Raw genomic sequence first — 144,179 nt, 5'->3', positions numbered from 1 at the left:
CAAATCACAACTAGGAAGCCCATGCACCCTAGAGCTTGTGTTCTGCAACAGGAGGCGCCACTGCAATCAGAAGCCCGCATATGACAATGAAGGGTAGCCCTTGCTTGCCGCAACTAGAGAAAGTCCGCATGCAGCAGTGAAGACCCACAACACCCAAAAAATAAATAAACCATTAAAAAAAGAGAAAATAGTCTGTGAAACTCCCTACCCTTAGGCCACACACAGCTCTTCAGAGCTGATTTTACAGCCTTTGAAGCAACTGTGAAGCGGAAAAACAGGGAAGGGAACATATACACAACTGAAAGAAAACCGATTTCAAATACAGATGAATAATAATGGAAATGGCTGTGAAAGTAATGTGAATAATCTACATAGTTCTGTTTGCTTTTTACAGAAAACATGACTTTTATAATTATAAAAAGCTTTTCAGTTTAGGGGAAACTTACTATTGATTTTTGAAAAGTATGATTTCCTTTTGTTGCTTACAATTAGTTCTGGCTTCTATTTTTGGTCAGATTAGCTCTTACTGTCTCTAAGAAAACTGTCCGAGTGTTCTGTAGCCAAATCTTATTTAGGGTGACAGACACAGTGATCAAGTCCTCTTTTATGTCTTCCCTCCTTCCCTATCCTATCAACAGCAATGGCAACGACCAGGGCAACAGACAGGCAGCTGGACGGAGGCCAAGGCCCAGAAGTGCTTAATTTCAAAGCACTACAAAGTGGATGATCAGTGCCTTGATCATCCACAGGTGAAAGCGTATTGCTTACTTTGTAGGACTCAGATACTGGACGCTTTTGGATAAGAAGTATCTTCAAACCTGTTTTTTTTTTTTTTTCCTTGAAAAATAAAATTATACCGTGGAAAAGATTTGAAATAGTTACTTCAAAGAGGGCAGCACCTCAATTACTCGGAATTACTGACATGATTATCCTTCTGGAAAGGCTGTAGAGAAAAGTAACTTTCGAGCACATCCAAAATGCCCTCTCAGCAGCCTGGCCCCTGACACCCCTCGGGTGGCCCGCAGTCCTGAGCTGAGGAGCAGCCCCTGAGTGGGGATGATGGGGCAGTCACCCAAAGGGGGCCGTTGGGAGTGGTGGGTGGCAGCCACACCCAGGTGTCAGTCACAGCAGGTAGTAGGGCAGTTCCCTTTGATTTTAGGAATTTTTAGTTCAAACTAGTGTCTTTGAGCAAGAAAATGAAAAACAAAGCCCCTTTCTCCCCAGCTCTCATAAACAGTGAGAGGTTGGATTAGTTCCCTATCACCTCTGTTTGCAGAACCCACAGACACTGGGAAGCTTAAAACTACGCAAATTTATTACCTTACGTTCTGGAGGTCAGCAGTCTGAAATGGGTCTCACTAGGTCAAAATGGCAGCAGGGAAGCTCCTGTGAATCTTCTGTTTCCTTGCTTTTCCCAGCTTCTAGAGGCCTCCCTGTATTTGGTGGCTCTGGTCCACTTTCATCTTCAAAGCCAGCCATGGTTGGGCAAGTCTTTCTCACACCCAATCACTCCAACACTGATTCTCCTTCCTCCCTCTCTCACTTGTGATTACATTGGGCTCCCCTGGATAATCCAGATTACTTTCTTTGTCTTAAAGTCAGTTGACTTGAAGCAATCAGCAGCCTTAATTCCATCTGCTGCCTTTAATTCTCTCTTGCCGCAGAACAACTCAACAGATTCCCAGGATTAGGGTGTGGGTATCAGTGTTCTTGTTTAGTCTCTAAGTCTCATGTCTGACTCTTTTGTGACCCCCATGGACTACAGCCCGCCAGGCTCCTCTGTCCATGAAATTTTCCAGGCAAGAATACTGGAGTGGGTTGTCATTTCCTTCTCCAGGTGATCTTCCTGACCCAGGGATTGAATCCGCATCTCCTGCATTGGCAGGCAGATTCTTTACCACTGAGCCACCAGGGAAGCTCTGTGGACATCTTGGGTAGAGGGGTGAGTGGGCATTATTCTGCCTATCACAGTTATCCAGCACGTGATTTAGCAAAAATTCTATTCATAAGAAAGAGCATGTGATAAGAGCAGTGATGGGAAGTAACTCTCAAATATTAGGAGACTTGTTGAAACAAAGCCTTTGTTATTTGGCAGAGCACAAAGGCAAGAATAAACTGAAGATAAAGGAATCAGTTCAAAGGGAGAGAAAGCTCATGTGACTACTTTGTCCTAATGTGGGCTTTTTAACGTGTTTTATAATCAGAGTCACGGGCTTCCCCAGTGACTCAGCAGTAAAGAATACACCTGCAATACAGGTGAGGTAGGAGACGTGGGTTCTATCCCTGGGTTGAGAAGATCCCTTGGAAGAGGGTATGGCACCCCACTCCAGTATTCTTGCCAGGAAAATCTCATGGACTGAGGAGCCAATCCAGCTACGGTCCACAGGGTCACAGAGTCGGACACAACTGAATCGACTGAGCATGCATGCTTGCATAATCAGAGTCACAGTTTCCAGATTTAAGCATTAACAAATGACTCACAGACTTCTGTTTCGTGTCCAGTTCCTTGGCCTCTCCTGTCCAGGTGCTCCCTGGATGAATAAGTAATTAAACCCCCTTGTTTCTAGGTTTGCTAAGCTTTGAAATTACTCTTCCACAAAAATATTTTCCCTCACTTTTCAGGGAAAGAGGAGAAAAGGTCAGTGCATCATTTCCTGGCCACCTCTGCCATCATAAAGCTGCAATGGCTGTTGTATTTTCAGCCTGTTTTTTCTATCTGAAGGAAGTAGATGCTAGATTCTGATAAAGTAGTTTCTTCTTGGGGCGCTGGCTACAAACATCTGTTGACACGGCTCTTCTTACAGAGTTGCCCGTTTGAAATTACAAAGAGTGGCAGGTGTAGAAAACTGTGGGTTATCATACTGAGTCTTAGTTCTGTTATTAAAGTACTTCCTCCAAATTATTAGTGTAGAAGAATAAGACAGGACAGTTTAATGTGTGGATGTGGAAGCAATAATGGATGGGCACCTTTCTTCCCCACCTTTGGTGCTGGTAGATCTCTGGGACCGAAGGGAGAACCAGAACGGGCTCTATGCAGAGGGAAACGGGGGACAAAACAGAAATCTGAATGGAAACCTGGCTTCCAGGTTTTTGATTATTATGGATTATCCAGAAATGTCTCAGAACACTGGAGCAAGTGCATTGTGCTCATTCCTTGGAGATCCATTATAAGCCCAAGAAAGAAGTTAGAGCAAAAATCAAAAGCGATTTTAACTGTAGAAGAAAAGCCAGGAAACTGAAGTTGGAATAGCTTCTTAGATCTATATTCTCATGTCAGAATTCGGCTTTTTCTCAATGAAACTTTTTACAACCTCAGACAAAATTTATTTCGGCAAGCACCAGTGGAGGTCTGCTTTCTATGGGATCCATCATCAGCCAAGGCACAGATGACAATCTCTGGCCACAAAGCAGCAGGAGATCTCATGAGGAGGATAAGACTCATAGAACAGGTAATAGTATGAAACACCATTTGAAAATTTTTATTCTGGAAACTTTCAAACATACACAGTATAGAGAGAAAGACATTACCAGCCTCCATGTACCCATCCCTTGCTCCAATGATCATCAATATGTGGCCCACCTGGTCTCATTCATCCTTCTCTCCACCCTGATACCTGCTGGATTACTTAAAAACCAATCCTACACGTCGCTCGTGTATGGCGTTTACATTAAGTAATGTCGATAGAGCTAAAGGAGTTCAGGGAAGATGGAGGATGCAGAAATCTTTATGAAAAAAGTATGACGTGATTTAGTTCTTGGGTGATGAGTTACGTTGGATAAGCACAGAGGAGGCACGGGGAGGTTGGAGAGAAAAATATGAATAGAAGAAGGAGCATTAAAAAAAAAAAAAAACAAACAGAATGGGGATTTCCCTGGCAGTCCAGGGTTAAGACTCCATACTCCTAACGCAGGGAGCACAGATTTAATCTCTGGTTGGGGAACTAAGATCCTGCCAGCCACAAGGTGAGACCGGGGAAAAAAAAAAAAGGAATGAAGTACAGATGCATGCTATAATGTGGATGAACCTGGAAAACCATACGCTAAGTGAAAGAAACCAGACAAAACGATTACATACTGTATGATTATATTAGATGAAATACCCAGAATAGGCAAACCCATAGGAAGAACACAGATGATTGCCAGGGATGTAGGGAGGTAAGAATGGGGAGTAACTGCTTAATGAGTATGGGTTATATATTGGTGGCAAAAAAGTCTGGGAACTAGACTGAGATGGTGGTTGCACAACATGTGAATGTCCAGAAGTAAATTGTTCACTTTAGAATGGTTAATATTATATTATGAGACTTTCACTCCGATTACAAAAAGAATAAATGAACATGAATGATTAACTCCCTTTGTGAGGTGTTCCAGGCACAAAGTGACAAATCAAGGATAAAAGGGCACCATTCTGGGGGCTTGCAGTCCTGCTGCAGGCAGCACCCAGGTGGAGGACCACGTGCAGATGCTACAGCAGAAATGTGTCGAGGTGCGCAGGAAGGACATGAAGAAAGGGGCTGCTCAGTTCCATCTGGGTAGCACTGTCCCGGACAAATACGAGTCAAGTGTGTAACGTTAAATTTTCCTGGCAGCCACGTTAAAAAACATAAAGTGAAACAACTGAAATTCTTTTAAATCTATGCTTCATTTGACTCAATGTCTCTAAAACATCATTCAAGCAAGTAATCAACATGTAAAATTATTACTGAGACATTGTATATATGTTTGGCATATGTTTTTTCATGTGAAGTCTTTGAAGTCCAGTGTGTATTTTACACTTACTTACAGCATGTGTCAGTTTAGACCGCAACACTGCTAGTGCTCACTGGCCACACGTGCCAGTGGCTGCTGTGTCACCCAGAGCAGCTTCAGAGGGACAGGAAGAGCTTCCAGGATGGTGGAGGAGAGTGGCCCGGAGCTTATGCTGCTCCAGGCAGACCAAGTTGCGGGTGGGGGTCATGGCCCGATGGGAGCTGAGGTCTGCAAGCTATGAGGGTGATGTGCTAACCCTATAGCCAGGGCAGAGGGCGGAGCCTGATTTTGATGGAAAGGGAGTGTAATAGGGAGGATGTTTTAATGCACATCTGGTATTTTTTTCTCTGATTTCCCAGGAATGGAGATAAAGAAGAGGAAACAGAGGTCGAGTTCCCATTACACATAATTGATTTAATGACCACTCCGCACACCCGACTGTACGTCTCCATCATTGTTCTTCAAAGTGGAAATAAGTCTTGCAAAACTTGGTTGTGAAACTTTTTCATCTCAACTTAGTCATCAGTGCCTTGCTAAAGGTAAAGTTTCAGTGTTAGACAACAGGGAAATCTCTCAAGGCACCTGATTTCAGAAGTGTAAGATATGTTCCCATAACCTTTCTCAACTTCAAGGTTATTTGAAGTAATTCAAACATACAGGACAGTTACAAGAACAGTATGAGAACTCCTGTATAATCTTTATCCAGATTTACCATTTTTCACCTTTTGTCAACTTTGCACACTATCTAGTTTACATATATTTGTGTATATATACATACATACCTATTATTTTCTATGAACCAAACTTGCAGACACCACGCTCCTTCATTCTTGTTTCCTTCAACTGATATTTCTTAAGGATAAAGGCATTCTGTTAATATAAGTACAATGCAGTTGTTAAAATCAGGAAGTTTAACATCAGTGTACTACTACTATCTAATCCCTAGTTTATTTTCAAATTTTTCTTCCTAACCCAACAGCAACCCCTGCCCCCTCCTCCTGACTTAGGATACAGTTCAAGATCATGGCTGCATTGTGTTTACTTCTTATGCCTCTTTAGTATTTTATCTTTCAAGACATTAATATTTTTGAATATTGGCCAGTGTTCTATAGAATGCCCCTCATTTTGGCGTTATCTCATGCTTCCTCCTGCTTAGATTCAGGCTCTGCATTTTGAATTGTTGTTGTTGTCCAGTCGTTCAGTCGTTTCTAACTCTTTCTGACCCCTTGGACAGCAGCACACCAGGCCTCCCTATCCCTCACCATCTCCCAGAGGTCCCCCAAGTTCATGTCCACTGAGTTGGTGATGCCATCCAACCATCTCATCTTCTGCTGCCCTCTTCTCACTTTGCTTTCAATCTTTCCCAGCATCAGGGTATTTTCCAGTGAGTCAGTTCTTTGCATCAGGTGGCCAATCCCGTGTGATGGACGGTTTGATCTTCTTGCTGTCCAAAGGACTCTCAAGAGTAATCTCCAGCACAGTTCAAAAGCTTGAGTTCCTCAGTGCTCAGTCTTCATCATGGTCCAACTCCCACATCCATACGTGACTACTGGAAAGACCATAGTTTTGACTACATGGACCTTTGTTGGCAAGGTGATGTCTTTGCTTCTTAATATGCTATCTAGGTTTGTCGTAGCCTTCCTTTCAAGAAGCAAGGGTTTTCTAATTTCATGGCTACAATCACCATCTGCAGTGATTTTGGAGCCCAAGAAAAGGAAATCTGTCACTGCTTCCACTTTTTCCCCTTCTATTGCCATGAAGTGATGGGACTGGATGCCATGATCTTAGTTTTTTGAATGTTGAATTTTAATCCAGCTTTTTCACTCTCCTCCTTTATCCTCATAAAGAGGATACAGAGCCTTTAGAGCCTAAAGAGGCTCTTTAGTTCCTCTTTGCTTTTTGACATTAGAGTGGTATCATCTGCATATCTGAGGTTGTTGATATTTCTCCTGGCAATCTAGATTCCAGCTTGTGATTCATCCAGCCCAGTATTTCACATATAAGTGAAATAAACAGAGTGACAATATATAGCCTTGCCATACTCTGTTAAGTACTCTACATTTTGAGTACTGTGTAAGTAACATTACTTCCTTTTTATTGTATCACATCTTCCAATAACTTTTGAACTTTCTTTTCATTAAGTTGAAAAGGCTATTACTGAAAAGTAAGTGTACAAACACTTAGCACAGGACAAGGCACAGAGCAGGCTCTGGACCACTCTTGTTGATTTAGGTTTGGAGACTTTATGCCAGTAAAAGAGGGCTATTACAGTTCTCACATGAAATTTATAAAAGAAACTGAAGCTTCCTTCACATAAAAAGTGGCAAGCTTCTGATTTAAGTATATATGGGAAAATTCTGAAAATGTTTAGAATGTGGTTCCATTGAAGACATTTACATAAGTGGAATGAAACAAACCTCATCTCACACACTTTCTCTTGTAAGAACAGATCAGTTTTTATAAGGAGGCTACATTCCAACTTGCTCTCTCTCTCTCTTTTTTGGTGATGGTCTCTGCAAAGAAATCAGACAGATGAAGGGCTGACTTCATTAGATGTGGTTCACTCATATCCATCTTTCCTGGGAGAACAGGGACACTGAATTATCAAATTCAGTGGTGTGTGAATTAATGTCAGGAAAAGGCAGAGAATAGTGTAAAACTATGACATGACTTATCATGCATCTTCTGTTCAGAATTTCCTTCCAAACACAGATCACAGCATGTTATAGAACTGGGTGCTGTACCATCTGACCAACTTGCTCTCTTTATCTTCAGCATTTTCTTAGTTCAGTGGGTTTGGACAATAACTTTCTCGCACATTTACTTACCTTTCTTTTATTAATCATGTCAATTCTAAAGCTTATGTAGCTCTAGAGCTAAATGGTATATATTCACTAATCCTTTACATGAGATGACTGAAAATGATACAAAGGTTTTGCTCAATACCTTGAACTAAACACAGAAATGCAAAAGAAACCCAGTTCAGTGAAGAGTGTGCCAAGCTGCACGATCTGCTCCTGAGCTGAAATCTATGAGCAGAGTCAGCTTTAGTTCCCAGCACCACGGGCCTCATCCCCTGCTTCTCCCAGGGACCCAGGGTAAGGGATTACACCTGGAAGCTGACATCAACTCTGAAGAATCCCCTTTCTTTTCATTCACTTGCCAGAGCAAAACTTCTATTACAGTTTTTCAGTGTGTGCATGTGTTTGGAGGTGCCAATAGTAACAGGTCATAAAAAGTGTAATGTTTGACTTGAAGCAGAGAAAGCAACTCCATAGCCATATTTGAATTTCTGGGAGAAGTTTGGATCGACTGTGGTTCATGGCAGGAGTCAATGCTTTAGAGTTGAAATTTTTAAATATGTTTTGCTGTTTTTCTTTTGGCTAATTTCTGACATTGGAAACATTTATCTACAGAGTCAAGGCTACGCACTGAACTGTCCGAGAAGTGGCCTTTGTGAAAATGGGTTTTTTTCATTATGCACAAATTTGTAATTTCTCACCAACTGACCCCCGTTCCCCCAAGTTTCTGTGGGGGACGACTGAGTAGATTGGCTCATTTGTTTATCGCTGGGTCTTACAGGCAGGTGTGACTATCAGAATAGGATGGGACAAGAGTAGGGGGACAGATCCCACAAAGTCAGACTGAAAAAAAGTTGGAAACATTGATATGCAGCAAGCAGAGCAGCCAAAAACATTTTTTTTAATATATAAAACCCACCACATCATAACATTCTCTTTACAGAGTTGGCATTTTGAGATTTCTAGGTTTAAAAGTTATATTACTTTGCTTGTTATTACTTGTCCTCATTTGAGTGTGCCTTCATTTTCTCAGTTGAGTGTGCAGATGTTCATAAACAGAACGTGAAACATGTGAGGCTGGAGAATCAAAGGGGCCACCTGTTGTGGCATGCTCCCAGAGCCAGGGGGCCTGGATCACATGGTGAGCACCGGCTTTGTGTCTCCTTGGAACCTGTGTGTTCACATCCTGGCCCTTCTTTCCTACATGCAACAGCATGCTTTGGTTGAAAGCCACTACTATCCTTCTGTTTAACCATTGCAAAACAGCACCCCTGTGATCCTGGTGGACCCGCTGTTATGCATATAAGAGTTCTGACTAGAAGAGGGCAGGCTGTGGGATGCCATTCGGTTTATGACCTCACTCCATGTGACTGTGCAGTTATAGAAGGGTCCCGACTGTGGACCACTAAATTGCATTAGAAAAGACCATGCAGAACTTGTAAAAGTGACTCAGCTAACTTTAGTGCTTCTACAGCTTAAAAACCGTTTGCAACAACTTAAGTTCTTCTCTTTTAAAGTGAGTTATCAATGGTAGGGAGGGTTGGAATCAAGCTACTGCTTGGTCCCACTCAGAAAAAAAAATAGTTCAAATTTCTGGACTGCCTTTCCAAGTTCAAAGATAAACCTCATCATTAGTTAACTGTTAGGCAGCCACTAGTCATTGTCACTTATTCCTCATTTTCTGATGCCACTTGAGTTTTGGGTGGAGATCTCTAGCTCTGAAGGGGGCAGGGGTCCAGCCCCTGGCCTAAATGGTCACACAATCCACTTCTGGCTAATAGCAAGGGCACAAGTCACAGGGATGGGGCATCTCAGGGAATATTTTCTTCTCTTAAAAGAGGAGGGTATACTGGGTCATTTCTTTACTCACATTTATGCCAGTTTTCTGGCTTTGAACATGGTCACGTGAAGAAACTCCCTGAGGAGCTGTCTCTATTCTCTTGCAACCCTGAGAGGACAGGGCAAGAGAGCTTGAGCTGTTGAATCAATGCCAGTCTTATCTCTAGTTCCCTTGTTATATTAGAATAAAAAACCTTATCAATAGGGTATTCTGTTACTTGAAGCCAAAAATAGCCCTCAGTGTTATAAACAGCACTAGGTGTTAAATAGCACTGATTACCTGCAAGGCTCTGCGCTAAGACATCAGGGAAATAAAAGATCTATAGGATATGACTTCTATCCTTAAGGGGCGTGCAATCTAGTTGGCAGATGAAGGGCCAGAGAGTCAATACTTCAGGCTTTGTGAGTTGTACAGTCTCCATCACAAATACTGAGCTCTGCAGCTAGTGAAAAAGCAGGTGTAGATGAGATGGAAATGAGCAAGTTTGACTGGGTTCCAACAGGACTTTCTTTATGGACACTGATATTTCATAGGTTGTTCAAGTGTCACAAAATATTCTTCTTCAGTTTTTCCCCTCAAGCATTTAAAAATGTAAAAATCTTGTTAGCATGCTGTACCAACTGTGAGATAGGCTAGACTTGGTTCATGGGCCCAAGATTACCGACCCCTGTTCTGGACAAAAGAAAAGCCTTGAAAAAAAGACTGTATTCATAGGAAGGAAGAGTTGAAAGTTTTATTCGACCACTTTTATTTTTAAACAAAAGATGATCTCTTGGCAATTGAGAAAGGCAGATAAAGAGTTGGGGAGGACTGGAAAACCAAGGTGAATGGAAAAAGTGTTCAAGGACCTTCATGCTTTTGAGGTTTAAGAAGTTTTCTACTCTCCTAGGTCACTGAGATATTCACCCACACTTACGTCTTTTAATCCCATTGTTTCAGCTTTCAGATACTGGTCTATAATCAATCTAGAGTTTACCTGGGACGTAGTGGTAGGTGGGGATCCAATTTTACTTTCATTCCCGTAGTAGCACGATTTCCTAGGACCATCTTCTGAGAAGCTCTCTTTAACCTGGTTCGTTGGAGGCAACTTGTGTGTCTGTCACCTGGGGACTAGGAGAGTCAGATGTATACATGGGCATTCTAGGATACCAGGCAGCAGGGACAAGAGAAGCCTAGAAGTCCTCACAGCAGCGTGGACCTGAAGACTGTAGGGGGTGCCTGACACGTCACACACATATAACATGCGCGTTCACCACTGTCACACAGCCTTTTCACAAAGCCCCAAACAGAGAGTCACCTTCAACCCAGAATGCTGGGGTCAGGGGTGGGTAGTGGAATGGGAGGGAGGAGAGTGAATAGGAGAGTAAGTAAAATATGAAACAAGGGAATACACTTCTGTGTAGACTAATGAGAACGTGCTTCAGACAGAGGAATAAAATTAGCTCAACTCTTCATCTAGCTTAACTTAATGAGGATCTTGCAAAACCAGATCTGTTTCATGTTGTGACCTGGGGTTTCCTGATCATTCCTGCCTTCTGAGGGAGAGCCTGCAGACTTATCCTGCCACAGAAAGCAAAATTCCTCTGAGGGGGAGTGGCAGATTACTTGATGAGTGAAAAAATGACAGAGGTTTTGTCAAGCGTGGGAAAGTGTGAGAAAGGATGAGAGCAGGGCTGTAGGAAGACCATTTCGGCAGAGTTGTGAGATGAGATCGGAGAGTTAATTGGTCTTCATCCAGAATGATGCCAATGGCAATGGCAATGACAATGATTGTTTTCCATATACTGGACAATACAGTTTTACATTCTTCACAATAACTTGCCAAGATGAGGTGGTAAGAGAATAGTTACTCTCATTGTTCTGATTTTTCAGATGAAGGCACTGAGGCACAGAGAGGTGAGGTAATTTGCCCAAGGTCACACAGTAAGTACCGGAACTGAGAGTTGGACATCTGCAGTCTGATTCTGGACTCAGCCACTGAACCCTCTTACAGGGCTGAAGTTTTCACTAGTATTGAAAGTACCCGATAAAACTATATCACTGGTACCACTCAACTTCTGCTTGAGTGGTATTACTAGTTTAACTATGAAAGGTTGAATATTTTCAAAATATGGGGGCATTCCGTATTGCAAGGAGCAATATGTAGATTTTTTTCTTGCCTTAAAATCTTTCAGGAATATTTGTTCTGTGGTTTTATTTCTCAGTAAACTCATATGCCACCACCTATTTTTAAATAAAAAATATTGAGAGCCATCTTCTTGGCTGGTGCCACTAAATATACTGTGAAGTGTTCTTCCTGAATTTGGATGTTGAGAATGACATAGGTGAGGAGTGGTTTTGATGGAGGTACAACTCTGACAAATTAACTGGCTAACAAACCTTTTAATCTCTAATTATATTATTTGTAACTTAATCAATGGAAAGGATCTTGGCATGCCTTCATTAGTCTCAAAAACAAATGATTGCATTTTGTATAACCAAACAGATGAAAATACTGTCAGTGAGCAAAATACAATGAAGAGAAAATAAAATGATTAGAATAATGTCAGTGAGCTGAAGAAAAGGGAAAGTTAAAGATTTTTGTATTCAGAGCTGTCCAGTGTTAAACTGATCTTTCAGGCCAATGTTTTGGAGTGTGTTCAAACCAAGAAAAAAGAGCGACATTCTTCATTAGCCGGAGATAACAAGAGGCATTTTCAGTGGGATTTAATGCTGGGTAGAGAGACTGCAGCAAGCATGGAAATAACTGAGTCTGAACTCATTGAACTGATTTGTGCTGTTTACTGATGTTCAAAAATAAAAAGACCCCATTGATTCAAGTTTTCTGCCCCCAAATCCTTTCATCAAGTGTGCAAGGAATTGGCATGACACTCAAGGCCACAAAGAGCGACACCATGAAAGAGAGACTCGTAAAGGAAGTGGACTTTTCTGGCAGGAACACGCCACGGCCTGTGAAAGGGAACACTGAATGTCTGTGGGGCCAGGCTGGGGGCCACAGCTGTCAGATGGGGCCCGAGCGGAACACGTGGCTTCTGCCTAAGGAATTGGGTTTCTGAGAAAGAATTAAGGCTCGGCTGAGGTGGTGGAGGAAACCTCAGAATGGTGAAAAAGACAGCTGGGGTTGGCACCAGGAGAGCATACGAGGCCCCCTGAAAGGCAGCGAATAAGGGCCATTATTCAATGACATTTCAGCCCCCCAGGGCTCAACCAGACCTGCTGAGAGGAGGTCCCCCTGGGGTGGCTCACACCGGAGTCTAGGCTTTGAAGGCTTAATCCAACTTTTAAGAGGAGATTATAACAACATGCTGTGCTAGGTACATCTTTCAGAAATACAGCCGGCCCTAGAGCGATACCTCTGTGAGACAAATGAAAGGAACAATTAGGAACATCAACACGAACAAGGAAGAGGAGCAGGAGAGGCAGGAGGAAGAGGAGGGAAAGGGGCTTTAAGACGGAATTCTGTCTCTATACACACCTACCTATATGTATATATATTTACATTTTAATATGGAAATTATCAGACATATCTAAAGGCAGAATGGTATAAAGACTCGCTGTACATCCATCACCTGGATCCACTGATTGCTAACATTTTAGTGTATTTTCTTCATATATTTTGAACTATTTATTTCTTTACCATTATTTTAAAATAAATCCCAGATACTTCCTGCATATTTCCATATGTGCTATTAAAAAGAATACCTTTTTTCAAGGTTGAAATTGCTTTTACTGGGGCCAGCACTGTAAGCCCGCCATACCTGGCTTAGCGTTCTGCCCTAAGAGGCAGCTGAAGCCTGACACCTCTGCCCTCCACCTGCCCCGCCCCACACAACCCCTACCTGGGTTAGTGGAACATGCAAAACTAAGAGTTTGGAGGCAGGGGTAGAAGCCACCAGGACCTGGGGCTGGATAGAACAGGTACGTGTGGCAACGGACTAGGCTGCCTTGGTCAGCACAGACCACCCACATGGCGTCATTGGGCCCAACACGGGGCCTAAGGCTCCCTGGGAGAGGCAGGCAGGTAGCACCCCAGGGTAAAAAGAACGTTTTTTTGTAACTCCGAATTATAACAGTTCTAATTTATTAATTCCTTAATATCACTTCATACTTAGTCCACTGTAGTTATCTGCTGCTGTGTAACAACTCCAACTTAGTGGCTTAAAACAGCACAAATTCTTTATCTCCCAGAATCCATGGATATGGAGGGCCAAATGTATTATTAATTAAAACAATGGTAGTCAGTACTATAGCAAACACATACACATTCTGTGACAGGTACTGTTTTAAACAATACTTTACAAACCTTAACTCATTTAAGATCTCATAACAACCTTACTTAGGCAAATGCTATTACTATTCCCACTTTGTAAATGATAAAATTGAGGCACGGGAGGTCAAGTAATTTTTCCAATGTCACACAGCTAATATAAGAAAGTGAAAGTTGCTCAGTCGTGTCCAACTCTTTGCGACCCCAACGACTGTAGCCTGCCAGGCTCCTTTGTCCGTGGAATTATTCAAGCAAGAATACTGCAGTGGGTAGCCTTTCCCTTCTCCAAGGGATCTTCCCAAACCAGGATCGAACCCAGATCTCCCATGTTGCAGGCAAATTCTTTACCGTCTAAGCCACCAGGGAAGCCCAAGAATCCTGGAGTGAGTGGCCTATCCCTTCTCCAGGGCATCTTCCCGACTCAGGAACCTAACCGGAGTCTTCTGCATTGCAGGTGGATTCTTTACATGAGGGAAGCTCAATAAATGACAGAGGTATGATATGAACCCAAGCAGACTGGGTTCAAGACCCAGACTGAACCCAAACCCAGAATCTGTGCTTGTACTACATCATGCTGCAGCTTCTTCCCCGCCCACTATACATCTCTACCAGCATTTCTAAAAGACACTTTGAAGTTATCATGTACAAAACTGAACTCCTTATTTCCCCCTCAAACCAACTGCTTTCACAGCATGATGGAAATTGTGGATTTGCTTGTTCAATGTCTACCCCAAGCTCCTTTTAAAGTGCCTTCCAATACTGCAGAAGCTAGAAAGCTAAAAACTGCATTTCCCAGACTTTCCTGAAGCTAAATTGAGATGTCAGCTAGGTTTCTACAATCAGATGCAAGACCTGAACTTGGAACTGATGTGAGGAGAGGCAGGACACATGCCATCTATTTACTAAGGAGGAGCCCAGCAGAAGAGGCACAGCTCTGAGGCCAGCGGGAGTTTGGGTGGCTTCCTAGTTTAGTCAGAGGCAGCTTGCTGACCGTGGCAACTATGGTCACGAGACTGAGAGCTGTTCCTAGAAGCTCAGTATAGAGCCTGTATTGTTTGCCCTTGTAATGATCCCATACGTCATTTTATACCTTGAAATATGTTTTTCTGTGTAAACTAGAGTGGATTTTTCTGTTAGAGTAGACTTTGTTGTCTGCAACTGAACCTTGACTGACGATGATAGTCTGCCTTCCCTCAGCAGCTGTTCCATTTTCCCTGGGGGGGTGTGTATGTGTGTGTCAAAGTTATGTAACTGCACACATAAGTATGAGCAATATACTATTTATTATGCCTCAATAAAGCTATTAAATTAAAATGAAAATGTGATCTATTTGAGTTAGTTTTTATATGATGTGAGACAAGACTCAAAGTTCATCATTTGCATGTAAATATCTAATTGTTCCAACACCATTTGTTCAAAGACTGTCCTATCTCTACTGAACTGCCTTCAGATATTTATCAAAAATCAACTGGCCACCTCTGCTTAAGAACCTGGTAGTAAATGGCCCTGTGAAGCCACTGTGGTGCATCCCAGGGGCATTACTGGGGATTTTATTGAAGGCATCACGTGTCCACTAGAACCTCCGCTGATCTCAGCACATGGTATGCTTAGCCTTGTCCCGAGCAGGTGCTTGTTTGTGTTCTCCTTTTAGGAAAAAAATCAGGGTCACAATGGGCTCATCACTTGTTACTGATTCACTGTCTTGCTGTAAGGAAGCCAAGAGGCCACTCCACCACCACCGTTAGCAACTGCAGAGCCTGTTCTCAATACATTTTGGTGACAGATCTCACTCTTGGCTCCATTTTATCTTTCCTGCTCTCACTTTCGCACTTTCCTTTTGCTTTGGTTTCCTTACTTACTTGTTTAAACTTCTAATCTTATTATGTGTATTTTTGTAAGTCATCTCATATCCTTTCTCAAAAAGGTTTTACTTCAATAAATAAATGACAATTGTTAAACTAAACTAAATCCACCAAAATTGAGCACCTTCTTCCCATAAAATTCCTATAAAATATGAAGAGTTTTGCAGGACCTACTCATTTCAGCAGTATCATTCACAGGGGCATTCTGGCACAACAGTGAGTGTGGGCAGTCCCGTGGAGTCATGGGATTTGCTCTGCGAGGGCCTGAGCATGGTATTGAAATGCCTCCAGGCCAGCAAGTCCTGTGACCCCGAATCAGCTGTCTGGGGCTCCTGGGAAAGAGATTACTACTTCCTTCTTCGTCTTTCTCAAAAGTAAAATAAACCCAAGTGAAATCACTGGCCACCGAACAGATAAATCCCTGGTGTCGCCTCTGATACCTAAATGCAGCACAATTAGTTCGGTCTGTGGATTCTGCTTTGCTGCACCATCTCTGCAGGAAACGGGGGAATACAGAGAGCCAGCCACTAAATTAACTTACCTTGGCTGTTTGGAATATTGCAGGAAGAAGGATGGATGAGGGTCAGGTATCACATTTCTGAACTCGTAATGTTTCAGGCAGCACAAGACAGCAGGGTCTTTTCAACCTTGGTCACCTTGTACTACCTTCCTGGTTTCTGTCATATTTGTGTACTTTTTATTGTAGCTTTTACTTAATATTTATCTTTGTTTCTATTAGTGACACCTTAATCTCATCCTAAGCAATAGTGCCTGTAGATTCACAAACTATTTATTTTTTCTATCAATATCAGTAGAAAAATGATCCACTGTAGCTAAAGGAAAGTAATCCATTGTAAAATAAATACTGGAAACCACTTGAAATTTTAAAATGTGTTCACATACCTCCCAAAGTCATCTCGGGCACCTCTAGCGGTAGACATGCCACACCCTGGGACCCCCAGAGGAGAAACTATCCTGGGTCTCATAGGACAGCATAGAAGTGTTGGTTCCAGTAGAACTGGGGAGACCAGAGATTCTGTCTTTCAAAAGAGCCATATATACATACATGCATTATTATAGACTGAGACACTGAATACCATAAATGTAACTGATCACTCCCCAAATTAATCTGGGGCTTCCCTGGTAGCTCAGAAGGTAAAGCGTCTGCCTGCAATACGGGAGACCTGGGTTCAATCCCTGGGTCAGGAAGATATCCTGGGGAAGGAAATGGCAACCCACTCCAGTACCCTTGCCTGGAAAATTCCATGGATGGAGGAGCCTGGTAGGCTACAGTCCATGGGGTCGCAAAGAGTCGGACACAACTGAGCAACTTCACTTTCACTTTCCAAATTAATCAAACCAGCAAACAATCGTATACTGATCCACTCCCCCCACCTGTTTTTGGTCATATTATGCAGTATACTTAGTTTCCCAACCAGACATCAGACCCATGCTCCCTGCACTGGAGGGCTTCCCTAGTAGCTCAGTTAGGGAAGCACGGTAACTCCCTTGATTAGGTAATGGAAATAGGCCAGTTGGGATTTCTTCTGCTTCAAGCCTTATTTTCTCAGTAAAAAAATTTTGTTTCAAGTTGAATAACATTCTTCTTGAGCTCCTTTCTTCTAAATCTCATGAGTAAATAGGAATTAGGGACCCACGCAGAGATAAAATGCTACTTTCACAGGATAAAGAATCACTTATGTACACAGATCTAAAAAAAAAATTAGGCTTTGGGAAAACCAAAAAAATCATGAGGTAGGGACCATAACTTGTACACCAGTCCTGACTGTTTCGAAGCTTGTGGTAAAATTGAGTCTTTAAAGCAAATGTATCTACTAATGCCAATAGTGCAGCATTTGTAATACCCTTTAGAACAATGTGAAAAGAGAAAGGGTTAGTCGCTCAGTTGTCTCTGACTCTTTGCAACCCCAAGGATGGTAGCCTGCCAGGCTCCCCTGTCCATGGAACTCTCCAGGGAAGAATACTGGAGTGGGTTGCCATTTCCTCCTCCAGGGGATCTTCCCAACCCAGGGATCAAACCAGGGTCTCCGGGATTGCAGGCAGACTGTTTACTGAATGCTGGCAGTTACAAGATCCCCCTATATTTTATGAGTAGTTACTTGTTCATTCGGGCCTCCTTGGTGGCTCAGTTGTAAAGAATCCACCTGGCAATGTAGGAGACACACAGGTTCAATTCCTGGGTCAGGAAATTTCCCTGGAGAAGGAAATGGAAGTCCACTCCAGTATTCTTGCCTAGAGAATCCCATGGACAGAGGAGCCTGGCCGGCTACAGTCCAGGGGGTCACAAGAGTCAGTCACAACTTAGCAACTAAACAACAACAAGTTGTTCATTCAGTTTACCAAGTACCAGTAAAAGAAAGTTTTATTTATGAAACATCAGCAAATGTTGTGACCTGAAGGAAGACTATACTCCAAAGTGGGCTGGGAGTTTTCCTGGGAGCCCCTGTGCAGTTGAGAACGCTGATGGAGAAGGGCAGGGGTAGGAGAGGGGACAGTTTCAGTCTGTTTTCACTCCCTGTTGGGCATGGAGGGGAGGAGGAGGAAGAGGACTGCTGTTCTAAGGACTGGAAAGGGGGTTGGTGGTGTGTTGTCATGGAACTGAGAATGTGGAAGCTCAAGAGAAAAAAACGGGGAAAAAATTTTCTGCAAGTTAAAGAAGAGAAAGCTTATATATCAGCAATGAAAGAAGGACAGAAGGTGTAACCAGGTAGTACCTGGAGATCTGGAGGGTGTTAGAGCCAAGTTCTAGGATTCCTAAACAGAAGTTAGCCCAGAGAGGTTTGTAAAGACACTATTTTTGTAAATGACATTATTTTTACAAACGGCATTTGTAAAGACATTATTTTGAAAATATCAGGCATCAGAAGCAGAAAGAACACATCTCCATTCTTCTGAGAGATGCTGCATTTAGTTAGACAGAAGTGCTGACTTATAGCTTCAGAGTGATGGACTGGCAGGACAGAGGCAGTATGGGATTGGCAAGGACAGGATCATCCCGCAGAAGACCAAGACAAGGGCTAAGAAGTCAGGCATTGTTCTGGGGGCAATGTTACCTCTTTGAGACTGAAGGCTTGTGATAGAAACTTTCTCTGGCTTGGGGGCATTGCAGCTTTTAGACAATGGTAAAAGAAAGGAAACTGAAAACGTCAAGGTTTTTAACAGTTCTTGTAAATTGACAGGGTGGAAGCAGAGGCTATGAGGAAGAACAGATTAGGAGAAAGGTACCACTCCTGCACTCCCAGGTGGCCCAGGGAGATGAGAAGGCAAGTGGGGCTTCTATAGAAAATTGAACCTTTTCTTTCTTCTAATTTTAGGGTAAACTTCATAGAGCTCATGTCTTTTCTTTTTTTGTGAGAAATTATTTATTTATTTTTGCTTTTTTTTTTCTTAAATTTTACAATACTGTATTGGTTTTGCCATACATCAACATGAATCCGCCATGGGTGTACATAAGTTCCCACTCCTGAACCCCTTCCCACCTCCTTCCCCATACCATCCCTCTGGGTTATCCCAGTGCACCAGCCCCAAGCATCCTGTATAATATCATATAAGAAACGAATCGCCAGTCTAGAGCTCATGTCTTTACAGTTGGACTACATTTGGTGACCCGAAGAGAATGAAGACAAAGTCTAGATATTGCAGCCCCTGGTGTCCCCTCCCCCCTTCCCTTCCTCAAAGTGGTCACAGGAACATACAATGTGACACGTTGGTGGTGTGATGGAAAGTTCCTTTAAAACACAAAAATCACAATTCAGCAGTTATGAGCTTGATGAGTTTGGTGAAGAAAGAACAGCATGAGTATGAGAGTGCATGTGGGGGGTCAAGGTACAAGAAAGTGCATCCCGCATTATTTATGTTAGTGAATTGCTAGAAGAACCTAAATGTCCATCATCAAAGGAGAAGCTGAATACATTATGACACACTCTTGCAACAGAATACTAGGTAACTGTTAAAAAGTTTCATATCATATGTACATACGAAACTCTTCGGCCAGGATATCAGAAGAGCCTATGTGTTCCATGAGTGATCCAGGATCAGAGGCTGTGAGAATTTTGTAGGGAATCCTGGGGATCATTTTTCTTCACTGACTCTCAGAGAAGATGTAGAGTCTGGGAGCTGTGGCAGGAATGCTGTCAGATGTAAAGGTAGCCTGAAAAGAAGTCTAACAGGTAGTAAGAGCTTAGCAAGGTCAGTTTCAGAGGAATGGTGGGTGGGAGGCAAATCAGAATGGGTTGAAGAGTGCGGCAAGACTGGGTCGGGGAGGGGAGCGATCAAGTGAAGCGAACATTCAGAGAAGCATGGCTGTTGCAGGGAGTAGAGAGCTGGAGTGGTGGCGAGAAGATGGAGAGCATTTGCACCTGTTTCCCCACCCTCTCGAGCAAGGAGATGCTACAGCACGGGGGACATTTCTGGGAGACTCCCGAAAGCGGGGGAGTGCAGAACTAGCGGTGTCACATAGCGTGTGTGAAGCACTGAACCTGGAGTGCAGAAGAGAACGACCGATGTCCTCTTGGATGGCTTCGAATTCTCTGTGAAGCATGAGGAGGGATCCCTCCTTCAGAGAGAAGATAGACTAGGCGACAGTGGAGAACAGCTTAGGTGGGAGCAGGTGCCCAGCACCCAAGAGGAACTGTGTGGGTTCCTGGGCAGCGTCACTGAGGTCGCAGGTCGGGACCCACAGTGCCGCTGTCTGTAGCAGCACTCCGCCCTGCTGGTGTCAGGGTCACGGAAGACAGGCTCCCAGGGGTTCAGGCTGACCTCGCGAGCACCTGGAGGAAGGGGGTGCAGAAGGTACATATCTTTCAGTGACTGACTGGGGACTTCCACGGTGGTCCAGTGGCTAAGACTCCGAGTTCCCAATGCAGGGGCCAGTGTTCACTCCCTGTTGAGGGAACTAGATCCCACATGCTGCAACTAAGACTCAGCACAGTCAAATAAATTAATTAAAATGTTAAAAAAAAAAAAAGTGACTGATTGATGGGCCCTGGGATCTAAGCCAGACAAGGAAGCACATGAGGCCAGAAGGTGCCTCAGTCACTTGGGGATAGTTCTCTCCTCTCTGACAGAATTTCATTTTCTCACCCTTTGACAGCCTTTACTCATTTCTGTCTCAGGTTGGGCTTGTTAGAAGCTGCTTAGTCAGTTAGAAAGCTGGAGCTGTTTCTTAAAGCCACCTCTGTCCACTTCTGCCCCCACCAGTGAGCTGCCTAAGGTGGTACTTTCGGCCAATAAGTGATTTTTTTTTTTTCCTTTTCATTTTGATGAGATTTAGCTTCTGTGGTCAAGCATAAAAAATAGTATACAGGGCAGATGGCATCTTCATAATAGTTGGGAATCCTGTCTCTCTGGGTCTCTGGACTGTTTCTTTGTCTGTATGTCTTAATATTATTCATTTATCTATTTGCCTGCTCTGGGTCTTAGTTGAAGCATGTGGGGCCTAGTGCCCTGACCAGGGATGGAACCCAGACCACCTGTATAGGGAGCATGGAATCTTAGCTACTGGACCATCAGGGGAGTTCCCAGTTTCTTTGTTTTTGGAAGTAAAATAATTATTTTTCATATTGTTAATTGATCTAACAGATATCAGTTTGTTCAAAATAATAATACCAATAATGTATCTGATAATGTATGCTTATGCATGTATATTACATATATATGTATATGGATCTCTTGTTTTAATGAAAAAAGCACATCAGAGCTGAGGCAATGTCCGTACTGGACTGGTTGGTCCAGGGGTTCACTGGAAGGGACTTACGGAAATGCTGCTGATCAAGCTCCCAGTCTTCATGGCTCTTATCAATGTGCATTTTCAATGATAACAAATACATCATCTACTACGCTTTGAAATGTGAATAGGTTGTCTTCTGTTTTCTGGACCTATATTGTGGGAAGGATAAATCAATAAGACATTTCAAAGAATAATTTAGCAAACTCTATTAAAATGAAAACTTTTCACACTTTTAACTCAGCATTTCCATTTCTTACAAAGTACTCCCACAATGCAAAGATGTATGTTCTAGAATGTCCTAGTAAAAGACTGTTGGCCCACGTAGAGGGGCCTGGTTAGGTAAATCAAGGAGTGGACACACAATGGAACACTGTACGGCCTTTAAATCAGTGAAGTAAGCTGCTCCTGCCTTCTATGACGGCCCACAGGCTGCCCATTCCGCGCATCTCTGCTTTGTTTTCTATGGCTTGCTCTTGAATTCTTTCCTGTGTAAAGCCAAGGATTCTCACTTGGGGGCCCATCCCAGGAACTTGCAGGAAACCTGGGACATGACCATCCTCTTGGGACCAATTTTCCTGCAATAGATTTACAAAGGAAGCAGAAGGTGGTTTTCTCTCCCTCCCCACTTTTCCTTTTGTTATAAAAATGTAGCCCACTTAGTTCTTGGGGAGGAGCTCTCTTCCCTGCCTGCTTCTATCCTTCACAAGTATCCTATATTAATAAACTTACTTCTTATATTGGAGAAGGAACTGGCAACCCACTCCAGTACTCTTGCCTGGAAAATTCCATGGACGGAGGAGCCTGGTAGGATACAGTCTATGGGGTCGCAAAGAGTTGGACACGACTGAGAGACTTCACTTTCACTTCTTATATTAAAAAAAAAGTGAGGTAAGCCTATATGTACTGACACAGAAGTTTCTTCCCAACATTCTGTTCAGTGTAAAGATGCAAAATAGTATTATAGCATTGATAACGATAGTTACTATTAGACTACGTATAAGGAATAAAGATTGAAGAAATGTACACAAAAGTGTTAAAGACAATGTTATCAGGAACGTGGAGTGTACTTTTCATTCTATGTATTTCTATGTGGTCTGAATTCTCTACAGTGAACAAGCATAATTTTAGTGACTAATGGAATTTTTGAACATAATTTCTCTGCTAAGCATGTTACATTAATTATTGGTCACACAATGAGTAGGTAGTGTATATTACCTATTCTACAGATAAGAGGATTAGGAAAGTTAACCCGTCCAAGTTCAAGTTTAGATTCTTTACTTAAAGAGATAATCTTTTCAAACTATGTATCATAAAGTGAATATAGTCTTCCCAGGCTCAGCTTCTCTTTTTTTAGAAGCTGGCTCTTCTGGCTATTTCTCCTTCCCATTGTGACTTCACTTTCCTCTCACAACTATTAAAATTCATTTCCTCTGGGAAGTTACCACAGACTCCTGGCTCATTAACTTCTCTGTAGCATTTTGATGTACTGTGCTTTAGCATATACGTTACCATTTGAGCTGGTAAAGAATCCGCCTGCAAGGCGGGAGACCTGGGTTCCATTCTGGGTTGGGAAGATCCCCTGGAGAACAGAAAGGCTACCAATTCCAGTATTCTGGCTTGGAGAATTTAGTCCACGGGGTTGCAGAGTCAGACATGACTGAGCGACTTTCACTTTCATTTTCTACCATTTGAATTTGCATGGTTCTATTCTCATTCACAGAATACACAGAAGAACTATACAAAAAAGATCTTCACAACCCAGATAACCATAATGGTGTGATTACTCACCTAGAGCCAGACATCCTGGAGTGTGAAGTCAAGTGGGCCTTAGGAAGCATCACTACGAACAAAGCTAGTGGACGTGATGGAATTCCAGTTGAGCTATTTCAAATCCTAAAAAATGATGCTGTGAAAGTGCTGCACTCAATATGCCAGCAAATGTGGAAAACTCAGCAGTGGCCACAGGACTGGAAAAGGTGTTTTCATTCCAGTCCCAAAGAAAGGCAATGCCAAAGAATGCTCAAACTACCGCACAATTGCACTCATCTCATATGCTAGCAATGCTCAAAATCCTCCAAGCCAGGTTTCAACAGTATGTGAACTGTGAACTTCCAGATGTTCAAGCTGGTTTTAGAAAAGGCAGAGGAACCAGAGATCAAATTGCCAACATCTGTTGGATCATCAAAAGAGCAAAGGAGTTCCAGAAAAACATCTACTTTTGCTTTATTGACTATACCAAAGCCTTTGACTGTGTGGATCACAACAAATTGCAGAAAATTTTGAAAGAGATGGGAATACCAGACCACCTGACCTGCCTCCTGAGAATTCTGTTTGCAGGTCAAGAAGGAACAGTTAGAACTGGACATGGAACAACAGACTGGTTCCAAATTGGGAAAGGAGTACGCCAAGGCTGTATACTGTCACCCTGCTTTTTTACCTTATATACAGAGTACATCATGCGAAATGCTGGGCTGGATGAAGCACAGCTGGAATCAAGATTGCTGGGAGAAATATCAATAACTCCAAATATGCAGATGACATCACCCTTATGGTAGGAAGTGAAGAAGAACTAAAGAGCCTCTTGATGAAAGTGAAAGAGCAGAGTGAAAAAGTTGGCTTCAAGCTCAACATTCTAAGATCATGGCATCTGGTCCCATCACTTCATGGCAAATAGATGGGGAAACAGTGAGAGACTTTATTTTTGGGAGCTCCAAAATCACTGCAGATGGTGACTGCAGCCATGAAATTAAAAGACACTTGCTCCTTGGAAGAAAAGCTATGACCAACCTAGACAGCATATTAAGAAGCAGAGACATTGCTTGACCAACAAAAGTCCGTCTAGTCAAAGCTACGGTTTTTCCAGTAGTCATGTATGGATGTGAAAGTTGGAGTATAAAGAAAGCTGAGCACCAAAGAATTAATGCTTTTGAACTGTGGTGTTGGATAAGACTCTTGAGAGTCCCTTGGACTCCAAGGAGATCCAACATGTCCATCCTAAAGGAAATCAGTCTTGAATATTCATTGGAAGGACTGATGCTGAAGCTGAAACTCCAATACTTTGGCCACCTGATGCAAAGAACTGACTCACTGGAAAAGACTCTGATGCTGGGGAAGATTGGAGGGAGGAGAAGGGGATGACAGAGGATGAGATGGTTGGATGGTGTCACTGACTTAACGGACATGAGTTTGAGCAGGCTCTGGGAGTTGGTGATGAACAGGGAAGCCTGGTATGCTGTAGTCCATGGGGTCGTAAAGAGTAGGATATCACTGAGTGATTGAACTGCACTGATTCTCATTCATCTTTGAGGATGAGCTCCAGGTGAGGAACTTGACACTTTGTTTAGAACTTATGATAATCCTTCATAGCCTTTTCTAAACCTTCTCAATAGATTTTAGGACTGAATCTTTAATGTAACACTTGCATTTGGTGGGTCCTTAATATTAACGATCATCAATTCCTGTAAATCAAGCAAACCTTTTCTTACACAGCACTCTGTGTTTTCTTTACTGAATTATGTATATAAATGTCCTTCAGTTGAGTAGCTTCTGAGTTAATAATTCCAGTAAAGTCACGTATTCTTTTTTTTCCTTAGTGTAGGAGAGGTGTGAGTCATATAAAATCACTAGAAGGTTTCCAAATGAAAAAGTTTGATACTTACTGTGTTTACAAAATATATATATATATTTATATATATATATATAATTCCTCTATTTCTGTTTCAGTGCTGACAGGGTTAAGTGCTGTTTACATTATAAATGACCAAATAAATAGGAATAGATTTCCAGCCGGTTGATAATATGTGGTTGAGAAAAGAACCTCAAGGTAACTAGTTATCATATTGATTCTAGATTATCTTCTTCATCAGGTATAAGCAGACAAACACATACTCTTTCCCACACAAGTGAATCAAAAATAATTTCTATTTTGTTCCACAAATATCTGAATTACTCTCAGTATGTCATTAGCAGCAAAAATAACATGGTCTACACCCACAGTTGGTTGCTCTTTAGAACAGCTGTGCTCCCTATACTTTAGTACTAGAGTGACAAGAATCATCAGGGTGGACTACTCAATTCAAGGTTTGGAAACAATCTGACAAACTACTCAATTCATAGTGATTACTTCAGCAATCTAAAAGCTACTTTATAATACAATTTAGGGTAGGAAAGAAGACTTCTTTTTTTCTAAATTAAATCTTTAAAATTTAGTAAATTTATTTAAAGTATATGGAAAAACAGAAACTAATGGATAGCTATGTACTCATCACCCACTCTACAAAATTCTACTATTGTCATAAGTTTAAATTAAAAAAAAAATCACAGGTATAATGTTCCCTATATATGCCTTCTAAATCTCATTTTTCTCCCCCCTTTCCTGGACAAACTCTATTCTAAATCTGGTGCTAATTTTCTCAGGCTGTTATTGCTTTACTATGTTTATAAATTTATAAACAATATGTAGCATTGTTTTGTACTCTGTACTTTCAGTGGTATATTATACCACCTGTGCTTTTTTGGCTGTTTATATGTGTAACTCAAGTTGTACAGATGTATCACATTATACCAAAGGGTATCTGTTACCTTGTGCATGAACTTCTGGTTGTTTCCAATATTTTGCTACTATGAATAATACTATTTAGTTTAATATGTCTCCTTTTCCCAGGTGCAGTAGTTTCTCATATATTCATGTGCATACCATCCTCCCATAAATCTCATAAAAATGGAGACTGATTTGGTAGCTTTGGGATGAGGCTTGAAATTCTACATATGTATTAAGTTCCCAGATGATGCTGATACTGCTGGTCCTAGGACCACACTTCGAGGAGCAAGGACCTTGCAGAGGAGTAAAAATTTCTAGGTTGTAGAGGATGATCATCTTTAATGTTACTGGATATTGCCAAACTGTCTCTGAAGTGCCTGCACCCATCCACACTCCTGTCAACAGCTCACGACAGTCTCCAAAATACCACATCTTCATTAACACCATCATTGCAAGACTCCGATTTTGCCAATTTAATGGATAGGAAGTGGTATTTTGTCATATTAATTTGCCAAGTATTATTGATTTGATCAAATTATATTAATCTGATGAATAATATTGAAGTCAGATCTCTTGAGCTTCTTCTGCAATAATTTTTAACATAAACTAATGTCTGGGTAAAGAAAATGTCTTCATTCATCTGTTTCTTACTTTAAAAACAACCTTGTACAGCCATAGCCAAGATTAAGTCTTGAGACTTTCAGGCTAGAAAGACAAGTTGCTCAAACAGATGGATGATCTGAAGGTGGCGCTGTCCCAGCTGCATGTTTCTGAACTGCCAGGCAGCACAGCATCCAAACTCTCTTAAGAGTCAACTTGTTTGCAAATCTATTGCCTTTGTTCTCACTGCCATTAACCAGACTCAGAAAGAGAATCCTAGGAAATTCTACAAGGGCACAAAGTACAAGCCCCTGGAACTGCAGCCCAAGAAAATATGTGCTATGCACTGCCAGCTCAACATGCATGAGGAGAACTGGAAAACCACACAGCAGCAGCGGAAGGAATGGTTGTGTCCACTGTGGAAGTACAAGGTCAAGATCTGACCATTGGGGTATCAACAGAAAACAAACTGGCTGGAAAAAAAGAGAAAGGCTGAAGGGCGTCCTTCAAGTTAAAACAGAAGGATGATAAAGAGCAACAAAAACCAGACAAAAACATAAAACTCCTTCATAAAGGTAAAAATATAAATCTAGAATTATGTAGTGTTGGAATGTAAGTGCATAAATCACTTTTAAATCTGGCATGGAATTTAAAAAAACAAAAGAAGCATAAAGAGTAATTATATATCTATGTTAACAAACATGCAATATTAAAATAATTTGGTAATCTGTCTCAAAAACATAAAGTGGGTGAGGCAGAACTGAAATGGAGCAGTTTTTATGTCACTGAAGTTAAATTATGTATAAAATATATTATAACTTTAAAACACTTTATGTAATTACATCAGTAACCACAGAGAAATTATAGAATATACACAAAGGGAAATGGAAAGGGAATCAAAATGTGTCACTACAAAAAAAAAAAAAAAAATCAGCAAAGCACAAAATAAAGCAGCAGGAAGAAAAGAACAAAAAAGTTATATACAGAAAACAATGAACAAAATGGCAATAGTAAGTCTTTTCCTGTCAGTAATTACTTTATATGTAATAGGTTAAATATACTAATTAAAAGACACAGATTGGCTGAATGGATAAAAAATAAGAACCAACTAATAGGTTGTCTACAAGAGGCATGCTATACATCTAAATATACACATAGGCTAAAAGGATGGAAAAATATTCCATGGAAATAGGAATCCAAAGAGAGTAGAAGTGGCCATACTAAGATAAAATAGACTTTAAAACCAAAACTATCATATGAGACAAAGAAGGACATTATATAATGATAACAGGGTCAATTCACCAGGAAGATATAACAATTATAATGTACATGCACCTAACGTTAGAACCCCCAAATATATAAAGCAAACATTGACAGAACTGAAGGGAGAAACAGACAGCAACATAGTAACAATAGGATATTCCAATACTCCACTTTCAGTTATGGATAGAACAAAGAGGAGATCCGTGAAAAAAACAGAGGACTTAACACTACAGAATAACTGAACCAAACATATACTGAGCACTTCACCCAAGAACAGCAGGATACACATTCTTCTCCAGTACACACGGTCGTTCTGCAAGACGGTCCACATATTAGGCCACAAAACAAGTCTTAACAAATTTAAGAGACTGAAATCATACCAAGTATCTTCTCTGACAACAATGGAATGAAACTAGAAGTCAACAGCAAAAGGTAAAAACACAAATAAGTGAAAACTAAACAACACACGCTTAAACAACCAATGGGTCAAAGAATAAACCACAAGGGAACTTAGAAAATACTTAGAGACAAATGAAAACAAAATACAACACATCAAAACCTAGGCAAAAGCAGTGATACGAAAGCAAAAGCAGTGATAAGAGAGGGGTTTACAGAGATAAATGCTTGCATTAAAAAGATGATCTCAAATCAATAATCGAATTTTATACCTTAAAAAAAAAACCAAATTTAGCAGAAGAAATAATAAAGATGAAAGGATAGTAAATGAAATAGAGAATAGAAAAAGTGGAAAAAAATCAATAACTAATAAAACCAACTGAGTGTTTGTGTTCTTTACCCAAATTCATATGTTGATGCCCTAACCACCAAAGTGATGGTATTTGGAGGTGGGGGTCTTTTGAGAGAGAATTAGTTTAAATTAGGTCATGAGGATGGCAACCTCATGATGGGATTAGTAGCCTTGTAAGAAGAGGAAGAGAGAGGAATCTATTTCTTCATGCACATATACCAAGAAAAGGCCATCTTAGTACCCAAGTGGGCAGCTATCTGCAAGCTAGGAAGAGGGTTCTCACCAGAACTGACCATGCTGGCACCCTGACATGGACTCAAGGCTCCAATACTGAGAGAAATAAATGTCTGTTTTGTAAGCCACCCTGTCTATGGTGTTTTATTATGGTGGCATGAGCAGACTAAGACATGGTCTTTTAAAAAGACCACAAAAATTGGCAAATCCTTAGCTACATTAACTAAGAAAAAAAGCTAAAAGATTCTAATAACTAAATTAGAATCAAAAGAGTGGATATTATAACTGATGTCACAGAAATAGAAACGGATTATAAAAGATTACTGTGAACAATTAAATATCAACAAATTAGATAACCCAGAAGAAATGGATTGACTCCTGGAAACATACAAACTACCAAAACTAAATCATCAAGTAGTAAAGAATCTGAACAGACCTATAATAAGGAGATTGAAGCAGTAATCAAACACTGCCAACCAGGACAAGATGACTTCACTGAAGGATTTTATCAGACAATTAAGGAATTAATACCAATCTTTCCAGAGAACTGAAGAGGAGGGAACATCCCCAAACTCACGGTATGAAGCCAGCATTGTTCTGATACCAAAACCAGAAAAAAAGACACAAGAAAACTATAGACAAATATTCCTGATGAATAATGACACAAAAATCCTCAACAAAATACTAGTAAACTGAATTCAACAGCACATTAAAAGTATTAACACATGATTAAGTGGGATTTGTATCTGGGATGCAAAGATGGTTCACCATACAAAATCAATCAGTATAAATACACAACATTAACGAAATGGGGACAAAACTCCTAAGATCATCTCAACTGATGCATAAAAAAACATGTGACAAAGTAAAAACTTTTTCATGGCAAAAACACTCAACAAACTGGGGAAAATAAGGAAACCACCTCAACATAATAAAAGCCATACATGAAAAGGCCACAGCTAATATCATATTCAATCATGAAAGAAAGTTTTTCCTTTAAGATCAGAAACAAGGCAAAGATGCCCCCTCTCACCACTACTATTCAACACAGCACTGAGTGTCCCAGTCAGTGCAATTAGAGTAACAATAATAAAATAATAAATAACAAGCTTTTGTCCATTGACTACAGAGTGAAAACCCAGGTCATTTAGAAAAGCTGTACTCCAATATATGAATCTACCAGATTAACCAACTTACTGTTGTTGGACAACAGATTAGATTCGTTTATGAACAATACGTGAACAATACATACTCTGTAGCTAAATCATATCTTTTAAATAGTTTTAATATCAGCTTCTCTCTCCCTTTCTAATTAGCTCTCAGCTGTTATACTTCTATCCTTCTGTGACCAAATAATCAAGCTAGTTAGATCATTTTACCTGTAATAAAACCTTATATGCAATTCTGTCCCTTCCTCTAAGTCCTAGGGAAAAGAGGCAGCTGTTGTAGAAGCTGTGAAATGGGGCTGTCTGTGCTTACTCGGGAGTATACGTTCAGTGTGACCAGCTCTGTCAGAATTGAGGCAGCTGTTGTAGAAGCTGTGAAACGGGGCTGTCTGTGCTTACTCGGGAGTATACGTTCAATGTGACCAGCTGTCAGAATTGGTTCTTGCCTCACTGAATAAACCCAGATGGCAGTACTTGCTCTTGCACCTTTTGGTTGCCTCTTCCCTTCCACTCCTTTTTAAGGTCTTGAAACTTAATCTACCTTTATGCAGGGTTCATACCATGAGTAGGAGAACTCTAGGAGTCAACTGTAAGTTGGAAAAAAAAAAAACCATTGAAAGTCCTTATAAAGAACTTGAAATCAAAACAGAAACTTAGGGTCTATTTATCATCTCTATACCAAGGACGGTTTCAAACATACCCCTTATTTGGAATGCTGGGGTTCCAAAACTTAGTTTGAGTCATAAAGTTCTTCAGAAAGTGTAACAGAGAATCTGGATCCCCTGAGGACCAAATCCTTTGTATATATGCTAAAATCACATGGAGCGTATATCTTCAATAGGTAAGACTTTCACTTAAAAATCAGTTCAATACCTGATCTGTGTAAAGAAACTGTTCTCACAGTGCTAGTTATATAATCTTCTGAGGCTTGAAAAAGGAACACAGAACTCTTGACACATATGATTCAACTAATGACGTCTCTGGCTGTTTGGATCAACCATATATATAAGATACTACTCCTTCAATCTGAGGACACAGGGAGACCCAAACACATCTGAAAATTCTAAAAACTCTAGAAACAGCTGGTGAGTCCTCATCCCTCAATATACACTATTCTTGGGCGGGGGAAGAGATTATTGATAATTTTAATTTCCTTAAATTTCCAAAGTTGTTATAATAAACATTTTATAGAAAGGTTTTAAGAAATACACCAAAAGGAATGAGCATACCTTAATAATGTAAATGGAGGTGGAAGAAAGCCTAGACTTGTTCTTCAATGACCTTTTTCCAGTTATAAAGTTACTTCTCTGTTACTTGAAAAGAAAAAAGCCTAGAAAAGATGCATCTTGAATACTTGTTTAAAAAAAAATGCTTTTCAAAAATGCATCTTGAAAAACTAGCTTGATCATAGTTATCATTAAACTTGCCAATAATGTTTAGTTGGAAAAAGCTTCCTAATTTTCCGTCATCTTCTTTTAATTAAAAAAACAAACTACCACATGTACATGGTAAAATATGCAAACAGTTCAAAATGGTATATAAAGTTTTTCTCCGAACAGACACCAATTCTTTTACCAGAGGTAGTCATTATTAGCAAGTTTCTTATTCTTCCAGAAATGTCTTATGCATCGACAAAGGATATATACATACACAAATGCTCTTCATCTATATGAGATCATAATTTCTAGTCCTCTTACCATCCATCCACTTGATGAGACAATGTGAGGAAAAAACAGAATTACATATAAATTAGGCCAAGATAGAAACTAGCATGAAAATGTTGACAAAAACTCAAATGGTTCACGAGATGGCCAAAACTGAGGAGGAAAAATTTTGAGGCGAAAATGCTTCTTAGGTACTAAAAATAAAAGCTTTTACCCTTTAAAAATTATATTTCTCTCTTTAAGAGAATCTTCTTTACACGAAAGAAAGTCACCATGCTACTGATGTTTATTCAGTAGGTAGACTAAACAAGCATTTTTTCCCTACTGGTTCTAGAAATTATCTCTTTCCTTAAAAAAAAAAAAAAAAGTTTAAAGGTAAAAATTTAAAGGGTAAGACAGTATAAAGTGATACAGAATGAGAAAAGTACTTTATTCAGTGCACCCTGACAGTTTTTTCAGTTCCATTCATCATTACAGTAAAAAAAAGAAAAAGAAAAAATCTTTTGCTACTTTTTGTTGTTTTACTTAAATAGCTAGACTCAAGGAAAACTGTTAAATTTAAGAACTCCTAATGTTATTATCAAAAATTTATACTTCTTATAAATATACATGCAATATATATGCATATACATGTGTGTGTGTGTGTGTATATATATATACACTTTTATATATATATATATATATACACTTTTATATATATATATATATACACACTTTTATATATATATATATATATATATATATATATATATATATATATATATATATACCTCCTCTTTCATATGAACCACTCAAAACAATTTTAAAAGCTGGTTTTTTTTTTTCTGTATTTAAAATTGCCCTTTTAAATATTTAGAAGTTCCACAGGTGGTGGCTTTAATGGAATTTTTCCCAGAGTAAATTTCTTGGATTGAAATTGTTCCAGTTCTTCTGCTGTTAGTTGATCCTTGGGTGTGAATAATGCATTATCTGTTGTGGTGCTGCCAAGCGAGAATGAGAGAGAGGCAGGTACGCTGCTGTTTCCAAAGGTGTCACTGGATGACTTAGAGAAAGCAGTGTGAGGCTGTGAGCCTGGACTACCAAAACCAGCTGCAGAACTGCCACTTCCAAAGGCTGGGGCCACTGGAGATCCAACAGGGCTTGCTGCCATAAAAGGTGAAAATCCTGAAAATCCAGATGATCCAAAACCAGAAGCTGCAGGGGTTTTAAATGAAAATGAAGCAGCAGATGTGATTTCGGGTTTCCTAAGGCCAAAAGTCGGAGTAGCAGCAGCGATGGCAGAACTGGCAGCAGGTACAGCTCCAAATGCAGGAGTATTCCCAAACACAGGAGGGCTTCCAGAAGAGGCTGTAGAAAATCCAGAGCTTGGTTTAAAACTAAAATTCTGAGCACTGTTGCTGCTGCTGTTATTCACTGGAAAACCTATGAAAACCAGAAAAAGAAAAAAGAAACTATTAGTCAAAAAATGTAGCTATATTACCACCTTGCCCCCACCTTTTCTTTTTCTTATTTCTGCCATGTTTAGATGATGAGAAACTTATTGGAAGGAAGAAAAGTGAAAATGAGAAGTTAGGACAAACTCACTAAGCCCTGTTGGCCTGTCTTTCTGCTACACTGATCTCATTCGCACTCTAATTTACCTTCACTTAAGAAGGTAGCTCTTGAGAAATCTCAGGGATTAGGGAGTGGACCTTCACTTCAGCTTGTCCTCTCCTCTCGGTGGAGCTGTCATTTGAAGACAAAACTACGCTGTTATGTACAGAAACGAGAAAGTCCACATAGGTGCTATTACCGTAGCTATGTAGTCCTATGAAACTCTAGAAAAACCATTCCTAAAATATACATCTAAAACCTGAGCCATAGGGTCTTTCAAAGAACGTGCCCATTCTGAACACTATTTCACAAATGCTGCTGCTGCTGCTAAGTCACTTCAGTCGTGTCTGACTCTGTGCGACTCCATAGACAGCAGCCCACCAGGCTCCCCCATCCTTGGGATTCTTTAGGCAAGAACACTGGAATGGGCTGCCATTTCCTTCTCCAATGCATGAAAGTGAAAAGTGAAAGTGAAGTCGCTCAGTCGTGTCCGGCTCTTCGCAACCCCATGGACTGCAGCCTTCCAGGCTCCTCTGTCCATGGGATTTTCCAGGCAAGAGTACTGGACTGGGGTGCCATCGCCTTCTCTGAACCACAAATGCTAGATGAGCCAAATTCTTTGAAGCTCTATTATGGAAGGTGGTAGAATTTGCAAGGGTGACTTAAAATGGCACAGAGACACCTTCAGACTTTGTATTTGAAACCCATAAAATTCCATTTTTCTTAATCGGTCAAGTCTTGCATGACTTTGTCACTTACCTGGTGACCCAAATGTTACTGTTTGCCTATTGCCAAATCCAAATGAAGGTGCTGCTTGATTCACTCCATCCTGTAAATCGGACAGCTATTAAAAAAGAGGTAGGCAAGTGAATAACTCAAGTACTTTTTCTGTACACTTTTAGCCAAATTTAATTTTTCAAATGTGCACTTTAAAATGTCTTCATTTTGTTTAACATAGAAAAATGCCCACAAGTGAATATGCATAGAAAAAATGGGCCCTTCTCAAGGAGTTCAGAGTGATGGTCTGGCTGATGAATTGTGAACGTTAATCTCCTTTTCAATGAATTTTTCACTTAATCCTGACCTCTAATAAGTCCTTGCTCATTAATACAAGCATATATTATTTCTCTCATTTGAAAACCCTACTGGCATTGTTTTTAAAAAATAGTTATTTATTTGGCTGACTTGGGTCTCGGTTGTGGCACTCAGGATCCTTTAGTTACGGCCTGTGGGATCTAGCTCCTCAACCAGGTATAGAACCCCAGCCGCCTGCATTGGGAACGCAGTCTTGGCCACTGGACCACCAGGGAAGTCCCCAGCATTTTTTAAAATTCAACTGTATTGAGGTATAGTTTACATAAAATAAGATGCATCCACTGAGAAATTTATTTTTCAATGGGTTTTCATAAATTTACAACCATCACTACAATCAAGATTTAGAATATTTCCATCACCCATAAAAGTTCTCGTGTGTCCATTTCCAGGCAACCCTCTTCCAACCTCTGGTCCCAGGGAACCACTCATCCACTTTTTATTACTAGAAATGAGGTTTGTCTTTTCTAGAGTTTCATATAAATAGAATCATATAGTTTACAGTTTTTGGTTTTTTTGGGGGGGGCTAGCTTCTCTCTCTCAGCTTGTGTGATAAACAAATTATCATATAAGCAATCTGGATAAACAAATTATATTATATCCATATAATGAATTAAAAGAATAACTGGACATAAAGAATTGATGCATTATGACCAACCTAGATAGTATATTCAAAAGCAGAGACATTACTTTGCTGACTAAGGTTCGTCTAGTCAAGGCTATGGTTTTTCCTGTGGTCATGTATTGATGTGAGAGTTGGACTGTGAAGAAGGCTGAGCACCGAACAATTGATGCTTTTGAACTGTGATGTTGGAGAAGACTCTTGAGAGTCCCTTGGACTGCAAGGAGATCCAACCAGTCCATTCTGACGGAGATCGACCCTGGGATTTCTTTGGAAGGAATGATGCTAAAGCTGAAGCTCCAGTACTTTGGCCACCTCATGAGAAGAGCTGACTCATTGGAAAAGACTCTAATGCTGGGAGGGACTGGGGGCAGGAGGAGAAGGGGACGACAGAGGATGAGATGGCTGGATGGCATCACTTCACTGACTCGATGGACGTGAGTCTGAGTGAACTCCGGGAGTTGGTGATGGACAGGGAGGCCTGGCGTGCTGCGATTCATGGGGTCGCAGGAGTCGGACAGCGACTGAACTGAACTGAAGCCAGCTGTAGGTGGGCTATCCAAGATTCTCACCTACAGAAGGGCCCCTTGGAAGCTGTCAAAGAACACAGAACTTCCAACCTTGAAGGAAGCTCCGTAGTTCTCTGAACTCAGTTACCCCTTACACATTAGCATTGGTGATGGTGGGCCACCTCTCATCTAGAGAAAAAATACTTCCAAGAAGTCCTACTGAATTCAAATGGCATGACAACAACTGAAAGGCAGAAGAAACGAGCTTGCACAAGAGTCTAGTCATTTAGAAGCAGATATTTAAGGAGTAGGGTATTGGGACTTTCAGTCATTCACTAAGTTCAGGCTGCTACTACTCTCATAGCTTTTTTCAGAAAGTACAAAGAAAAATCACCTAGGAAACTGGATATATTAAATTCCAAACGCAAATATTTTATTTAAAAATAATGCTCTTAAGAACATTTTGGGGGGTAGAAAAATAAACTTTATCAACAGAGATAATGAACATGCTACAGCAGTATCATGTATCTTTGGGGACCAGTGCGTATATATCTCCTAACAGCATTTCTGTATAAGACAGGAACATATGGTAAGTGTCCTTCAGTCACCAAAGTGTGCATTAGTCTCCATGTGACTTCCCTGGTGGTCCAGTGGTTAAGAATCTGCCTTCCAATGCAGAGGATGCAGGTTCAATCCTTGGTTGGGGAACTAAGATCCCACACACCATGGGGCACCTAAGCCCACATGCCTCAACCAGAGAGCCTACGTGCTGAAATGGAGATACCATGTGCCAAAACTAAGACCCAATGCAGTCAATAAATAAATAAATAAATTTAAATATGTGTATTCATATCATTTTTCAAAGCAATTTCTTTTCAAATGCTGATAACTTGGAATATTTGAATTTATATTATATATTTCCCAATTTTCAAAACTAGTACTACCAAAATTAAAAACCTAATCCTAAGAATAGTTTTAGAAAAGCATAATTATCTGTGCTTTTCTGACTAAGGAACAGAGAGAAAGGAATTCCAGAACCTTGACTCTAAATGATAATATATTACGGTTCTTGAGAATGTGTATCATAATTCTTGATAGAGAATTTTAGCTTTGTTTCACAAATCCAAAATGAAATTCTGCAAAAAGGCAACAGATAAGATACTTCCTTGTAGGAGATTCTCCAATACTCACCAAAGCTATTGCAGTTGATGTATTTAGACTTTTCAGTTCATTCACCCTGTTCCTCCACTGATTTATTAACTGCTGGACAGAATTTAGCTGAAGAAAGAGGACAGAAAAATAATGTGTCAATATTGAGTGTTTAAGGTAATCTCTTCAACAACTTCATGTCTTTATTCCCAAAGTCACAATAAATTTATAAAGCATTCTTATGGCCCACAACTTGTAAAATCCTCATTAATCCACCCCTGCTTGCCACAGACACTCCTGCTGTAGACCCCTTTCCCCTTCCCTATTCCCCAGCTCCTTGTGTCACCTAGTTAAGATCCCAAGTACCTGGCAGCACAGAGTTATTAATGCTTATGTTTGGATGGGAGACAAACATGTGTACTGGTTGATATGATTTTGATGGTAGACAATAGGAAAATACAGTTTATGTCATTTCCTTTAAGCACTAAACTTATTCTCCCCCAGTTTTTCAATTTTTTGACACCTGACACATGAGAAGGCTAATCTGCACCCAAGAGTGCATCTTATTTGTTTTCCTAGCATTCATCATGGTGTCTGCATGTAAGAGATGCACCATAAACATCTGTCAAATGATGAAAGGGTATGATTTCTGGGACTGATCGCTGGATAATTGGTAATAAAAATAAAAGCATTGGTAGTTACTATAATCAAAGTATACTCTCATCACTTTAGATAACCAACCAATTGTAAAGAAAATAATTTAGAAAATAGTTTTCTGAAAAAAAAAAAAATATAGACCTCATCCACTTTGCCAACACACAAGTGAGCCACTATAGAGAAGACAATAATTAACAGCTAATCTGTTAGTTAGATGAATAGGAAACAAACTTACATAACTCTGTAAGTTATTGCTGGTTAAGAAGTTATGGTATTCAAGTCTCAACTCCTCTGGTGAAATGTCTGTAAAACCTGAAGTGAGGAATCAATTGGAATCTTTAAATACCAATACTTTTGATAGTATAGTAAAATGAGAGGTGCTAGATAGGAAAATATGCTAATCTTGATCAGTACAAAAATTTCATAATCGTAAGGAAAGAATTCAAAAACTAGACTCTATTTAATAAAGTATAAAATTAGAATAAAATATAGTTCATTATTGAAGGGGTAAAATTTTCTAAAGATAAATGGAGTGGAAGGAATAATACAGAAAAGAAAAAGAGTTGATTACATATACATTTGAACTTATAAAAAAAATTCTGTATGTCAAAAACTATAACAAGCAAAATTAAAAGGCAAACAGTAAACTGGGAACACCATAACTGCAACATATATGACAGAAGAGTTAATGAGAATGTATAAGAGCTCACAGCTCTTACAAATCAGTAAGAAAAATAAGCTAACATGGGCAAGCAATCCACAAAATAACTCAAATAGCCAGTATACAAATGAAATTGAAAAGTTCAGTTTAAAATTACAACTTAGGACTTCCCTGGTGGTCAGGGAAGATTCCACATGCCACAGGACAACTAAACCGACGTGCCACAACAACTGAGTCCGAGATGTAGAGCCCTCGAGCTGCAACTACTGAGCCTCCATGCCACAACCACTGAAGCCTGCATGTTCCAGGACATGTGCTCTTCAACAAGAGAAGCCACTGCATTGAGAAGCCCATGCAGCGCAGCTAGAGAACAACCCCTACTCACTGCAGTTAGAAAAAGCCCCTGTGCAGTAATGAAGACCCAACACAGGCAAAAATAAGTGGATACAAACTTTTTTTAAAATAAAAATACAACTTAAAATAGATACAATGTTTTATTTATCAGACTGGCAAAAATTAAAAATGGATGATTATCATTAAGGATGTGGTAAAATGGACATTCTTCTAAGTTGCCATTATGGAAATCACGGTAAAACTTTTCTGGGAAGAAAATTGTCAATAAATGTCAAGGCCTTACAAATACTCACCTTTTGATTCTAACAGAATTTCTAGAATCTGACCTCAGGAAATGATTGAACATGTAAACAAAGGGTGTTACATAAAAAAGATGTTCATTCTAGTATTTCTAGTAATAGAGACATTGAAAACAACAAGGCTTCTGCAACACTAGGTTATGATTGCTAATTATATATATAATAAGAAATAAGTGTGTACATGTTTTGAAAGAAATACACTAAAAAGTCACAGCTGTTAACTCTGAGATCAGTTGATCTTTATTTTATTTACATATTTCTGTATTTTTCAAATTTTCTATGATATAACTTTCAGAAAAGGAAAACTTTTTGAGGAAAAAAAAAAAAAAAAGAAGAAGAAAGAAAATTGCTCAGGATATTTTTCTACAGAGAATTACTGGTAACCAGATACCACTAACTCCAAAGACTCGTACCTTCGAATAAAAAAACCTAAAAGATTCAAATCAGAACCCTCGATGCTCTCTAACAACTTATCTTTACAAACTACTCAGACCACAAAACCAAGAATCACCTTGTATTTCTCTTGTTGCCCATATCTAACTAATAGGCCTCCTGCCAGTTCTAGCTCCAAAACAGAACACAGATTTGACCCATTCTGTCTCCACTGCAAGTAACTCTCAGTCAACAGCAGCTGTCTCCTAACTCATTTCCCTTCCTCTATTTTGTGCCCCCAACCCCTGTTCCCAGCAAACCATTTCTTTTCACGTAACAGTCTAAGCAAGCTTTTTCTAATCAGATCACATCCCTCCTCCTGCTCAAAACTCTCTGTGGCTTCCTAGTGCAATTAGGTCCAACATGATCTGGCCCCTGGCTGCCTCTCTCTGGCCTAACATTATATTACTCTTTCTCTTGTTTACTCTCTTCCAGCTATTCAGGCCTCACTAATCTACAAGTATGCCAATCCTGTTTGCACAACGGGCTCTGCACTACCTATTATATTGCCAGGAACATTTCCCCTCAAATCTTCCCAGAAGAGACATCTCTTCATTCAGGACTCAGCTTCAATACTACTTCCTAAAAAGAGATAACCTCTCTAAGTAAAGAAACACTGTCCCTCTGGTTACTTTCTCTTCCTTCCATCAGTCACTCATGGTGAACCACAAAGACAGAAATTGATCTGGGTGACTATTTTCTCAATTCTTTCAAAGGTAAGTATAAATACAGTATCATTCTAGTGGCAAAAGAAAAATTCATTCATTATAAAGGATGCCTACAAGACAGCAATTCTCCTACTTTCTGACTTCAGGACCCTTTTACATTCTTAAAAATAATTAAGGATTCCAGACCTTTTGCTTACATAGGTTACATTAATCAATATTCACCATATTTGAAATGAAAACTGAAAAATGTAGAAAATATTCACTTAAAAATAAGAAATCAATGTGTCAACATAAATAAAAAAAAATATTTTCCAAAACAAAAAATAAAAACAGTGATATAAGTGGCATTGTTTTATGTTTGCAAATCTCTTTAATGCATGGCTTAATGGAAGACTGCTGTATTATAATATCTGCTTCTGCTATTCAATCTGCTTCAATCTGTTTCAATACATTGCCTGGTTCAAGTATATAAAAACTCACACAGATATGTAGCTGGGCAAGGATGACTTTAGTAGTCTTTTCAGATAATTGTGGATATTCTTCTTTGGTACAATACCAAAACTTGACAGGCAATAGTTTCTTAAAGATTAGCTATAATGTGGACTCAAATCATATTAATGATATCATATTAATGAACCAAACTATTAATTAGTTTACCCACTCCAGTATTCTGGCCTGGATAATTCCATGGACTCTCTAGTCCCTGGGGTTGCAAAGAGTCGGACACAACTGAGTGCCTTTCACATTACTTCACTTAGAATGAATTTTTCAACCATGTACAATTTTGTAACTTCACATACTGGTCATTTGGAAAATATTGGTTCACTGAGTTATCCAGAATTTCCAAATGTTAGCACATGTCATCTTACAATAGAAAAAAAATTCATATTTGTTAATGTTACTTTATGCGTTTCCCATTTGCACACAGAATACTTAAAAGGTGTATCCTTATAAAATTAATAACTTTTACCTCTTCATCAGGGACATTCTTAAGTGAAAATGTCATTAAAAAATTTTTTTCTATTGACTACTATAATCTACTAGTAGTTTGTTGCCTGTACCTTATCAACAGCTTTACACCAACAGTACAAATCTCAACACAGTGAAAATGGCAATTAATGTCTTAGTATTATTATGAAAATATTTCTAAACTTGTATAGTCCCTAAAAAGGATCTCAGGAAAAGGGTTGCCAGATTTAGCAAAAAAAAAAAAAAAAAAAAAAGGTTACTCAATTAAATTGGAATTTCTGACAAACAAATACTTCAAAAGGTAAGTATATCCTAGCAGTCCAGGGGTTAAGACTTCATGCTTTCACTGCCATGGGCCTGGGTTCAAATCCTGGTCAGGGAATGTTAACACCCCACAAGCCATATGGTAATGCCAAAGCCAAAAAACAAAAGTATAAGTATGCCCCAAATAGTACACGGGATATCCATATACTAAAAATATAATTACTTATCTGAAATTTAAATTTAACTGGATGCCCTATATTTTATCTAACAATGCTGCTGAAGGATCTATATTTTATATTGAGAACCACCGCTTCAGGACATTAGGCATCATGTCCAATTCTCAACTTTTTCAAAAAGGCTTAACACTTATTAACTTTACAGAAAAATCATTATTTAAAATTATTTATTTGTATTGCTTATTGCCTCCATCCCTCAAGAACATAAACTTCATGAGGGATGGATCTTAGCTATCTTATTCACTGCTATATCCCTACCACCTAGAATGAGGCCTGGCAAAAAAGAAATTCAATAAGTATTTGTTGAATGATTAGTAAATAAATGACTAAGGAGTGGTGTGATGCAAATGCTCACAGAGAATGAGCAGGTAGAGCAGAGACAGAAATTCCAGAGTTCTGAGAGACTGAAAGGGCCCTCGTTTTCCAAACACCTCCTGTTCAACTTCATAGGGCCTAGGACCACTCAGAGCAGGCTTAGAAAACTGTGGTAGTCTAGCTTTCAGCCCAAATGAGCTATGGACAAAAGAAAGTGGGAAAGAAAGGAGTATTCTAAGGCTCCCTAACTTCAAACATTACCTCCAGAAGAGGTACCAACATGCTTTATTAAAAATAACTATCCTTAGAAAAAAAGAGGAAAGAGAACAGAATCAAAGCCTAATGGCAGGCATAATATGACTCTTCTATTCTCTGTAGGCAGCTAAAGGTTCCGAAGTAGTATCTACAGGGAACCAGGGAAGTAGAGCCTCTTCTTAGGCTTACAGAATTAGAAATGCGGCCAGTGGCGAGTCCTCATTTTACTGGTTTTCTCAAGGGATCAATATATCTTGAACTATATCTTCCAAACTCAATCTCTGAATTACAAAGTTCTGGTAGAATACTCAGGTATTCTAAACAATGTCCAAACTCCCCTAACTGTAGCTAAATTTTTGGTTAATTTCTTTTTTTGATCTGGTCTTGGTTTTAGAAAATAATAGCAGGTAAAACACATTTTAAAAACACATAATTTCTAGTTACCTGAAATATTCGGTTTCTTTTTCACCGGTGAATAAACAGAAAACATCCACTGCCCTGATGATTCCCAAACCTCCATATCTTTAACAATACCTTCCCTAAAAAAAAAAAAATGGCAAAAGATCTTTTTCTTCTGCTTGGTAAAATTTATCATTGATAATTTTCAGTGATTGTTATAGCAAATATATAATTTTAGATTTTTCCACTATATTTTCTGAAGTGTCCTTCAAAGCAGAAGTTTACAAAAATATGAGCTGCACTTCATGATTATAAATAATATCAAAGACATTTATAATTTTGGTTTTCCAGTACCTGAACCATTAACCAATATATTTATTTGAGAACTCACTAGATACATATACATCTTAAAGAACTGAAATATAAAATACACAATATTAACTTTAACATTTAAAAATACACAATATTAACTTTAATTTTCTCTGTTCATTATAATTAACATCAATGATCATTTAACTGGGAAAAAAAGAACCAGTAAGTAATAAAGAACCATAAAATATTTAAGTAGGTAGGACTTCAGAGATCATTTTGTCTAATTCTCACATTTTGCAAAAACAGAACAGACTCATGTCCATGGTTAATTTGTTAGCAAAGTCATGGATATATTCAGCTCTAAATTAAATATTTCCCTCTTACCCAGAATGGCACAATTAATGAAGTAAGAATGGCAGTTGATAATAAAATAATACTAAAATTTAGGATTTTTACAATAACATCAAATATAGGAAGGAGTGTTTCATTTGTTTTATTTTACTTACTCAATTGTATCTGATACATGGCTCAAAATGTTTACAACTAGTTCTAATTTAATTATGGGATATAAAAGACTAATGAATATATTTAAGCACTGTCCTAGTTGCTGGGAGCTGAGGGAACACTTATATACAGCCAGGCACTGTTTCAGCACCAGTCATAAATTCTACTACAAATGTTCTCAATAAATGATAAGAAATATACTCCACAATAATGAAGGAAATCAAATAAAATCAGTTTGCATGAAGTAACTGAAGTAAAAGTTTTATTATAGAAAGAAAAATACAAGATGCTGTAAGTGACCTCAAAAATCACAAACTGCTTTAAATTACCTCATAGTTTGTAAAGAACTCATAATTTAACATAAGCAGGATTACCTTAGAAAGATATTCACAGTACAGTATCATCGATAGAAAAGTGGAAAAGAGTAATTATCCCCAAGAAGACATTGCACTGACATATCACATTTTAAGTTGAAATAAAGTCTAGCATGACACCTGAAAAACAGAGATTACCTCTGATCATGGATGCTTTTTCTTTTGCTTATTTTGATTTTATAACAATTTAATAAAATAATAAGATTACTTCTTTTTTAAGGAAATATTACGGGTGCTTTGGGGAAAAAATAAGCAAATGGGTGGTAATTTTTCTGAAGGCTTTCACTTACAGAAGCTTCTTATCATCTTTCTGGTCATCAGAGCCAGGTGAAGCAAATGGGTTCTGAGATAAGCCAAATCCCCTGTTCTTGCTAGCAGACTCTCCAGAATCAAAAGCAGCAAAAGATGGCTTTTCTTGATCTCTGCTGCCCCCCCATGGTGTAGGCTTGGAGAAACTGGATGGCTGGATAACATTGGAATATCTCTGACTGGTGGTATTCCATCCTCGTCTGTTACTACCTGAAATAAACAACAAAATAAACAATTTTACTAGCAACTCATGTTTTCAATCTCTAAAAATTTCATTATATTTTATCGTATTATATGCAGATATTATATAAAGATTCCACAGGCACTATATGCCCACTCATTTTAAATTATAAAACTTTTCATTTTCAATATATATAATTAAGTATAATATCAACAAAGGGGCTTCCCTGGTAGTAATGCAGGTTTGATCCCTGGATCGGGAAGATGCCCTGGAGAAGGAAATGGCAACCTACTCCAGTATTCTTGCTTGGGAAATCCCATGGACAGAGGACCCTGGAGGACTACAGCCCGTGGGGTCACAAAAGAGTCGGACATGACTGAGCAACTGAGCGCGCGCGCGCACGCACGCACACACACGCACACACACACACACACACACAGTAGCAACAAATCACACAATGATCTAATTTAACAAGACTGAGAGGACTGTAAATCCATAGAAAAATTATGATATATTACTAAGTTCAATTGATGTAAGTTTATTAAATAAACAATTGTTTGATAATGGAGTGGACAGAAGGCATGTAACCTATATCATAAGCTCCTTCATGATAAAAAGCTGTATCTGTATCATTCTTTGCTCCCCAATTGGGCCCTATATAGTAGTAAAAGCTGAACAAAGAGCAAAGTATTAAGTTTATTGAAAAGATTAGATTTTACCTTCTGTCCTTGATAGATGGGTAAATCTATTTGACAAAGTATTCTGAGAAAGAAAACACCTATCATCCTATTTTCCATATGAGAATTGTAGCAGTAGTTTACATATGAATAAAGTGCACTGACTTTCTCTATTATAAGCATATTTTTAGCATTCTTATGACTATCAAAATGAGCCAACAGGACTTTCTCCTTTCTGTCTCTATATTTAAAAAAAATCTTATCACTTCAACTATATTATTTATTCATCACTTCTCAGTTGGGGCCAAGATAATTCACCATGTTTCTAACTGAATTAGGAGATATGCTATTAAATATGTATAATAAAACTGGAGTGATGGGAGATACACTCCTTTAAAAAATTCATCTCCCAATTCTAAAACTACTTAACGAAACCAAAGAGGAAAGGGGGAACATTGCTAGACCAGATCCCACAAGTAGGGGTTAATAATATTGTATTTTTCTAGAGTTTGATCTTTTTTTGTGATCTTTTTTCCTTCACAACCGAAGAAATTCATTCCATCATTTGGATATAGCTTTTGGCCTTCATACTTACTGACTCTGCAAGCATTCATTTCTGGGCATTAGATACACTGTTTATTTAACTAGTTTTATTTACACTTTTAAAATCCATCAATCTATCTATTCAACATTTATTCTGTACTGTATTTAGAGTAAGTCTCCATATAACGTTTTGTTGTTCCTGGAAATACATTTGTCTGAGCCGGAATCCTAATTTTTGGTTTGGAATATTTCACTAGACTAATTGTGGGTAATTCAAAAAGATTGTCTTCTAGAAGAGCTATAAAAGTGAAACCACAATGTAACAAAAGGTTTAAACGTCAGATGAATAGCTGTACAGGAGTAAAGAGAAGGGAGAGATGGTCAGCATCCTGTGGTACTTTTCAAGAACTAAGTTTCAGTTCTAAGAAAATCTAACTATTCATCTGACCTCTAAAAGCTTGCATTGTACTATAGATTCACTTCGGATCCCTCCTCTCCTCGAAGACAGTTCCTTTGCATCATCCATAATTGATTTAGTGAAATATTCCAATTTTGACAATGACTTAGGCAGAATGACCAGAAGACAGGTCACCGTAGTCCTGCATACCTTTACTTCAGAGCCCAGAGTTCTTAACTGAGCAGCCCACTCTCCCGATTTTACCTCCAATTTTACAAGCGTGTGCATTTATATGAGGTTAACGGCTCTGTAGCTTTTATTAGATTTTCAAAGGAGTTCACGACTTCCCCAAAGAGCCCTGACTCTGACCCCACTTACTAGCCTCTCCCTAGAAAAAAGTTTAGAAAAAAAAAAAAAAATTACATTAAAAGCATCAACGGGAAAAACCAGTACCCAGAAAAGTAGTACAGTGTTACAGCAAGAAGGCTTCTAGGTCGACTTACGCCAATTCTGGAACCACTGCCGTGCAAAGACTAGGTAGTTTTGATATGTAATTACGACTTAAAAATTCGTTGTTTTTCACTGTAACCACGAATAAGCTGCAGTCCGCTTAACAAAATCAGCCGTAATTCCTAATCAAAGGGCGAAAACGTCAGTGGGCGGGGCGGGCGAGGGGACGGCGCGGGCACGTCCGCGTCACCTGACTGGTACGCCGCGGCGCCGTGCCCAGCGGCTGGCCCCAGGAGGGGCGCCGGATTCTCGCCCGCCCGGCCCCTCGCCCGCCCGGCCCCACGTCAGGCCTTCCCCTGCTCGGCTAGCTGCGCAGGATTGAGGAAAACATCACCTGAGGGCTGCTGCTGCCGTCCTCCGCCCGCACCCCTGGCGCCGGGATGTTCGTTCCAGCACCGGTCTCCGAAGCGGCAGCGGCCTTGCAGGAAGAACTGACAAATGGTCATGGCGACGGTGTCGCGAACGGAGCGGCCTTCATTCGGCACCCTCAGCGAGCAGAGCCCAGAGCAACCGGAGGTCCCGGCTCCGCTACTGTGATGTCATCTTCTTGCGCCTGGTAAAGGCCCTTTCTCTATTGTCCCGCCCATAGTGTAATGAGAGGCGAGGATTTTACCCAATAAGATTTGAGAAGAGTGGGCCCGCCCCGCACGCCCTGAGCGCAACGTTGGGAGGGCGGGATGCCTGAACGGTTTTGCGGAGAAAGGCGCTTAAGAGCTTGATGCAGGGTCTCGTTCGAGGTAGGCTTGAGATCTCAAATGAGAAGAAAGTTGGTTAGGCAAACCAAGGACTTCAGCCTTGGGAGGAGTATTAGCTGTGATTTGAGAAGCAGAGTCGTATTTTCATTTGTAACTGCTTAGTAAAAACCTGGCCAGCCGTTCATCAGGATGGGTAACAATGTAAGCCAGTAGTAACGTTTACAGGAAGCAGATTAAAGACAAACTGCAACTAAAAAGTATCATAACAACCGGCATCTTTGGGTGAGTACTACATTCTTAAACAGAGAAACTTTGTTCTTTTAAAACCCACGTGAACGTTGCTATGTGAACTTTTATCAGTAATAATGAAACATTCCACTCGTTGCCTAGAGGATCTAAGACACCTGACACAGAGAAGCAGCTTCTATTTCTCACCAGGTGCAGAGCTGCGGATAGGGGGATTCCTGGAAAAAAAACAACGACAAACAGTTCATATCCTCTTAACTTTGTGGTTTCCAAAGAAACATGACCCTACATCCACTTCTCACTCCAGATCTGGTGTTGATGAATCATTACACTGCTCTGCTGTGCTTTGGAGTATCAAAACTGTTTCATTTAGATTTTACCTGAACTCCACCTTTCCTACTAATCCTACAACTACCTTCTCCATTGTGTGGTGAGGCACACTACAGTTCCTCTAGTGTGCTGTCTCCTTGGTTGCAATGAGTCGATAGATCTGTTGGATTACAGGTTTGTCCCTGGTAGTTTAAAATTAAAAGATTAGCCATTGTTCTTCCTCATATACTTTGGATTTTGAAGACAGTGGAATCTACAGAGCACTGAGAATAACTGGTGCAATCTAGTATATATATATTTTAAATTCGTTTCATTTCTTTTGGGAAAAAAAAAAAATTGTGGGAGAGTTACATGAACGTTTTCCTGAACTACTTTAGACTATATTATAGACTTGATGCCCCACCACCCAATTATTTCATTTCCTACAAACAAGGACATTCTACTTAACCACAATATAATAACCAAAATCAGGACATTAGTATTGCTGCATACTGCTAATCCTTAGATTCTTTTCATATTTTGCCTTAAAAATGTCCCAATAATGTCCTTTAAAAGACAAGGATGCAGTTCAAAATTATCATTGCCATACTCATATTTCTTCAGACTTCTTCATTCTGGAATATTTTCTCAGCCTCTCCTTGACTTTCACTACCTTGACTTACAGCTATTTTATAAAATTTCCTTAATGCAGACTTAAGTGTTTTGTTAATTAGATTATGCATCTTTGGCATCCATGGTCTTCACAATCCACCTGTCAAGTTGTGCACATCAGTCTGTCCCATTAATTATAATGTTCACTTTGATCACTTCAGGTGTTATCTGGCAAGCTGCTCCACTGTAAAATTACTCTTTTCCTCTCCGTTATTAATAACAAAAGGGAGAGACTTTGAAAGTATGTAAAACCTCATTCCTCACCAAACTTTTAATTCACTCATTTATTTATTCCTATCAGTATGGACTTAAAGAGTTTCCAATTTTATTCACTGGGTTATTCTTTGTTACTATCATTTATTTTCATGTGCAAATCATCTCATGCTTCTTTGAGCACTTCACTTTCTGGCCTAAAAGATGTTCCAGGGTCATCTGACACTTTCCCTGCTCTCCAAGGAGACCTGGGTCTTTTTTGGTGGTACTTAGAAGCCAAGATCTGAGCTCTTAAGTTTGTTCATTGCTTCTGTGATATCTTTGTTCCTAAATCCTTTCATGGGCATTGCTAGAGAATATATACTATAGACAGACACATTTATATCAACGCACATTTCGGTTTCTATATGTATGACTTCACACTTTGATAATCTCCAATTTCAATCCAAGATCACAGAATTCATTTTATTTCCCTTCTGTTGTTTTTTTTTTTTCCTCTTTCACAGTGAGAAACTTGGCTCCCAGTATTCTTAACATATCTGTTTTTGAGCAGTCCCCTTGTAATAACCAGTCTCTCTTTGTGGCCAATGACTTCTCATCCGTGCAGATGCCAGCATGTATAAGGACTTTGCTGGCATCAAAGACCTAAAATAATACCAGTTAGGATGAAGCTTTAAATGAGGGTGAGGGTGGAGAAGATAAAGTGCTGTGTGAGATGATGAGAGTCAAGGGCTGAGGAATGTAGAACTTATTAGTGCTAGGGGAGGAGCAAATGGAAATCAGGAGAGTGGGGCCATAGGAAGAAAACGTCTAATTTCAAGGTGACAGAATAAAAATACCTCTGCCTCCCTTTCTGCTTGAAAATATCTCAAAATAAGAGGGAAAACAAGCAAAAACTTTGTCTTTGACTATATTAGGAGATAACCATAATTTCAAACCACAATTTATGAAGACTGAATGTACATATAAGAGTACATAGTAAATTTCTTAGAGGAAGAGTCATATTCTTTTAAGGTGGATAACTGGTGTCCCCAAAGAAGGCTGAAAATTAAGAGACCTCAAGAATTAAGAACCACCATGTATTGCAAAAGGGCGAACTATTCACCCTACCTGATGGGAGATAGGTGTTTTTCTTGACAAAAATGTAAGAAGAGAGGCTTCAGAGTCAAGGATGTAAATACAGTGGGGCAAGTTATGGTACTGACAAAGAGGAACCAAAGTATGCCTGTTGAATGGTGCTTTTGCCTGAGCTCGGAAATCCTTCAGCCAGGAGGACAGTCTCTTCTTAGTTTGCGCCCCCACCCCCCCGAACCCTTGCAAAAGGTGGGAGTTTAAGTTTTATTTTCTGGAGAATCAGACATCCCAGAAAAGTATCTATGGATCTTTTACCAATCTCCAACAAAAATAGGCAGCCATTTCCTTATCATATGATGAAGTTCTCTTACACTTCAGCTCACACTTGTACACGAAAGTTCACAATTTTTTAACATCTCATTTTAAATATAAATGCACAGTCAAGGACCAGATATTTGAGGAGCGATTCCAACAGGAAAGATCAAAGCAATTGAAAAAGAAGTGAGAAGAAAGAGAAACACACCAATAGCGTAAGTAATGTTAAGGTGGCTCAGGTGATAAAGAATCTGCCTGCAATTCAGGAGACCTGGGTTTGATCCCTGGGTGGGAAAGATCCCCTGAATCTGGAGGAGGGCATGGCAACCCACTCCAGTATTCTTGCCTGGAGAATTCCATGGACAGAGGAGCCTGGTGGGCTATAGTCCATGGGTGTGCAAAGAGTCAGACACAAGTGAGTGACACACACAAACAAAAGCAAACTAAAATGTCCTAAGGACAACCTGAAACAAGACCAACATGCTGTAGAAAAGGACAATCATAAAAAGAAAAATGCTCTTGGAGATTAAACATGGATAGTGCTAACAAATTCAATGGGTGTTTGGAAGACAGGGAAATCCCCTTAAGAACTGAATAAACCAGATTTTGAATCCCATTTTACAGCTTTGTTATCAGAAGAGGCTAAAGCTCTGGAAAGTAAAAAAGCTTTCTAGTTAGTAAGAGTGACATTTCAACAGAAGTGTATTTCTGCTGGTTTTTAAAAATGGCTCCTTTTCATGACTAAATTTTTCAGGTTTTTCAAAGCTAGGTCACAATTGTAATTAATGTTTTTGATAGCAACAACTTTTTTCTCAAGACATTAAAATTTCATGTTCACACTGTGATTTTCAAAAGTATAAACTGAATTGTTATGTCATCTAAGTAGTATCACTGCAAAAAATACAATATTAACATTAACATGTCTACTAAAAAGAAAATAGAGCACTTTATAGGATAGGAATTTTGGGTGGGAGAGCAATAGAAAATATATTTACTGACATATTATGCTCATTATCCTGATATCAACAATATCATAGACTATTTCCAGGACAGAAAACAGACAATAATTAGAATTACTAAGATTACTAAGGAAAAACACACACACACTTCATTATAACCTACATCAGAGCTATCTGCATACTTATCATAGTGTATTCTAGTCAGCAGATATAGCCTAAAGAAATGAGTAATCTATTTAAAATACCTTGAACAGTTGTATATTCCATATGGGAAATTATTTAAGTAATATTAAGTAACTACATAATCAAATTGATATGACAAATCAATATTCTACCCTCAAAAATATTACACATTTTTCCCAACAGAGAGCAAAGGTCAAAACCCAACATAAAATTATTCAGAATAACAAAATCTAGAAAAAGAAAGATTAATGGTTACCTAGGGATGGGGTCCTTTGGAAGATAGAACTGGGTTGAGTAATGTCTCCCTAAAATTCTAAAATGAGACCTTATTTTGGAGACAGTCATTAGTTAAGATAAAGAAGTGTGTGATTCATGTTGAGGTTTGACAGAAAACAACAAAATTCTGTAAAGCAATTATCCGTCAATTAAATAAATTAATTTAAAAAATATAAAGAGGTGCATGCGTGTATGCTAAGTGTATGCTAAGTTGCTTCAGTCATGTCCGACTCTTTGCAAGCCACCAGGCTCCTCTGTCCATGGGATTCTCCAGGAGAGAATACTGGAATGGGTTGCCATGCCCTCCACCAGTGAGGAGGGTGAGCTAAATCCAATGACTTTCAACAGTACCAGAAAACAGACAGAGACACACACGGGCGAAGTCCATGTGAAGCCAGGAGCAATGACTGGAGTGATGCAGTTGTAAGTCAACAAATTCCTGGCTTGCCAGCAGCCACTGGAAGCTGCTGGAGAGGCAGGAGAAGTTCTTCCCTCAGAAACTCCAGAAGGAATCAACCCTTTCAATACCTCGGTTTAGGATTTCTGGCCTCCCAAACTGTGAAAGAGTAAGTTTCTGTTGTTTTAAGCAATGAAGTTTATGGTAACTTGTTATAGGAGCCATTAGGAAGTAATACAGGGAAAATAAGTATAGGGTTTCTTTTTATGGTGAAGAAAGTGTTCCATAATTAGGGTGATGGTTGCATAACTCTGTACATATATTTAAGATCAATGAGTGGTACACTTTAAACAAGTGAACTGTATGACACATAAATTAATAGAACTATAATGTACATAAAACCTTACATAAATGGAAATATATCTGCCATAATCTTTTATAATTCCCTTTTCATTTAAACATTTTTAGGTCTTAAGATTATAATCCTCATATAAAGAATAAAAATTTAAAAAGAAACACTGCTTCACAAGTTAAAAACTACCTAACACATTTAAAGTGAAGAATGAACTTAGCAGTCTACTTGAAGTTTAAAAATATTTAATATTATCAGGTTTAAAAACATTGATGGTGACAGCTTTACATGGCTCATTCCATACATTTCATAATGTAAAAGGGCAAAACATTACTAGGAAAGAAATGAACAGTTGGGTTTGTAAAAGATTTACTGATCACATATAAGTAATTAATATAACAAATATGTAACTCAATTACAAAACTTTTAGAGACAACTGGGTCAAATTTGCTGATATGCTAAGGAAAAGAAATTATATACCTTTTTAATCTATAAGAAGTTCAAATTCAACATTGACAGTGTATAACTATCAGTGATATTCTAGTGACCTAGAATTTGCTATAAGTAGCTTTCTTTTGCTAGGTAATATTAACAGAGTGAGCACTGAAGAGGTATAATTCTTTTTTAATCCCTGGGTTAAAAAAGTGATGTAAATTAATGATGGGTGCTAAGCTTGACATTTTGTGTTAAAAAGATGGAATTATTTAATTGTACTGAATATATTTCATGAGGAGTTGATTACATTTTAACTCCCAAAATGTATTTATGAGATTTTATGAGATATAGGTGTATGCTTTGACTCACTCTGGCTTGCTTTTAAAATGGAATACATTTGGCACTAAATGGAACAAATGAAGACTAGCAAAATTATGAGACTAAGCTGCTCCATCAGAACTATCTTTGACTTACAATTCATACTATTTCTTAGTTTTTGACTGAAGAGAAACAGACATAACTACATAGCACTTCTATGATGTATGAAAATAGAATCTAGAGCTAACCTGAGACTGCTTCAATCATGAGTCAGTCCCCCATTCTGCCATAATCATACTTACAAATGTGAAATTCATTTAAGAATTCATATTTTCACCAAGTGCTTATAATTTTACAAGTTTTCTTGCTAGATTTGTTCTTGGTTATATGGCCAGCTGAAATACGGTCTTTCAATTGAGGAAGGAAATCATAGAAAATCTATTTTACATGAATCTTACTTTACTTGAAAATTCCTTGGGGGAGAAAAGAAAAACAACACACCAAACTAAAACTTTGTGACTGCACTCTTGGAACAAAGCACGGGTGGCCATAGTTATGAGTCTCCAATGAATCTTGAAGTTCACTCAGCTTTTCATGTTTCAAGGGTTTCTTCATTTGCTCCGCAAGTGTCAACAACACAGATTAAACAACTTGTTACTGGAAAAGCTCGGACTTTGGAGTTGGCGACCCATTTGTCTGTTTCAGTATTATATTCAAGGATGTTTCCTAGTCGACCCACACCTTGAAAACCAGCCAAGACGTAAACTATAGAGCCGACTGCTGCACACTTCACTGTTACTCCCTTCCATGGCATTGGTGAGACCATCTTCCATTCGTTTAACTTAATATCATAATATTCCACATTGTCCAGACCACCTTCAAAAGAAGAAAACATGAACAACTATGTGAACAATTCTACCATCTCTTAAAGTAATAATAAAAGTTGTAGCAATTTTACAATGAATCCTTACATATCTACTATCTAAATTCTTATTCTGACTTTAACGCAATAGGAATTTAACTTAATTTTTTATCATTTTAGAACCATAAATACTTAAAATTTATTCTATAAAACTAAAAATGTTCTATCTGCTGTGGAAAAACTAAAAAGGAAAGCACTCAATGAAGTCTCTTTCTGATTAAGTTTGATTATAATTACCCAAATGTTCTTTTTCCTTCTACCATGTATCTGTCAGCAGTTTATGAAAAATAGCAATGGAAAGAGACAGAAGAAGGAAAAGAAGTCATTTCATTGTTATTCTTAAATATTGAAGGTACTGACTAAAATGAGCTTTGTGGAATCTATCTGTAGATTCAGTCCAAATTCTCCATTTTTAAAAGCAATTTCTTGGACTTCCTTGGTGACTCAGTGGTAAAGAATCTGTCTGCCAGTGCAGGAGACATGGATTTGATCCTTGATCCAGGAAGACCCCACATGCTGCAGAGCAACTAAGCCTGTGTGCCACGACTACTGAGCCTGAGCTCTAGAGCTCAGGAGCTACAGTCACTGAACCCACATGCTCTAGCGCCTGTGCTCCGTGACAAGAGAAGCCTGCACACCGTAACTAGCAACTAGCTCCCACTCGCCACACTAGAGAAAAGGCTGCACATCAATGAAGACCAAGCACAGCCAAAAATAGATAAATACAATTATTTTTTTTAAGCAGTAATTAAAGATTCTTTCAGTTCAGTTCAGTCGTTCAGTCGTGTCCGACTCTCTGCGACCCCATGAATCGCAGCACGCCAGGCTTCCCTGTCCATCACCAACTCCCGGAGTTCACTCAGATTCACGTCCATCGAGTCCGTGATGCCATCCAGCCATCTCATCCTCTGTCATCCCCTTCTCCTCCTGCCCCCAATCCCTCCCAGCATCAGAGTCTTTTTCCAATGAGTCAACTCTTCGCATGAGGTGGCCAAAGTACTGGAGTTTCAGCTTTAGCATCATTCCTTCCAAAGAAATCCCAGGGCTGATCTTCAGAATGGACTGGTTGGATCTCCTTGCAGTCCAAGGGATTCTCAAGAGTCTTCTCCAACACCACACTTCAAACGCATCAATTCTTAAGCACTCAGCCTTCTTCACAGTCCAACTCTCACATCCATACATGACCACTGGAAAAACCATAGCCTTGACTAGACGGACCTTAGTCGGCAAAGTAATGTCTCTGCTTTTGAATATACTATCTAGGTTGGTCATAACTTTTCTTCCAAGGAGTAAGCATCTTTTAATTTCATGGCTGCAGTCACCATCTGCAGTGATTTTGGAGCCCAGAAAAGTAAAGTCTGACACTGTTTCCACTGTTTCCCCATCTATTTCCCATGAAGTGATGGGACCTACATTATTTATAAAAATTAAAATATCAAATCTAATCAATTAGAAGAGTAATACTGATATGTTCACGAAGTGTTTAAAAATGTTTAGGAAACAGTGCCATTCAGAGCCTGGATAGAAGACCTAAAAGTTACATTTAAAAGTTTTAAATGTTGTATTAAAGTTCAAATATTCCTGTCACTCAACAGTTCTTAAGCTAGTGTGATGCCATTCCCCAGAGGGTATTTGGAAATAGACAAAAGCCATCTGAGACTGTCACAATGACTGCTGGCTACTACCTACATTCACGGACAGGAATGTTAAATGTATTATGAAGTTTCATAAAATGTTAGTTCCAGAAACTATAAAAATAAATCTAATGATGTATGTAATTAATGCTTGTATCAAGATCTCAAGAAACATTTTTATAAGTTAGGATAAGGAAACATCAGCAAATTGACTGATAATGTTCAACAGTGAATAAACATCACATACCTAAGCCATTCTGACCACCCACAGCAAATATCTTGTCTTTTACAAATACCAGCCCATGATTCTTTCTGGCTTCAATCATTGGACACAGCTCAGTCCACCTGAAAAAAATTAAGGAAAGTGTTTAGTATACTTGTTTACAAGAAGTAAAAGGACTTATATGAATTTACAGGAAAGGTCTGTTATCCCAAGTAAGTGCTCAGTTACAGCTCACATACGTGTATACACACACAAATATGCACATCTGAAAAGCTAGAAAACAAAAGTTAACTGGTTTTGAGTGATTTACAGGTGGGGTAAAAAGATTTTCTTCTTTCAACTCCAAAATAATATGGGAAGTAGAGGCTATCTGGAGACTACTGTCATGTTTTTGGAAGAAACCCACTTCTATAGTTCACAATAACTTGTAAAACAGAAACAAACAAGAAAAGGAAGATGTGTAAGGAAATATAAGGCATTAATACTGTCATATGTAGTTTTAATTAATATTTACATAAGTAAGTAAAACACAAATTTATCATGGGCCTCTAGCAATCAGCAAATCATCCTATGTGTTACTATTCACACATCCATCTTTAAATATACACTTAGAACTTTTAGGCAGCTCTAGTAACTAAAGTACTACTATCATTCTGTCACATTTAATAACTTATTAGCACACTGCTGTCTTCACAGGCTCTATTATAAAGAATGAGATAGAGAATATAATGTGGACCCACGTCAGAGAATAATTCACAGGTAGCTTTACACACACCATTTTGTTACTTTTTTTTATGAGATTCAATCTCTCTCTTTGCCTAAACTCCCAGACATATAACTGACACCTGTGATTGTGCAGGTGGTGCTCTTAACGGGTGATATAAATCGAAAGGCTCCAGACAACCACCAAAAAAAAAAGGGGGGTGGAATCTGGCATGAGTATAACTCTCTAATATGGTTATTTATAACTCTTCTTTTTAGAGCATAATGAACTCTGAAATATCAACAACTCTTGTAGCCTTATATTTACATACTTCTGGTTTATTTATTAAAAAAATAAATTTTTCTGACAGTCACTACTCTCATTTTCTGAGCATTTGGTTAAAGACCTCCCATTTTTCAGGATAAACACACAGGGCCCCCCAGGGGAAAAGGTCAGTGTACAACTCAGAAGTGGGAGAGCCCGTACTCGACCTCTGACAGGCTCTGCACTCAGTGAGCTGTCAAAGTGCATTAAACAGAGTATCTGACTGGGAAAAATTCAATACACATACCCCTTTCTTCTTTATGATATAAGAGAATTTACACTAGCTTTTCACTTAGGAAAATTTAGGGAATTTAAATGTAATAGAAAATGTACGGAATTCAAATTTAATACATAAGCTTAATACATAAGTTGTGTAAATTTAAAAATATTCCCCAAACTGATTATATTCACCTAGTTTTTTTAAAAAATATTGATGTTGTAGATTCCTTTATACATTTCCTCCGCTACTATGAACAAGAATATATTGATTTACGCTGATACTGCCTAAATACAGACCTCAAAATTTAGAAGCCTGGAGTTTATATGGTATGGGTTCTACTTTTAAGACCTTTTAAAGAAATTAAACAATAATTAGGCAGCAGAGTGAATGAGATTACAGTTTTCCATCCTGTATGCTTTCTGAGTATAGAATTTATGGGAGGCAAAGTAGAGACTGATAGAGGAGGGAGGACCATCTGTATACACCCTGCTCCTACTGTTTAGGACAAGAGGGGCTGGATAGCTGGATAGCTAACTGGCTGGATGGATGATAGGATTAGGATAAGGGGTATCCCCAGTGATCCCTGGCCAGTACAAAGGTACATTTTTAAAAAACATTGAGAAGTATTAAGTTTGATAATCTCAAGAGATTTCCTAGTCTCAACACTTTAGCAAAATATAAGTTTTAAGATAGAAGTGCCAGTCGCTCAGTTGTGTCCGACTCTTTGTGACCCCTTCTCCAGGGGATCTTCCCAAACTAGGGATCAAACCTGGTTATCTTACATTGCAGGCAGATTCTTTACTGTCTGAGCTACTAAGGAAGCCCCAAGTTTCAAGATAAGCTTCTTTCAATTCTGTTCCTAACGTGGAAGACTAGTAGAGCAAAAAATGAGAAAAGAACGACTGCAACTGCACTTTTTTCTGGGAAAAGAGTTAATGGTTTTGCTTCCTTAAATCCTTCAAAAGTAGGTGGGAAGCACAAACAGCTGCAAATGACAATCATATTTTATAATTAAATGTTTACTCTTAACTTAAAAAAAGCAATAGCTAGAGTAGAAGACTTGTATGTTCTGTAGCCTGGCAGTATTTTCTAAATACAAACCTTGAGCACAAGAGTTTTGGTGCAGTTCTTTGGCATAACATTTAAGTTGAACATATTCACCCAATAACTTTTTCTGATAAAGGGAGAATAATCCTTTCAGATGAACAAGTGGGTTTTCTTATTAAAGGTCTATGTATGTTTCTGATTATTAATAAAAGGTCTGACTGGAGTATCATCTGTGTTCATTTTCTCATTAGTCAATTACACTATACTTACCAGCACTCCCACTATTCAGTAACTAGTGCATTTCCTTTGGCTGTACTCGATGGGTTCCATCATTAACAAGATCAGAAAAACTGGTTAACCATTTATTTCTTTATATTTTGCTTTTTAAAAAGGAGTTTACTTCTCAGTTGATTAAGAATAATTTTATTTAATATATGTGAATCCAAACATACCCTAGTCAGCACAAATTACCAAAAAAAAAAGACATTATATTTAGGGCTATCATTCATTTAAGCTAGAACCAATATATAATATTTATAATTAAAGGCAAATTTACCACTGATTATACATTGTTTTTCCCTCTCTACACTTACTGATATCTCAAAAAAAAAAAAAAAGCCTTTTGAATCTGATGAATCAGTCATACTTGCTCATCCTCAAGGATTTATTTATTGCACAAGCAGGAAAGAAAGAGGGGCTCCCACAAGATACAAGGTCAAGCCATTTCTTAAGGTGTGGAGGAAGGGTCCAACCTATACATGTGCCCCTGAACCTAGCACATTCTAAAGTGTATGTATTAATACACTCAATATAAGAACAAAATCCTTCTGTTGGGTTCCTTCTGCCTTTTAAGATTTTCTTCCTTGGAGCTTAAAGAATACAGTTAATAGTGAAGTAAGATTTTTAAATTGATGATACATACGTTTCTGTGGCAGGATCATAGACTTCACACGAATTCAAGACACGCCCAGAAACGTTGTTCCCTAAACTTCCACCACAAACATAGATCAGGCCGTTGGCTTCCACCATCCCATGGCTGCAGCGCTGAGTCAGCATGCTGGGCTTCGTGTGCCAGCTCTCAGTTCTCGTATCGTAGCACTCAAATAAATACAGAGCTGAGTTTCCTGTAAAAGAAAAGGACCCCATCTTGATTAGCTTAGTGTGTGTATGTGTGTGTGTGTGGGGGGGGGTGGTGAGGGGAGCTTGGAGTGAGCTGACTGAGGAACTGAATCATTAATTCCTAAAGGAAAGATTTGAAGGTTGTAGAGTCTTTTCTATTCTCAAGTAACAGCAGCCAAACATAGAAACAGTTTAAGAAAAAAGCTATCCTTGTTTGTATAGACCTTGGGAAATATTCAAAAAAGGATCTGTCGGAGATCCTTGGTGATTGGTAATTACCAATTGGTAATCGGTAAATTGGTAATTAAACTTTCAGAAAAGAAACTGGTTTGATTTCAAAAGATTTTCAAATTAAGAAACGTTATGTATGTCTTCCAGCCCAGTCATGCATGATAGGAATTAACTCAACCTCAAATGTTTCTATAGAGGAGAAAAACAGCTGTTTACAGATGGCAAATCCATACCTTAAATTATAAAACTGCTATTTGAGAGTATCCTAAGGATTGTCATGTGATGTTCTGGAATAGCCACTGCATCACTAACAAAACTATTCTTCCTCACTGTTATCAGCTGTGTCGAGAATACTGTTGTATAAGCAGGCTCTGAAATCATGCCAGGCCATTCTTAAGTATACACTCATAGCACTGTTGTATGTTTCTGGTGTTCTTTGATTATACATTTTAATGGTAAAACACGCTCGTCCTGTGTTACAACTTCTGTACATTACAGGAGCTCAGTAAATTTTTTTTTTTTTAAGAAATGATACTATTAAAGGTCAAGTGTGTTTTTCTTTCCCAAGAAAAGAAGAAGTTAGAACTTAATGAAATTATTGCTCATCTCCAAGTTTTCTCGACTTTCCTAATGTTTAAAAACAATAGCACCCTTGTAATTCTCTATCAAAACCAAAGCCTACAAAGAGCAAAGAATACCAAATGGAAGAAGTAATATGACTAACAATAACTTCTTTTTAACTTTTCAAACATTTCCAATCTAGTAGATTCAGTCAGTTGACACAAAGGAAATACACAGTATATAGTAGATACAAAAAAAAGTTACTATTTAAGTAGAGTAAATGATGAAGAAATGAAGTTATCTACTATACTTTCTACAAAAATTATAAAACTTTCTACTACATTTAGGATTTATTGTTATTTCAAATATGCTGTATTAGACATTCTGTGAAGAATGCTTTTAAAGAGGGGAAAGGTCACCTCCTAAAGTCACATTTAGAAAACATAACCTTTCTTGTACTCATTTTACAAACATTTCGGGGTGGGGAGTAAAAACTACATATGCTGACCAAAAGTAAAACATTATTTGGGCTAATATAAAAATCATCAAAGAAAATAAAAAGACTAACATTTTAATTCCGTATCTTATAGTTACTTGGTCTTCCTAGTTTCAGGAAGCCCATTATTTAGCTAAAGAAATTATTTGAAAAGATGAAAGCATATAAAAGCTAATATGCAGACCTAGTCTGCATGTAGAATATTCAGAAACTTTTTTCATTTAGAAAAGGAACACTAGTAGACACTAACAAATTATCAATGAGAATGGTTTTTATACCCATACCTACATTCCGTTCTGATCAAAAAGCCCAAGATACCATTACCAGTCATTACATTAAAAAGTGAAAGCATGACGCAAATAAAAAAGATTCGTCTTACCTTTTTCTGATACAAAAAAAAGCAAAGATAATAGATTTTAAAAGCTTGACTATAATAAAGAGATCTTAAAGGGTCTACAAGTAAGCCAAACTCTGAAATCTTTAAAGCAAATAATATGCATCCATGTGTACGTTCGTGCTAAGTCACTTCAGTCATGTCCAACTCTGTGACCCTATGCACCGTAGTCCACCAGGCTCCTCTGTCCATAGGATTCTCCAGGCAAGAATACTGGAGCGGGTTGCCATTCCCTTCTCCAAGATTAGGTATATAAAATAACTAATCCACATGGCACCAATGGAGTTCAAATCCAGATGAAGTCAACGAAAGCTTTATCATGACAGAAATTGGATAATTAACATAATTTAAGATGAAGTTCTCAATGATTTATATAGACTAAGGTAAACCTTCAAGGAAATGTGCTCTAAAATAATGACAGCTATGTATTTAAATTATGTCAAAGAGTATCTGGACAAATAATACCAACTCTTTATTTAGATATAAAAGCCTATATATACACTTGGCTTTAAAGCACAAATACAAATACTAAATAAGTCCTTACCAACTTCGGAACCTCCGGATGTATAAATTTTGCCTTCTGCAGCACACGCAGCAAGGCTGTCTCGAGGTGTTGGAGGGCCCAGTTTGGAATACCAGCTATCCTTAACGACATTATAACAGTCCATTCGCTTTATAGGGAAAAGCTGGGAGCCACCCAAAATGTAAACTACATTGTCCCAAAACACGCATGCTGCATCTCTTCGTTTTTCAAAGGGGCAGCGGATGTCTGTCCAGCTATAATCCTGTAATAGGAAAGGACAGGAAGCTTTCAATGATGGAAAAATATAACTGGAAAGGAGGAAGCAAAGATACAGTTGAGAACATACAAAACATAAGAATATGTTAGTTTATCAGTATATATAAGAATGTTGGGCTTGAAACTATTATCTAATTTTGTGTGATTTCTTCTTCAGAATGTTGGTTAATTGTAGCAGAAGGCAAGAGGAAGACAGAGATGGCTTTGGGTTTTTTCTGGCTCTAAAATAAACTATAATACATTTGCATTCATCACTACCACCCAGTCTTCTATCCCTTCTGTTACTGAGAACAATAACACAAGAAAATTCTAAAATAAGTAGTTTTGTTAAAGACTTTTAAAAAAGAAATATGTGCATCCCTTCTTTGCCAGATGTATAGTGATGCAAAGAATTAATGGATAATTTGAAGCTTAACTGCCATTAGCCTACTGATGTCTAAAGACAGAAGGCATTTTGTAGACTTCTGAGAGAGATTTTTTTGGTAAATATTCAGTTGAGTCAGTATAGTCAGCCAGACTCTTAAAGCTGTGATATTTGTGATATACTTGGAGTAATCTGAAAGCTCAAATGCTTCCTTCTCAATGAGAAGAAATGAGCGCCTATCAGCACTTCACAAAAAACGCTGCTCACAGCACCACCGCTTTTTGTTTGAAGCCCATGCCTGTCTTCTATGAAAATATGTGGGGGTATGCTTCCAAAGTTACAGCTTGTTGGATCCTCCCCCTTTTAAAGCAAGGAAGCTACAGTGTTCTGGATGCATTCTGAAAATGGCTGAGAATAATTAGGGTCAGACCAAAATCCAGATAATTCCCAATCTTATCAAGAAAAGCACTGTGTGTGATTGATTAATGCTGAGTTCCCTTTGGGAAAATCTGACTGATACCTATCATGCTAGCTCATCAAAGCATCATAGGACATAAGAAATGATCTCTTCAGGAAAAAGAGCACCTGATGTAGAGTATCTTGACTCCCAGTAATGATAAACATTCTGCTTCTTAGGTGACCAGAGAAACAGAGCCTTAATCCCTTTTTTATTCTCAAAGTAGACTCTATTGAGTCCCCATGGGCTACTCAGTGGTATGTTTATCGGTAGGCACACAAAACTGTAAGGTAAACATCATCCTGAAATTTCAGTTATAGTCCATGGATTTGAAAACTGAGGAAGAATATTTTATAAATTTGTTTCCTTAGGGAAACTGCATAGTACAGAATGGGAAAAAGTAAGCAATAGTATATTCTACAGGGAGCAATATTTCAAAAGCAAACAAAGTTAATCTCTAACATATTATGCAAATTATTCATAATTCCTACCTGACCAGGTTGAATAGCAGAGAAATACAGTTTTATTAATGATATGTTATATTTAGTGAACCTTAAGTCTTGCCACTCTTATACCCAATTTATTTGATATTAGAAAGTAATATGCAAACGATTCCAAAGATATCTTTAAGAACATGTTTCCAAGCTCTTCCTTAACTTCAGGATGAGAAGGTTGGTCAGACATTCTTTGAAATGGTGTCTAACATCTGGTACTCTTCAAAATAAAAAGAGCTACCCATGCAGATGCTGGAACTAAGAAAACAAAAATGCTACTTTTTTTTAGCTCAATGAACTTAAATAGACACAAGGACATGAGGTTCAGAAGAGTGAAGTAATTTGAAAGAGCTTGGTAACAATAATTCTAACCTTCCAGTACTACTCAAGGACCTGAGTAGGGAATGGATGATTATTAAGTCATACAGGGCTAGGTTATGCTTATTACTCAAGAATTAAAATAAATTGCTCTCTCAGAACTCTTTAAGTCCAAGGGAACTGATTAGCTAGTGTGTATGCATGGTGTGTGTGAGACACAGGAATAGGCATATGCTTCTATCTACTTGCAATTTGGGCTCTGATTTCTCTAGAAGTCCTCAAAGTTTTTAAATCTTTTCTGACTCTTCCACTATACATGTTAAACACTATGCTTGCTAAATATTAGCCATATATAATATTCTGCCTAATAGTTCATCTTCTAGGCAGATAAGTGAAATGATCTTTCTTTGCAAGAATTTCTACCTAGAATGAAAAATAAGACTTCATTTCACATAAACAGTAATGTTTCATACTTGGGCTCATTATATGTATCTGTCAGGTGTTAAATGCACCTGTATCATCTGGCTTAGATTGTATGCAGGGGAGTTTATGGTATTTTTTCCTGTGTGTGTATGGGCCAAGCTCCCTTGGAAATATGCCCAATTCCTTCAATCTACGCTTCATCCAAAATAGAGAATGTGATTTAACGTCTGCCCTTTAATAAGTTATATACTGTCTAGGAGATGTGCGTAGTTGAAGAAGCAAGCAGAGAGGGGAAAACAACAGATGGGAAGTCAGGCCTGTCAGCTTAGTGGATGTGAGTGCCAGGTCTTATTCCACTGACGGGACCACTCCCAATCCTGTAGGTGGAGGAAGAATTACTTACGGCTGTCTGCACACATGGACTATGGGCAAGGTAAAAGCACATGGAGCTTTCATGTTAGCAACAGATGGATGAATAGCACTAGAGTCACACTGTATATTTGTCAGCAGGAAATTGTTACCCTAAAAATATAATTTAATTCAGTTAAGTTTTATTATCCATTCTAGGCAAAGTTGGCTTAAACTCAACATTCAAAACACTAAGATCATGGCATCCGGTCCCATCACTTAATGGCAAACAGATGGGGAAATAATGGAAACAGTGACAGACTTTATATTTTGGGGCGGCAAAATCACTGCAGATGGTGACTGCAGCCATGAAATTAAAAGACGCTTTCTCCTTGGAAGAAAAGTTATGACCAACCTAGATAGCGTATTCAAAAGCAGAGACATTAATTTGACAACAAAGATCTGTCTAGTCAAAGCTATAGTTTTCCAGTAGTCATGTATGGATGTGAGAGTTGGACTATAAAGAAAGCTGAGTGCCGAAGAATTGATGCCTTTGAACTGTGGTGTTGGAGAAGACTGAGTCCCCTGGACTGCAAGGAGATCCAACCAGTCCCTCCTAAAGGAATTCAGTTCTGAGTATTCATTGGAAGGACTGATGTTGAAGCTGAAACTCCAATACTTTGGCCACCTGATACGAAGAAGTGACTCACTGGAAAAGACCCCGATGCTGGGAAAGATTGAAGGCAGGAGGAGAAGGCAATGACGGAGGATGAGATGGTTGGATGGCATCACCGACTCAACAGACATGAGTTTGAGTAAGCTCCGGGAGTTGGTGATGGACAGGGAAGCCTGGCGTGCTGCAGTCCATGGGGTTGTAAAGAGTTGGACACAACTGAGTGACTGAACTGAACTAGGCAAGGTTCTATGCTTAGCTGCTGAGAAGATATGAAAATGAGAAAACTGGGAAGTCTAAAAAAACACAGGTAGAAGGATTTAAGTTTTGAAAAATCACCTCTGCATGCATCCCCACATACTATAGAGACACACCCAAGTGTAAAGTCCTATCTTTCCCGGTCCCAGTCAACCTTTCTTGCCTCTGCTGTGATACATCACATTCTAGACTTTTTTCAGGATCAAGACTTTTTTTTGCAAGCTTCTCTGATTATCTTTTTCTGAATTCCTACCACACTGAAGTTTGGAGTTGACGACAGAGCACTTCATTACATCTTGTGTGATTTTTCAGCTGTAGGACACTGCTACAGGAAGTGAAAAGCTTCCTGAGTTGATAGGATGTAGTATTTTTCTTCAAATGCCTTAAGGCAAAAATATCAGCCTGATATTTTCCTTGAGAGAAGTCTGATTTTATATAATCTGCATTCTGAAAACACATGAATCCTCAAATAATAGAAACACTACACATGTAAATTTTAATAAGCAAAATATGAAAAAAACTTTCTAAAAATAAAGACTTGAGAACTTTATTTTGTATCATTCTGAGAGAAAAGCAAAACTAGGGGAGAAAGGAGGTTTATGCCAGATGCCTCAGCATTCCTAGACATAGTTTCATGAAAAGTACACCTATATCTAAATTCCTTTTTTAAAGGAAAAAGAATCCATTCAGTTAATATTTTGTACGCTTTTGCTTTTTATGAAAAAATTTAACAATTAAGGTATATTCATACTTAGGATTAAATATATTCTTTTCTTTCTATCTATCTAAACTCTATCAGTAAGTTCCCCTCAAAGTTCCAAGAAGCTTGCTGGGCAAATGCATCCCAGAGGGATCTCTTCTTTTCAGACCACCACTGCTATCATTACCTATTTTGTACTGAGAAAGTTAATTCTGAGGTAGGTTGATAAGGAGTCTGGGGCCCTCCTTATACAAATGTTTTATTTTTCTGCATTCCTTCACCTTAATCACATAAGATGGTTTTTTTTTATTAAGATCTGAGTTATTAAGGCAACAATCTATTTTGCCTAAGACCAACTTTATTGAAGCCCAGAACTAATGATTACACAACAAAACAACTCACCCTGCTCAGCGGTATGTTTTTCCTTAAGCTCTGTACTAATGATTATATTCTTTGGAACTCTGCATTCAAATGGGTCTATCTTTGCTTTTCTCCTTTGCCTTTCACCTCTCTTCTTTTCACAGCTATTTGTAAGGCCTCCTCAGACAAACATTTTGCCTTTTTGCATTTCTTTTTCTTGTGGATGGTCTTGATCCCTGCCTCCAGTACAATGTTCATCCATAGTTCTTCAGGCACTCTGTCTGTCAGATCTAATCCCTTGAATCTATTTCTTACTTCCACTGTATAATCATAAGGGATTTGATTTAGGTCATACCTGAATGGTCTAGTGGTTTTCCCTACTTTCTTCAATTTAAGTCTGAATTTGGCAATAAGGACCTCATGATCTGAGCCGCAGTCAGCTCCCAATTTTGTTTTTGCTGACTATATAGAGCTTCTCCATCTTTGGCTGCAAAGAATGTAGTCAATCTGCTTTCCGTACTGACAATCTGGTGATGTCCATGTGTAGAGTCTTCTCTTATGTTGTTGGAAGAGGGTTTTTGCAAACTCTATTAGCCTTTGTCCTGCTTCATTTTGTACTCCAAGGCCAAATTATAGCAAGAATAGAAAGGAGAGATAAGAAGTATTCCTGAGTGATCAGTGCAAAGAAATAAGGAAAACAATAGAATGGGAAAGACTAGAGATCTCTTCAAGAAAATTAGAGATACCAAGGGAATATTTCATGCAAAGATGGGCACGATAAAGGCCAGAAATTGTATGGAACTAACAGAAGCAGAAGATATTAAGAAGAGGTGGCAAGAATATACAGAAGAACTATATTAAAAAGATCTTCACGACTCAAATAATCATGATGGTGTGATCACTCACCTAGAGCCAGACATCCTGGAATGCGAAGTCAAGTGGGCATTAGGAAGCATCACTATGAACAAAGCTAGTGGAGGTGATGGAATTCCAGTTGAGCTATTTCAAATCCTAAAAATTGATGCTATGAAAGCGCTGCACTCATTATGCCAGCAAATGTGGAAAACTCAGCAGTGGCCACAGGACTGGAAAAGGTCAGTTTTCATTCCAGTCCCAAAGAAAGGCAATGCCAAAGAATGCTCAAACTACCTCACAAGCTAGCAAAGTAATGCTCAAAATCCTCCAGGCCAGGCTTCAACAGTACGTGAACCGTGAATTCCAGATGTTCAAGCTAGATTTAGAAAAGGCAGAGGAACCAGAGATCCATTGCCAACATCTGTTGGATCATCGAAAAAGCAAGAGAGTTCCAGAAAAACATCTACTTCTGCTTTTTGGACTACGTCAAAGCCTTTGACTGTGTGGATCACAACAAACTGTGGGAAATCCTTCAAGAGATGAGAATACCAGACCACTTGACCTGCCTCTTGAGAAATCTGTATGCAGGTCAGGAAGCAACAGTTAGAACTGGACATGGAACAGACTGGTTCCAAATCGGGAAAGGAGTATGTCAATGCTGTATATTTTCACCCTGCTTATTTAACTTCTATGCAGAGTACATCATGAGAAACGCTGGGCTGGATGAAGCACAGGCTGGAATCAAGATTGCTGGAAGAAATATCAATAACCTCAGAAATGCACATGACACCACCCTTATGGCAGAAAGCAAAGAGCTAAAGAGTCTCCTGATGAAAGAGAAAAACGAGAGTGAAAGTTGGCTTAAAACTCAACATTCAAAAAACTAAGATCATGGCAAATAGATGGGGAAACAATGGAAACAGTGACAGACTTTATTTTGGGGGGTGGCAAAATCATTGCAGATGGTGACTGCAGCCATGAAATTAAAAGATGTTTGCTCCCTGGAAGGAAAGCTATGACCAACCGAGATAGCATATTAAAAAGCAGAGACATTAATTTGACAACAAAGGTCCATCTAGTCAAAGCTGTGGTTTTTCCAGTGTCACGTACAGATGTGAAAGTTGGACTATAAAGAAAGCTGAGTGCCGAAGAATTGATGCTTTTGAACTGTGGTGTTAGAGAAGACTCTTGAGAGTCCCTTGGACTGCAAGGAAATCCAACCAGTCCATCCTAAAGGAAATCAGTCCTGAATATTCATTGGAAGGACTGATGTTGAAGCTGAAACTCCAATACTTTGGCCACCTGATACGAAGAAGTGACTCACTGGAAAAGACCCTGATGCTGGGAAAGATTGAAGGCAGGAGGAGGAGGGGACAACAGAGGATGAGATGGTTGGATGGCATCACCAACTCAATGGACATGAGTTTGAATAAACTCTGGGAGTTGGTGATGTACCGGGAAGCCTGGTGTGCTGCAGTCCATGGGGTCGCAAAGAGTGGGACACTGAGCTGAACTGAACTGAATGACTATGTAACAACAATGTATCTTGCTCGAGGACAGTTTCTCCCTCTTACCAGGAACCTTCTGACCAATCATGTTATTTTTACGTTGTAGGAGTGGGCCTGGTATGATCTTTTTATTGTTACCAGTTAAAGAAGTATATACGGTCTTGATAAGACTGAGTGGGACACTCTGCCTCCTTCTGATGTCTATATCAGAAGCTTTCTCTATCCCTTTTTCACTGTCATAAAACTCTGCTACAGAAAAGCTCTAAGTGATCAAGCCTTGTCTCTGGTCCAGAAGCTAAATTCTCTTCTTCAGAGATCATGACTCTGACACAGTTCAAGGTAAGCTATCAGTATCACGACTTTTAACTGGTTACATTCAGTGGCTGCTTTACTGACTGCAGCCTCCGTCTTCTCTAACTGCTTCAAGGTTGTGTACACCTCATACACTTTGAGTTTGAGGGACAGGACTGTGATATATATCCTTCACAATCCCCGCTGCTGCCCAACCCCAAAATTTCAAATTCTGGCTAAACTGCACTTTACAACCAGCTGACTGTACAGTACGCTGTCATACAATCTCTTGTCATTTATAACAAGTTAATTATCTCTTATACTGATTACCAATTTTCAAAGAAAATCATCACAAGAAACCTCTCTGAGCACGATTTAATCCTTCTAGAATAATAGTTCTTACTGTGCCTTGGGATCATGATATGAACAATTACCAAAGGTAGCCAATAGTCATTTCCAAGTGAGATGATATAGTAAAAACAGGGATAATTTCTTTCATTCCCAGTTGGTTTTCTTCAGCCTGACTCTTGCCCCGCTAGCACTGCATTTATGTACCCACTACCCTCTAGCTAATTCCAGGATGACTAGAATCCTTCGAAACACCACATAGACTTATCTTTCCTAGTCGCCTCATCCTTTCCCACCTAGGGCCATCAATCAAATGCCTACAACTTTGTTTCTGTCTTCTCTCAGTCTTTTAAGGGGACTCATCTGTTAATTGGTAATAATTATGGCTGACTGTGGCTTATGAGAGTGACTCTGAAGTCATCCCTCCCATGGTAAGTTGTATTTTCAAAGTTTCTTGTGCAGACACAGTGATTAAACACAAAAGGAACTGATCCCTGAAGCAGGGAACTTCAGGTACCACACCTATGTGGGGTACAAGGGCTGTGAGGCTGACTTTAGAAGAAAACTACAAAAGTGTGTTATGGAGATGCTTGATAAGGAAAAAAAAAGAGGCTATCAATATTCTTGTTTTGGAAAACATTCTAGGAAGGCACTCTACTGAGAATTCACCTCAGAATGTGTTCCAATCTCTTCTGTCTGAACTTGAGGCCCACCAAACTGCCTGCAAACAATCAGGTGTGAGAAATACTTAATGTGCATAAGCTGCAAAGAACACTGGTTTTACCACTGTTACCTATTATACTGACAACTAAGAATGTTTAAAGGACACCCATGTTGACCCATACTTGTACTCCAGCAATGTCAGTCCCTGGGGGATACAGCTATGGATCCAACCCACCTGGAATTACTGCTGTCCTTTGTGGAGATTCTGTTCTGACAGATGCTCCTAATCATTTCAGCAGCACTCCCTCTTGGACTTCAGTACACTATTTGTACAACACTCTGCTGGTGACAAACACCACTGATGCACTCTTACAAAAACTTCTCTAATTTTTTAATGTAATAACATTTTCCTATAAGGTTTATACTTCTTTTATGCACAAGTCTTTTAAAATCATATGCAACATATAATCGCCAAGTTCCACCTTGATGATAGTGTAGGACCGTCTCCGTACACATTGGGCCAGACACTAAGCTCAGTGATGAGTCTACTTCAGAGCTGTGAGCAGGAAAAGGTACTTAGAGGCAATTCTCTGGTGGTCCAGTGTTAGGACTCCGTTCTCTCATTGCCGAGGGTCCTGGTAGGGGAACTAAAAGCCCCACAAGCTGTGTAGTGAAGCCAAAAGAAAAAGACACTCAGCATAAACCTTTTGAATCTGATGGTTCTGTAAAACATGGCACCATTGGTTTTCTGCCTTTGCAACCAGGACTGGTCCTCACTGTGTTGTTCTTACTCCTTGTCTGGTTTTAGCAGGGTATATGCAGAATCCCTTTTTCTCTGAGGCAGAGTCTCCTATTTCTCCACCATGTGAAAGTGGTGAGCCAAGACCCCTACAAAGTTTTAAGCCCTCAAAGCTTATCATTTCACTGACAGGAATAGTCCAAATAATCTGGTCAATTAAGTCAACTTTTATTTTGGCATCAGTATTATAAAACATTCCCATGCTACAATTGAGAACACAAATTCTGAGAACAGAGCACTGGATTCAGACAAATAACTCTTCAGTAATCATTAAACACTTGATAAATATCAACAGGGACCGTGGGGAAGGGGAAGAGGAGACTCAGCAGAATTCATGAAAGGACGACAAGAACAGTATCATTTCAATTCAGTATAGCAACCCAAGATTTCTACTACTTTATCTACTTATCTACCAGAAAAAATATTCATTTTTTTCTTATCATCTTCCAATCAGCAATTAATATAAATATTTGCTGCTTCTCATGAGTGATATCCAAGGAATATCTAAAGACAACACTTTATAGGGATACTGCTTAATTCTAGATAATTCAATTAAGTAGTACTGCTTAAACTGTCTCTTTGAAGGAGATCAATTCAGTCAAAATAATCATTTGGAACAGGTATAGGACACATATTAATGGGTTCCATTATTGATAGCTAAAACCATTTTAACATCTCTGAAAATAATAAATTCAAGAATTTTAAAACAATTCCTATACAGTATTTATTATTAAGCAGTCTACTTGAAATGGAAAATGAAATAATGTTCACTCTGGAGATTCAAGGTAAATAATAACTTATAGAGAAATCTGAAATGGAAAATGAAATAATGTTCACTTTGAGGATTCAAGGTAAATAATAAGTTAGAGAAATCAGCCTCCTGACTTTAAATATTTGAAATAATAAATACAATCAACTTATATGAAATAAGAGTAAATGGTGAAAATTTTTAAGATGTAGTTTTAGCAAAAAGGAGATAGTGGAACTTCCATCATAAATATTTAATAAATATTATAATGGGGTGCTAATAGTGTTAACATTAGGAAATGAGTAATAATTGATGGAATAAGAATGTTTTTATTTGGTAGTTATATCCTCAATTATTAAAATTTTTCCACTATAAGTCTAAGAACTTGTGATTGAATATACAGAAGAGCACCAAGTATGTGCCATTTATAAGAGCAAAGCAAGACATCAAATGAGATTTCTGAAGTTACAGTCTCATTTCCAGGCTTGTGCAGCACACTCATCTTTTTTCAACTGTTCAATAAAAAAAAAAAAAAAATCAAGGAAATTGTTACAACTACAGGCTAGAAACAAGTGCTAGTAGTCATTCCATATTTGCCTTACTCTAAAAACAATGCTGTCTCCCAAGTGAAATCAGTATTCTCCTTGTACCTCTGTACATCAAAACAGACATCTACTAATTTACCAAAATATACTTTAATTGCATTTTTAACTGTCAAAATTGACACCAGAGTTAGGAGGGGTGTAACTATCATCAACACCTGAAAGCTGTGGTCATAGAATTATAATTTAAGCTCCTATGACTTCAGATTTTTCTTGGGGGAGAAAAAGAACTGATAAGTTTCCTGCTCCTGACTCAGAAGGATCCTGAAAAATTAAAAAACAATGAAATTAAATAGCCACTGAAATGTCAACAGTCTTAACATTACCTAGTATGAAATAGATACGTAGGTGTATCAACCTGTTAAGCGCACTGACATTGTGCTTATTGCCCTGTGTTGCACAGGCCATCAGGCTTTATGGTACCTGCCATTCACTCAGTCTTCTAAGGAAGGAAACTAGATGTCTTCAGTTAAAAAAAAAATCAGCCTATATTCTGACTGTAGATAGATATATGACCCAAAAGCCAGTCACAGGGACAGTCCAAATATGATGATATTTAACCAATCTAACCTGCCACTCCTTCCCTGGAGGTCTTTTTGGTATCTGGCAGCATATATCTTCTGTGGGTTATGAGTCACCACCATTATGGCAGAAAGTGAAGAAGAACTAAAGAGCCTCTTGATGAAAGTGAAAGAGGAGAGGGAAAAAGCTGGTTTAAAATTCAACATTCAAAAAACCAAGATCATGGCATCCAATCCCATCACTTCATGGCAAATAGATGGGGAAACAATGGAAACAGTGACAGACTATTTTGGGGGGTGGCAAAATCACTGCAGCTGGTGACTGCAGCCATGAAATTAAAAGATGCTTACTCCTTGGAAGGAAAGCTATGACCAACCTAGACAGCATACTGAAAAGCAGAGACATTACTTTGCCGACAAAGATCCATCTAGTCAAAGCTATGGTTTTTCCAGTGGTCATGTATGGATGTGAGAGTTGGACTATAAAGAAAGCTGCATACCAAAGAATTGATGCTTTTGAACTGTGGTGTTGGAGAAGACTCTTGAGAGTCCCTTGGACTGCAAGGAGATCCAACCAGTCCATTCTAAACAAAATCAGTCCTGAGTATTCATGGGAAGGGCTGATGCTGAAGCTGAAACTCCAATACTTTGGCCACCTGATGCAAAGAACCAACTCACTGGAAAACACCCTGATGCTGGGAAAGATTGAAGGTGAGAGGAGAAGGGGTGACAGAGGATGAGATGGTTGGATGGCATCACCGACTCAATGAACTTGAGTTTGAGCAGGCTCCACGGGTTGGTGGACAGGGAAGCCTGGCGTGTTGCAGTCCATGGCGTCGCAAAGAGTCAGACACAACTGAGCAACTGAACTGACTGGTGACTCTTGATTGTTGCATCAGGGCCAGGTTGTGGTCTCCTCACTGGACCAGACTGAAGCAATCACTAAAACTTGGTTTATAGCTTACCCTCTGGCTAGTGTGTATTTCTGTTACTATCTACCCAAGATCATTAGATGGAATTTCTTTTCAACTGACAGAGAAGATAAAGTTATTTCATAGTCTGACTTCAAGATCTCTAGACTCTAACTCTATGCTATAATCTCAGCTGCAGGAGCCCTGGTCTATCTCACCTTGCCAAAGGTCTCCTATGTGGATGCCTGTAACACTGATCAGTTCTGGAAACAGGAATGAACAGAAAATAGAAGGGATCCCACATGTCTTGGAAAGACAAGTGTTTCCCAAAACAAAAGTTATCCTAAAGTATGGTGTTGCTCACAACAGGGTTCCTAGATGTCCACAGGTCTGCAGCAGGGGTTGGCAAACTGCAGGCTAAATCCAACCAACTGACTGCTTCTGTAAATAAAGTTTGATTGGAATGCAGCCATGCCCATTTTTTAATGTATTATTTATGGCTGCTTTCCGGCTACAGCATCAGGTTGAGCAGTTATAGCAAAGAATATGTAGACTATAAAACTGCAAGTGTTTATCTCTTTTAGAAAAAGTTAGCCAAGCCCTGATCTACATCATATTGGTATAACCCCTTGGAAATGAAGGACAGCTTGTTGCCCCAGGCATCTTCTAACACTTTACAGATGACACATATCCTGTGTTTGGGTGTCCTACATTTACGCTCTAACTGGGCAAACCAAAAAGCTGCCAGTTGTGAGCAAAACCTGGAGCAGCTTTCTAAGTGGGACAGGTGATAGAAGTACAGCTCAGCTGCTCAGGCTAGCCTGTGACCCTAGGGCATTGAGTTGCTGCTTATAACTTGAGGCATGTCCCAATATGACCACAGAGCACACCCCTGGGATTCTAGGGCAGGGCCAACCTACTTTAGGCAGGTACCATTTTTCAGGAAATAGCTCCTGGCTGGCCACTAGGGTCTGACAGACAGCAAATGTCTGACACCAAGGGAAACCAGGTGAGCATATTGTTAACCCAGTTTGAATAGTGTTACCTGACCTACCACATCAGCAATAGCATGGTTTCAATCCATGATCTAGTATTTAGACACAGAACTGGGCTTTTGGAGGTCTCAAAGGCACAGAACATCCAAATGGGATAATCAGACCCTTCCTCAGTAGGCTTCTCCCTCACCCAGCGTTATGTCTTCTTGGAGGTAGTCTTTCCACATCAGCTGACAAATTTGAGACCTGAGCTTGGTTCATCTGTGATAGTACTAGCCAGAAGTACTAGCTTAAGCATTACAGTCCCTTCAGGAATGGTACTAAGGCATAATACAGAAAAGACATATCCTGATATGGCAGATTTTCAAGCAGTTCCTTTAATTGTTCAGTATGTCATTCAGTAGAGGAAGCCTCAGGTCAGTTTTTTATCAACTGTCAGACAGTGACTAATGGTTTACCCAGATGTTTATACCTGAAATAAGCAAAAATGAAAAAAATGCTGACAAGGAGATTTGAGAAAGGATAATGTAGAAGCCCGCCCCACCCCCTTCTTCCAAAAGGAAACAAGTTTGAGTCCCACATGAATTCTTACTGGAGTGCCCACAGCTGCAGCAAAGTCTTAGTAATCATGTGGTTAGGACTGTGTCTGCATCTTTCCTCCCCAGTGTGATGCTTGCTCAGTGGGCTTATGAGTGACTACAGTGCAGTGCTAGATGCATGCATTATCTACATAAGTCAGTGGCTACAGAAGTTAATGAACCTTAATGAGAATGGATACATGTATATGTATGGCTGAGTCCTCTTGCTGTTCACCTGAAAATGTCACAACATTGTTAATCGGCTATACTCCAATATAAAATAAAAAGTTTAAAAAAAACAACAAAAAAAACAGCTAATGGCCCTTCCTTACCTGAGGCCTACATGGCTATCCACTACTGGCTAGCACCCACTTTGTGGGCAATACTGACCGACTCTAAGAAGCTGATTTGTTATCATACCTTGAGGGAACCAGTTAGTTACCTAATGCCATGCTGACTACACTGGAACCGTCCCATTATTGAAGGGACAAAGCTCCATCCTCATTGGAATTGATATTTATTCTGGATTTGGACTGGCCCATGCTGTCTTTTGCACTCTTGACAACACTACCCTATGTGTATCACCACTATCGTATTATCTAGAAAGCCTCCAAGGACCCACTTCTCAGAGAAAGTAGAATCAGAAGTATCCTGATGTAAAAAGGATGCTCTGGACTCATCCAGGTATCTATCATCAACAAAAAATGGGGCTATAAGATGATGAAAGAGATTGTTAAATGCTGAGACTCAACATCAGTTATGGGTACCATTTTGCAAGGTCAGGTGCTATCTTTTTAGGATTATGGTATGTGTTCTGCTTGGCCATTATATATAGCAATAGCAAAATATAGCATTATCTCTCCAACAGCCAAAAGTCACGGGTCTAAGAAACAAGAGGTAGAAATATGAATGGACTTTCTCATAATCTATTTTTAAAAATTATGTTCCTAGACCTGTGACTCAAACTCTGCTGCCCAAATAGCATAATGTAAAACACATTAAAATTGGTAATAATATCTAGATGGTTGGACTAAAGGTAATTTTATCTTTTTCCTCATGATGGTCTAGATTTTTCACATTTTCTAGAAAGACTGTATTATTTTATATTCAAACATAATTACTAAAGCGGAAAATAAAACCCTATAACTCCAGAAGCAGATTTTCATTGAAAATGGCACATAAGTAAAGCAAGGAGTTGCAAATTAGAAGAGCTGCTTTCCCTTTTTGATAATGGTTACTATGTAGCACTCCAGAGCAGTCACAGAGACATTTGAAATCTGACTAAGCCTCAGTTTCCTTATTTGTAAAATGAGATATAACTATGTATCTCATAAGGTCTATGAAAGAACACCATAAATTATAACATCTCTGAGTCATTACTATCGGTGGTAGGTGCCAGTCTATCTGCTCAGTGCTTTTAGAGACAAAAACAAGGATAAAAGTTAGTTACCTTTGGGTTAAAATATCTACAAGACTGTGGTTGGGAGCCTCCAAACAGGGCTATGCGGTAGTCATGTTTCTTCCTTCTGGGCCTTGTACCTTCTACCAGTTCTTCTCGATCCTCTGGAGAAAGGAGATGATATCTCATCCCACCTGTAGAAAAATACATGGCAACTCTTCAAGAACTTCGGGCACTTTAATACTTACTTTAAAAAGGAAACAAACAAAGCAGTGCTCTTATTTCTGTAACTTTTTTTTTTCTATCATCTCTCTGACATTTATGGAAAGAGTGAGGGGGAATGACGCAGGAGAACTGTATAATAATCTGAGTGCTAATCAATTTATCATTCTCCGTCATCACCATTAATGTTAAGATTGTCCTACCCACTTAGTAAATATAAGTGAATCATCTGGCTTTTCAAGCAACAGCAGCCATAATATTAATTATTGAAATTCAGATCTCCTAACCCAGCAGTTCTCAATTTTCACTGTACGTTAGAGTCACCTAGAAAATCTCAGAAACTATTGCTGGGGCCTACCCCAGCACAGTTAAATTGAAACCTCTGGTGGAAGGGTGGAGGCACTGGTACTGCCCCTTATATGTGGTTAAAAGATTAGCAACTTCATTATTTGGGAACTTGTTAGAAATACTGAATCCCAGAGCTACTGAATTAGAATCTGCATATTTAACAAAATCCAAAAGTAACTCAGATGCACATAAAACTTGGAGAAGTACTTACTGCTTAGATGATCCTAAAATGCAATGAGGATTCATAACTACTGTGCTCTAAAATCATTCTTTAAGCAATTACTTAATTTTGCCAAGTCAAGGGACACACAACAATTAAAAACTTTTAAGATGTCATTTCAAATCAGTGTGGGAAAAGTAGATTATTCAATAAATGATGACAGACAGTGATATGAAGAAGATACCCAACTTCATATTTTACTCTAAAGCAAACCCAAATCAATAGAATATTTTTAAATGTTTTTTTTAAAGCCTTATAAATGAACTAAAAGAAAAACAGGAAAAAGTTAAAAAAAAAATAGGCCCAGAATGAGGAAGCCTGAAAGTGAAAGTGAAGCCACTCAATCGTGTCTCTTTGCAACACCACGGACTGTAACCTACGAGGCTCTTCCATCCATGGGATTCTCCAGGCAAGAATACTGGAGTGGGTTGCCATTTCCTTCTCCAGGGGATTTTCCCAACTCAGGGATTGAACCCAGGTCTCCTGCATTGCAGGCAGATGCTTTACCATCTGAGTTACCAAGGAAGCCTAAGAAAAGACAAATAACACAGAAGCTAAAGAAAAGAAAAAAAAAAAATTGAACTACATAAAATTTTAAGTTAAATTATTTCATAGCAAAAAGAAAAAACAAAAAATTAAAAGACAATGACAGGATTTCCCTGGTGGTCCAGTGGCTAAGACTGCACTCCCAATGCAGAGGGACGAGGTTTGATTCCTCATCTGGGAACTAGATCCTACATGCAGCAACTAAGACCCAGTGCAGTCAAAAAAATAAGTAAATGTTAAAAGAAAAAGACAATGACAAACTAGAAAAGAATTTATAAATCATATAAAAGACATATAAAAGATACTCAATAATATTAAGATGATCAAGTAACAGAAAGTTAGATCATGTATCTGAACAAAGTTCATAGAAAAAGAACTAATTACAAGTATCTCTGAAAATATGAAAAGATGCTCATGTGCTCTAGTCAGAGAAATACACATTAAAATCAGACTTTCTCATACGTCAGACTGCACAAGATCAAACTACCTGGAACACAGGGTATGATAAAGGAAGCAGCATTCTCCTACACTGCTGGTGGAGACGTGGATGAGTGCAAATTATCTGTGAAATTATTATTTCATACCTTTTAGCCAGCAATTTCCCCCTTTAGGATTTTATCAACCTAAAGTTCACTGTCAGGGAAGTGGTTAAAAATTATGGTTATCCACACAATAGAATACTAAACATGGTTATTGAGATGAACAAGGAAGGGTAATATGTACACATAGGATGAATTCCAAGAAATAATGTGGAATGAAAAGAGGCAAGATGGGAAAATTCCTGGTTGGGGAACCAAGATCCCACAAGCTGACAGGAAGGAAGGCAAGGGAGGAAGACATAGAAGAGTACACAGAGTGTGACATTATTTATTTTAAAAATTTATATATTTATTTATATATATTTATACATAATTTATACAAGCATTTGTCAATAAATGACTGTATGCACAGACTCAAGACTTCTTTTAGAAGGAATACAAGATAATAATGGTTACTTAGACTTTTCACTATTTACCCTTCAACTGTGTATGATGTACAGTATTACTGGTCCAAAAATAAAATAATGCAACCAATTTTCAATACCTGCAGAAAACACTTCTGTTCATGATGCTGTGTTGGGCTTTTATAAGAGGAATATAGAGAGAAGACAGTTTTGGATAACAGGTTGTGAATGAATGAAAATCAGTATCGGTATTTCTAGCATTTCTTTCCACTTTAGAGCATTAGTAGATCCACTGTGCGTTAAAACAGCTGGCACCCTCAGCAGCCAAGACTCAGGTGCCTACTCTCAGTCAGGGGTCAGCAAACCTTCTCCAGAGGGCCAGACAGCAAATATTCTGGGCTCTGTAAGTCACATTTGGTTTCTGTCATATATTTTTGATTTGTTTTTCCACAATCCTTTACAACTGTAAAAAGCCACTTTTCCTCATCCCCTCCTCTCCCACTCCAGGTGTAAGACTGTAGTTCTTAAAAGTGTAGTTCCCTGACCAGCAGCACCACTTGGAAACTTGTTAGAAATCCCAATTATGGAACGCTACCCCAGAACAGATCTTGTGGGGTTTGAGAGCCACTCCACTGCTCTCGGAGGGCTCCACACAGGGCGGATGTGTCCTGTGGAATCTATGAACACAGTTCTCCCAACAAGAGAACACAGGCAGTGGGGAAGAAGAGATTCAGGAGGGGAAGGTTCCAGGCAACAGGCCAGGGGTGCAAGGGGCCGACTGTGGCCAACTGTGTCCACCCCTGGAGGAAGCACAGACTGTGGCTCCTTCACCGACGGGTTGTTTCTCTCCCAGGACAGGGCTGAGGACAAGCTCTCTGGGACCTTTCCCTGAGAAGCACCTTGCTCCTTAGGCTTATTCCTTTGGGAGTTAATCCTTTGAGAGGCAGGTACTGTCATTTGAAGATTCTGAGTAAGGACTTGGTCTGACCCTTTGTGGTGGCTTTGACTATGATGTTCATTTTAGGACTCATTTTCTTTTAGTTGTAAATTCTCTCAGTTTAGTTTCATTCTATATTCCTATCATCTTTTCTGTCTTTCTTCTACTCTCAGAAGGCAGCCTCTAGGTCAGATGGTAGGAAGGGGAACAGTCGGAGGAAGGGAGGCCTTCTCTCCACTGAGCTTTATTCAGGCTTCAAAGCTGCGTGTGCCTAGTCAAGGAATTTTAGAACTGTTCTTTATTAGAACAAGACAAAACAAAAAAGGAAAATGTAACAAAGATTCCTGCTCAAGAGCCTAACCCCACACTTGGCTGGATTTCTGGAATAATCCCAATATTCTAAGTCAATTCAGAATTCACATAAGAACTAAACACTATACTTCATTTAGACTGGCTAATTTATCTTCAACAGCTTACTCCATGTGTGGATAAACAGATGCAGGTCTCCACCCAGTGAAACCAGCAATATGACACAGCATGCAAATAGGGGTATAATAAAAAATCTGATATGAACACATACGAAATCCACATAATGAAAGCACTAATCTAAAGGCGTCTTCTTGGTCTTGCTTTTCTTTCACCTCCCTGTACTTAAAGAAACTAGGTACTACCTAAATCTACTTCTTTAAACTCCCTACACCTTGGTTTTAAAGATAGCAGCCTGGGTGAACTCTCCTTTTCCAGTTCTTTTCGTATCACCCCTTAATTTGATTGATATGAACTTGATTCATACCCTTTTTTCCCCTCGACACCTTAACTGAAACCAAAAGCTATTATACCATACACTGTTTTATGCTATTGCCACTCATAAAAAATGTTTATTATTAGATATTCATCTAAGATATTTTTAGTAAATATAGAGCATTCCACTATATGGATATATCATAATACTTTCCCAAACTAGGGGACAGTATTGGGTCAACTTACCCTAAAACCATAATATTATCAACTAGCAGCCATGTGATAAGTCTAACAGAAATTTCACTCTACTTCCAAATCAAGGGAAAGTGATAGTATTTAACAATCAGGTGAGTGCCTAAAGCCTGTGCTCTGCAACAAGAGGTGCCGCCGCCACGGGAAGCCCACGCGCTACAACTAGAGTAGTGCCCGCTCATCACCCCTACAGAAAGCCTGCACTCAGCAGTGAAGGCACAGCCCAGCCAGCAGGAGGAGAAACAGGAAGCAGAACTAGGGACCTGGAACACAGATGTGGAGAAACCACCCCAGGTGCGACGAAAGGCTTGGAAATTACGGAGTGGAGAACTGACAGCATCTTTTTAATTAAAATTCCCGAGGAAGTTGACACTATTGGGAGAGAAAATGGCTGAGAATTTTCCAAACTTGATGAAAAACATGGATTCCTCAGACTCGGGAAAATGAACAAACACTGAGCAGGATAAACACAAACAAATGTCCAGCTATATATTTGATGCAAAACATCAAAACCAACAGAAAGCCTTTTAAAAAGCCACAGGCAAAAAATTCACACTGTATACAAAGAATGACAACTACACTGACAGGAGACCTCAGTAGTAACGATGGAGGTGGGGTGAAACATCTCCAAAGTATTGAGAGAAAATATGTTCCACCTAGAATTGCATGCCCAGTTCACCTTTAAGAATAAAAGGAAAAAAAAGATTTTAATATAACTAGTAACTGAAACAGTTTAAAATCAACAGACTGTCAATGTATGAACTTTATAAAGGATGCTTTTCAAGAATATAGGGAGAAGGTCTAAGATACAAGAAGAAATGGTATGCAAAGAGATTGACAAATATGGATAAATTTAAATACTATTAAAAAAAATTAAGCCCCATTTGAAAAGTTAAAAAAAACACTTAAATACAGAACAAAAAACATTTAGTGTTTGCATTATTCTTCATAGATTTAAGTACAGCTTAAATACACATAAATTTTAAAATAGCACTATAGCAAGGTCTGACAGAGCGTGGTTCACTGGAGAAGCGAATGGCAAGCCACTTCAGTATTCTTGCCTTGAGAACCCCATGAACAGTATGAAAAGGCAAAATGATAGGGTACCAAAAGAGGAACTCCCCAGGTCATTAGGTGCCCAATATGCTTTTGGAGATCAGTGGAGAAATAACTCCAGAAAGAATGAAGGGATGGAGCCAAAGCAAAAACAATACCCAGTTGTGGATGTGACTGGTGATAGAAGCAAGATCCGATGCTGTAAAGAGCAATATTGCGTAGGAACCTGGAATGTCAGGTCCATGAATCAAGGCAAATTGGATGGATGTGAGTCTGAGTGAACTCTGGGAGATGGTGATGGACAGGGAGGCCTGGCGTGCTGTGATTCATGGGGTCACAAAGAGTCAGACACGACTGAGTGACTGAACTGAACTGAATATTTGTCAAAATCCTCAAACTCTCAGAAAAAGCAGTATCGGTATCCACTAGAAATAAGTTTAAATTCAGGAAACAAAAGTAATTTCTTAATTATAGACATCTCCTACCTACTCCACTCATATCCACCTACATACCCCAACACATGTACCCAGCTAATGTCAAAGCCAGGTTCATGGCTCTAGGTGAGAACTAAAGGTATTCCCATCAGCATAAGGGAAAGACAAGGCTAATATTTAACACCACCATAGTTAATTGAACACTGTTCAATTAAAAACTTATTCAATGCAATTAGGAAATATAACAAAAGAAAAAAGTATAAATATTAAGGGAGAAAACTAAAATCATGATTTGCAGATCATGAATTATTTCCTAGAAAAAAGAAATCCACTGAAATTTAAAAAGATCAATAATGACTAATTAAGGAAAAAAATACAATCACAATAGCAACAATAAAAATATCTGAACATTTTTTTTCAAGAAATATAAAATGTAAGAAAATTACAAGTTCTCTAGGGACACACAACAATTTAAATGAAGTACAACAATATTTAAGGGCTTCCCTGATGGCTCAGATGGTAAAGAATCTGCCTGCAATGCAAAGATGAATCATTCAACAATGATCCTGGGTTAGAAAATTGCCAAACATTTAGGAGGGAAAATAAAGCTAGGCTCTTATTTATTCTGGGTGGCATGAGATTATTTTATATGTAATCAATCTCAGTTGCATATAAGGTTTAGAAATTTAAAAAAAAAATCCATAAATGCACAAAAGGAAAATTTAGGAAATTTTAAAAAATCATCTTGGACCAAGAAAGACCCTTCCAAACATATTTCTAAAGCTGGATATAAAGGAAAAGACTGATTAAGATTTATCAACACAAAAACAACTTGAGATTAGACTTGCCATTTCAAGACGTTTTCCTTCCTCTCTCTTGAAAGCCACTCTCCAAAAACAAGGAAAGAAGAAGCAAACAAACTCTACCTCTGATAGTGCTAGAAGATCTGCAACTTCCAAAACAGTTAATGAAGACAGCTAGCAGACAGAACGTTAGACCTGAATAGTTACGGCAACAGACACCAGTGAGAAGCAAGCCAAGTGATCCTGCAGAACCCTGGAATGATACAGAGTACCCCAAAAGCTGGAGTGGGGATGAAATCAAGACAACTCTAAAATCCTAAAATAAATGACCGCTGAATTGCCAGGTCTCCTTTCCCTACTTCAGTCAGATACCTATGCTTTTCCCACTATAGGAGACAGAGGGTTGGTCTTTGGAGATTCTGAATCAGAGATGTCCAGATTCAGGGAATCATACAGAAAAGGGTGTAAAACTGAAAACAGGGATTAAGTGAAAGCCTTCAAGTCAAAATGTTTCCCCATTCAGTTCCAAATGCCTCCAACCCAACTACCTGAGAAAGTAACTACAGATAAAGACCTTTGGGGGTCCCCAATTTAAAAACTGTCTGGCTACCCTGATTATCTTACAGTTTAGCCCAATAAATGAGAAGACCACTCACATACATAGTATTATCAATTTAATAATAACACACTTATATTCACAGATGATATGAAATATTTGTTTTCAACAACAAAAAGAAAAACAAAGGCAATACAGAAAAAAAGAAAAAAGAAGGCAATACAGGAAATGCAGGCAAGATAAGAAAACATTAAAGGCATTATAATGCTACTCTGGAATACGTATTATAGCCATGAAATAAGAGAATAAAACTCACAGAAATACAAAATAACTGAAATAAAAGTGCTAAAAGAAAAGGCTATTTCCAAGAAAACAGAAAAGGCAAAGATGGATAGGAGAGACAAGAAAAGATTACAGACTCAATCCCTAAAAAAATCACAATACCAGCAATAAAGAACTGAGAAATCTGTGGCTGAATAGATACAGAATGCCAGTGTGATAACTAAAAAAAGATGAAAACCAAGGTACATTACTGTGAACCTTCAAAATACCAGGGATTAAAAGGAAATAAAGTGTTACATGCTTACAAGGAAGCACACTAAATAAACTGGCATCAGATTTCTCAAAAGTAACAATGGAAGCTAGTAAACAATGGAAAATGCCTTAAAATTCTAACTGGAAATGATTTTTCAACATAATTCTATACCCAGTTTAACTATCCTTCAACATTTTATGATAAAGGTGTGATTTGTCAAATTTCCAAATATTTACTGATCATATACTCTTTCTCAGGAAGCTTTTAAGGATATATCCAATCAAACAGAATTTAGGAAGGGGAAGACCTGCGTTTGAGGAAAATAGTGAAATCTAACTTAGGAAAGGAGTGAAAGAACATCCCAGGATGGCAGAGAAGTCCCATGATGAGAACTGTGCCTTAAGTTTACACCTATAATGCAAATACTTCATACTGGAACAGGCAGAAAGAAGGCTCTATGAGCAGTGCTGCCAAAGAAAGAAAAGCAACAGATTGTTTAATTGTACAATTTTATTAAGTGGCATTTTACAGAGGGGTTGGGATTCAAGTCTGCAAATCAAGAAAAATTAAGTGAATCAAAAATGAATGTGGCAAAAAATGTGCTCCAGGTGCAACAAACCAACATTTTTCTTCCAAAAAGAAAATGTGATCAGAGTACACTACTTGGGCTCAATTATTTTAAAAAGGAAAAAAAACACATAAAACGAAAGTTGCTGTACATGAAAGGAGACAAAGTCTAATTTTTTACCTTCTATCCCAGATGTTCCTATAAAATAAGGGATGAGGCTAAGTTCCTTCCAGATAGACAGTTGAGAATCCCAATAGATTAACTATATAGAAGGGCTAAGTCTCAAGTGTTTCTCCCTGGCTGCCCCATCTGATCCAATCTGAAGGGTTTTAAGTCCATGAGAAACTGGCTAGATGATCAGGTTATAAGTGGATATTAAGGAAACTTACTTATCACCATCTTAAGGCATTCAGGATTGTCTTGAATAAGTGGTTCAGCTTGTACTGTTTTACTTAAGAAATTCTTTGATATAAGAGGAAACCTGACTTTAGCAAGGATGTCAACCATAAAAGGCTGGCGATTAGGTTCATCATATTTCAACCACCTGACCGCAGCATCATAAACCTAAGGGGAGAAAAAAAGCATGGTAAAATTTTTAGATGGCAGCAGCACTTCCAATTACCTATGTTTACTCTCACAGTGAAGGGAAAGAATCTCATTAAGACATAACTGCTTATCCCAAACATCTTATTCAGATACTTGTTTTCATCCCCAAATACCCATCTTTACTTCAGAACAGTTTATACAATGCTCTAGTGATTCTTCTAGGTAATATGCTTTATAGAACTTATTACTACTGCATAATATAACGATAAGGAGGATGTTGAATACATATTTTTAAATTGCTTTTAAACAAAATATAACTTCTGTTTTGGAAGGAGATATGATATACATTTCCCACTGAAAAAATCTATTGATCAATGCTAGTTTCAATTATTTGCTTATATGATACCAGGAAAAGGTGTTATTTCCTCAGAGGCCTTCTACCCCAAGAGATATGAAGGTCATCTAAGATTTTGTTTCAATCTAATATTCCTAAATTATGAACTGATAGACCTATGTGCTTTCCACAAACTTTATGATATAAAAATTCTATATATATAAAAGTAAATTAGAGTATTTATGTAAGAATTGCTTTCTAAAATAAAATAATTCATTTAACTACCAAAAAAGTGCCAAGTTTATTAACATAATTTGATCTACAAATCACTAGTTTAAACACACTGAAAAAAATGTATTATTTCATATACCACACACTTTTAGGTCATATTAATAAGGCCTAAATTTAATTTCCCCATGAGTCAGTTAAACTTTTTATAGGAATTACTCTTTTATTTTTAAATAATTTCTTTATGGGGATAGTTTTTGATTTACAGAAAAATTGGAAAGATAGTATAGAGAGTTCCCATATACCCTGCACTTAGATGTTAATTGGTACGTTAGTAAAAAAATCTCATCATAACTAACAAATAAATGTTAATACATTAAGGTCCATACTTTAAAAAAATCCTTTAGTTTGTCTAATTTTCTTTTTCTATTCCTCAGTTCCAAAGAAGATACATTACATTTAGTCATCATATCACCTTAGGCTCTTCTAGACTATGACAGATTCTCAGACCTTCCTTGTTTTTGACGATTTTTGACAGTTTTGAGTTCTAATCAGTATAGACTGTCTTTCAATCTAGGTTATCTCATGATTAGGCTGGGGCTGTAGTTTTTTTTGGAAGGAAGACAGAGATGACATGCCAGTCTCATTATATTAAGGGTATGTGCTATCAACATGGTATCACTGATTTCCATGCTATATAATACATTATCACAAACTTTTTGACTTAAATTACAGAGAAGGATGGGGAACTGAAAATAGAGATTAATTAAATGTCTGCATATTAAAGCGTTACCCCATCTAGCTCCTAACGCCTGCACCCAGCTTACACCTCTAACAGTTTATCTGACAGTTCTGGAGATGACAGTCCAAAGTGGATCATACCCTGGGCAAAAATTGAGGTGTCAGCAAGACTGCCTGAAGGCCTAGAGGAGAAACCATTTTCTTGATTTTTCTAACATTCAGCAGCCATGAAACAAAATTTGGAATACTCTACTTAGTGTAAATACCGTCTCTCCTAATATGATTCTTTTCGTTATCATGTATCCAAAAATGAAGTGTAAGAAGTCCATAGGAACATTTTTACTAAGAATATTGTGGGAAGGCAATTTAGTTACCTGATCCTCTGCTCTCACAGTCAGAGTGTCCTGGTTGAGGAGATGTGTAACTCGCTTGACATCAAGTTGTAGAAATTCATCAGTTTTATAAACTTCAGTAAAATGCTGATGAATAAAGTCATCTGCAGTTGCTTTCAATTCAGGACAGTCTAGACACTCCGCTAATACACTTATACCTGAAGATAGAAAGAAAATAAACGAACCAAAATACCTTTTAAAAAAAACACAGTGAAGATACAGTAATTGACTCTAGGAAAATGAGATAATAAATTTCATAAATCTTTTCCATTGATTTGTCTATTGTTATGCCAGCATGATACCATCTTATATGTGGCTGAATTTGGTACTTGGTAGGACAGACCCTCTTCAATGTTTTTCCAAACTTTTCTTGGCTACAAGTAAAACATTTTCTCTCGCAAATAAATTTTAAAATAAGCTTATAATGTTCTACTTTTTAAAAATTCTAATATGACTTCAATTAAGGTTGCTAAATATTTGGATTACTTTAGGGACAGTTGAGAGATCTCCACTTAGATTTTTTTAATGATCTTCAATGTAATTAATTGATTATTAATGTTCTGTATCAGGAATCTGCAAAGTACTGTCCATGAGCCAAATCACTCACTTCTAGCTGTAGGGTCAGCAGCTAAGAATATTTTTCCTATTTTTAAAGGGTTGTGAAAAAAGGGAGAGTAGGGGAGAGAAAGAAGGAGGGGAATGTATTAACCAATAAGATGGCATGCTATATACTCATGGTGAGCAGTCGGCTACATATGAATGTTTAGGATCCCAATAGGGAAATGATACTTTCACCAAAAACCAGTATTTATTTATTAACTAATTTTTGGCAGTTGAATTTGTGGTGATTATGTGACCAAATAAAGTATCATGTGGATCAATAAAATATGAATGTGAAAAGTAGTTGTTTCTATGAAGACTGAGGTTTAAGAAAGACTTGAAATAGCTCAAATCAAGCATGACCAAGACAACTGATAAAATCTGAGAAAACACTGCAAAATTCTAGAAGGATTCTGTCATCAGACTTCTTGCTGAGTTATCAATTTAAGGAAATTAAGAATAAAAAATCATAGATGATATATTATTGGTGTGACTTATGTAAGACAGATGTAGGTAAAATCAGTATTTATAGAGTTGGGCTTAGCATCAAACAGCAGATTGCTATATTTATATTACACTAAAATAAAATCTTTACAATTGATAAAAACCTTCTTTAACCACTCACTACATTAATAAAATTTAAATTAGCCAACTAAGTACTGTTCTGATTATGCCAGATAAGGAAACTTCTATTGTTACTCTATTTTTTCTTGATTGCACTGATGGAAACCTTCAGCACATAATTGAACACTATTTGCTATCAGTTTCAGACACATACAGGTTAACTATTTTATTTCTAGTTTAAGAGTTTTTATAAATATAGGAATGAGTACTGAAATACAAAAGTGCCTTCAGCATCTGTTGCTACGGCTGTAAGTATTTTTATATAAGTATAGCATGTTAGCATAGTAAATTATGTTTGTTTTTTTAACACTGAATCATTCTGGCATTTCTAAAGTAAAACCTTGCTCCTCTTCCTATACATACAAAAAAATCATTGCTGAGGTTATTTTTTATTTTGGAAAATGCTGATACAGTATTTTATGGCTTGTTTCTGCTGAGGTTAATAGGCATCTCCCTAACCTCCTCTTAAAATATATTCCTGGAAAATATTTTAGTGAACATCTGAAGATTAAATGAGGAAAAAAGAAGATTAAATAAGGATACTTATAACCATGCCTTTTTTCTTTATTAAAATACAAATTAACTTTTTTTTTAATAGGAATCTCATTTCTTACCAAGACAGTTTGAAGCATCAACTTGTTCTTTCAAAAAATCAACACACATTTTCTTCACAGGTTCAATCTGATACTGATTTGCTGCATCTAACAAGGACTGAACATTGTTGCTATTCACAGAAATTCTGTAAATAAGGTGAAATAAATATTAATTTCCTACAATTTACTGTTTAAATAATGCTGCTTTAAAATGTATCCTACTGGCCCCTAAAATTAAACAAAAAATTAAGATTTTTCAGCCTTTGAACTAGTATAGCATAGGATCCTCAAACCCCACCCCTACCACCCTTATAGTTTTTCATTCTGAAGAATGTGGAACACACCAACTTATTATAATAATACTTTGCCATGGCAGATCCTGACCTTACTTCTCCATAACAGAAATGATCCTTCATAGCAGAAATGATCCCTAACTTACCTAGCTGTATAAGCAAATTCCACAAGTTGTTCAATAATGTCAGGTTCGGCATCTTTGAGTTCCACTTCAAAGGACTTTGATTCAAGCATGTTAGCTAATACAAAGAAGAAACATAAGTGGCATGAGTACTTCCATGAGTCTAACTGAAGAACCAGATCATTCTAGGCTGTGTTGAATGTTAGAGAAAAATAGAATGACAGATACCTCTCTGAAAGAAAACACCCTAGGAAAGCCTAACCAGCACTCCCCTATAATAAATGCAAATTAATTCTCCATACTTGAGATGTGCCTTAAAATAAGATATTAGTCAATTAGTGTACTTAAAAAAAAAAAGGCCAAGTAAACAGAAAGACATAAATCTAGATTTAGTATTTCCCCAACTCCTAAATTAATTTGGTAGCATTCTCTTAAATTGCTATGGGAAAAATGCCTCTGATACAGCTGGAACAGACCTATAAAAACAATGACAATTAAATATACATAGTCAGCTTTCAACAGCAAGGCTCTCATTCTTCCCCAAAACCCTAGTAGGTAGCCAGGGCATTAAAGAGAAAACTTGAGGCAAATATATTATATAACTTGATCAAGCTCATAAGCAGTACTAAGTAGAAGAACCAGGACTCGGACCCAATTCTCAACTCCAAAATATGTTTTTTTTTTTAGTATATTTCATTTTTCATTTAACTTGCTAAATAAAAGGCCATAAGACTATCTGCTCCTTTGCCTTTTCATCTGAGATTAAGAAAGAAACCCAGTATTCAACTAGAAGCTATATGTTCATTAGTAAACACTTAGAGGCCTTTGGGGCTAAAAAAGGACAGCTCTCCTCCGAGCAGTCACCACCGTGACCACTCTTCAATCTCCTCACCATTCTATGGCCTTATGTGCTTTTAAAAGTGGCATATTAAATATGAAAATGGCATATTTCCATTTAGACCTCACCTAAATCTCATAGAAAAAATATTGTGTTTTATCTACAGATACTTACTTGTGAACATTAAGTTAAAAAAATGACTGGCTGCAGCAAGGACAACACGATGAGCAGGTATCTTTCTTTCCTGAACCATAAGGATCACATCACACAGTGTTTTCTAATCAAGAGAGAAATAAATACAATTAAAAAGGGCTCAATGGGAATGGCTAGGCAAAGGAAAAAAACAGGTGCTGACCAAATGCTTTATCTCTGTTTTCCATTTAAATCCATTATTTCCCCAGCACAGATCTTGTTTATAATGTAAAATCTATTTACGAAGGACTTACAGAGTTGCTGTCATGAGTTTGGTGTATCAAAATCTGGCACTAAAGCTCCCAATAGTCAGGGGAAAAAAAAAAAAAGAAAAAGATCTTTAAAATCAGGGAAAAAAAGTACCAACCTTTGGGGGAAGCCATTTTTTTTTTTTTTTTTTAAATCTGACACTAATTCTACGATGTTTCTCATAGTGAGATTTTATGGGGACATTAAATGACAATGTCCCTGGTGGTTTTTCAAACAAAACAATATACTTTTTAAAAACTGTCCTTGATAAAATGTAAAGTACACACTGCATTTTCCAAGAAAGTTGCCTTCATAGACCTAACCCGAAACAGGAACTACTCAGAACATAGAGTAGATGAACCAAGTGTCCACTGAGCACTCTTTCCTTAAATAACACTTCTCTAATATGCACTTCTGATAAGACCTGGATAGCAGCCACTTTTAAATTGTGATATCTAACCAAGGATAAATGTGTCACTGTAGGTTACTGAAAGAAGACAAACCTAGATTGTATACTTAAAAGTGTTAGAAAAATGGGGAACATTAAAGTTTAAGATTTACTTACTTAAAGATGAGTTTCAAGAAAAAAGAAATGTCTTGTTTATCAAATAAAATTTCAAATTCTTAATGAAGTTAAAGATATAATGTATAGATTTGGCTCAGAAAAAAATATGTAAAGCACTCTCTTAGGCACTGGGAATACGAGGCAAATAATATTTTCAGAGTAATAGTACTCACAAATCTAAATAATGGCCCAATAGCTCAGAAGATATGGAATTTTGCAAATTTAGGTATTTTACTAAAACTGCTGATATAGTTTCTGACAGATAAATCACTATTTCCTACATTACTATGCCACGAATAAAAACCCAAATAAGATAGTAACACTTAGAATGAGAAAAAAATGGGTCCCATTTTTTTAGAACCCTAAAAATGGGTTCTTAGTGGGCTAAGAAATAAACATTTCATTCTTACAGCTTACTTAAGGACTTTTTTTTTTTTAAGGGGATTCCCTGGTGGCGCAGACGGTAAAGAAACTGCCTGCAAATGTGGGAGACCAGAGTTTGATCCCTAGTTCGGGAAGATCCCCTGGAGAAGGAAATGTCAGTCCCCTCCAATATTCTTGTCTGGGGAATTACATGGATGGAGGAGCCTGGTGGGCCACAGTCCATGGGTTCACAAAGAGTCAGATACAACTGAGTGACTAACACTACTAGGAACTATAGACTATTGCTTAGACATTATATGCAGATCATAATTAAAGCCACTGTTACTCCAATAATGTCTTACATTTTTATTTCCATTTATTTGGGGAAGGGATACAGAATAGGCATAGCTTGCAGGTGATTTTGCTGCACCACAAAATACTAGATAGCAAAACCAAGCCAACTGTTTGGTTACCATCAAAAACAAGCTTGATCAAGTTTGCTTAAGAGGAAGCAAGAGAAAAAGACAGGGAGAAGTGAAGGAGGGAAGGAAAGAAAAAAAGAGGAAGAAAGAATACCGACAGAATAGCAAGCAAATTAGACAGGAGAGGGGCCTATGGCTGCTGAAGGGAAGTTCCAGAAAACGTCAAGTTAAACTGAAAAGGAGCAAAAAACCTTCCCAAGGCATACTTGGGGATGGGAAATGTTAGTGTAGTGAATTGACAGACACAGAAGGAAGTCAGGGAAATCAGAAGAATCTTTGTACAATTTAGTCTTAGTCTAAGATTAATCTCTAGCTGGATATAAATGTGTACAGCAAGTGGGAGGAGGTGAAATGGGAGCAATCGTTTACATCCAAATGGTACATTTATTTGACTGGACTACAACAGATTAATAGGTCCTATTCAACAAGAAATGGGACTGACCTAAAGAGAGAGGTCCCTCCTGCTATCTGTCCTTGGGAAAGAGGGGTATGCACAAACAGGAAATGGGGAGACAGAGACTCAGGAAGCTGGAGAATGAAAGCCCAAGGTGAATAGAACAGAAACTTAAACAAAACTACCTTTTGAACAACATATCTTCACTGGATTAAACACACCAAAAAACCTTGCAATTTCTGTTTATGTCCTCCCATATTTGTTACATCTTTGTATTTATTATTTTCAGCTTTTGAATCTTAAGTCTCTTATAAAAGCATAATTTTTGTGTAACCTTGCCTGAGGTTCCCACAAAGATAATTTTAAATAGAGTTTAACATAATCCTGTTTATCACTAATAACTTAATTTCATTTTACATATGCTACTTTTTAAATGCTATTTATTATTTTCTTGCTATCTTCATTTTTTTAACTGTCAGTTGTTATTTTGGTCACATATTCTTTGCTTTTTTTCCTCTTTCAGGGACTTATATAGAGATCTGTCAAGTATTTGCAAACTCAGTCCAGCAGGGTATTGTTCTAGGCATGCAAGAAGGGTTCAAGAACAATATATCTATTAATGTAATTCATCATACTGATGGGTTAAAAGAGAAATTTTTCACGTAGAAAAGGTTCAATATATGACAAAAGGGTGTGTGATAATATTAAAAATTCATTTCCTGGGATTCTTCAATAAAGAAAATGATGTATCTGTCCGCTTAAGGTCATTCATCAGAATCAACAGCAAACATCACATTTAATAGTGAAACAGAAGAGGCATTCTCATTCAAGTTTGAAATATATATATACACATATACATACATCCTGTCACATTTTCCTGGAATTTTTAGCCAAATCAGTACAGAAATAAAGATAAATCAATTTAACACTATTAGAACTTATATTGAAAGTCAGTAAGGTGGCTAGACAAAGAAGATAAATATGAAAAGCCAATTAGATGTGAGTAATATGCCATTAAAAAAAACACACAAATGAGAAAAAAAAATCCTAATCACAGCAGTAAGAAAATAATTAAATATCGAGAAATAAACCTAAGCAATGTGAGGGATCTACATTAATGGGAATTTGGCATATGATAAAGATACCATTTCAAGTATGTGGTGAGGAGGTGGGGCACAGGTAACGGTTAAGGCAGTGAAATTATTTTGCTTGATACTGTTAACAGTGGATATATGTCATTATACATCTGTCAAAACTACAGAATGTAGAAAGAATGAACTCTAAGATACACTATGGTTAAAAATGTAACAAGGCCTCATCCATTTTAACAAATGCCTCACACTTAGACAAGATGTTAATAAAGAGGGAAACTGGGGCAGGGGGATGAAAGGGGTAAATGGAAACTACTTTCTGCTCAATTTTTCTGTTAAAACTGCTCTAAAAAAAGTTTAATTTAAAAAAGGTGGTGAGAGATTTGATAACTGACAAAATGGTATTGGAGTGGCTGTTACCAATTTATGAGAAAATAAATAATAGTTTTCTCTCTCAAAGTGCTCTCTCTTCCTCTGGTGACGGTAAGTACTGGGGAGGACGTCTCAGTCCTTTTCTCCATCCGTCGCTGGTGGAAGAGTGGCTGCCGGATGAGCAAGAGCATGGTAGAGGTCACTGACCACACAGAGCCAGGTTTCCCAGCTCATTCTTCCAGGAATCTGCTCCCCAAGCAGAACTGAATTCACTGGGACAGGCTTGCCTCCGCCTATGGCAGGAGAGGACTGTTTCCATTCCTCAGCTGCTCTGCCTCAGACTGGGTGGGAAAGTTTTTAGTTAAGGGGGAGAAGAGGAGGAAGCCTCTTTATGCTCAAGTCAAGGCCATGCTCACTAGTCTGTCATCACTCTTAATTTATGTCTCCTGTGTCTATTTCTGAAATATTTAGAACCAGAAGAAGAGGGTCCCTGAAACCACTATGGATAGACACTCAAACCAAGGCAAACAGCAACTCGGGGGCTGCTTTAGGGTTTGCAGGTATTAGGCACTTTTGTGGGGAAAGTCCTTTGGCTTGAAAAGACTCCCCTCAAAACTCCCCTAAAGGCAAGCATTTTAGACACGCGTTTGTGGAATGACCTTTCGCTCTCTTTAAGTAGTTGCCAGATAGGCCTGCAAAAAGGCACTTTAGGTTCCTGTAAATTCCACAGCATTGCATGAGGTTCTAGCTCTCTGCAGTATGTGTTGGCGTTAGGAGAAGGCATGCAAGCAGCAGTCCCAAGTTCTATTCTTCACTGTATCCCAAGGAGAGGACTGAGGAATGACTAACCTTTGGATTTATGTGGCTTGTCAACAAGGTTCTGCAATCAGTCCCTCCCAGCGTGAATTCAAGTTGACCCTGGGTACAGATCCCTGGGGAGACTGTAGATTCAACTATAGTTGGGTGGTGGATTTAAATCACTGAAAGGATAAATGAAAATGGAACTCTTATTACACAGGAATAAATCATCATTTTGGATTGAGATTTACTAGAAAAGCCTCAGGGAAGCCCAGAAAAGCCTCAACAAAGCAATAATAAACCCAAAGGTTAAGAGAAAAATAATTTACATGACTTTAGAAATCTTTTTTTGTTCAGAAAAGCAAGAAAAACAGCACTGGGCTTAAATACATGTATAATCAGGATAAGGCAAGTGGGAAAGTAAAAGAAAAACATAGGAACATACCTAGATTAATAAAGGAGATTTCCTTCCTTAAGGGAAATATATGACAAGCTCAGTCAAACAGCTTTGAAAAGAAAAGCAGATAAATTTTGGTGCAACTGATCTTTAAAAGATGAGATTAGAGGGGAAAAAAGGTTACTTTTGTTGTTATTTATTCAATGAAGGTGATGTGGGCCAAAGAGATACATAACAGGAAGAAAGAATTCAGGAGCAGACTAAACAATCTCTCTCAGAAAAAAGTTTGACCTAGGAATTTTTTATAAGATTTCTTTTAAAGCTAAAGGTAAGAAATCAAACACACAATTAAAGGACTGCCCTCGAAAGACTGGGGCAGTTACAGTAGGTGATTACAGTAAGTTCAGATTGATTTGAAAAGGGGAAATGAAGATCAGCAGTAAAGTATCACATGCATTATTAAATACTCTGCAAGGTGATCTGGCGAGAAGACAGGAATGGTAAACGCTCTAGCGAAACATATGGGCGAAGTTTCTGGAAATTAAGACTACGAGAGAGTACTAGGTCACATTAAGGGGAGCCAAATAATTCAGACCTGTTAGATGCTGGGCTTCCCCATAATTAAAATTACCTTACTGAGGGTGGTTAAGGGTTGGCAGTAAACCTAACACAGACCTCTTATATTTTCTACCATGGCAATGTCTATAGACTTTGAAAGGCACTAGTAGAAGAAATAGGTTAGCAAAACATCTGGGGCTAAAAGGAAAAGGAAAAGAGGCATTTGATCTAAGCAATGTTAGCTCTACAGGATAGGAATGTATTCAACTTTAACAGGCTAGCAACTCAGTTGGGGTTGTCTGGAAGGAACAAATGGACACAAAGACACCGCCCACTTCGACACAAATAGGAAACAGAAAGGAATGTGTCTGCTATCACCAAGTTTTCCAGGCCTGGCAAACAAAAGATGAAGAAGAAAGGCAAGGTTTCGAGGAGCATGCTGTAAAGGGCCACAGGCCTTAGAGGAGTCTGTTAAAGGTCACACTCCAGCTGAGACAAACGGAGGGGAAAAAAAGAAAAGGCTCTTCCATGAACTAAGATTAATACATAGAAGGAGACTGGATCACTCTGCTGTACACTTGAAACTACACCATAGAGTAACTATACTTCAATGTATTTTATACACACATATATATGAATATATAAGGAATTTCACAGCAGGTGAGGATTGTAACAAGGACACAAAGGTGCAGAACAACCAGGAGGATCAGAACTGTGGAGGATTCAAGGCCACAAACTGCTCTGCACAACCGCCCATTACGAATGTGAATCCCTCTCCTCCCAAACAGGAGAGACTTTGTCACTAGACAAAACTCAACTATTTTGGCACCAAGTTGCCAGGAACACAAGGTTCAAATAAGAAAATGAAAATTAATCTTAAACGTGCACGATGGACCACAAGGAGAAAAGAGACTAGCAGAGTCAGCAGCTGAGAAACTCCACTGGCAAATTTCCATGGAAAACAATGTATCCTATGCCAACAAAGCATTATTATGCATAGATGAAATTCCTTCTCCAGGAAACAGTTTGCCCATTAGCCTCCTGATCAAAGTGATTCCTCCAGGCTGAGTTTAGTCTTAGGGTCTATCTATTACAGACAGCTGACAAAGGCTAGCAATCTGTCAAAATCAAAAGCCAAGATTTTTCTTTGAAAACTGTTTCACCAGAAACAAAGTTTCTGCTCTGTTTTTGGCTGGCAACAATAACAGTGGGTTAAGACCATATAGTATTATGTAAACATCTTTACTATTTATTGAGATGGGAGATGTGCTTGTACAGTTTCAAGCTTGTGGGGATGGGGGTGACACTATGCTAATCTTAAGAGTCCTGGAGACCCTCTGCCATACTGAAAACGTGACACAAACTACTTTGAAATTGGAGACGTTCTGGAAGTGCTCAATTAACAGTCTATTCCGATGGAAGACAAGCTACACTGAAGGTGCTGAAGAAGTTATCCTGACTTGACCTTAACACTTAAGTGAATGCCTTATGGCTGACACTCAGCAGCATAAGAAAACAGGGTGAGCAGACTTTTGCCTTTCAACTGCTTTAACTGACAGGGAGATTATAGATGTGGGAATTCAACAATAAGGGGGTTCATAACAGGCAGACTTGGGGGATTTTGTTGCTAGTATGGAATTAGAGTACTGTCATTTGTTCACTGCAGACAGTCGAGAGAGCTATGAATGACATCTTGGCTGAGAACAATTTGAGATGAGAAATGGAAGTGGCCTTCCAAGTCTAGAGTTAACAGATATCTACCCATTCCACACCTTTCTGCATTCCATAGCTTTCTGGAGTAAAAAAATTAAATAACTTCCTGAACTGTTCTTCAGAGGCTACACAAAGGAACAGTCAATTGATGGAGGATGCCTCGTCAGCATCTGAGACAGAACAAAGCACCCCCTGTGCCAGGAACAGAGCACCTGGAAGATAAACCAAACCTGGGAATGCGAACTCACAGTGCTGTGTCCACTTAACGTCTGTGAAGAGCGCTGGTGCCCGGTTCACCGCTCTAAGATCTCAGCTCAGGGAGTTTACCTGAAGATCAACAGCCACATGAGACATACTACAACACCCTAGTGACAGATGAGCAACTACCTGGTAATCCCCCATAGGCAGTGCTCCTCTAGTGAAATAAAGTTGGAAGACGAGGCTTTGCTTGAGAAGAACACCTTGTAAATTCCAATAATCTAAATTTTATAATCTGAACATTCATGTGTCCTGCAAGGGGGGCAGTGGGGAAGATGGCTGGGCCCAAGTCCAGCATACAGAGTCCACCGTAAGACACATCTTACCTGTCCTGTTGAGCAGATGGGGAACTCAAGCAGAAGTATGTGAGGAATCTCATCATTAATAAAACAGCAATGCCTTTTGTTCTAATTTTTAATTTTACTAGCAACTTCGCTCTTGTTGGGTAAAATTAGGAAGAGAGATGTGAACTCAAGACGCCTTGCGCCTTTCCTTTGAGAGAAGTATGATCAGAAATATTCTGTTCTCAGTACCACATAGACACAGAGAGACAGACACAGGCAGTTTACTCTTTTTTCTGGGAAAAACGTTGGATGAGTGGTTTTCAAAGCTTTTTCTTTAAGCAGTTGAATCTATTTTCAAATGATTTGATTTCATTTATTTTGTATAAACAAAATGGTTTCTAGCCAGAACTAGCCTGACAACCAAGGTATGGCAGAGGCTCCCCTCACTAATATGCTTAATGATTCATTTACAAAACTTTTGTTTCTGATCCCAGCAATTAGTCCTTCTGGAGGTGGGTTATGGTAGCAGTTTAGAGATTTGGGGACCCAGAAAAAGAATCATTTAATCAAGTGATAAAACAGCATTTCCACAAAATTCAAAGTTAAAACTGTGACCTGGCCATTTTGGCCTCCTCATGCCACCGGGTAAAAAGTTACTACGGACGGCCTGATCCTGGCCGTCAAGAAAAAAAATTATTCTTCTTCTCCATGAGACAAAAGATGACTGGAACTCAAGGGACCCCCACTGGACTCCTTCTGGTTGTTGGGAGAGACAATCCTCTATGGTTCTCGAGTTCCTGGACATGCCAAGAATGCAAGGTTCTGTCGCTTTTTATCCAAGCCCCCATTTCTCAGGGTTTTGCTGGCAGAAAGTGACCATGACAGTGAGACAACGTCTCCCTTCCAGGATAAAAAGCAAGCCCGTCTATGGTTTGCTGTAAAATTGGCAGATTCCTTAAACTCATTGTTCATCTCTTAGCTCCAACACAAACCCACTGTGTGTGTGATATCCAGCCAGGCCCCCCCACGTCACCCTCACAGTACTTCTGGGGCAAGGGGAACTGGTGCATACACGCTGACGCGGGGGACGCTGTGCAGCGGCTAGCCAAGTCTTCTGCCAGCATCCATCCAACAGTAACAGGCTAACTCAGTCAGCTTTTAAGTAACATAAAATCAGATCCCAGAGGTAACACTGATGCTGCCAAATGTCGTGGTAAATGTTAGTGTGAGACTAAAGTAATCCTATACAGGGAAGCCCGAAGGTTCAAGATACCTAGGAAGAAAAGATCAGGTCACCACCCCATCAGGTAAAGAAACTTGAGGGGTTGGCTAAAGACAAAGAATAGGATGGCCAGTGAAGAAAGAAGTCACAAATACAACAATTAATAAACCATGATAAACAATGAACGTGGCTTCTACTTTTTTTCTTTTTTATAAAATATTTACATAATAGTTGCCCTTCCCCTCCAAGATCATATAAACCATCAGTTATCATATATAGCCCTATGGATCTTAAAGTGACCTAGAAGGAATGGATATCACTAAGTGATCCTGGAGTTAGACACTATAAGTGAAAAAAATTTTGGCGGTATATATACATATCTTTAAATTATAGGAATGAGAATAAGAGCATGCATGTTTGTACTGGACAGCCTAAGGTAGAGGTCATAGTGGGTATCTCTGGATTCTGGCAATCTAGCTTCCAATTTCCCCCTCCTATTAGAACTTCAAACTCTCATTTCTGGGGAGAAGAATCCTCATTATGAACTATCCTGGAGAGAGGGCAATTCTCTGAGCCTGCCTCTCATTATGGAACCCGTAAGTCAGACAGTTCTTCTATTCACTCCTTAGCAAAGACCTAATCTGGCCAACAATCAAAGGCCAGCCAATTAGACACCTACTTCCAGAATTATGAAACCCGAGTGAATGATGGAACGATAGGGCAGAGTGTGGGGAGATGGAGACGTCTTTATGGTGGCACGAGCTAGTCGTCAAGACTGTCCCTGCATTGTAACCTTGGCTCCGGGGTTTTTGCAGCCTAGTTACCAAAGAATCCCTTGTTCCCCGTTTGCCAGGCCTGCTCAGCTTCCAGCCTGCAGTGAATGCAGTAAGCTCCCAAAATTCTCTAGACAGAAACTCCCTCAGTCTCTTGATTCCAAACATACCCACCTACACACTTACCAACCCTCTTTTCCTTCCTAGTCCTATGGAAGGGGAACCATCCTCCTTCCTCCATATGAGGTTACTCACCTCTAATTCGGACTTCATCTCAGGAATTATCTATCAACTACCCGTTCTGTCTCATAAGAACTCAACCTCTCCAACTCAAATGAATTCTTCCTACTAGTTTTTAAACACACATACATCTCCCATTTAAACAAATAACATCAAAAGCCTTCATTTGACTCCCTGTCTCCATTTAGGGTCAAATTTCTCAAATGAACTGTCTCCATTTTCTGATATCCTACTCACACTAATCTGACTTCCATTCGTCTCCTTATCAAAGTCAATAAACCCCTCTTTGTTATTACACCCTACAAGCATTTTTAGTTCTTGTCTTACTGACTTCTCATAGGCTTCAAAATTTGCCCTCTTCTTTCTGAAACAATTTCTTCTCTGAGTCTCAAAACTCTCACCTTCTTCCTACTCTTCCAGCCATTCCTTTTCTGTTTTCCTTACAGGCTCATTCCCCATCCAGCCTTTATCCTAGTCTCTTAAGTCTCCACAGCTTCAGTGAAGTTATCTTCTATCTGCAGGTAACTCATAAATTCATATTTTTAACCCACAATTCTCCAGACCTGTCCACTCAGATACCTCAATGTCTCAGCAGCACTGTGAACCAATTAAAATGCAAATTACCTTATCCTCAAAGCCTTAATCCAAAAAATAAAAGCCGTGGTCCATTTTTAGTATCTCCTCTTTTAGTAAACAGTGTCATGATCCATTTAGTTATGCACTCTAGAACCCTGGGGATCATGAATGACATCCTGTACAGAAGTCTTCCGCATTCAATCAATCACCACCTTCACAAAAGCAAAAAAAGCAGCCAACTTTTATTGAGAACGTATGCATTATCAAGTCCTGTTTTAAGTTATCTTGATTATCTAATTTAGTCATCACAACCACACAGGATGGTTATTATGCCTAACCTGTTGATCTTACCTCCTAAATCTCTTGAATATATCACCTGTGGTGAAGCTCCAATACTTTGGCCACCTGATACGAAGAGCCGACTCGCTGGAAAAGACCCTGATGCTGGGAAGGACTGAGAGTAAAAGGAGAAGGGGCGGCAGAGGATGAGAGGGTTAGACAGCATCACTGACTCAATCAATGGACATGAGTTTGAGCAAACTCTAGGAGACAGTGAAGGACAAGGAAGCCTGGTGTGCTGCACCCCATGGGGTTGCAAAGAGCTGGACAAGACTTAGTGGCTGAACAACAACTTCACTGATATTGCTGTTGCTGCTCTCACCTCTGTCCAAAGGACCATCTCACTGGGAACTTTTGTTTGGTCTGTCAGCAACTACTGAGTTAATTCACTTATTTCACAGAGCAGTCAATCATCTCTGTCAAAAGAAAAACTGATAACACCTCTTCCTCCTCTCACAGATATATTTGAAAGGGTATCAGAGAAAAGGCAAAACCCACTAACTTGACTTATGAGGCTGTACCCGGGTAGATCTCTAGCAACTTGTCCATTTTCATCTTTCACCATCCCCTCGCTACGTTCTGTGCTCCAGTCACACTGGCCTTTTACCAGTCTCTGGTACCTGCCATTTTATGTTAAGTAGGTCTCACACAATGATTCTCAACAGATACTCACCTGAAAGGATGAGTTAAAAAGCCAAACTGCAACAGGGGAATAGATAACCAGTGAGCCAAAGAGGGAGAGAGGTATTTACAGGGAACTACTGAGTCGAAGAATAAGTGGATTGGTTTATTGGTTGGTTTACAAGCTAGAGAGGTTAAAACATGCCTAAATGCTGACAGTAGAATCCAGCAGAGGAGAAGTTAATGATGCCTAACAAGGATAGAGTAATCAACAGTGCAGCAACTTTTCTGATTAGACTAGTACTGAGAAAGTCAAGGCCCAGATGGAAGTACTGGCTTTCAATGGCCTTAGTCACTGTAGTAGAATTTTTAAAAAGTGCCAAAACAAGTTTACAGATTTGGTGGTGGAAAGATGAAAGATAGATAGTTCCAGACTAATGACTTATATTTATTTGTGATGTCAAAAGAGGGATGATCTACTTAAAGTGAGGATACAGGGTTCAGGTTGGAGGAAAACAGTAAAATAAATAGGTAAGTGGGATTGCTCACCAGTAAGTAGTACTGCCAGGCCAGGTGAAGTCAGGACTCACCCGGTGGAGGGCTGCCCAGTAATGGGATATTCTTCACCTGTGCTTGGGAGCCTTGCACAGAGGTGAACAGTCATCAATGCTGTTTGCCCAAAGGATGTGAAAAAAAGGACAGAGGGCCAAGAAAGCTTGGGACACTGAAAAGAGAGCAAAGAGAGAGATATATCTCCTAAACCGGACAGACAAAAAGAGAAAATTGAGAAGAGTTAAGGACAGGGAGGTCTGGATAATAGGGAGTTGTCAATGGGCGTTGTTATGAAAATGCAATGAGAAAAGCCTGTAAAACACTTTGCAGAATGGCTGTTATATCCAAAGTAAGTGCTTGAGAAGTGTTTCTATTATTGAGGATTTGATGCAGAAGGCTTAGATCATTGCAGGAGACCCTAAGGATTACCGATGTGTAATAACTGACAGTCTTGGAGAAGTGAGCATACAGAGGGTGAATTATTTTAATAATAGTTAGTAAGAGAACCGAGGTGACGGGTCAGCAAGCATCCAGTCCTCAAAATTAGCTTTGCAGTTCTCTCACTTCACCCTCAATGGGGCTTTAACATAAGCTCTTACTTTCTAATTATTCTTTAATTCATTTAACCTCAGGAAACTGAACTATAGTGGTACTCCAAGTTCTCAAAACATCTCTCAATTGATAAGGGTCTTCTGGACTGCATTAACAAACAGCATCAGCACTGGATACGTGCAGTAGTGACTAATGACCCTGCCCTGCTTTGAAGAGCCCCTTTCTAGTGTAACAGATAATGTGAACCTAAACAAAATGTTGGAAAAATGACAAGGCACTCCACCAAATAAAATAAGATGCTACCATACAGCCACTCGGAGAAGGCAATGGCACCCCACTCCAGTATGCTTGCCTGGCAAATCCCATGGACAGAGGAGCCCGGTAGGCTGCAGTCCACGGGGTTGCGAGGAGTCGGACACGACTGAGCAACTTCACTTTCACTTTTCACTTTCCTGCATTGGAGAAGGAAATGGCAACGCACTCCAGTGTTCTTGCCTGGAGAATCCCAGGGATGGGGGAGCCTGGTGGGCTGCCGTCTATGGGGTCGCACAGAGTTGGACACGACTGAAGCGACTTAGCAGCAGCAGCATACAGCCACTGGAATGGCTAATGTCATAGAGACTGACGATACCAAGTGTTGGCTAAGACAGAGCGAAAGCCTCTGTCATACAGAACTGGCTGAAGTGTGAACTGGCACAACTTCAGAAATTGTACCCCTATACCGAGTAAAGCTGAATGCAGCCTACCTTGTGACTCAGCAACTCCATTCTTGGGTATTTCCCAACAAAGCCACGTGTGTACACATCAAAAGACATGTACAAAAATGTTCACAGTAGTACTAGTTTTAATAATCCCAAATACCCAACATGATAGAAGGGATAAATTGTGGTGTGTTCATGCAATGTTCACGCAAGTCTGTATGTATGCAAACTACATACAATGAAGACGGACTAGAGCAACAAACGACAATATATATAAATCTCCCAAACAAAATGTGAGCTTTAAGAAACCAAGACACATGAATGTATGCTCTATGATTCCATGTACGCAAGTTCAAAAGCAGGAAAAACAAGTCTGTGGCAGCAGGAATTAGAATAGTGGTTACCTTTGAGGAGGTAGCAACTGAGAAGGGCATAAGAGGGAGACCTCTGGTGTATTAGTCATGTTCTTTTTCTTGAAGGGGGTATGTTCATTTTGCAATAATTCTTTGAGCTGCACATTTATGATCTGGACCCTTTTTGTCAATCTTACACTTCATTGGCAAGTTTACTTAAAAACAGGAGGCCAGAAATGACTGAAAGGATAATGGAAGAAAAGGCTTCACAGGAAGCTGAGCAGCAGCAGCTGGCTCAGCAGCATCCCCTTTCACCACTACATACAGATTGACTCAAGTGTCACAGAGAGCTGAATGACCTAAATCCTATTGTCTAAGATCACAGAACTACCTAATGATAGAGCAGGAATTGGGATTCAGGAATTCTAAGTTCACAGTGCTCTTCAATTCTTGTAGGGATGTTTCTGGCTGTGTATAGAAGGGCCCTTGTCATCCCATCTTCAAAGTAATGAGGACATAAGGGGATGCAAAAAATAGTAATAACACAAAAGTATTCACCAGAGAACAATGACAATTTAAAAACTGGTCCTCACTTCAACATTCCTCCTCTAGCTTACACTAGCTTCTCCTCTGCCACTTCCATCAACTGCCCTTGTCAGTCCTTGGTGAGCCTCTTCTGTATTATGTCAAACAGGACAATACGTGTACAACGTAAATCAACTGCAAAAGTCAAACTACACATCTTAACAAAAGATGCAGGATTCTAAGAAGTTGGTAAAAATGCTACTGGAGAACTGTTAGCAAAGCCATTGACAAAAAGCAGAAACTGGCAGATTAAGGCCATTGTGGAAGAAATTCCTGATGGCTCATCCAGCGTCCATTTTTCCCTTCCCACTCAGTAACAGAATCCTGCTACTTAGTATTCTTTATTTCTATTGTAACAATAAATAGATACTAATATTGCTTAAGGCTAAGTCTAAAAAGTGGTTATGAATCAATTTTAAACCCCCAAAGCTAAACATAGTCTCAGACAATCCCCTCCTTCTCAAGCAGACATTTGATGCTCCAGCCCAGTTGCACCCTATCTACAGAATGAGGCAATGCTTCACAATGCTATAGTCTGCGTATGAAAACATGCTTTTGGGGGAATGGGAGGGTTGTTGGAAACAAATCTGGGCGCTAGTCAACTAGGGTTCATTTACCTTTTAGAGGCAGACACTAGTTAAATGCATCAATAATGTCAGCAGTGTCATAAACAAAAAAGGTTCACATGAAAGGAACATGAATGTATACATGTAAATTTATGCATGAAAGTTACATAAAATATTGAATTCAGGCATTCACAGCTACTTCAGCCCAAAGACCAGGAAAGATTTAAATGCACTCCCACTACCATCTACTGCACTCATGCACGATGTCAGTAGCTAATGAACAAAAACAAGATGCCAGCAGAGTTTGCTTAAAGACACCAGCAATTATTATCTTCAAAAAAATCTTGAAATTCCTCTATTACTGTCCATATTCCCATCAGACCAGAAACGGTAGGAAAGGGGGCAGGGCACAACCTTTAAAAGGGTGGCGCAGCCACACAGACATGACAAAAACTGGTTAAAACCAACTTGGTCCAAGATGGTGGAAGATTCGACTTCCAGTGGACCTTGAGCCTCATCACACACTTACTGTAATGCATTAGCACAAACTAAATGACACACCCACCAGTGCCCTGACTCTTCTGAGGTTAACCATAAAAGGCCAAAAAGTGGGTGATGGCCCAGTTCCCAGAAATCTCTGCCCCTTCCCCTGAAACCGTTGGAATAATCTTCCCACTCGTTAGCCTATGGAATTATCCAGCCCAGGAAAACTAACCATATCAAGGTGCATTCTCAGGTACTGAGACAGACTGCATTCTGTCTATGGGTTGTGCACCTCTAAATAAATCCACTTCTTACCTGTCGCTTCACTGAATTCCTTCCACCATAAGACAAAGATACTGAGCTTTGGGAATTCCCTGGAGGCCCAGAGGTTAGGACTCGGCTTTCACTGCTGGGGGCGCTGGTTCAATTCCTACCTGAGGAACTAATCCTACAAAGCCGCAGGAAAAAAGAAACCGACCTTCAATAAAGTCCGGAGACCAGCTGTATGCTCTCAATTAAGTTCAAGTCCCAATCTGGTTTGTGCAGTTTCAGCACCACCAAATGAGCAAGCTAGGTTTTGCAGTTACACTCACATCCTGCTTTTGTCATGAAAAACAGGACCACAGACACAAAACTGAAACATTCCCACAGATCTCCCTGGACGCACATTTCTACAAACAAAGCTTCCAGGATGAGAAAAATGACCAAGCGACTTTTCTGGTCTAAGAGGCATTCATAAACAAACAGATTCTCTGGTCTACATTCTTTGGCGTTAAAACCCGTTCTTTTCACAACCCACCTTTCGCCGACGTGCCGAAGATTGTCACTAAAACGCCACACATCAAAGACAGAACAAAGACTCCTCTGAAATAACAGAGGCGCAAGGGGCCCTTAATGGATGGCACGGAATTTATCCACGACTGTTTCTGCTCTAAATTAACACATACAGGAGACTCTGCCTTCTCCTAGCTCCACCCCGGTAACACAGAAGGGAGGCGGGGATCTTTATTTAAGAGGAGCTGATGTCAGGGCCAGCAATGCTTCTCCCTTCCTCGAGGGCTTCGGTTTGGGCTGTGCCAATGGGATTCTTCGCACGAGATCTCACGGCAGCTAAAAACGGCTGGCCAATGGAGGGATGCTCGGCTCACAAAGAGATAACTAGGGCACAGCTGTTATACAACCGATACCCGACGCCGGACGCCAGTCCGAGAGGTCCCCTAGGAGTCTGACCTGGGAGCCACAGCATCGGCGGACAACGAGGCACTTCTGCTGGAGAGCTGTTTAACGCGACCCTCCACCAGCAGCTGCTTCGCCGGCGTGCGAAAATGCAAGGAAGGGCGAGGACAGAGGAAGAAGAGGGTCGCGATCCACGGGGCGCGGGTTTCAGCCGGGTCCGTCAGGGGCCCAAGCCCCGGACCACCTCCCCCACGCCGACGGTCACTCCCACAGAGGCGGTACCTGTTTCCGCATGTTATTCATGACGCCCATGAAACCTGCCAACAATTTGGCTTCCTCTCGGGCAGCAAGTTTCTTCTCGGTCTTCTTCTTGCTGCTCTTCTCTACCCCAGAGGCTGCCATCCTCCTTCGGTCAGCGCGGCTCACGCCCGGGACTCGCCGGGCCGGGCGAGGGGTTGCACTCTCCAGGCACGCTGGAGCTTGTGTTCACCAAACCACCGAGGCTGGGAGAGGGGCTGGCTGTACCACTCCGCCTGCGGAAGCGCGGGGACACCGCAGACCTTGCAGTAGGGCAAGGCCAGACGACCCGCTCAGAAGACCGCTGTAAGGCGATGTAGTCGCTGGGCTGCGTCTCCAGCAGAACCGGAGCCCGGAGGAGGAGCCTGCGCACTTGGCTCGAGGGGGCGGGGCCGCTAAGAAGGAGTGGGGGGCGGGGTCTACGCGTCAGAGCCGCGCGCCTCTCCGAGCGGCTGGAGGCCGGTGCCCAACGTCCTTTCCGTGCGCCGGCTGTTTTGGTTTCTAGCTGGTCCGGAGTTGCGCGTTCCTTTCCCTTTGCCCAAGACAAGTTTTACAAATTTGGCTGACGTGGCGAGATTATCTTTTGGGGATAATTGGGTGATAGAAGGCAAAAAGAGCGTCCCGTTAGCGTAAACTCCGTAAGGACCAGCGTCGGTGTTTCTTCACTGCCGTATCAGAAGATGACATGCTGTAGGCGCTCAATATTAAATGGGAGAAGACCAACACGTACTGCAAGTTAAGGTTTATTGCATGGAAAATAAGGTTTATTTGCTTGGGAGTCATAAAGCAAGGATACACAGTCCCCATTGGTGTTTCCCTGATGTGGAATGGCTGCCTGCTTAGGCTGGTTTACTTCTCAGTGTTTGAAACTAAGATCAGGTGTCAGCTCCAGAAATCTCCAATTAGGCTTCCCCAAGTAATCACAGAACTCATGAGATGCTTTTTGTAACTATAAATCATATTATTTCTAGCATATAATATCTATAATATAAGATTATTTAAATTTACATTTTGAAAACTTATACATATCCCTTTAATTTTCTACCTAGGTCTGTATAGGAATATGGGAGAAGGAAATGGCAACCCACTCCAGTATTCTTGCCTGAAAAATCCTGTGGACAGAGGAGCCTGGTGGGCTGCTGTCCATAGGGTCGCACAGAGTCAGACACGACTGAAGCGACTTAACCATGCATGCATGCATGCATATAGGAATATATAGAAACATGCTCTAAGTAAAATAATTTATCAAAGCATTATACTTTCTCTTGATTAGGAGAAAGCAATACAGTATAATTCAAATGAAAGAGCAAGTGGCTTATAAGGCCCTCCAAAAACAAACAAACTAAAATCTAAGCAAAAAAAAAAAAGCTTTAAAAAAGGGAGTTTCCCAGTGGTCCATGGTTATGACTGTGCTTCCACTGCTTCCACCTGGGGTGCTGGTTGGATTCCTGGTGGAGGAAGGTGCAGCCAAAAAAAAAAAAAATTATAAGCATTCTTAGAAAAGAATAAGACATTTATACCTCTGTGTACCTTATAATTTTTTTTAATCTAAATGTTCTCGGATCTTCTGTTTTAACTAGTCAAGACAGTCATCCTTGAGTAATTTGAAGGTTGGGTCCAGAAGCTGTTGGGGATACCAAAATCCACAAATGCTCAGAATCTCATAGTGAACCCTCCATATCCATGGTTCTGCAACAGGTGATTCAACCAATTGTGGATCATGTAGTACTACATGTACTTATTAAAATAAATATCACTGTGTCAGTACTCAGTTCAGACCCCTGTTGTTAAAGAATCAATGGTAATTTGAGACTTTAGAGTGGACCCTGACAATAGAAACCATTTATCCCCTGATGGAGTTAGAGGAAAATTTTGTTTACTTTATTAAATGACCTAGAAAAGTGAAGAATGAGTATATTTAAACTTTTTTTTTTAATTGAAAGGAAGTGGAAACCTGTCTTCTTACTCTAAGGCTTTGGAAGACACCAAGGATCCTGGATTCAAAGGCAGGAATGTAGGCGATGAGGTAGCATGCTGTTCTGTAATAAGGCAAAGGAATCAAGGAATAGCATCCTCTCTACTTGATGTCGGAAAAAGTCCTTTCACATACTGCAGAACACGGAACACTGAAGGCCATGGGAGAGCCTTAGGATTCAGAGCTTAGAGACCATGAAAGTTATACAGCACAGAGATTAGGCAGAAGGCTTGCCTGGATGCAGAGTCAAGTATGCCACTCTCTAGACTGCCAACTTTGAACAAGTTGCTTAGCCTCTCTTGTGTTTAAGTCTCCTTATCTATAAAAATAAAACTTACCATGGAACTGTTATAAGGTTAGCAAAAATACTTACGTTGTGGGAAGGGGAACCCCTTCCAGGGCCCGAAAGGGGGTGCTTGTCTAACACTTGGAAATGAATTGTCTGAGGAGACGCACGTGCTGACAAAGCAAGAGATTGTATTGGGGTACCTGGGTGGAGAGCAGTAGGGTAAGGGAAGCCAGGAGAACTGCTGTGACACGTGGCTCACAGTCTCAGGTTTTATGGTGATGGGGTTAGTCTCCCGGTTGTCTTTGGCCAATCATTCTGACTCAGAATCCTTCCTGGTGGTGCGTGCATTGCTCAGCCAAGATGGATGTCAGCGAGAAGGATTCTGGGAGGTCACAGTGGCGTCTCCTTTGGACCTTTCCCGAACTTCTCCAGTTGGTGGGGCTTCCCTGGTGTCTCACATGGCTTCCCTGGTGGCTCAGATGATAAAGAATCTGCCTGCAATGCAAGAGACCCAGGTTCGATCGCTGGGTCAGGAAGATCCCTGGAGAAGGGAATGGCAACCCACTTCAGTATTGTTGCCTAGAGAATTCTATGGACAGAGAAGCCTGGAGGGCTACAGTCCATGGGGTCACAAAGAGTTAGACACGACTGAGTGGCTTTCACTTCACTTTCCTGGTTGGTGCTGGATTATTACTTCCATGTTCATTACCAGGACCTCCTATTGTAAAATAATTAATGCAAATGGTTGCTATGGTACCTGGCCAGGGTGGGTGGTTTTAGTCAGTGTGCTTCTTGTAACACTTAGCTTGGTGCCAGAGCAAGGCAAAGAGTATCACTTTACTGAGTTGACAATATTAACTATTGTTATTTAATCCAGAATTTCCTAAAATGTGTTCCTCAGAAACCAGTTCTATAAACCATCCCCCTCCTCTCTCCTGAAATAGGATCCCTGGGAATACTACTTTGGGAAACAAGTAATGTGTCCTTCTCAGAGAAAAATCTCAAGTATACTTGTATGTTAAGTGTTTGGAAATGACATCCCTATTGCTTGAAACTTGATTAGGTATAATTTGCTGTTGTAGATGACATTTTGAGGTTTCTTAGCTTTTCTAAATGTCTGAAAGCCTCCTTTGTTTCTTTTGTAAAGATTAACTAATGAATGGAGGGCTCATTCACCTGGAGGGAAGAATCCTGGGCAGACCAGAAAACTGACATCAGTCTTGGGGACGTTGGAATCACCACCTGAAAAAGAACTTTAAATCTGGATCATTGTTGCCAGCCAAAATCTTTGCCTTCTCTGCCCACCGAGGCTAAATGAAAAATGTGGAGACAGAGTTTGAAGAAATAGAAAGATGGCTTTTATTCTCAGCCTGCAGAGAAGGGAATACAGTAGACCCATGCCTCAAGAACTGTGCTCCCCCTCCACGAGGAGTCTAGGGGCTTATGTAAGGCAAGGGCTCGCATTCAGGGTCAGTGATGAGGAGCAAAGGTGACAGGATCTTGATTACTTCCTCTTGCATTGTTTCAGAGATAGTCATAAATTGGTGTCAGTAACCGGGTATCTGATTCTGACAGTTCAGTGGCTCCGCAACCTCCTTTCAGATATGTAACTTTAAGGGGAAGGGTGTTGGAAGGGTAAACACCAGATAGGGGATGTATTTAGCATAGAATCAAAGGAGAAAATGTGAATTGTAACTCCTGCAGAGTTAGGGGGCAGAAAAGCAAGCTTAAAGACATGCAGAAGTTAAAAATCTAGGAATGTTCAGGCCTATTCACTGTTTTATCTTCTTTGTTCTCAGGAAAGGAAAAAAAAAAAAAAAAAACCTCATTCCTCTTTTCCTTGTCACTGCAACATTATGACAGTGGAACTCTAGGTTTTAGAAACCTTTATCAATATGACAGGCAAAAAAGTGATTTTTTTGTGTGTGTTATTTTAGAAATTCCTAATGAGACTGAACATTTTTTCATGTTTATTGGTCATTTATGGTTTTTATTTCATGCATTTTCTATATTGTCTATGTCCTTTGTTCATTTTCCTTTTGGATATTTTTTTTCTTATTGATTTGTAAGCATGAAACCGAGCAGGACCCTGTGGGTCTTCAGGGTACAAAAGTCTTTCTGTGCATTTCTTGTTTGTAGGAAATAGTCTTCACACAGCTTCCATGACCTTCCCTGAGTTCCCAAGGGCAGGTTCAAAGAGCTGCTAATCAAGGAAGGGAGGAGATGCAGAAACAGGAGAAGAGCAATCAAGAAACAATAGTACAGCCTTGGGGCAGGCTCCTGGTTTCCACACACACACACACACACACACACACACACACACACACACACACACCCGCCCCCCAGTGAATATACACAGCAATATCTTTGAGCTATTTTGCCGATACTGAAACCCCTACCAGAAAAAGTTAACCGTGTGCGTCCCACCAGCATGTAGACCCCAGATTGGTTGGACCAGAAGATTGACAATGCTGACTCCCAAATACCTCACCATCAACCAATCAGAAGAATGGCTATGAGCTGATCACACCCGCCTCTTTGAACGGTTACTATAAAACTCATTACCTCCTCTGGAGCCACCACATAGTTCTGAGGGCATTAGTCTGCTCTGCTACCCCTTGCCTGGTAAAGCAATAAAGCTGTTCTTTTCTATTTCACCCAAACCTCGGTCTCTGAGATTCAGTTTGGTACTAGGGTACAGAAGCTGAATTTCAGCTACAAGCATGGTTTGTTAAGGTGGGTTTTAGGCAAATTAAATGTGAGATAATATATGCATAAAATATCCAGTAAGTCATTGAAGACACAGGGTAAGGCCAACAAGAAAAGAATACTCACTAGGGAAAATAGAATACAGATTTGACTCTGAGGAAGAAAAGAATTCAGCAGAAGCAAAAAATGAAGTATTCAGAGTGATCTGGATAAGCATGGCCTCATATGATCCTTACCAGTCATGCTTTCCTATATTATACAATTTAGTGTGGCATCCATGACTGCAGGAAGTCCAGTCTTTTTTGAGTTTTACTCCCCAAGAACTGTATATACAAGAAGCCCCGGGCGTTCTGATTCATGTCCAAATATTTGTCTAGCTATCATTTTTCCTTCTTAAACCCAAAACTCAGAGTGCCCCCTTGAGGTCAGAGGATTCTGCAGAACGGCCCTGATGCTGTAACACTCCATAACGTGCTGCTGTTGCTTTGTGGACCAAAATGCCTGGTACACTGCCTTCTGAAACCCGAGCAGACTGAAGGCATGCCCTGACCAGCCCAAGCTATTGTTACCCAGAGACCATCAGCACTGTCACTCCCTTGCTGACCCTGAACCTCAGGGTTGCTGTCTACTGACCCAGGCCAACCTAACAGAGTGGCTATAATTATGCCACAAATCCTAGCCCAGGCGATGGCTATTCTCTTTGTACAAAGGAGAAATGCACAATTTGTTGTCATGTGAAATTGAAACTGTACCCTATAGGGTTAACCGAAACTGGCATCTTAAATCCCAAGTGTGTCTTACAAAACAGTAGATAAGGGAATAGCTTATTAAAACCCTCTCTGTTTGTAACTTCCCTTTACTAATTAGTAAATGAGTTGTTTTTCTTAAACAACTAATTTAGTTGTTGTTTTTCTTAACTGTCTATCCTCCAAGCTTCATGTAGCCCAGATAATATATTACAGGGCTCCTTAACCACCCCTATAGATAATGTCTCTGACGTATGGGTCACTATGGTAACAAGTAGATTTAAGTTGTTTTCTAGAAACCTAGAGTTGACTCTTACCCAGTTCAAACTGGTCAAGAGTGGTTGGGACCACCAGCCCCCAGACTGGGCCTGCCCAGGTGTCCAGTGAATGACCTTTTGACATCAGGAGGCTAAAAACTGCCATTTTTGAACATGTATCCCATGAAGAAGCACATAACCCAGAAACACCTCTGCAGAACAATGATTATCTCACCTTTTCCCTACCTCCAATCACCTTTCCCCACACCTAAAACCACCCTGCTTTTAAAAAGTGTTTATTTTTTTTTATTTTTGGCTGTACCGGGCCTTGCTTGCTCCGCGGGCTTTTCTCTAGTTGAGGCCAGCAGGGGCTACTCCCGGGGTTCTGCTTGCAGGCTTCTCACTGCGGGGGCTGCTCTCGCTGCAGAGCATGGGCTCTAGTGTGCTCAGGCCTCAGCAGCTGCAGCTCCTGGGCTCTAGAACCCAGGCCAGTGGTGGTGGAGCACGGGCTTAGTTGCTCTGCAGCATGTGGGCTCTTCTGGAATCAAGGGTCGAACCCATGTCTCCTGTATTGGCAGGTGGATCCGTTACCACTGAGCCACCAGGTAAGCCCCGCCCTGCTTTAATATCCCATAAATATTTTGCCTTCCAGAGGGCAGATCTGAGACTTGTTCTCCCATCTCCTTGCTTGGTTGCCTCATGAATAAACTTTCTCTGCTATAAACACTAACTGGATGTGCACCCAATATGACTCGGCCTGACCACCTTCAAATGCTTATAATTCGCATAGGTACTTGCCTGAAATCCGTCAAAGTGTTCAGGTCTTTTGAGTGAAAAATTTTCATGGCCAAGCAGAATCTTTGGAGTTGGTTCTGGGATATGAGTCTTCCTTTTCCCCCGGTTGCTGGCCTCCTGAATATAGGCAAGCTTTCCTTTTCCAATCAACACTTTCCTCTCCAGTACTGGCTTTAGAGCAGTGAACACCTGAAGCTGAGTTTGGTAACAAGCATCTTTGTCCAGCTCATCTGAAATAGCCATCTGATACTCTTTTCTCAGTTTCTCAGCTGCACTCACGCCCATATTTTTAAGGACAGTTGTGTTCTCCTGCACTAATCTGTCCTCATCATTTGTCACCGCCCTCTCCTTTCCCTGACAAATACACAGATAGGAGCGACCCTATAAAGTCAGTAAGAATTCTGCTCCTACACCCCCTTCTCACTGGAGACTTACAGACCAGACTTTCTAGGTAACTCTTTCCAGCTTCTCTAAGTTTCTTTTCTATCGTCTTGTCCGTGTTTTCACCAGCCTTTCCCCATACTTGATAAATCTTTCCAACAATAGACAAAACAGAAAAATTCCAAGCAATTCTTTTCTAAATCCCCAAATACGTTGAGCACAATTTTCACGTATCCATTGTTGTACCAACATTCAAAGTCTTTTGCGAAAATCTTTCATAACTGTGAGGAAGTGGTTCAAAGAGACAGCCTATGATATGGAAAGATAGCAGAACATATTGAAAATGTGTAGAAAAACTGTCTGGAAACCAAACTATAAATCAAACTGCTAACAGTGCTTATTTACAGAGGAAGAACATAAATTAAAAAGGAAAAATTATTCTCATGATCCCTCAACATAGGCTCTTCTTATTTGAAGTTTTAACATTTGTTTTAGAGAAACAAATAAGGACTGAACCCAGTCTGCTGTGTTGCAGGCAGATTCTTCACCATCTGAGCTACCAGGGAAAAGACGTAATAGAAACAGCAAATATATGGGAATTACAAATATTACAAAGTTCTTTAAGAAATGCTTCTGGATACGTGTCTCTTGGCACAGAATTTTGGCACTTTGTTACATTCAGATACTTACACTGAAGTATCTAAAAGGTCCTGATCAGGTCCTTCATAGTGCCAGTCAACTGATGAGAGGCTGGGAAGGAGAGGCCTGAGCAGCTGCCATGAGCTAAGAATACATCTCTACTGGCCCCAACCACAAACCCATCAAAACTACCAATAAAAGATACTCTGGCATGAATGTTGAGATGGTTGCCTCCTTCTGTAGATGGGGTAGGAGCTAAGAAGAAAGTAACAGGGATGAGATATCCTTGAAATTCTCTCAGTCTTTGAAGAGCAGCTAAGTATCTCAGATACTGTGTGCGACAGAGCTATAAAAGCAAATGGTAGTGGTTTAGTTGCTAAGTCAGGTCCGACTCTTGCAACCCCATGGACGGTAGCCTGCCAGGCTCTCCTCTGTCCATGGGATTCTCCAGACAAGAATACTGGAGTGCGGTGCCATTTCCTTCTCCAGAGGATCTTCCCAACCCAGGGATCAAACCCAGGTCTCCTGCACTGCAGGCAGGTTATTTACCAACTTAGCTACGAGAATACAGAACTTTAAAAGCAAAATTCTTGAACAAAGTTATTTGTTAGAATGCGTCTAGTTTTTGGATTTCCCAGGTGGTACTAGTGGTAAAGAACCTGCCTGCCAGTGCAGGAGATATGAGGGATGCAGGTTTGATCCCTGGGCTGGGAAGGTCCCCTGGAGCAGGGCATGGCAACCTGCTCTAGTATTCTTGCCTGGAGAATCCCATGGACAGAGGATCTTGAAGGGCTACAGTCCATAGGGTCACAAAGAGTCGGACAGGACTAAAGCAACTTAGCATTCACACATCTAATTTTTATTAGTGAGGGAATCAGGAATTAAGCAATTAGACAATAGAGTTGGTCTTCTTGCTTCACACACACACAAACGTGTATACAGTTAGCAAAAGGAAATGTGGTTAAATGAGATACAAACCTGGGGAACATTCTACAGGGTAATAAAACCATAGTATCTTCTGGGTTAATTTCTCTAAAGGTTATACAATCATAACGCCTTATCAAATCCTTCAGGGTAACCTCCAACTTTCTACGGCTATGGCACCATTTGCTCTTTTATCAGTTGTGGGTGTTGGTCAAATATACCTTGAAAACAAAGCTACTAGAATCAGATGAGGGTAAACCAGGACTGCATGGTTCCACTCTACCTCCCTAGTGAAGAATCTCCCTCCAGTATTAACTTTGAAAGTTCTCAAAATGTGTCTTTGTAAGGGAGCCAGTATTTTCACGTACCACCATGGCTAGAATTGTGTATAAAATAGGAATAAAGGCTCCAGGAGGCACGCCTAGGGATTCTTCCTGTGACTTTCAGTATTTGGAACGTGTGAAATTGGTTTTGGCTGCTCAGAAACATCTATTATCCACCAGGTAATTCCCCACTGAGAATTCTTCAGGCAAAATGATCATTCCCTTCTAGCTGCCTTCACAACCAAAGCTGCTTCTTTTAAATTCAGGAGTCATGTAAACTAAATAGCCAGTGGAAATTTGCTGTATGACTCCAGGAACTCAAACCCAGCTCGAGCTCTGTGACAACCTAGAGGGATGGGATGGGGAGGGAGGTGGGAGGGGGGGCCCAAGAGGGAGGGGACATATGTATACCTATGGCTGATCCATGTTGACATATGGCAGAAACCAAAACAACATTGTCAGTTCAGTTCAGTTCAGTTCAGTCGCTCAGTCATGTCCGACTCTTTGTAATTATCCTTTAATTAAAAATAAATAAAATTTAAAAAGAAACGAGTCAAAGAACTGCTTGTAAAGTCAGGACCAAGTGAAATTCTGGTGGCAAGGGTTTGTGTAAAGTCAGGACCAAGTGAAATTCTGGTGGCAAGGGTTTGTTTTTCCTTCTTACCTTCGTATGCTCAGTCCTAACATGGCAAACACTCAGTAAAATGAAGTAAGCCTATACAAGCTTAACTAGACTATAAACATTAATGCTTCTTGTCTGTAAACTTAACCTAGTACTAAACAGAGTGTGTGAATTGCCTGTTCAAATTTCAAGGAGATCTAACCAGTCCATCCTAAAGGATATCAGTCCTGGGGGTTCATTGGAAGGACTGATGCTAAAGCTGAAACTCCAATACTTTGGCCACCTCATGCGAAGAGTTGACTCATTGGAAAGACCCTGATGCTGGGAGGGATTGGGGGCAGGAGGAGAAGGGGACGACAGAGGATGAGATGGCTGGATGGCATCACCGACTTGATGCACATAAGTCTGAGGGAACTCCGGGAGTTGGTGATGGACAGGGAGGCCTGGCGTGCTGTGATTCATGGGGTCGCAAAGAGTCGGACATGACTGAGCAACTGAACTGAAGGCAATAAGGTACCCTGTTACCCTCACCTTCATGTCTTTGATTAGTGAAAATCTTCTATACATTTCCTCATCTTCCTCCATTTGTGAGGCTGAGTCCTCTAAATTTTGTCTTCCACGAGTGATTCAAAGAGATAGTAATCAAATGTGTCCCCAAATTTGGTTCATTGTGGGTCTTAAAGGACAACTTCTCTTTGGGGGTAATATTAATTTCTAAGCCATCAGAAATGAACAGAACACTTTGTACTTTCTACTTACTGGGCATTAACTGTGACTTGCTTCACAGAGACAAGGAGAGAGGAAGTCATTTTCAAGACAGAAATATCATTATTGGTTGATAGACCCTACAGTATTCTCACAAAATGTGTAGAAGTCATTCAAGTCCATTCTTTACCTGGAAATCTGTGATAAAGTTTTAGGAAGAATCTTATTATAGCACAAAAGCATTTAACTATTTGAGGTGTGTTTGTGTGTGTATTTGTGCGTGTTTGTGTGTGAAAGAAATGGGCACTTAAACGTTGATTCGATTGTCTGAGAAATAATCTAGATTTTAAGAGAGAGATTGGTCCCAAGTCACAGGAGCTCCGTGTTAAGGCACAACCAGTCCATGGAAGGTGCTATGATCCCTTCACCCTCTGGGCTGCCTCACATGGGGACTAAGAGGATGCCTCAGTCTGTGAACTAGATGCAGCTGTATTTAATGCTTAGATCTAAGAATCTGACATTAGTCATGGCTCCAGTTCTCTGGGTGAGGCAGGATGCAATTTGTTCTGAAAGTGCAACTAAGGGAAGGAAGCTCAGTAGGGAATGAGCTGAAAAGAGGAAAACTCTTTAGAATCAAGTTGTACTTGGTTCTCATAGCCAAAGCGAAAAACCTCAACAGTAAAAAAGAAAATTGTGTTTCCTGCTTTAGAGAAAGCTCCAGGGGAGCCCAAGCCACAGTTGCAGTGTTCTCAGAGAACACTGACTCTCTGTCACCACCAAGGGAGAGGTTAGAATGAATATTTCAATTCATCCAATGTTGGAACCCAGTTTGAACTCAGAGGAATGGAGATTAAGACAGAATCTTTGATTTCTTGTTCATGATTCATATCTTGTCCTCATTCTGTCTCTGAGTGATTTTCCCAAATCTTTGTGATTTCCAACTCTGTTCCGTTCTCTGGTCATATGTGAATAACTATGTAGAAGATTAGGACAAGGATATAAGTTAGGATTAAGATACAAATATTTGTTTTGCAGCTCTCCCCCAAGCCACCTTCTGTGCATCTAGAAAGCTAAGTTTATGAGTTTTTCTGGGTTTAGCATGTTTCCTTTAGCAGACATATGGTAAAGAGTCTCAGGGGTCAGTAAAACCTCAGCCTATAAGAAAAGTATGACATAGCAACTTAATACATGGGGAAATGAGTATGAACTCAAGACTTCAAAAACATATATGTTTTCTGACACTGACTTCTCCAGTGCCCCAGCAGCAGTAGCACTGACTCACCACTAACTCTCATGCGTACTTATAATACCAATATTTGGGTCTTTGATATTTTCTCCACCAAAAAGGAGCCTGGACTCCTTGGACTGTAGCAGTTTCCAAGATTAGAAACAGGAAAAAAAAATTGAAATGGGTCAGGAAATATCCTTCTATTGCCAGAAAACAATAATTCTTTAAAAATACATTTGAGTTAGTGCTAAAAGGGCATAGGCACCATATTAAAGGTGTTCTTGTTTGGTGGTTCAGATGGTAAAGCATCTGAACCACCCTGGGTCAGATGCCTAGTTCGGGAAGATCCCCTGGAGAAGAGCATGGCAACCCACTTCAGTATTCTTGCCTAGAGAATTCCATGGACAGTGGAGACTGGTGGGCTGCAGTCCAGGGGGTCACAAAAAATCAAACATGATTGAGCAACTAGCACTTGTCAAAATTTTGAAAAATTCACAATCAAATTATTATTTTTTAAGTTTCTAATGATAAAAGATTAAAATAAAATGTAAGAAAAAATATAGATACAAGACAAAAGAATGATGAAGATGAATAGATCTGTTCAATTTTTACTTATTAATGATATGAAATAGTAAATAAAACAGTAGGTAGTTTTTCCTTTCCACTTTCTATGTCTTGCTAAAGGATAATTTTTAAAAGCAGCCATTATTTCTATATGACATTCTTATGTAGATATAAAATCCATGTGACTCATTAATTAATGAGGGAAACAGCCCTGTGTTACCACTTGATCAAAGGAGAATTAAAAGAAATATATATATATATATATATATACAGTCAATAAGGAATGCCAAAGTAAATTTACAAATAAATGAAAATGGGTTTATCTACAGCAATAATAAATTGCACTCAACTGTTAATTTGCATTTCTATGGAAAAAATCATTTGTACTAAAATATTAGTTCACTACAACTTACAGAGTCATAAAATGCTTCACTTTTCCAACAAAGGTCTGACTAGTCAAAGCTGTGGTTTTTCCAGTAGTCGTATATGGATGTGAGAGTTGGACCATAAAGAATGCTAAACACCAAAGAATCGATGCTTTTGAACTGTGGTGTTGGAGAAGACTCTTGAGAGTCCCTTGGACTGCAAGGAGATCTAACCAGCCCATCCTAAAGGAATTCAGTCCTGAATATTCACTGGAAATACTGATGCTGAAGTTGAAGCTCCAATACTTTGGCCACCTGATGGGAAGAACTGATTCATTAGAAAAAACCCTGATGCTAGGAAAGATTGAAGGCAGGAAGAGAAGGGGACAACAGAAGATAAGATGGTTGGATGGCATCACCGACTCAATAGACATGAGTTTGAGCAAGCTCTGGGAGATACTACTGGTGTGAAGGACAGGGAAGTCCATGGGGTCGCAAAGAGTCAGACACAACTAAGCAACTGAACAACAACCACAAAGTGGTTTATTGGGGAGGAAAAATATGACTTTCTTCTTCTTTTCTATGTTCTTTGCTGGGACCACTGTAACAAAAGACAGATTCATAAGAGAAACTGTACAAATTTGTTTAATATAAGTTCTATGGGACACTTCATAAGGGAATGAAGACATGAAGTGGTTGTACTTGAGTGTTTTAAGGCTAGCTCTGATGAAGAGTAGAGAGTGGTGCAACAATGTGATAGGACAAGAAAGGATATGAGCCAAGTATAGAAACCTGTTCAGATTCCTCTCTTGGAGATAAGGATGTTCCTTTCCCGAAGTATTGAGAGTGTACCATTCACATGAGGATTTATTTTTTAATTGTTTCATTTATCTATTTCTGGCCGTGCTGGGTCTTTGTTGGTGCACAGACTTTCTCTAGCTGTGGAGAGCGGAGGCTACTCTCTAGCTGTGGTGTGTGGATTTCTCAGTGCTGTGGCCTCTCTAGCTGCAGAGCCGAGGCTCTAGGGTGTGGGGGCTTCGTGGTTGTGGCTCCCAGACTCTAGAGCACAGGCCCAGCAGTTGTGGCCCACATGGGCTTAGTTGCTCTGTGGCATGTGGGATCTTCCCAGATCAGGGATCGAACCCAGGTCTCCTGCACTGGCAGGTGGATTCCTATCCACTGCGCCACCAGAGAAGCCCTCATATGAGGGTCTTATAAACTGCTTCAGAGTAAGGCAAAGCCTGTCCTGCACATGCTGTCTCTCAGATTTCTTTAGCATAATATAGTCAATATGCCAAGGTGCCATATTTTGAGGTAGTATGTCCTGAACCCCATCAACGAATCAATAGAAAATTGTACTAGACAGGACAGTTAACAATTTTTTTTTCCAGATTTCAGAGTCTTTCACAATTTTTCCTCACAGTCTGTTTATAAAGTATATGCTGCTGCTGCCACTAAGTCACTTCAGTCGTGCCGACTCTGTGCGACCCCATAGACGGCAGCCCACCAGGTTCCCCCATCCCTGGGATTCTCCAGGCAAGAACCCTGGAGTGGGTTGCCATTTCCTTCTCCAGTGCAGGAAAGTGAAAAGTGAAAGGGAAGTTGCTCAGTCAGGCTCCTTGGTCTATGGAATTTTCCAGGCAAGAGTACTGGAGTGGGGTGCCATTGCTTTCTCCATATAAAGCATATAAATGTCTGTATTTTTATGTCTGTATACAGGGAAGAATATATACAGGCAATAATAGAGGTAGATATTGTTACAAGAAACAAAAAATGATCAACACCAGCAGCCACATGAAGTAATAGAATGAGGGTTTGACAATTTTTCAGCACACCCATTAGTTGTGCGAGAAGATAATGTATTCCAAGAAAATAAAAGAGCCATTTATACCAAAGAGAATTGGCTACATAGACTCAACCCCTAACCACCCAGGAGAAGATGTATCTATATCTTTGCTATGCAAAGTGTGGTTCAAGGACCAGTAGCATTAGGATCACTTGGAAGCTTGCAGGAAATGTAGAATCCAAAAAAAAAAAAGGAAAGAAAGAAAAGGAGATGTAGAATTTCAGGTCCTATAAACCTAAAGAATCAAAGTCTGTAGTTTAACAAGTTTCACAGGTGATTTTCATGTACCTTAAAGTTTGCAAAACCCTGATCTACATATTCTGCTAGTTATAATGAGACACATCAAATGGAAGCCTTCAATTAAACCTTCACATTAAACTGTTAAGTCAGAGCGGTAAGCTATTTGGTTCTATATGGCCAGGCATAGAAAATGTGAAAGAACGCAATATTTTGTAGAGAAAAACTATGTATCAAAACATTAGAATCTATATGAAAGGCAGTTAATTAAAAGTAACGGTGAGTTTTGACTATAATAGAGGTTTAATTTAGTAACCTGTGGTTTGGGGCAGAGTCACCGGAGAAGGCGATGGCACCCCGCTCCAGTGCTCTTGCCTGGAAACTCCCATGGACGGAGGAGCCTGGTGGGCTGCAGTCCGTGGGGTCGCTAAGAGTCGGGCAGGACTGAGCGACTTCACTTTCACTTTTCACTTTCATGCATTGGAGAAGGAAATGGCAACCCGCTCCAGTGTCCTTGCCTGGAAAATCCCAGGGATGGCGGAACCTGGTGGGCTGCCATCTATGGGGTTGCACAGAGTCGGACACGACTGAGGCGACTTAGCAGCAGCAGCAGCAGCACTGGTTTGCAGTAGAACTGTATAATTGAATTCCAAATCCAATTGAGAAGCAACAATTTGCCTATCCAAATCCTTCAGTGCTAATAATCAGCATAATATGTGTGTATGTTTTGTCCTCATTATAGGTTTTGAAAGCATTTATAAGAATCTGATGTGTTAATTTATGATTTTAAATCATTTGTTTACCTTTATTTTTTGGCCATGTGACCTGTGGGAGCTTAGTTCCCTGATCAGGAGTCAAACTCAGGTCCCCTGCATTGGAAGCGTGGTTTCTTAACCACTGGACCTCCAGAGAAGTCCTTAAGCCACTATTTAGACACTATAATTTTAAATAAATTTGTAATCAGTGCTTGAGTATCTGAGAAATTTTGACTTGTTAAATCTGTGATTTATTGGGAATTTGAATGTATGAATATTTTGGATAATGTTTATTGCTTGGTAATTAAAGAAATGCTGATTGCTTAATGCATCAGTCAGGTTCCTGCTGATCATATAATACTGATGTATAAAATACAACTCCCAAATCTCTTATTTCATGTTCACGGCCTATAGGTGGGGACTGGTGAGTCTCCTTCAAACTCTGCATTAAGTGTGTTCCATGTGTTTCTATTGTGGGATCAGTGAATACTCAAGGATCTTTTCAAGTCAGATGACTAAAGTACAAAAGAAGAGAGTAGAAATGGGTAATTACCTGGACTCGAAACTGACAGGCTCTCTTGTCTACCCACATTCCATTGTCAAAGCAAGTCACACGGGCAAGGCCAACATCAAAAAGGTAAGGAATGCGCTGCCTGCAGTGAATCGTGGCAAAGGAGGGGAGGAAAGGAAGACTTGTGAGCAGGTAATGTAGTCTACCACTCTTATTACATCCATGAGAATAAATCATTGGATATTAGCCACAGTACAATAGTAGTGACCATTCTTCATGTACTAAGTCATAATAGTGCATGTGTGCCCAGTTGTGTCTAAATTGTTGCAACCCTGTGGACTGTGGGCCACCAGGCTCCTCTGTCCGTGGGATTCTCGAGGCAAGAATAGCTGGAGTGAGTTGCCATTTCCTGCTCCAGCGGGTCATCCCAATCCAGTGATTGAACCCAAGTCTTTTGCATCTCTTGCACTAGCAGGCGGATTCTTTACCACTAGTGCCACCTGGGAAGCCAATTTCATGTACTAAAATCTCTCATAAATGAAGATCTTTATTAATAACAAAGTCCTGAGGAATAAAAGACTATTTCTGTGGGGTTAAATGCAGTCTGATGTGAACTTATTATTTGATCTCAGTGTTTTGTAGCAGGATTGCAAGTTACTCACAATAGGGAAATTTAGAAACAATTTAGCTTCTTTGTTTTGTCTATAGCTGATCTGGTCTTGTGGCCTGGTAGGTGGTGGGAAAGAAAAAACAAAACAAGACTAACTTGACTAATCTGGTTTCATATTTCAACCAATAACTTAACCACCTCATTAAAAAATTTTTCGGTTCTCAGATTTTTCGCATTTTCACTTCTCGCTGCCCTTTTACCTGAAAGTACATGGGGAAGGATGCAGCTTATTGTATTCTTATGGTGTGGGGTAGGGAGAGGGGATCTGTATGGCCTTGTCCTGGTTCTTAATTGCGTTCTGGTCAGTTCATCCAAGTTTTGTCTACAGACTTCAGTGGCCCCTAAAGTGGTCTATTTCCCCCTGATTCTGTCAGGGCTTGGTCATCCTTCCTTATTTGCTTGGCCTTCCTTCGACTCTCTCTGGCTGCAGAAATTTTGGGGGTTTCCCCATCCAGCCCCTGGCCAGGCTCTCCATCCTGAGAGCGCTGTGGGATCATCTATCGCCACAACAGGTCCCCATGGCTAGCTTCTGGCTCCCAGCTCTGTGTCCATGTCATGAGTACCATGGCAGGTTTTGGAGTGCAAATTAAGTTTTCTCTCTTTCTTTCTCCCAGGGAGGGACCTCAGCACGGAGGCCTTCTAACTTGTTGAAGTGGAGCCACTTGGCATAACTCTCCTGGGATCCTACATGGACAAGATGACTGCCTTGGAGTGTGAGTCTCTCACTTTCCCCTTCCCTTCCTCTGATCCCTCTTTCCCTTCTCAACATCTTCTTGTACTTCTTCCCTATCACGTCTTCTTTCCACCCACCTACAGAGTAAGAAGTTTTTTGGCACAGTATTTAAGCAAAATAGGAAAACCTCTATGATGTGGTTTGCCAAGTCTAGCTCCTAGCATGTTAAATGGGAGTCAAAGAGAAGTAGAAAAAAAAAAATCTTATTCACCTTGACTGTTTCTCATTGTAAAATCCTAGCTTCCACGTCAGAAGCTGCCTGTCATTTCTCTCATTCCTAATTACTACCCTTTCCCAAAGATGGAAGATGGGTGCTTTTAGCTCTTTAAAGGGAAGGTCATGACTAGGAAAAGCAAAAGAGGAGACTATGTGGATTTTTCAAAGTACAGCTGCTGTTACACTGACACTTTACATTGTCAGGGCTCAAGTTGAATAACATTTTAGCAAATCAGATTTATATTCCACTCTTAGGTCTCATCCATTCTTAGGCAACATGGTGGAGCACAATTTAGGATATACCTGACTTGAAGGTTGACGTTTGCTTTTAGGTGCCTGTGTGTTTTGAGGTTGGGTGGCAGCCAGGAGTGATGAGACTTATTTAGGAATACAAAAGAAAAATTTGTTATCTCCAAATTACTTGCCATTATAGGCTAGGCAATAGGAATCATTTTCATTTATCACCCATCCTTAATCTCTGATCAACAGGAGTCTCATTTGCATTGTTATGTTTCCTGTGTGACCCATGGTGGTCAGGCTCTGGGATATACAACTTTAGGACAATGAGTTGCTTCACTGTGACATTTGTCATCTCAGAAGGAGATACTGCCTCTTCTCCTGGTTGACAGACATCTGGGAAGATTAGAAGCAGTGTTCTAACAGGAGCCATATGGTGTGCATGCGTGCGTGCGTGTGTGTGTGTGTGTGTGTGTGGGCGCGTGCACTCAGTCGTGTCTAACTCTTTGAGACCCCATGGACTGTAGCCCACCAGGCTTCTCTGTCCCTGGGATTTTCCAGGCAAGAATACTGGAGTGGATTGCTATTTCCTCCTCCAGGGGATCTCCCCAGCCCAGAGGTGGAACCTGAGTCTCCTGTATCTCCTGCACTGGCGGCCAGATTCTTTACCACTGCTCCACCTGGGAATCCCAACAGGAGCCGTAACTCACAGAATTAATACTGCTCCTACTCTTCAGGGCTTTTAAGAAATGGAAATCACTTCATACAGGCTCCTATCCAGAGATGAGTGTTGTAGAAACTCGTAGAGGAGATTCCAGTTTCTAACTCCATCAGGACTTGATAAGATCTGGGAAATGAACTGACTCCTCCAACAAGGAAATGCCGCAGCTACTGTGTGTTCCATTACTGTGCTGACACCTAGGGTGAGCAGAGATACTTTGATAAAAAAATCAAACAACTTTGATAGCATTATGTCCTGTGGAATGATACTCTGAGAGTTATAACCTTCTTGGTAGAATATTTTTTCCTTTATCCATATCTTTGGGCCTATAAAATCCTTTCAAAACTCAGAATCATATTGATATAGACTTTATGGGAAAATCCAGACTCTTAGATTATCTAGTCAGGAGCAGAACTGCAAATATTTTGCAACCATTCTGGGCAAAATGAGAAACAGCATTCTAGGGAATGGTCTCTGCAATGTGAACTCAGTTGCCATGACCATGAAACCGGTGACGATATAATCATGTGTTCACATCTCCAGTCATTTTGACTCAATTTCATGGCTTTATATGAGCATTCCAACCCCAAGATGCTCCTGATCATAGCAAAAGGAAACAATGGCTGAAATGATGTCTCAAAGCTCAGATCTTACTGATCCCTTAGACAAAGTCTTTCCAGTTCTAATGACCTAGGGAACCCTAACTGTACCATGGCTGAAGAGTCTCAGCATTTTCAGTTTTGTTGTAAACCTCATTAAATTCAGCCACCAATTACAGCTCACCAAAGTCAGATATTATATCTGGGCAGAGGTCTCTACTGATCCTTGATCCCAGGTACCAAATCTGAGTGGATTCAAACATGCCTGGGCCCCAAGAAGAATGTCCAGAAGACTGAGTATTTTTTATGAATAAAACGGAGCTTCCCAAGTGGCTCAGTGGTAAAGAATCTGCCTGCCAATGCAGGAGACACAGGAATCGTGGGTTCAGTCCCTGAGTTGGAAAGATCCCCTGGAGGAGGAAATTGCAACCCACTCCAGTATTCTTGCCTGGAAAATCCCATGGACAGAGGAGCCTGGGGGATTACAGTCCGTGGGGTCACAAAGAGTCCGACATGACTGAACACAAGCGTGACGATGTATAAAACAGTGATCTTCCTCAACTACATAGGGGGTGGGCATTGCCCCTGGAAGGGGTATTAAACAATCTCCAAGAGAAGATATTCATTTATAACGTTCATTTAATATTATAATATACCTTGGGAACTGGATATTGAATGAACTTTTCCTGTTATCTCAAAGTTTTAGTAGAAGCTTTGTAAGGGAGGAAAAATTGTTCTCTACCCTCTGCGGTTCTTTCAGCTGGCCTATCAGCTAAATTAACATATGAGAGATGAATAGGAGATAACCAAATTTAATTACATATTATGGGAGTCCCACAAAAACAGTGAGACAGTTCCTAACAGTTAGACAGTTGAGGTTTTGATGCCTCTCTGAGCTAGGAAGATGCAGGTAGGGTCCTGGTACTTCTAAGGGAAGGAAAACAATTCACCAGAAGATGGCAAGAGCAAATGTTAGGTAAACAAATGTTTGCCTTGCCATGCAGTTGAATAAATGGGCCCTGCTGAGTTCCTCCCAGCCCATCACACTTAGCCCACATTCTTTGTAGTTACCTCGTGTAATGGTTTTCTTCCTGGATCAGGACCTTCATCTAAATTCTTTTAGGCAGATGAGGGGGAAAGACAAAACTCTTCCTAAGTCTTTTGAGCCTCTGTTGTCTTCAACTCAAAATAGTCCATTGGCCACACTGGCACATTTTTTGGGAGGCTTGTTCTGAATCCCTTCAGTTTCAAGGGGCAAAAATAATACAGCAGGTACTAATAACTTTCACACCCTGAAGAAAAGGCAAGGCTACATCAGTATGGCCTCACACTGCTGCCGTTGCCCACGTCCCACTTCAGGCTATCACAGAAGATGTGGGCACTCAAGTTTGAAAGAGGTTTGGGAGGAGGGTGGGGTTCTGTACATTTCTTCTTGCCTCCAAGGAGGGATGAAGAAGGGAGAGACTGAACCTTCATCTTGTCATGTGAGTGTATGTTCCTCGGTTCTTTGTCTCGTCACAACAAAGATTTGGAGTGACGGACATTAAAGCCCCCTCGGCTTGTCACAGCTCTCAGGTCTTGGATAGACCGTGTATAGGTCTCAGGTCTCGAATGGACCATGTTATAGCTCTTAGGCAAATCATTGTTACAGCTCAGTGTTATACAGCTCTATTTTATTTAGAAGATAGCAGGAAAATCCATCTTCAGGGCATGAGGACACTTTGATCCTAAGACACGAGGAGAAGAGCGCCCCAGCACGCGGGGGAGAGAGAGAGAGAGACAGCTAGCTTTGGCTCCTCTATTTATATGTTTATCTCTCCCTGGGCCTGTCCTACGTAAATCGGGCCAGCCAGGAATTTTGTTTGTTTGACCTGAGGTCCTCACTCCAGTTCTTGGACCTTCTTTTGTTCCATTTTCGCGGGCTTTTCCCTTCCTTGTCTTTTAGCCACCGCCATTTTGGACTCCTTTTCCCCTATTCTCACTACCTAACAATCTGAGCCAGCACAATAGTGGAGCCACTTGAAGAACTTGGCATATGTCCCTGGAGTTGGGGCACGGACGGACACGACTGATGCTGGGCTCATACCTGAAAATTCTGAAGTTGCGCCTGGATTTGACAGGGTAGGCAGTGTTTCAGCAGGTCAGAAACACAAGCATATTTCCTCTGGGCTAGAGTGGATGCTGCAGATTAAATCTGGGCATGGGTTATTACCTTGAAATTCACCATGCCCAAGAAACCTCCTTGAGATACCCCTCATCCAAGGTAAGGAGAAACAGCTGAGCTTTGCTGGAGCAGCCATGAAGACATACCCCACGTCCAGGGTAAGAGAAACCCAAGTAAGACGGTAGGTGTTGCAAGAGGGCATCAGAGGGCAGACACACTGAAACCATAATCACAGAAAACTAGTCAATCTAATCACACTAGGAGCACAGCCTTGTTTAACTCAATGAAACTAAGCCATGCCCTGTGGGGCCACCCAAGACGGGCGGGCATGGTGGAGAGGTCTGACACAATGTGGTCCACTGGAGAAGGGAAAGGCAAACCCACCTCAGTATTCTTGCCTTGAGAACCCCATAAACAGTATGCAGAGGCAAAATGATAGGATACTGAAAGAGGAACTCCCCAGGTCAGTAGGTGCCCAATATGCTACTGGAGATCAGTGGAGAAATAACTCCAGAAAGAATGCAGGGATGGAGCCAAAGCAAAAACAATACCCAGTTGTGGATGTGACTGGTGATAGAAGAAAGGTTCGATGCTGTAAAGAGCAATATTGCATAGGAACCTGGAATGTGAGGTCCATGAATCAAGGCAAATTGGAAGTGGTCAAACAGGAGATGGCAAGAGTGAACATCGACATTCTAGGAATCAGTGAACTAAGATGGACTGGAATGGGTGAATTTAACTCAGATGACCATTATATCTACTACTGCGGGCAGGAATCCCTCAGAAGAAATGGAGTAGCCATCATGGTCAACAAAAGAGTCTGAAATGCAGTACTTGGATGCAATCTCAAAAATGACAGAATGATCTCTGTTCGTTTCCAAGGCAAACCATTGAATATTACAGTAATCCAAGTCTATGTCCCAACCAGTAATGCTGAAGAAGCTGAAGTTGAACGGTTCTATGAAGACCTACAAGACCTTGTAGAACTAACACCCAAAAGAGATGTCCTTTCATTATAGGGGACTGGAATGCAAAAGTAGGAAGTCAAGAAACACCTGGAGTAACAGGCCAATTTGGCCTTGGAATATGGAATGAAGCAGGGCAAAGGCTAATAGAGTTTTGCCAAGAAAATGCACTGGTCGTAGCAAACACCCTCTTCCAACAACACAAGAGAAGACTCTACAGATGGACATCACCAGATGGTCAACACCAAAATCAGATTGATTATATTCTTTGCAGCTAAAGACGGAGAAGCTCTATAGAGTCAACAAAAACAAGACTGGGAGCTGACTGTGGCTCAGATCATGAACTCCTTATTGGCAAATTCAGACTGAAATTGAAGAAAGTAGGGAAAACCACTAGACCATTCAGGTATGACCTAAATCAAATCCCTTCTGATTATACAGTGGAAGTGAGAAATAGATTTAAGGGCCTAGATCTAATAGATAGAGTGCCTGATGAACTATGGACGGAAGTTCGTGACATTGTACAGGAGACAGGGATCAAGACCATCCCCATGGAAAAGAAATGCAAAAAGCAAAATGGCTGTCTGAGGAGGCCTTACAAATAGCTGTGAAAAGAAGAGAAGTGAAAAGCAAAGGAGAAAAGGAAAGATACAAGCATCTGAGTGCAGAGTTCCAAAGAATAGCAAGAAGAGATAAGAAAGCCTTCCTCAGCGATCAATGCAAAGAAATCGAGGAAAACAACAGAATGGGAAAGGGTAGAGATCTCTTCAAGAAAATCAGAGATACCAAGAGAACATTTCATGCAAAGATGAGCTCGATAAAGGTCAGAAATGGTATAGACCTAACAGAAGCAGAAGATATTAAGAAGAGCTGGCAAGAATACACAGAACTATACAAAAAAGATCTTCACAACCCGGATAATCACGATGGTGTGATCACTCACCTAGAGCCAGACATCCTGGAATGTGAAGTCAAGTGGGCCTTAGAAAGCATCCTACGAACAAAGCTAGTGGAAGTGATGAAATTCCAGTTGAGCTATTTCAAATCCTGAAAGAGGATGCTGTGAAAGTGCTGCACTTAATATGCCAGCAAATTTGGAAAACTCAGCAGTGGCCACAGGACTGGAAAAGGTCAGTTTTCATTCCAATCCCAAAGAAAGGCGATGCCAAAGAATGCTCAAACTACCGCACAATTGCGCTCATCTCACATGCTAGTAAAGTAATGCTCAAAATTCTCCAAGCCAGGCTTCAGCAATACATGAACCGTGAACTCCAGATGTTGAGGCTGGATTTAGAAAAGGCAGAGGAACCAGAGATCAAATTGCCAACATCCGCTGGATCATTGAAAAAGCAAGAGAGTTCCAGTGAAGCATCTATTTCTGCTTTATTGACTATGCCAAAGCCTTTGACTGTGTGGATCACAAAAAAACTGTGGAGTATTCTGAAAGAGATAGGAATACCAGACCATCTGGCCTGCCTCTTGAGAAACCTATATGCAGGTCAGGAAGCAACAGTTAGAACTGGACATGGAACAACAGACTGGTTCCAAATAGGAAAAGGAGTACATCAAGGCTGTATATTGTCACCCTGCTTATTTAGCTTATATGCAGAGTACATCATGAGAGATGCTGGACTGGAAGAAACACAAGCTGGAATCAAGATTGCTGGGAGAAATATCAATAACCTCAGATATGCAGATGACACCACCCTTATGGCAGAAAGTGAAGAGGAACTAAAAAAGCCTCTTGATGAAAGTTGAAAGTGGAGAGTGAAACAGTTTGCTTAAAGCTCAACATTCAGAAAATGAAGATCATGGCATCTGTTCCATCACTTCGTGGGAAATAGATGGGGAAACAGTGGAAACAGTGTCAGACTTTATTTTTGGGGACTTCAAAATCACTGTAGATGGTGATTGCAGCCATGAAATTAAAAGACACTTACTCCTTGGAAGGAAAGCTATGACCAACCTAGATAGCATATTGAAAAGCAGAGACATTACTTTGCCAACAAAGGTCTGTCTAGTCAAGGCTATGGTTTTTCCAGTGGTCATGTATGGATGTGAGTGTTGGACTGTGAAGAAACCTGAGCACTGAAAAATTGATGCTTTTGAACTGTGGTGTTTGAGAAGACTCTTGAGAATCCCTTGGACTGCAAGGAGATCCAACCAGTCCATTCTGAAGGAGATCAGCCCTGGGTTTTCTTTGGAGGGAATGATGCTGAAGCTGAAACTCCTGTACTTTGGCCACCTCATGCGAAGAGTTGACTCATTGGAAAAGACCCTGATGCTGGGAGGGATTGGGGGCAGGAGGAGAAGGGGATGACAGAGGATGAGATGGCTGGATGGCATCACCGACTCGATGGACGTGAGTTTGAGTGAACTCAGGGAAATGGTGATGAACAGGGAGGCCTGGAGTGCTGCAATTCATGGGGTCGCAAAGAGTCGGACACGACTGAGTGAACTGAACTGAAGAGACCTCCTGATAAGGGAGAGGGAACCATAGTGGGAAGAAGCTACAGATGAACTTTCAGATGCGGAAGTGAGAGGGTAACAGGCAGGAAGGCCAGCGGTCTCCAAATGGAGGAAATAGGCTGCAAGTGTCAGACATTTTTTTCTCTCTCTCTTAAGCAGCAGGGGGAAACAAATAAGTGTTAAATATTTTTCCCCTTCTCTATACAAATTTAAAAAGGTTTCTCTTAAAATTTTGTGTGACAATGACGACACCTGGTTCCACCTGAACTTAACTTTTCTCAGACCTTGAGCTAACCAATGCGGTTTTCTTACGGAAATGTTTGTCTTAAGCTATGTTAATGAATTATGTACTTAACGTAGACTCAGTCTTCAAGTCGGTTCCATCTAAGACTCAGAACCTCCTTGACAAACTAGTATGTTTTTCTCATGCAAATGTTCTCTTAAGCTATGTTAATGAGACTGTACTTGCTTGGAAACCTGCTTTTCTTCAAGATTCATGTCAATCATTTTATGGCTTGGGATGACTAACCTGAGGCCAATGTTATCTCAAAATGGATGTTGTGAACAAGGGGCCCGGTGCCAGTCTCTGTTTTGAGGCATTTCCTTTCTATAATTAGTAGACTGTAAGTAGCTATATAATATCCAGCTAAAGACTAGCAGAGGGGCACTCTTTCTGCCCCCTTCTGATATCTATGTCAGAAGCTTTCTCTCTCTCTTTTATACTTTAAGCAAGGAAATCCAACTAGTCCATCCTAAAGATCAGTCCTGGGGGTTCATTGGAAGGACTCATGCTGAAGCTGAAATTCCAATTCTTTGGCCACCTCATGCGAAGAGTTGACTCATTGGAAAAGACCCTGATACTGGGAGGGATTGGGGGCAGGAGGAGAAGGGGACGACAGAGGATGAGATGGCTGGATGGCATCACCGACTCAATGTACATAAGTTTGAGTGAACTCCAGGAGTTGGTGATGGACAGGGAGGCCTGGCGTGCTGTGAGTCATGGGGTTAAAAAGAGTTGGACATGACTTAGTGAGTGATTTGACCTGAAAAACTTTATTACACAAAAGCTCTGAGCAATCAAGCCTTGTCCCTGGCCCCAGATTGAATTCTTCTCCTCCGGAGACCAAGAATCCCAATGTCTTTTGTGGTTCAGCAACAACCTTTCAGAAGCAAAGTCAGGGCCATCTCAGGATGCATCACCTATCTCAACAGATGTGGAGACAGCTGGTCCCAGAGGTAGGTGGGTGCAGAGGAGGTAAGGGTGGGGCTTCACCAGCGATCCCAAGATGGTGCCCCACAGGGGAAGAGGGTGCTTTTGGAAATTAGCACAGTCAGATTAAAACTACTGGTCAAGGATTGTTCCTGTGCATTATGTTTCTCCTTCACTCCTGCTCCAAACCTTTAAGAGATCTTATTTGGCAGCCAGCAGGTGGAGGGAATGATAATATGAGACGAGAAGCAGAGGCATTACTCCTGCAGGTCTTGATTCCATCCTAGCCGAGAGGAGGCAGGAGAGACGTTTTCAACTGGATGAGGGTTTAAAGTTTTGATATTTCACTCAATTGAATTATTTAAGACCTGAAAATAAGGAGAACATTCCTTTCTTACCAAGAATGGCAAGAAAAAGCTTTGAGATCTGCCAAAGGTTTTAATCAAGGGACAGGAAAGAACAATCAGAGAGGATCTGCAAGGGCAGTGGGGAGAAAAACACTATATTGTTCTTTGCTTGCCCCCTGTGGAGTCTGGGTTCAATTGCTGTTATTCAGTTGCTCAGTATGGTTATAATTTTAAATTTTAATACATATATTTTATATATATTTTTCCTAAAACAAACTACAGAAAGAGTTGAGATACTTATTGTGGTGACCCAAGGAAGAAAGAGCAGATAAAACCAAGGAGGGTCTTGGAATGCAGGAATGGAAAAACCAGATCCTTATCATCCTTCCCTCCCCCATGTTGTAACTATTAATGTTAGACTATAACCTGTCTCACCTTCTACCCCATAGGGAGAAGGTATTTGCCCTACTCTTCCCCAGCCCAGTATCACATGCCTCATCCTGAAGGAGGAAACAGACAGAACAGGCTCCATCTTGAAAGCAGGACTCCATCTTGGGCTGGACTGTGGACTTTGAGCTGTATGCCCAGTATCTATGGAAATGACATACCAACGGGAAAACCAGACCCCCTCACCACCTCCACCCCACATCCCGCCCCTCCGCCCCCATGGAAGAGCCCCAGGGCTCGTACCTAGACTCTCTATCACCTAAAAGAATACCCTAATTATCTGTGTAACTGAATAGAATCATACATTCTATTAGGCTTATTGGGGTATGACCACAGGCCTATTGATAATTGCCCACTGTTAGCTACCTAGGCTTAAGGCATATGAATCACGGGGTAACTTTGATTGTATCTTTCTTTTGCTTTGTTCAGATTACTTTCAGGGAATTTGGTGAAGTGGATTTGGGGATGTGCACTTAGGGTATATAAGGTTTTCACAAAAACTGGTCGGGGTCCTTGGCTAAGAGGAGACTCTGCCTTGGGCCCACCGGTGTAATAAACCGCACTCCACTATCTGCGTTGTCCTTCTGAGTGAGTTTGTTTCCCGGAACATGTGGCTTCAACAATCCAATTGGCAAATGACCTGGAAGACCCCATCCCACTCCTTGTACCCTGGCTATAAAAGTGGACTAAGGACCCCTGTTCCACATCAGATCTTGCTTGAGCTGGCCCGCTGTTCTAACAGCATCTCCCACTCTAACACACTTTATTTCCCTCTCATTCTGTCTCACGTCTGGAAATTCTTTTCCAACCCACTCCGGGACCATGACACTTACGTATATTAAAGGGGGCACAATATAGTGAAACACTAAACACAGTCCTGATTTAAATAACCTACTATACAATGGGCTTCCCTGGTGGCTCAGATGGTAAAGAATCTGCCTGCAATGAGGAGACCTGGGTTTGATCCCTGGGTCGGGAAGATCCCCTGGAGAGGGAAATGGCAACCCACTCCAGTATTCTTGCCTGGAGAACCCAATAGACAGAGGAGCCTGACAGGCTACAGTCTGTGGGGTCACAGAGAGTCAGACATGACTTAGCGACTGAATAACAACGTCCCAGTATCCGCACGGTCAAAAGAGAGAGGCTCAGAGATGTTAAATAAATTGCTTAAGATCACACTGCTGTTAAATGATACAGTCCATTTAAGTCCATATCTGTCTCATCCTAAAATTCACTTTCTTTTCATTCTTTTTCCATCCTAATGTGTGAGGAATGTTTGGGATATTTATTATAAGCCAGAGTTAATTGTTTCATTTATTTCCCCATAATACATCACTTTCACAGAGAGCTTTAGGGACTCTTCTAACTTCACCCATAAATTTTAGTTTAGAATTGAGTGGATTATGGTTTGAATTAATTAGGAAGCTTTTGGCTGCAAGTAATGGGAATAACTGACTAAACATGGCTAAACAATGGAAGTCTGTTATCTTATATAAAAACTCTAGAGGTGGGACGTTCCAGAATTAATGATTCTTGAGCTCTTGATCAGCTACACCGCAATTTTCTTGTTTTTCTCCTCCTGCTCATGAGATAACTGCTAACATTCTAAACAGTATGGCCTCATCAGACATGAGCAAAAAGAAAGGGTTTTCTTTTCTTTTGACTCTTTTATCAGAGAATTTAACAAATAACCTTCAGTTTATTTTCCATTATAATTAATTGACCCCAATTGTGTCATTCTTTCATCCTTAGGCCAGTGAAATTAAGGGCAATGAGATTATCAGTACTGACTTAGGCCAATTATGATTGATTCCCAGAGGCAGAATCGAACTTCCCTGAGCATTTTGCTGCCTGATGCTTGATGGAGTTTGGCTTTCTGGTAGTGATGGAGAAAGGAAGAAAGGCGGCTGGATCCACAGTGTCTGCTACCGGGTCGTACGCTAAAGTCTACTACCAGTGAAAGGTGCATGACGGCGGACCCGCGTAGGCAGTGTCACTGTGCTGAGTCACTGTTGCTTATGGGTTGGAGATGATACTCCTTAATAACTACTGCTTCTCTGTCATCCCTGATCTGTTCGCTTAATGCAAAAAGTTGAGTTCAAGTTTCTGACTTTGCACTTGTGAGAAATAACTGTCATTCTTTGGTATATGATGTTTTTCCTAAAGCATATTATTGTTCCAAATTCTTAGTGCTTTGCTTCAAATGTTTTTGAAGAAAGAATAATGTGAGTGATCTTTCTCAGGATTGAAAATGTGAATATCTTCCTATGGAAGCCATACACGAATATGTAACTGAAAATGTCAAGCATTCATCATTTTATGTTCCCGGTATAGCAGTAGAGCAGTAATATAATCACAATCATAGTGATTAACAATAATGATAGCCAGTCACTGGTCCGAGAATATTTTCACACACATACATTTTTTTTCATTTTTGATTGAAGTACAGTTATAATTGATTTATAATACTGTGTTAATTTCAGATGTACAGCCAAATGATTTAGCTATATTAATATACTATATACATACATACACATATATAAGCATGGTGTTGCCTATCTATTTTGTATATAGTAATGTGTTTCTGTTAATCCCATATTCCTAATTTACCCCTCCCCTCTTTCCCCTTTGGTAACCATAAGTTTGGCTTCTATGTCTGGGAGTCTGTTCCTGTTTTGTAAGTAAATTCATTAGTATTAATTTTTACGTTCCACATATAAGTGATATCATATGGTATATTTCTTCTCTGTCTGACTTTACTCAATTTGATATTCTCTAGGTTCATCCATGTTGCTGCAAATGGAATCACTTCATTCTTTTCTAGGATGAGTAGTATTTCATTGTATATATATGTACCACATCTTTATCCATTTATTGTTGATGGATATGTAGGTCACTTCTATGTCTTGGCCATTGTAAATAGTGCTGCTATGAACACTGGGGTGCATGCAGACATACGTTTTTAATCTTCATAACAATCACATGAGATAAGGTTGAGCATCCTCATTTTATAGACAAGAGAGGTTCTGGAACATGGCCATGTGTACACAGCCAGGAGTTAGTTAGGCTCTGAATCCTGTCCACTGACTCAGAGCGAGCCTGCTGAATGTCTGCGGTGTGCTGCGCTCACTAAACTCACCAGCTACAGGTGAAGATGAGAGTGTGGAAAGGAAGTGGGAAGCGAGACGTCTTATAAAGGCTGAAACTGATCACCACGGGGGAGGAATTCAAAATTCATTTGTAAGACGACAAATCTCAAGTTGTAGTTTTAGAGAAACATTACTGTATTGTCAAGGCTGTGCGTGAATGCTTAGTTGCTTCAGTCGTATCCGACTCTTTGCAACCCCATGGACTGTAACCCTCTGTCTGTGGGATTCTTCAAGTAAGAATACTAGAGTGGGTTGCCATTTCCTCCTCCAGAGGATCTTCCTGACCCAGGGATCGAACCAATGTCTCCTGCATTGCAGGCGGATTCTTTACCGCTGAGCCTCCAGGGAAGGTTCAGTTCAGTTCAGTCACTCAGTCATGTCCGACTATGCGACCCCACGGACTGCAGCATGCCAGGCTTCCTTGTCAATCCACCAACTCCCAGAGTTTACTCAAACTCGTGTCCATTGAGTCCGTGATGCCATCCAACCATCTCATCCTCTGTTGTCCCCTTCTCCTCCTGCCTTCAATCTTTCCCAGCATCAGGGTCTTTTCAAATGAGTCAGTTCTTTCCATCAGGTGGTCAAAGTATTGGAGTTTCAGCTTCAGCATCCTTTTAGCATCCTTCATTTCCTTTAGGATGGACTGGTTGGATTTCCTCGCAGTCCAAGGGACTCTCAAGAGTGTTCTCCAACACCACAGTTCAAAAGCATCAATTCTTCGGCACTCAGCTTTCTTTATAGTCCAACTCTCACATCCATACATGACTATTGGAAAAACCATAGCTTTGACTAGACAGACCTTTGTTGGCAAAGTAATGTCTCTGCTTTTTAATATGCTCTCTAGGTTGGTCGTAGCTTTCCTTCCAAGGAGCAAATGTCTTTTAATTTCATGGGTGCAGTCACCATCTGCAGTGATTTTGGAGCCCAGGACAATAAACTCTGTCACTGTTTCCACTGTTTCCCCATCTATTTCCCATGAAGTGATGGGACCAGATGCCATGATCTTCGTTTTCTGAATGTTGAGTTTTAAGCCAACGTTTTCACTCTCCTCTTTCACTTTCATTGAAGAGCCTAAGCTACTCCATCTTGTAAAAGAGCTCCATTTTGCAAAGGTACCGGGCAAACAGACTTAGACTTTGGATATTGCCTAAACTTGCCCCACTGTGCACGAGCCAATCAGCCCTTAGGTTAAACCTCCTGACTTTAAGTTCAAGAATTTGTGATTTACCTTGGAAGTAATGATTTACCGTGGAAGTAAAAAAACCAATCAGAAATCCACACACAACCCTATAGCAGAGGGTAACCAACCAGTAGTCCTTCAGCCTGAACACCCTCTTTGTTACCCTTTCACCTGAATATTCCCTATATAAGCAGTGCAACCCAAAACTCGGGGCTCCTCTCCTTAGCCGCTGCGTCGGTAACGGTGGGAGCCCCAGCTCGAGCTTGGTAATAAAAACTTTCTTGCTTTTGCATCGGATATCGGCTCCCTGGTGGTCATTGGGAGATTTTGCGACTTGGGCATAACATCATCAAGAGGATCTTTAGTTCTTCACTTTCTGCCATTAAGGGTGGTGTCATCTGCATATCTGAGGTTATTGATATTTCTCCCGGCAATCTTGATTCCAGCTTGTGCTTCATCCAGCCCAGCATTTCTCATGATGTACTGTGCATATTAGTTAAATAAGCAGGGTGACAATATACAGCCTTGACGTACTCCTTTTCCTATTTGGAGCCAGTCTGTTGTTCCATGTCCAGTTCTAACTGTTGCTTCTTGACCTGCATACAGATTTCTCAAGAGGCAGGTCAAGTGGTCTGGTATTCCCATCTCTTTCAGAATATTCCAGTTTGTTGTGATCCACACAGTCAAAGGCTTTGGCATAGTCAGTAAAGCAGAAATAGGTGTTTTTCTGGAACTCTCTTGCTTTTTCGATGATCCAGCAGATGTTGGCAATTTGATCTCTGCTTCCTCTGCCTTTTCTAAATCCAGCTTGAACATCTGGAAGTTCACAGTTCACATACTGTTGAAGCCCAGCTTGGAGAATTTTGAGTATTACTTTACTAGCATGTGAGATGAGTACAATTGTGCGGTAGTTTAAACATTCTTTAGCGTTGCGTTTCTTTGGGATTAGAATGAAAACTGACCTTTTCCAGTCCCGTGGCCACTGCTGAGTTTTGCAAATTTGCTGACATATTGAGTACAGCACTTTCACAGCATCATCTTTTAGGATTTGAAAGAGCTCAACTGGAATTCTATCACCTCCATGGAAGGTTATCTGGGGTCGGATCCAAGCTTTACCATTTACTAGCTGCAGAGCTTGTGGCAGATAATTTCTGCTGTCACTGTCTCAAGGGTCTTCATGTGTAAATGGAGATAATAATAGTCCCTACTTCATAGAACTACAGGGATGATTAAAGAGTTAATGGACACAAAGCATGTAAAACAGTGACTGAAATTTAATGAGTCATTGAGCAGATGTTGTAATAATGGGGGAGATAATGTGAGTCAGATGAGCTTAGAGTCTGAATCCTGACTCTGTTACTTAGCAATTGTGTGACCCAGGCCAAAATATCAGACTCTTAGTATCAAATATATGGCTTATGTTAATAAATAGGTTTTAAGAATATGACCTGTTTTAGTAGTATGTCTACAACATTTCCACTTTCCCTACAATCATTTCTTTCTATTTTGATAGGTTTAATTAGTAACAAGTGACTTATTAAAATCAGGTTGATGCTGCTTTGAGTCGGAGAAGGCGATGGCACCCCACTCCAGTACTCTTGCCTGGAAAATCCCATGAGGATTTCCCCAGAGGAGCCTGGCAAACTGCAGTCCATGGGGTTGCTAAGAGTCGGACACGACTGAGCGACCTCACTTTCACTTTTCCTTTCATGCATTGGAGAAGGAAATGGCAGCCCACTCTGGTGTTCTTGCCCGGAGAATCCCAGGGACGGGGGAGCCTGGTGGGCTGCCATCTATGGGGTCGCACAGAGTAGGACAAGACTGAAGCGACGCAGCAGCAGCAGCAGCAGCTGCTTTGAGTATAGCAACTCAGACTCCTCTACCTTAGAGATAAGCAGATAGTATCTCAAATTAATGTCTGGCCAAAGGATTTTCACGAGGTAAACATTTAGTGCTGAAAGGAAGGGGAAATGTTAGTAAAGGTGCCAATGATCTCGGCGAGGCAGCGGTGAGCAGGGGTGTGAAGTGAGATCCAGAAACTGAAGCTGGGGAGCCTGGATGAAAACCAGGAACCCTAGGCATCAGATCAGCAAGGGTTAGAGGCTAGAAGCTATTTTTTCCCTGGAGCTTTGTCCCCAGTGAAACATGCATTAGTCACAGAAACAGAAACTGTAAAAGCAGGTACAAAGTTTATTATTAGAGACAGCACAACAACCGGTGGGAGAACACACAGAGAAATGGTTTGTTTAGTTAAGACAGAGCGAGGCAGAGATGTACACCTGGAGAGAAAGGGTGTGGGTGTCCTCCTCAGCGAGGAGGAATGCAGTGAAGAGGCAGTAAAAGTCATTTCTGTCAGTCAGTTCTTCCGGGTCTTTGTCTTCTTTCGGGCCAATTATCTGGTTTCTTCCTCTATACCTTACCTATTTGAGACCACCCCCTGGCTGCTCATGCAGCCCTCAGCCAAGATGGATCTGGAAGTAAAGGTTTCTGGGAGGAGCAAGACTCATTACGGCGGTGTTATACCCTGACTTTTGACCCACAGGGAGCTTTCTGCGCATATATAGTGTCTCCCTTGTCCCAGATAAGGGGGGAGCGGAGATCCCTTAATCCTTTACTCAAACAGGGCTTTGCCCCTCTTTGTCCTTGCCGTGACAATTACCTTAAGGTGTTTTCAAGAGACAAACACCGGCTATTTACCTTGTTTCTGCTGTTACTTCCGTTTTGGAGAGCAAACAGGAGGCTGGTTGTAAATACCTTAACTGGAGCCTACCTATGTCTTTTCTCAGAAAATGCTAACAGTTTTAAGTATCCAGCCTGAAGCCTACTTCTTCGTGCCCATGAGATGTAAACAGGAGGCCAGTGAATGTCTAATCTGGAGCCCATCTATCTCCCACGTTACTAACAGTTATCAACTAGTTATTTCACCCTCTGAATTTCTCAGCAAAGGAATCTAGATACTGAGTAGGAGGCAAACACACCTGCCTAGTTGCTATTGCAGATTGTAATAAATACTTGTAAGCAGAAGTGCTGCTGTGACAGTGCTTTTGGGCAATTCCAATACTTTCTTCTTCCAAAGTCATTCCTCCTTCCTGTCTTCAATAGATATGTAAGAGTACATTAGTTTCTTTAGAGTCCTGTTTTTTTGGCCAGATGCTGCAAGAGTGAAATCTGACAGATGAATTCGTTCCAGAGTGTTATAGAGAGTGAGCAGAAAGAACTGCAACTAACAAAACAAGACAAATGCATTTCTAACAGAAGTCTGAGAAGGCAGAGATGTTAATGTAGATAGAGGTCTTAAAGGAGACTCTCTGAGACTGGTCACATCTCATGAGGTCTGCTCTCCATCAGAAAGCTTCCCTTGGCCCTGGTGGACTAGACTTCTGTATACGCACACCCAGCAAGCTGAGCACAAGATAGGACTCCAGTGGGAGTGCAGAGATTCACTGCCTTTGGCTTTATCTCTTCTTTTGCGGGCAGAGTCTTTTCCTTAGACACAAACCAAGTACATTTAGTCACAGCAAAATAATATCTTTAAACCTAAATAATATGAACAGCTATAGCCATAAGCTTAACTTGTGTGTTCGTTCAGTTGCTCAGTCATGTCCAACTCTTTGTGACCCCTATGGACTGTAGCCCACCAAGCTCCTCTGTCCGTGGAGTTTTCTAAGCAAGAATATTGGAGTGGGTAGCCATTTCCTCCTCCAGGGGATCTTCCCGACCCAGGGATCTAACCCGCATGTCCCTCATCTCTGGCACTGCAGGTAGATGTTTACTGTTGAGCCACCGGAAAAGCCCAAGCTTATCTTACTATTATTTACTTTTTTCCCGGTTACCTAAGTTTAGGTCTGCTCCCTGGTGAAGACATGAAGGTGTTTTTTTTTTTTTTTTTTTCAAATAGTAGACCCAAACTTCAAGTAACTCAGGCCAGAAGACAAACTGCTATTTTGAAATTGCTCAAGCTATGGCCCAAAGGTCCACCTTCCTTTGAACTTTATGGGGAAGGATTAAAAATAGTTCTACTTTGGTAAGCACCAGGGGTTCAAAAGAGGACTTGTAGGAATCATGATTTCCTAGACTGCCATTCTGCTTTCTAAGATAAAGTGAAGATCAGTTTTTAAGCCTAAGACTTTTTACAATGCAACTGACAGGCCAAAAGCAATTTTCAGTTTTTCACAAAGATTCAGGGAGTAGAACTCCCTATTACATGATTAAACATTTCTTGGCAGCAGCTTGCTAGATGGGCTTGAGAGCTCTTGGCGGAAGCCATCATTAAATCATCCTTCTTCCCTCTGTCACATCCGCAAACCACAGTTGATTTACAGTACTTTCTGAGAAAGGCAAGTCTCAGTCCTAAGGGACATCAAAATGAAAAGCACACTAAATGAAGTGTTTAATTTCATCAGCCCAAGAGTTAAGTACCTCTTTTTCTCTGTAGTGTTTATAATAGCTTTCTGTTAGACAGACTTGATTACAGGATTATGTATAAAGTAAACTTTTTGCATAGAGTATGTAGGCTCCCCAGGTGGCGCTAGTAGTAAAGAATCTGCCTGTTGATGCAAGAGACACAGGTTCAATCCCTGGGCCGGGAAGATCCATTGGCATAGGAAATGGCACCCCACTCCAATATTCTTGCCTGGAGAATTCCATGGACAGAGAAGCCTGGCAGGCTACTGGGCTGCAAAGAGTCAGACATGACTGAGCAAACCCCGCTACCCCAACAGATTATGTATCATTTAAAATTTTAGCAGAGAATAACGTTAGAAGGTAGACTTGTTCAATTCATCCCTCATAGGACCACATGCACTTTCTTCACTGTAACAAATCATATGTCAGTATGATAGTAGTTTATTTCTTTATATTTTTTAAATTAATAAACTACTTTTTCTTTTCCTTTTTTTTTAATTCAGTTCAGTTCAGTTGCTCAGTTGTGTCCGACTCTTCGCGACCCCATGAACCACAGCACACCAGGCCTCCCTGTCCATCACCAACTCCTGGAGTCCACCCAAACCCGTGTCCATCGAGTTGGTGATGCGATCCGACCATCTCATCCTCTGTCATCCCCTTCTCCTCCTGCCCTCAATCTTTCCCAGCATCAGGGTCTTTTCAAACGAGTCAGCTCTTTGCATCTGGTGGCCAAAGTATTGGAGTTTCAGCTTTAGCATCAGTCCTTCCAAGGAACACCCAGGACTGATTTCCTTTAGGATGGACTGGTTGGCTCTCCTTGCAGTCCAAGGAACTCTCAAAAGTCTTATCCAACACCACAGTTCAAAAACATCAATTCTTCGGCACTCAGCTTTCTTTATAGTCCAACTCTCACATCCATACATGACCACTGGAAAAACCATAGCCTTGACTAGACAGACCATTGTTGGCAAAGTAATGTCTCTGCTTTTGAATATGCTGTCTAGGTTGGTCATAACTTTCCTTCCAAGGAGTAAGCGTCTTTTAATTTCATGGCTGCAATCATCATCTGCAGTGATTTTGGAGCCCCCAAAAATAAAGTCAGCCACTGTTTCCACTGTTTCCCCATCTATTTGCCATGAGGTGATGGGACTGGATGCCATGATCTTAGATTTCTGAATGTTGAGCTTTAAGCCAACTTTTTCACTCTCCTCTTTCACTTTCATCAAGAGGCTCTTTAGTTCTTCACTTTCTGCCATTGAGGGTGGTGTCATCTGCATGTGTGAGGTTATTTATATTTCTCCCGGCAATCTTGATTCTAACTTATGCTTCTTCCAGCCCAACATTTCTCATGATGTACTATGCATATAAGTTAAATAAGCAGGTGACAATATACAGCCTTGACGTACTCCTTTCCCTATTTGGAACCAGTCTGTTGTTCCATGTCCAGTTCTAACTGTTGCTTCCTGACCTGCATACAGGTTTCTCAAGAGGCAGGTCATTTTTTAATTGTTGGAGGATAATTGCTTTACAATGTTGTGTTAGTTTCTGTTGTACAACACAGAGAATTAGCTATATGTGTACATATATCTCCTCTCCCTTGAGCCTCCCTACCACTCCTTCAGACTATTTTTTCTTACAATAGTTTTAGGTTTTTAGAAGAATTAATCAGGAAGCACAGAGTTCCTATACATCTCCTTCTTCAATGCCTTCCCTTCCCTCGAGTTTCTCCTACTATTAAGATTGTGCATTAGTGTGATACACTTGTTGAAACTGAGCCAGTAGTCATCAACTATTATTGACTCAAGTCCATAGTTTACAATACTATTCACTTTCTCTGTTGTAGTTTCTCTGGGTTTGAACTAATGTATAATGATAATGAATGACATACCCATCATTACTGTATCCTACAGAATAGTTTTTTGCCAGCCCAAAATATCTTTTTGGCTTGTGGTTTCTTTTGAGCTGAAAACAATTAAGGCCTGAGAGACTTAGAAAGAAACTTTGACCCCGGTGGCACTAGTGGTAAAGAATCTGCCTACCAATGCAGGAGACATAAGAGATGCACTTTTGATCCCTGGGTCAGGGAGATAGATCCCCTGGAGGAGGGCATGACAACCCACTCCAGCATTCCCGCCTGGGAGAAACCCATGGACAGAGTAGCCTGGCAGGCTACAGACCACAGGGTCACAAAGAGTCACACACGACTGAGCGGCTTAGGATGCATAGCATGCATGCATTTGCTGTCTAAAGAATTTAAAGGGTCTGTTCCCAGAATAGAGCAATCACTAGCAATATACGAAAAGAACATGGGCGAGGTGTGGTGACACTCTGTGTCCCCTTGCCATTGAGTGGCCCGGCAAACATTTGTTTACCAAATATTTGCTCTTCCAACTTCATGTGAATTGCCTTCCTCTGCTTTCAAGACCCAAATTACTACCCCCAGTATACTCTTGTATTTAGCCGAAGAGGGCATTTCACTGAGGGTTTCAGTCATTTTGCTGAGTTACTCAGTTTTCCTGGGTCTGTCCCATGTACACGTTACTAAACTTTTGTGTGATTTTTCTCCTGTTAATCTGTCTCATGTCAATTTAGTTCTCAGACCAGCCAGAAGAACCTAGAAGACCATAAGAAATTTTCTTTATCCTTAAGGTTCATCCAAGTCTTTGCATGACTTAACAGTTTATTTATTTTCATTGCTAAGTAATATTTCATTGCACAAATTCCAACAATTTGTTTATCTTTTGTTTCTCCATCCTTTATCACTAAAGGACATCTTTGTTGCTTTTGGAAATTATGGATAAAATTGTTATAAAAATCTGCTTGCAAATTTTCGTGTGAACATAGGTTTTTAACCCATTTGGGCAAATACCAAGGAGCATGAGTATTTGGTCATACATAAATGGATGTTTAGTTCTATGAGGAACTACAAAACTGTTTTGCAAAGTGACTGTAACATTTTACATTTCTGCCAACAATAAATGAGAGTTCCTGTTGCTTCACATATGTGTTAGTCTTTGGTGTTGTCCATGTTTTGGGTTTTAGCCTTTCTAATAGGTACCTAGTGACATCTGATTGTTTT

The 144,179-nt window shown here is 39.9% G+C and overlaps 2 protein-coding genes across 2 annotated transcripts; both read right to left on the bottom strand.

The window, feature by feature from the left end:
- Positions 1-32,269: 32,269 nt before the first annotated feature.
- On the bottom strand, positions 32,270-46,210 carry NUP42 (nucleoporin 42). The gene is made up of 7 exons (XM_068973191.1): positions 46,099-46,210; positions 43,438-43,666; positions 42,003-42,097; positions 37,341-37,417; positions 36,491-36,577; positions 33,836-33,920; positions 32,270-32,905 (listed from the first exon to the last, which is right to left on the bottom strand). Exons 1-7 carry the CDS (start codon positions 46,208-46,210, stop codon positions 32,328-32,330), a joined length of 1,263 nt encoding a protein of 420 aa, XP_068829292.1. The 3' UTR covers positions 32,270-32,327.
- A 5,720-nt stretch (positions 46,211-51,930) lies between these two features.
- KLHL7 (kelch like family member 7) lies at positions 51,931-105,823 on the bottom strand. Its single transcript, XM_068972986.1, has 11 exons — positions 105,704-105,823; positions 89,141-89,243; positions 88,153-88,246; positions 87,735-87,859; positions 85,879-86,054; positions 84,045-84,219; positions 75,546-75,688; positions 60,627-60,867; positions 58,204-58,405; positions 55,012-55,109; positions 51,931-53,084 (listed from the first exon to the last, which is right to left on the bottom strand). Exons 1-11 carry the CDS (start codon positions 105,821-105,823, stop codon positions 52,801-52,803), a joined length of 1,761 nt encoding a protein of 586 aa, XP_068829087.1. The 3' UTR covers positions 51,931-52,800.
- Between the last annotated feature and the right edge of the window lie 38,356 nt (positions 105,824-144,179).

This window comes from Capricornis sumatraensis, chromosome 5, assembly GCF_032405125.1.
Source record: "Capricornis sumatraensis isolate serow.1 chromosome 5, serow.2, whole genome shotgun sequence".
NCBI lineage: Eukaryota > Metazoa > Chordata > Mammalia > Artiodactyla > Bovidae > Capricornis > Capricornis sumatraensis.
This window is presented reverse-complemented; position numbering and strand designations above follow the sequence as displayed.

What these genes read in the sequence shown, in the direction of transcription:
- NUP42 (XM_068973191.1), bottom strand. Translation starts at nt 46,210, where the DNA reads ATGACCATTTGTCAGTTCTTCCTGCAAGGCCGCTGCCGCTTCGGAGAC. An exon ending in ACGGCAGCAGCAGCCCTCAG is followed by an intron (nt 43,667 to 46,098) that starts GTGATGTTTTCC and finishes TGTTTATTTCAG; the next exon opens with GTAGTAACAGACGAGGATGG. An exon ending in AGTAACATTTGGGTCACCAG is followed by an intron (nt 32,906 to 33,835) that starts GTAAGTGACAAA and finishes TGGTTTTCATAG; the next exon opens with GTTTTCCAGTGAATAACAGC.
- KLHL7 (XM_068972986.1), bottom strand. Translation starts at nt 105,823, where the DNA reads ATGGCAGCCTCTGGGGTAGAGAAGAGCAGCAAGAAGAAGACCGAGAAG. An exon ending in TGAATAACATGCGGAAACAG is followed by an intron (nt 89,244 to 105,703) that starts GTACCGCCTCTG and finishes TCTCTTGATTAG; the next exon opens with AAAACACTGTGTGATGTGAT. An exon ending in TTTTAACTTAATGTTCACAA is followed by an intron (nt 88,247 to 89,140) that starts GTAAGTATCTGT and finishes TCTTTGTATTAG; the next exon opens with CTAACATGCTTGAATCAAAG.